This window comes from Helianthus annuus, chromosome 4, assembly GCF_002127325.2.
Source record: "Helianthus annuus cultivar XRQ/B chromosome 4, HanXRQr2.0-SUNRISE, whole genome shotgun sequence".
Lineage (NCBI taxonomy): Eukaryota > Viridiplantae > Streptophyta > Magnoliopsida > Asterales > Asteraceae > Helianthus > Helianthus annuus.
Window position 1 is genome coordinate 177278742 of NC_035436.2, and position 144179 is coordinate 177422920.

Genomic DNA, 144179 nt, shown 5'->3' on the forward strand with positions numbered 1-144179 from the left:
GTTGTGTTAATCGGTGAACCCTTGTGTGTTTGTGTTTATACTTGCTTCATCCCGGTTTGCTTGCTAGCTTGGATTCCGCACTCGCTAGTGAGTTTGTATAACAAGGTTTAGGTTCGTCATCCTCCGACAAGGGACCTACAAGTGGTATCAGAGCTAAGGCTCTTAACCTTGTTTAAAACCGGGTTGTTCAAGTTCTTGGTGTGTTTGGACACTTGGTTTAGCACCCGTTTTGGTGGTTTTTCTTGCATATTTAAACTGAAAAACGGATTCTAAACCTTCGGGAGTGTTCGAGGTTGGGTTGGGTAACTTGAAAACTTGTTTTTAAGTGACTTGGTGTTTTCCGGTCATATCTCCGGTCAAGGATTCCGGTGACTGGTTTGGGGATAAGGTTATCCATTTTGGGCAATTTTTCAAAGTTGGTGGGAAAGGTACAGCCTGCACATCCCTTTCTGCCGAAAGTTGACTTACCTACCCATCACCTTTTCACCAACCTATCAAATCAGCGTCAGTTGTGTCAGAATCTCTCGAAAGATATCTTTCGACATCGAAAGACCGTCTTTCGATCAAGGAAGGCTCGAAAGATCATCATCCTTCGACCCATCCTTCGAAGTCTGAAACATATCTTTCGACCAAAGGGAATCTATTCGAAAGACTGTTATTCGAAAGATAAGGATATATACTCGAAAGATAGGGATCCTTCAATTTGTGAATCCTTCGAGTTCTTGAATCTTTCGAAATCATTGTTCGAGATTCAACAGTGATCTTTCGAGCACTGTTGATCCTTCGAACAAGATTTGATCTTTCGATTGTGGTCTGTTTATTGTTAACAAGTTTCTGTGATTTTAGATCTTTCGAACAGGGTCCTTCGGCTGTGTGATCTTTCGGAATATTCACTTAGCATTTATTTTGCTTATCAAGCATGAATCCGAATTGGTGGAATCCGTCCCCCGACAGTGGTAAATATACAAGTTCAGGTGTCACTCCCTCATGGTGGGGTACACCGGCGCCTGACAGTGGAAAATACACGTCTACAAGTCTATCGCCTTCATGGGCCGAGTCTCCGGTATCGACATCTTCTCAGGGAAATCAATGGGCGTTAGTCTCGAATCAAACTCCTAGTATCCAAAGTATCTTACTGAGCGAAAGTGAAACAGGAAGTTTGAATCGACCTCCGAAGCTGATGCATTTAAATGAGTATCCGGGTTGGGCTGACAGATTCCCTACATATGTTCTGGGCCAGAATACAGAGCTGTGGATACGTTTCACCATAGATTTTGATCAAGCTATCGAGGTCGCTGCTTCAACAACTGCTAGTTTTGCCGATCTTCCAGAGGATCAGAAGAAAATATATGATCTGGAGAAGAAAGCCTACGCCATTCTCACTCAGGCGTTAAGCAAAGACATCTATCATCAATTTGTCAGCTTCAAGACTACGAAGAAGCTGTGGGATGGTTTGAAAACCAGGGGAGTAGGGAATGAAGCAACACGTCAATTGCGTCATGATCTGCTCAAGAAAGAATTCGACTGTTTCACGTGTTTAGATAAGGAGTCTTTGGGAGACATGACAAGTCGGTTTTATCATTTGCTTACTGAGCTGAATAATTTTGGTGTGACGACAACTCAAGCAGAGGTGGTGAAAAAGTTTGCTGATGCTTTGCCTCCCCAATGGAGTAGTTTCTTGGAAATCCTGAAGTATAACGGAGTGTTGAAAACTACAAATATCAACGACTTCGTGCAGCTTCTGGAAAACAAGGATCAGGAGGAAACATTAAAGGCAAAGAGAGTTCCATTGCCACAAAATCCAGAAATGTATTGTGGAACTTCCAATACTTCGTCTGCAAGAACAGGTCCACATACTCCTTTGCAAACGGCGTTTGTCACTAGCACGGATATGTATGGCAATCCAGTGCAAGTTCCTGTAAAGCCACCTCCTACCATAGATATGTATGGAAATCCAATACAACCACCTCCTCCTCCTCCTCCTGCTCAAACACAACGTGCATGTTATGGAGGAACATCATCTGCAGGTCAACAATCAAAGTCAAGTACTGCACAGCTCGACACTTCAAGCTTTTCTAAAGTCAGTGTAGAAATAGCTAAGGAACACATGGAGCTACTTAACACTGTAGTGAGCGCGTACTGTGGGTTGATAGAAGGTCAGATTGGCAATATTAATCTGACACAAGAAGACTACCGGCAGATTGATAAAGAAGAGATGGACTTGATGGACATCAAGTGGGCCTTTGCGAGTGCTGTGAGAAGAGCAAAGGATTGGATGGAAAGTACTGGAAGAACCAGCTTGGAAAGTAAGAGAGACACCAAGTATGGGTTCGATAAACAAGCTGTTAAGTGCTTCAACTGTGGTGAACGGGGTTACTTTAAGAGGGAATGTACAAAGCCAGCTCAGCACGGGAATCAAAACCCCTTCAGAAATCAAGGCAACCAGCAGAACAGAAACAATGAGCGTACATTGGTGCCTGTCAACAACCAAACCAACCGGGCACTTGCAGTTCAGGTGGATGAAGGTTGTGACTGGTCAATCCAGTTGGGTGGTGATGCTCCCGATGGAACAGCATGTTTTGCTCAGGTTGTGAAGGAGCTAGTTCACACCAGTGGTGGAGAATCTTCTGCCAGTGGTGGTGAATCGTCTGAAGATGAAGATTCTTCTGGATACAGCAGGAGTGTTGATGAAGAATCATCCAATTCTGGTGATGATCATGTGGGTGAGACATCAAATACAGCAATCGATGCAGATATTGATGAACTTTTGGAGGAAGCTGCAGCAGAAACTCAAAGAAGATCTATTTTGGTGGATCAAGCTGTTTATACTTCGTCTTCTCTCCATTCAGCCTTTATGGCTAATGTCGACGGTTCATCAAGTCAGGTATGTGTCGATGAACCCACTGCTGTTAATTGTGATGAATGTACTAGATTGCATGCTAGGTGTGCTGACTTAGAAGGAAACATGTCTGAGTTGCAAGCCAAACATGATGCTTTACAAGCTAGTTTGTTTGACTTGCAAGACAAACATAGTTCCTTGAGTGCTGAGTGGTGTGACTTGCAAAGCAAGCATGAGGCTTTGCAAGAGAAATATGATGTGACATTCATCCACAATCAGAAATTGACTGTGGACCTTTCCAAATGCACAGAAGCCAACATGTTTTACGAAAACCATGAAAAAGAATTTAAGTCAATGATTGAGACATTAAAGAAAGATAAAACTGAATTGACAAAAATGGTTTCAAGAAAACAGACGGACATCAATTTGTATATATCTCGCCTGGAGATTATGCAAAAAGAGATGGCTTGTGTGAAAACAGAAAGCGATGCAATCCAGCTTAAGCTAGACAGTTATTTGAGCTCTAGCTATGTGTTGGATCACATCATTGATGTTCAGAAGGAAAAGAGGGATGTCACATGCATTGGCTACAAGAAATGTCCACCACCAGTTAGACACAATTATGATGCCATGCCAGATGAGGAGGACAGAGTGGTATTTGAACCTTCTGTGCCTCTAGATGTTAAGGAGTTTGCTGCAGGACTCGGATACCAAAAGGAAGTGTCTTCAGATTCAGATGTGTCAGCAGATACATTTGTAAGTGGTGAACAGAATCAAGATCCTCCAGTTGTGATTGAGGATGCTGATTCTTCTGATGATGAATCTGATGATACTGTCCCAGCAAAGTCTGATGCGGTAGCCAAGAATGAGGACATACCTCTCGAGAATCACATTCTATGTGATCCCCCTGTGAAGCCCGCTAAGACTGTTGCAATCGAGTCCTCGTCTGCAAAAGAGCCGGAGAGTGTGAATTTGCTGTACACTCTTGTTGGTGATGACAAAATTTACTCTGACAAAGATTTTCCTGTTAAGAATGTTAATCAATCCTTAATCAGTAAAGTCTTTGAGAATTCGACGAGTAAGTTTTTGGGAAAGACAGGACCACGTGTTACAGTTACACAGTGTCCTCCTATTCCAAAGGCTGAAATTCGAAAACAATTTGGCAACAAGAAATTACCAACGGTGCCAAAACAGCAAAATCACACCAAGCCCAAAGAAAAATCACCGGCTCAAGTCCAAAAGAAGCCGAATCAAAAGAAGAAGAAGAATGTTAACTTTGTGAAATCAACGGGAACGGACAAATTTGAAACGTTTGAAAATAAATCTAACTTAGATTTTGTCAAAAAGGCTATTATTGAGAAAAGAAATGAACCAAGCAGTTCACAGCCTAGTACCTCGGGTTCACAAAGTTCAACATCATCGGCTAAGCGATCACATGATACTTCGGGGTTTGTAGAACGAAGATCATGTTTTGAGTGTGGAACCATTGGACATATAATTAGAAATTGTCCATATCTTCATAAGCAAAAAGAAAAGGTTGATGATCCCCGTGGCAAGAATGACCGTAAGCGATCTGTTTCTGTAAAACAAGATCCCCGCCTTGCAAAAGAAAGGGAAAAGAAACAGAAACGCCAACAAGTCAAGAAGATTGAGAAAGCAATTAAAATCGATGTGGTTCAAAAACAATCTGTTGCTGTAAAACCAGACAATTCTAAAACTTCAAACAATCAAGAAGTTAAAATTTTAAAGAAAGACACTGGTAAAACAAAACAGACCTGGAAACCTAAATCGGTTACTGAATCAGGGGGACCATCACAATTCACCAACCATCAAAGACAAGAAGTTATTGTCATTGATGAAAATGGAAGACCCAAGACCACAATGGCTTGGGTCCCCATCTCCAACTAATTCATTTGAGTTCATGTGCAGGGTGCTTCAGGAGGAACTATCAGTAGTCATTGGATTGTTGATAGTGGGGCATCCAGGCACATGACAGGCGACATGAAGCTTCTCTACGACGTCAAATCTATTAGAGGAGGTTATGTTGCTTTTGCTGGAGATAAAGGTGGATATATTACGGGTGAAGGAATGATATCCAACGGGATTGTCAGCTTTGACAAGATCAACTTCGTGCAACAACTTGATCACAATCTTCTTAGTGTTTCTCAAATTTGTGACAAGCAATTCTCAGTACACTTTGACGCTAATGGATGTTATGTGCTGAAGCCGGGCTTCAAAATTCCAAAAGAGTGGATTCTCTTGTCGGCTCCAAGGATAAATGATTTGTACGTCCTTGATATGAGCCAAGCTATTACTGCGTCTGCACAAGCAACTTGTTTCGTTTCCAAAGCCACAGAAAAAGACACTATCTCTTGGCACAGACGAATGGGTCACATTCACTTACGCAAAATGAATCATTTGGTTTCAAATGAATTGGTGAATGGTGTTCCCCTCAAAAATTTCCATCTTCAAGACGTCTGTGTTTCGTGCCAGAAAGGAAAGCAAACGAAGAAGAAGCACCCTACAAAGAAGATCAACACGGTGGCAGTTCCTCTTGAACGTTTGCACATGGATTTGTTCGGTCCTGTCAAGCACAAGAGTATTCGGGGTGATCAATACTGCCTCGTGATAACTGATGACTATTCAAGATTTTCCTGGGTGGCGTTCATGGCACACAAGAGTGAGACCTTTGGCATTATCAAAAGCTTGATCATTCAGATTGAGAATTTGTATAAGTTGAAGGTTAGACGGATACGTAGCGACAATGGTACTGAATTTAAAAATCATTCCATGGCGGAGTTCTGCACTTCAAAGGGTATTCTTCATGAGTTTAGTGCAGCTTATACTCCTCAACAGAATGGTGTCGCTGAACGTAAGAACCGTACATTGATCGAGACTGCTAGGACAATGTTGGTAGAGTCACAGTTGCCCATTCCATTCTGGACTGAAGCTGTGGCCTCTGCATGTTACACATTGAACAGAGTCCTTACAGTCAAAAGGCACAACAAGACCTGCTTTGAGCTTCTTCAAAAACGGAAACCAGATTTGTCTTATCTAGAACCGTTTGGAGCTCCATGCACAATCATCGATCCTAATGGAAAGTTTGGGGCAAAAGCAATTGATGGATACTTTCTTGGGTATGCCACCCCTAACTTACGAGTCTGGAATCTAGAGACTAAAAGGGTCGAGGAATGGTCTGAGGTCAGAGTACAAAGGCACACTTTGCCAGTCAAAAATCCGGGTCAACCTTGGATGTTTGAGTACGATGACTTCTTCAATTCGATCAATGTTGAAGCCGTTGAAGAAAATGCTGCGGCTAGGATGTTTTTCGAGAGTGACAATGCAACAGTTTCACCGGTGGTTCGTCCAATTCTTGTTAATCAAGAACCATCTTCTTCGGTGAACAATAATACTCTCAACAATGAGGATTTTCATGATGCAAACGAATTGAACGAATCTTCAGAGGATGATGAATTTCTAGATGCAGATCAAGAAGCCCCAACAACAGCAGTTCATGGTACTTCAGAGGGTACTCCTCCAGTGGATGCCCATAGAACAGCTGAGGCTACTGCATCATCCTCTTCGTCAATTCCGGGTCTTGATTTGGTTGTTGATCTTAATCTAAACAACCTGGGTATAAATGTTCCAGTTCCAGATAATCCAGAAACAAGGATTCATAATACCCATCCTCAACAAAACATCATTGGAAATGTGCAAAGTGGCGTTCAAACAAGAAACATGTTGCGAAACAACAACAATGCAGGCTTGTATGCGGCTATTCGAGAATCCGGGCAACAAAACGATTGGTCTTTCGCGTGTTATGTCTCACAGGAAGAACCAAGAATGTGGAAAGAAGCCTTGAAAGATAACGCTTGGGTTGAAGCAATGCAGGAAGAACTGCAACAATTCCAGAAGCTGGGTGTCTGGAAACTCGTAGAGAAACCTGCTGGATACAAGAAGATTGGTACCCGTTGGGTTTTCAAATGCAAAAAGGATGACCGCGGAGTTGTTATCCGAAACAAAGCACGTTTAGTCGTTCAAGGTTTTCGTCAGATTGAAGGGATCGACTACAACGAAGTCTATGCACCTGTTGCACGTCTCGAAGCAATTCGAATCTTTCTAGCCTATGCGTCCTTCAAAGGATTCAAGGTTTATCAGATGGACGTGAAAAGTGCATTCTTACATGGTGTGGTTGAAGAAGAGGTGTACGTCGAACAGCCTCCAGGTTTTGAAGATCCTATCCATCCCGATCGGGTTTGGTTGCTCAACAAAGCTCTTTATGGTCTTCATCAAGCACCGCGAGCTTGGTATGCAACCTTATCACACTATCTGCTGGAGAATGGTTTTCGTAGAGGTCTTATCGACTGTACTCTTTTCATCAAAGAACAAGATGGAGATCTTCTTCTGGTACAGGTATACGTTGATGATATTATTTTTGGTTCTACTAATGATGTCTTGTGTAGGGAATTCGAGCGCATTATGCAGGATAAATTCGAGATGAGTGCTATGGGGGAAATGACCTTCTTCTTGGGCCTACAAGTACAACAAACAGAGTCTGGGATATTCATCCATCAGACTAAATATGTTGGTGACATCTTGAGCCGGTTCCAGATGTCTGATGCAACGCCCATTGGTACCCCATTGCCAACAAATCACGGAATTACTCCTGACTTGAAAGGAGAAGCTGTTAGCCCCTCAAACTATCGCGCAATGATCGGATCTCTTATGTACCTCACAGCATCAAGGCCAGACATAATGTACCCAACGTGCATGCTTGCCAGATATCAAGTTAACCCGAAGGCCTCACATCTTGCTGCTGTTAAAAGGATTTTTCGTTATTTGAAGGCGTACCCTGACACCGGTCTGTGGTACCCTAGGGATAATAACTTTGAATTGGTAGCTTTCAGTGATTCTGATTTTGGCGGATGCAAAATCGACGGTAAATCCACAACGGCTGGATGTCAGTTTTTAGGGAATCGCCTAGTCACATGGCAGTGCAAGAAGCAGACGTGTGTCGCTACATCAACATGCGAAGCTGAATACATTGCTGCCTCAAGTTGTTGCTCCCAAGTTCTTTGGATCCAACAACAAATGCGGGACTACGGTTTTGAATTCCTAACTACTCCTATTTACGTTGATAATTCTGCTGCTTTAGATATCACTAGAAATCCTGTGCAGCATTCGAAGACCAAACACATCGAAATCAAATATCACTTCATACGTGATTGCTTTGAGAAAAGGCTAATCGATGTTGTTAAGGTCCACACCGATGACCAACGTGCCGACTTATTTACCAAAGCATTTGACAAATCAAGATTTGACTTTTTATTATTGGTAAACGGCATTAAGGTCAAGCAAGAGTAAAACCAACATCGGAAAATCATTTTTGTAAATACCTTTGTGTTTTTAAATTTGTCTTAGTTTATTGATTTTAGGGGGAGTAAATTCAAAAAATCAGAAAATCCAAAAACATCGAAAAATTCAAAAAACACAAAAACAATAGAAAAACAAAAATGAGTTTTCTGGCGAGCAAAAGAGAAAATGATAGTACATCAGGGGTCTATCCAAACCTCTTTAAACCTTAAATGAAAAACGATAAGCAGCTCTATATAAGATGTATCGGTAGGCTCACAATCAGTTTAAAGTGTGCAGGGTGATATAAATCTTAAATCGACTGAAGACCAGGTGGGAACCATTCATTGGCATATGGTCTTAGTACCGAAATTTCGTTTGATAGATTGCCGAGGTTCTGAGATATTCGGTCTTTATGCTGCTTATCATCTGGGTATCATGGTTGTATCTTTTTCCGAAAAATAACGGGGACGCAAGTCTAGATCTTCCATGATACTATACATACGTGTACATATTATATACTGCATACTGCATTCGACCTCAATAAGTGATCAACAATCACATGTCCATATCAAATAAGTGATAATATATCACATTTATCCGGGTGTCAAGTTCGTCTCTCTGCTGTACGGAAGTACTGACCTGTTCACGGACTTGCACCTGTGCCCTCATGCATATGAAAATCAAGTTCCTCATCAATAAGTGATTATATCACATAGGACTTGTTTTCAAATCAAAATAAGTGAGAATCTCACAGCTTATACGGTCAAACAGATGATAATCGGTATACTCACCGGTAAGATGAATTCTCGTGCATACCTTGATACGGGAATGTGTCATGATGTGGATGAACACCGGTCGGTAAGTATAAATCATACCTTAACGTATCCCCTCGCCATGATTACGTCTGATAAGTTGAGCTTAAGTGGACAACAATACTGATAATTGTTATAGGATGCTTATCTTAATGTTAATTAACTGAACAACAAGAGTGTTTTGGCATGACCGTACACTGATATGATTCTCTTACCCTCGAAACTCGCAAAAAGAATGTTTGTGTATATTTATCTATTTACTGCTTAACTTTTATTGTTTTCTTTTAAACAGTTTCGTCGTTTGGTGCATATCAGCACGACATTAGCGGTGATGTCGTTTGATAACACTCAAAGGATTTTAAATTGTTGTCTTTCAATTTCAAAAATACCAAAAAGATTTTAGGCTTGTTTTAATATAAACTTGGTAAAAGCCAAAAAGATTTTGTTTCTACTTTATTTTCGATCGTACGGTGTTGGAGCTCGAGTCTTCGTTACCTGAAACCTAAACGAAAACCGAACTGACTAAATCTTCATAAACGGTCAAAATTTGCAGATTTTGAAAGTTAGAATTTAAAATTGATAAATTTATTAAACTTTCAAACTGTCGGACGGTGTTTGATAGTGACATGGTCATTCGTGTGTCATTGGTTTATGTTTACCATATTCCAAGCAGTTGTTCTCATTACGCGTTTAGATTTCTTGCATGTGCAGATTCTAAAGGCTAGGAGAACACGGTCGATGACAAGCTTCGGAATGAAGACACGACATGAAGGCACTCAAAAGATGAAGATGATCGAGTTGCCGCTGACCATCATCAACACCACAAGGATCTCACTTCATAAAGTTCAAGTATTTCACGAGCATAACTCAAGGGGGAGCTTATGCCAAGGGGGAGTTTGTCAACACACTTCCTACATGATACGGGTAGTTTGTTGATACACTCTCTGCTTTCAATACGTGAAGACTTTGAAGATCCTCCGACTTTGAAGACTTGAAAGGACATCAGAGTTTTTGAAAACTCGAAGACCAAAGACCATCGAAGTTCGAGACGAGTCTACAACTATAGAAGATAAAGACAAAGCTACAGCCAAGGGGGAGTTTGTTGGTGCACTTGTGTCTGTACTTTGTCTGTATTCGGTCACGATGTAAACGATGTCCTGTTTAGTGTTGTAAGTTGACCAAGTCAACCATCATCCGGTTTGACTTGGACAACAGTTTGTAAATGTTGAAGGATGTTCTGTGTCGAAAGATAGCTCATCGAAGGATATTGTAGATCCTTCGATGGCATCGAAAGATAGGCTTCGAATGATAGACCTCGAAAGACCTCGAAAGACAATCTTTCGAGGTCCCTGCTGATCCTTCGAATGCTTTGTCATCGATAGATGATCCTTCGGACCATCTATCGGATCCTTCGGACCAGACATCATGGGCTGGGTATAAATACCCATGCAGTGTGTTGAGTTCAATAGACAGACACTTAGACAGATTCACACACCCGAGAGATTGAGAGCTTTGAGAGCTTTCTGTCCGAAACTCACACACACACTTTGAGAGTTTACAAGTTAGATTTGTAAACATTGTGCTTGTAACCGAAACCTTCATTTGCATTAATACAAGTTGTGTTAATCGGTGAACCCTTGTGTGTTTGTGTTTATACTTGCTTCATCCCGGTTTGCTTGCTAGCTTGGATTCCGCACTCGCTAGTGAGTTTGTATAACAAGGTTTAGGTTCGTCATCCTCCGACAAGGGACCTACAAGTGGTATCAGAGCTAAGGCTCTTAACCTTGTTTAAAACCGGGTTGTTCAAGTTCTTGGTGTGTTTGGACACTTGGTTTAGCACCCGTTTTGGTGGTTTTTCTTGCATATTTAAACTGAAAAACGGATTCTAAACCTTCGGGAGTGTTCGAGGTTGGGTTGGGTAACTTGAAAACTTGTTTTTAAGTGACTTGGTGTTTTCCGGTCATATCTCCGGTCAAGGATTCCGGTGACTGGTTTGGGGATAAGGTTATCCATTTTGGGCAATTTTTCAAAGTTGGTGGGAAAGGTACAGCCTGCACATCCCTTTCTGCCGAAAGTTGACTTACCTACCCATCACCTTTTCACCAACCTATCAAATCAGCGTCAGTTGTGTCAGAATCTCTCGAAAGATATCTTTCGACATCGAAAGACCGTCTTTCGATCAAGGAAGGCTCGAAAGATCATCATCCTTCGACCCATCCTTCGAAGTCTGAAACATATCTTTCGACCAAAGGGAATCTATTCGAAAGACTGTTATTCGAAAGATAAGGATATATACTCGAAAGATAGGGATCCTTCAATTTGTGAATCCTTCGAGTTCTTGAATCTTTCGAAATCATTGTTCGAGATTCAACAGTGATCTTTCGAGCACTGTTGATCCTTCGAACAAGATTTGATCTTTCGATTGTGGTCTGTTTATTGTTAACAAGTTTCTGTGATTTTAGATCTTTCGAACAGGGTCCTTCGGCTGTGTGATCTTTCGGAATATTCACTTAGCATTTATTTTGCTTATCAAGCATGAATCCGAATTGGTGGAATCCGTCCCCCGACAGTGGTAAATATACAAGTTCAGGTGTCACTCCCTCATGGTGGGGTACACCGGCGCCTGACAGTGGAAAATACACGTCTACAAGTCTATCGCCTTCATGGGCCGAGTCTCCGGTATCGACATCTTCTCAGGGAAATCAATGGGCGTTAGTCTCGAATCAAACTCCTAGTATCCAAAGTATCTTACTGAGCGAAAGTGAAACAGGAAGTTTGAATCGACCTCCGAAGCTGATGCATTTAAATGAGTATCCGGGTTGGGCTGACAGATTCCCTACATATGTTCTGGGCCAGAATACAGAGCTGTGGATACGTTTCACCATAGATTTTGATCAAGCTATCGAGGTCGCTGCTTCAACAACTGCTAGTTTTGCCGATCTTCCAGAGGATCAGAAGAAAATATATGATCTGGAGAAGAAAGCCTACGCCATTCTCACTCAGGCGTTAAGCAAAGACATCTATCATCAATTTGTCAGCTTCAAGACTACGAAGAAGCTGTGGGATGGTTTGAAAACCAGGGGAGTAGGGAATGAAGCAACACGTCAATTGCGTCATGATCTGCTCAAGAAAGAATTCGACTGTTTCACGTGTTTAGATAAGGAGTCTTTGGGAGACATGACAAGTCGGTTTTATCATTTGCTTACTGAGCTGAATAATTTTGGTGTGACGACAACTCAAGCAGAGGTGGTGAAAAAGTTTGCTGATGCTTTGCCTCCCCAATGGAGTAGTTTCTTGGAAATCCTGAAGTATAACGGAGTGTTGAAAACTACAAATATCAACGACTTCGTGCAGCTTCTGGAAAACAAGGATCAGGAGGAAACATTAAAGGCAAAGAGAGTTCCATTGCCACAAAATCCAGAAATGTATTGTGGAACTTCCAATACTTCGTCTGCAAGAACAGGTCCACATACTCCTTTGCAAACGGCGTTTGTCACTAGCACGGATATGTATGGCAATCCAGTGCAAGTTCCTGTAAAGCCACCTCCTACCACAGATATGTATGGAAATCCAATACAACCACCTCCTCCTCCTCCTCCTGCTCAAACACAACGTGCATGTTATGGAGGAACATCATCTGCAGGTCAACAATCAAAGTCAAGTACTGCACAGCTCGACACTTCAAGCTTTTCTAAAGTCAGTGTAGAAATAGCTAAGGAACACATGGAGCTACTTAACACTGTAGTGAGCGCGTACTGTGGGTTGATAGAAGGTCAGATTGGCAATATTAATCTGACACAAGAAGACTACCGGCAGATTGATAAAGAAGAGATGGACTTGATGGACATCAAGTGGGCCTTTGCGAGTGCTGTGAGAAGAGCAAAGGATTGGATGGAAAGTACTGGAAGAACCAGCTTGGAAAGTAAGAGAGACACCAAGTATGGGTTCGATAAACAAGCTGTTAAGTGCTTCAACTGTGGTGAACGGGGTTACTTTAAGAGGGAATGTACAAAGCCAGCTCAGCACGGGAATCAAAACCCCTTCAGAAATCAAGGCAACCAGCAGAACAGAAACAATGAGCGTACATTGGTGCCTGTCAACAACCAAACCAACCGGGCACTTGCAGTTCAGGTGGATGAAGGTTGTGACTGGTCAATCCAGTTGGGTGGTGATGCTCCCGATGGAACAGCATGTTTTGCTCAGGTTGTGAAGGAGCTAGTTCACACCAGTGGTGGAGAATCTTCTGCCAGTGGTGGTGAATCGTCTGAAGATGAAGATTCTTCTGGATACAGCAGGAGTGTTGATGAAGAATCATCCAATTCTGGTGATGATCATGTGGGTGAGACATCAAATACAGCAATCGATGCAGATATTGATGAACTTTTGGAGGAAGCTGCAGCAGAAACTCAAAGAAGATCTATTTTGGTGGATCAAGCTGTTTATACTTCGTCTTCTCTCCATTCAGCCTTTATGGCTAATGTCGACGGTTCATCAAGTCAGGTATGTGTCGATGAACCCACTGCTGTTAATTGTGATGAATGTACTAGATTGCATGCTAGGTGTGCTGACTTAGAAGGAAACATGTCTGAGTTGCAAGCCAAACATGATGCTTTACAAGCTAGTTTGTTTGACTTGCAAGACAAACATAGTTCCTTGAGTGCTGAGTGGTGTGACTTGCAAAGCAAGCATGAGGCTTTGCAAGAGAAATATGATGTGACATTCATCCACAATCAGAAATTGACTGTGGACCTTTCCAAATGCACAGAAGCCAACATGTTTTACGAAAACCATGAAAAAGAATTTAAGTCAATGATTGAGACATTAAAGAAAGATAAAACTGAATTGACAAAAATGGTTTCAAGAAAACAGACGGACATCAATTTGTATATATCTCGCCTGGAGATTATGCAAAAAGAGATGGCTTGTGTGAAAACAGAAAGCGATGCAATCCAGCTTAAGCTAGACAGTTATTTGAGCTCTAGCTATGTGTTGGATCACATCATTGATGTTCAGAAGGAAAAGAGGGATGTCACATGCATTGGCTACAAGAAATGTCCACCACCAGTTAGACACAATTATGATGCCATGCCAGATGAGGAGGACAGAGTGGTATTTGAACCTTCTGTGCCTCTAGATGTTAAGGAGTTTGCTGCAGGACTCGGATACCAAAAGGAAGTGTCTTCAGATTCAGATGTGTCAGCAGATACATTTGTAAGTGGTGAACAGAATCAAGATCCTCCAGTTGTGATTGAGGATGCTGATTCTTCTGATGATGAATCTGATGATACTGTCCCAGCAAAGTCTGATGCGGTAGCCAAGAATGAGGACATACCTCTCGAGAATCACATTCTATGTGATCCCCCTGTGAAGCCCGCTAAGACTGTTGCAATCGAGTCCTCGTCTGCAAAAGAGCCGGAGAGTGTGAATTTGCTGTACACTCTTGTTGGTGATGACAAAATTTACTCTGACAAAGATTTTCCTGTTAAGAATGTTAATCAATCCTTAATCAGTAAAGTCTTTGAGAATTCGACGAGTAAGTTTTTGGGAAAGACAGGACCACGTGTTACAGTTACACAGTGTCCTCCTATTCCAAAGGCTGAAATTCGAAAACAATTTGGCAACAAGAAATTACCAACGGTGCCAAAACAGCAAAATCACACCAAGCCCAAAGAAAAATCACCGGCTCAAGTCCAAAAGAAGCCGAATCAAAAGAAGAAGAAGAATGTTAACTTTGTGAAATCAACGGGAACGGACAAATTTGAAACGTTTGAAAATAAATCTAACTTAGATTTTGTCAAAAAGGCTATTATTGAGAAAAGAAATGAACCAAGCAGTTCACAGCCTAGTACCTCGGGTTCACAAAGTTCAACATCATCGGCTAAGCGATCACATGATACTTCGGGGTTTGTAGAACGAAGATCATGTTTTGAGTGTGGAACCATTGGACATATAATTAGAAATTGTCCATATCTTCATAAGCAAAAAGAAAAGGTTGATGATCCCCGTGGCAAGAATGACCGTAAGCGATCTGTTTCTGTAAAACAAGATCCCCGCCTTGCAAAAGAAAGGGAAAAGAAACAGAAACGCCAACAAGTCAAGAAGATTGAGAAAGCAATTAAAATCGATGTGGTTCAAAAACAATCTGTTGCTGTAAAACCAGACAATTCTAAAACTTCAAACAATCAAGAAGTTAAAATTTTAAAGAAAGACACTGGTAAAACAAAACAGACCTGGAAACCTAAATCGGTTACTGAATCAGGGGGACCATCACAATTCACCAACCATCAAAGACAAGAAGTTATTGTCATTGATGAAAATGGAAGACCCAAGACCACAATGGCTTGGGTCCCCATCTCCAACTAATTCATTTGAGTTCATGTGCAGGGTGCTTCAGGAGGAACTATCAGTAGTCATTGGATTGTTGATAGTGGGGCATCCAGGCACATGACAGGCGACATGAAGCTTCTCTACGACGTCAAATCTATTAGAGGAGGTTATGTTGCTTTTGCTGGAGATAAAGGTGGATATATTACGGGTGAAGGAATGATATCCAACGGGATTGTCAGCTTTGACAAGATCAACTTCGTGCAACAACTTGATCACAATCTTCTTAGTGTTTCTCAAATTTGTGACAAGCAATTCTCAGTACACTTTGACGCTAATGGATGTTATGTGCTGAAGCCGGGCTTCAAAATTCCAAAAGAGTGGATTCTCTTGTCGGCTCCAAGGATAAATGATTTGTACGTCCTTGATATGAGCCAAGCTATTACTGCGTCTGCACAAGCAACTTGTTTCGTTTCCAAAGCCACAGAAAAAGACACTATCTCTTGGCACAGACGAATGGGTCACATTCACTTACGCAAAATGAATCATTTGGTTTCAAATGAATTGGTGAATGGTGTTCCCCTCAAAAATTTCCATCTTCAAGACGTCTGTGTTTCGTGCCAGAAAGGAAAGCAAACGAAGAAGAAGCACCCTACAAAGAAGATCAACACGGTGGCAGTTCCTCTTGAACGTTTGCACATGGATTTGTTCGGTCCTGTCAAGCACAAGAGTATTCGGGGTGATCAATACTGCCTCGTGATAACTGATGACTATTCAAGATTTTCCTGGGTGGCGTTCATGGCACACAAGAGTGAGACCTTTGGCATTATCAAAAGCTTGATCATTCAGATTGAGAATTTGTATAAGTTGAAGGTTAGACGGATACGTAGCGACAATGGTACTGAATTTAAAAATCATTCCATGGCGGAGTTCTGCACTTCAAAGGGTATTCTTCATGAGTTTAGTGCAGCTTATACTCCTCAACAGAATGGTGTCGCTGAACGTAAGAACCGTACATTGATCGAGACTGCTAGGACAATGTTGGTAGAGTCACAGTTGCCCATTCCATTCTGGACTGAAGCTGTGGCCTCTGCATGTTACACATTGAACAGAGTCCTTACAGTCAAAAGGCACAACAAGACCTGCTTTGAGCTTCTTCAAAAACGGAAACCAGATTTGTCTTATCTAGAACCGTTTGGAGCTCCATGCACAATCATCGATCCTAATGGAAAGTTTGGGGCAAAAGCAATTGATGGATACTTTCTTGGGTATGCCACCCCTAACTTACGAGTCTGGAATCTAGAGACTAAAAGGGTCGAGGAATGGTCTGAGGTCAGAGTACAAAGGCACACTTTGCCAGTCAAAAATCCGGGTCAACCTTGGATGTTTGAGTACGATGACTTCTTCAATTCGATCAATGTTGAAGCCGTTGAAGAAAATGCTGCGGCTAGGATGTTTTTCGAGAGTGACAATGCAACAGTTTCACCGGTGGTTCGTCCAATTCTTGTTAATCAAGAACCATCTTCTTCGGTGAACAATAATACTCTCAACAATGAGGATTTTCATGATGCAAACGAATTGAACGAATCTTCAGAGGATGATGAATTTCTAGATGCAGATCAAGAAGCCCCAACAACAGCAGTTCATGGTACTTCAGAGGGTACTCCTCCAGTGGATGCCCATAGAACAGCTGAGGCTACTGCATCATCCTCTTCGTCAATTCCGGGTCTTGATTTGGTTGTTGATCTTAATCTAAACAACCTGGGTATAAATGTTCCAGTTCCAGATAATCCAGAAACAAGGATTCATAATACCCATCCTCAACAAAACATCATTGGAAATGTGCAAAGTGGCGTTTAAACAAGAAACATGTTGCGAAACAACAACAATGCAGGCTTGTATGCGGCTATTCGAGAATCCGGGCAACAAAACGATTGGTCTTTCGCGTGTTATGTCTCACAGGAAGAACCAAGAATGTGGAAAGAAGCCTTGAAAGATAACGCTTGGGTTGAAGCAATGCAGGAAGAACTGCAACAATTCCAGAAGCTGGGTGTCTGGAAACTCGTAGAGAAACCTGCTGGATACAAGAAGATTGGTACCCGTTGGGTTTTCAAATGCAAAAAGGATGACCGCGGAGTTGTTATCCGAAACAAAGCACGTTTAGTCGTTCAAGGTTTTCGTCAGATTGAAGGGATCGACTACAACGAAGTCTATGCACCTGTTGCACGTCTCGAAGCAATTCGAATCTTTCTAGCCTATGCGTCCTTCAAAGGATTCAAGGTTTATCAGATGGACGTGAAAAGTGCATTCTTACATGGTGTGGTTGAAGAAGAGGTGTACGTCGAACAGCCTCCAGGTTTTGAAGATCCTATCCATCCCGATCGGGTTTGGTTGCTCAACAAAGCTCTTTATGGTCTTCATCAAGCACCGCGAGCTTGGTATGCAACCTTATCACACTATCTGCTGGAGAATGGTTTTCGTAGAGGTCTTATCGACTGTACTCTTTTCATCAAAGAACAAGATGGAGATCTTCTTCTGGTACAGGTATACGTTGATGATATTATTTTTGGTTCTACTAATGATGTCTTGTGTAGGGAATTCGAGCGCATTATGCAAGATAAATTCGAGATGAGTGCTATGGGGGAAATGACCTTCTTCTTGGGCCTACAAGTACAACAAACAGAGTCTGGGATATTCATCCATCAGACTAAATATGTTGGTGACATCTTGAGCCGGTTCCAGATGTCTGATGCAACGCCCATTGGTACCCCATTGCCAACAAATCACGGAATTACTCCTGACTTGAAAGGAGAAGCTGTTAGCCCCTCAAACTATCGCGCAATGATCGGATCTCTTATGTACCTCACAGCATCAAGGCCAGACATAATGTACCCAACGTGCCTGCTTGCCAGATATCAAGTTAACCCGAAGGCCTCACATCTTGCTGCTGTTAAAAGGATTTTTCGTTATTTGAAGGCGTACCCTGACACCGGTCTGTGGTACCCTAGGGATAATAACTTTGAATTGGTAGCTTTCAGTGATTCTGATTTTGGCGGATGCAAAATCGACGGTAAATCCACAACGGCTGGATGTCAGTTTTTAGGGAATCGCCTAGTCACATGGCAGTGCAAGAAGCAGACGTGTGTCGCTACATCAACATGCGAAGCTGAATACATTGCTGCCTCAAGTTGTTGCTCCCAAGTTCTTTGGATCCAACAACAAATGCGGGACTACGGTTTTGAATTCCTAACTACTCCTATTTACGTTGATAATTCTGCTGCTTTAGATATCACTAGAAATCCTGTGCAGCATTCGAAGACCAAACACATCGAAATCAAATATCACTTCATACGTGATTGCTTTGAGAAAAGGCTAATCGATGTTGTTAAGGTCCACACCGATGACCAACGTGCCGACTTATTTACCAAAGCATTTGACAAATCAAGATTTGACTTTTTATTATTGGTAAACGGCATTAAGGTCAAGCAAGAGTAAAACCAACATCGGAAAATCATTTTTGTAAATACCTTTGTGTTTTTAAATTTGTCTTAGTTTATTGATTTTAGGGGGAGTAAATTCAAAAAATCAGAAAATCCAAAAACATCGAAAAATTCAAAAAACACAAAAACAATAGAAAAACAAAAATGAGTTTTCTGGCGAGCAAAAGAGAAAATGATAGTACATCAGGGGTCTATCCAAACCTCTTTAAACCTTAAATGAAAAACGATAAGCAGCTCTATATAAGATGTATCGGTAGGCTCACAATCAGTTTAAAGTGTGCAGGGTGATATAAATCTTAAATCGACTGAAGACCAGGTGGGAACCATTCATTGGCATATGGTCTTAGTACCGAAATTTCGTTTAATAGATTGCCGAGGTTCTGAGATATTCGGTCTTTATGCTGCTTATCATCTGGGTATCATGGTTGTATCTTTTTCCGAAAAATAACGGGGACGCAAGTCTAGATCTTCCATGATACTATACATACGTGTACATATTATATACTGCATACTGCATTCGACCTCAATAAGTGATCAACAATCACATGTCCATATCAAATAAGTGATAATATATCACATTTATCCGGGTGTCAAGTTCGTCTCTCTGCTGTACGGAAGTACTGACCTGTTCACGGACTTGCACCTGTGCCCTCATGCATATGAAAATCAAGTTCCTCATCAATAAGTGATTATATCACATAGGACTTGTTTTCAAATCAAAATAAGTGAGAATCTCACAGCTTATACGGTCAAACAGATGATAATCGGTATACTCACCGGTAAGATGAATTCTCGTGCATACCTTGATACGGGAATGTGTCATGATGTGGATGAACACCGGTCGGTAAGTATAAATCATACCTTAACGTATCCCCTCGCCATGATTACGTCTGATAAGTTGAGCTTAAGTGGACAACAATACTGATAATTGTTATAGGATGCTTATCTTAATGTTAATTAACTGAACAACAAGAGTGTTTTGGCATGACCGTACACTGATATGATTCTCTTACCCTCGAAACTCGCAAAAAGAATGTTTGTGTATATTTATCTATTTACTGCTTAACTTTTATTGTTTTCTTTTAAACAGTTTCGTCGTTTGGTGCATATCAGCACGACATTAGCGGTGATGTCGTTTGATAACACTCAAAGGATTTTAAATTGTTGTCTTTCAATTTCAAAAATACCAAAAAGATTTTAGGCTTGTTTTAATATAAACTTGGTAAAAGCCAAAAAGATTTTGTTTCTACTTTATTTTCGATCGTACGGTGTTGGAGCTCGAGTCTTCGTTACCTGAAACCTAAACGAAAACCGAACTGACTAAATCTTCATAAACGGTCAAAATTTGCAGATTTTGAAAGTTAGAATTTAAAATTGATAAATTTATTAAACTTTCAAACTGTCGGACGGTGTTTGATAGTGACATGGTCATTCGTGTGTCATTGGTTTATGTTTACCATATTCCAAGCAGTTGTTCTCATTACGCGTTTAGATTTCTTGCATGTGCAGATTCTAAAGGCTAGGAGAACACGGTCGATGACAAGCTTCGGAATGAAGACACGACATGAAGGCACTCAAAAGATGAAGATGATCGAGTTGCCGCTGACCATCATCAACACCACAAGGATCTCACTTCATAAAGTTCAAGTATTTCACGAGCATAACTCAAGGGGGAGCTTATGCCAAGGGGGAGTTTGTCAACACACTTCCTACATGATACGGGTAGTTTGTTGATACACTCTCTGCTTTCAATACGTGAAGACTTTGAAGATCCTCCGACTTTGAAGACTTGAAAGGACATCAGAGTTTTTGAAAACTCGAAGACCAAAGACCATCGAAGTTCGAGACGAGTCTACAACTATAGAAGATAAAGACAAAGCTACAGCCAAGGGGGAGTTTGTTGGTGCACTTGTGTCTGTACTTTGTCTGTATTCGGTCACGATGTAAACGATGTCCTGTTTAGTGTTGTAAGTTGACCAAGTCAACCATCCTCCGGTTTGACTTGGACAACAGTTTGTAAATGTTGAAGGATGTTCTGTGTCGAAGGATAGCTCATCGAAGGATATTGTAGATCCTTCGATGGCATCGAAAGATAGGCTTCGAATGATAGACCTCGAAAGACCTCGAAAGACAATCTTTCGAGGTCCCTGCTGATCCTTCGAATGCTTTGTCATCGATAGATGATCCTTCGGACCATCTATCGGATCCTTCGGACCAGACATCATGGGCTGGGTATAAATACCCATGCAGTGTGTTGAGTTCAATAGACAGACACTTAGACAGATTCACACACCCGAGAGATTGAGAGCTTTGAGAGCTTTCTGTCCGAAACTCACACACACACTTTGAGAGTTTACAAGTTAGATTTGTAAACATTGTGCTTGTAACCGAAACCTTCATTTGCATTAATACAAGTTGTGTTAATCGGTGAACCCTTGTGTGTTTGTGTTTATACTTGCTTCATCCCGGTTTGCTTGCTAGCTTGGATTCCGCACTCGCTAGTGAGTTTGTATAACAAGGTTTAGGTTCGTCATCCTCCGACAAGGGACCTACAAAGTTGCCGTTGGTTCGAACTTCGATCAGCCATACAACCACCGGAAGCTCGCCGTCGCATTCCGCTGTGACAATTGCGGCCACTACTTCTGTTCAGTCACCGCCACTGTTCGATCAACCCGCACCAATCCATTTGTTTTTGCTCTGCTTCTATCGACTATAAATATATTCAAGGTAATGATTCCGGACCCAGTTTATCACATTTGTTCTATAAGACTACGTTCGTTTCCGGCGACTAGTTATAACTCTTAAACATCTTCGATACTGAGTCATAAACTAGGTTGTATTCGTTATTTTGGTTATTTATAGGAATCTTGGATATGAAATTGTATGAAGAAATAAATGGGAGATACATTATATATGTGTTTTGAACTGGGTATATGAAAGCTTGTGTGTGCATGTGGAGTTTGTTCTAGTTTTGAATCTGATGTATATATGTATTGTGTGTGAGAGAGTTTTGTCTTTGTGTGCATGGTGTGTGTTGTGTGTGGAGGTGATGCATCAGCATCATGCGTCTGTCATATTTCTATGTTGTGTGTTGGAATTTATGCTTGAGAAATTAAATTGAACATTATTAATATTATGTTATATTTTGTTTACAAAACCTACTTTTATTATTAAGTTTATATAAAACCTATTGTTATCATTATTATTAACCTTAAATTAAGTTTATATTGTATTTAGTTGGGTTAAAAAAATGAATGCGTATGTGTTGTTTTGAAACAAATTGTTTTACATATATAATGTCAAAGAGTCTAATTAACTTGTATGTGTTTCGGCTAAACTTGAGTAGGTATAATTGGTTTTCCTTAATTATTCTAGATAAAAGACATATACTTAAAATTTAGATCCGTGTCGCCGGGAACTTCGTAGCGAACATATCTTTTAACATGAATGAATTTTCATAAACTGATTTGGATGTAATGGGATTATAGACGGTAGGTTATTTGCGGACGATTAGTTTATTTGCTTTGCTTCGCTGTGGGGAATAAAGGTACGGATTCTGTTTTCTTTTCATCATAGTATTATTATTCAAGTCCGTTACTTTGTAGTACGGATGTTTTCGCTAGTTGTTTCCGTTTCGTAATTAGTATATATTGTAGCATGCAATAGACCTTAGATTTTGTGCTCATTATTGCATGTTCCCTTTAGACTTATGTCAAGATACTTTTATTTCTGATACGCTTTGTACTCTGTCACCCGAGCAATTATAAGACTTGTCGTTGGGGCGTCAACGACATGGCACTCATCGTGACAGTGCGTAACTAAAGTTCACGGCGTCTCTAGTTTGTGCTTGTGTAGCACCTGGCCCCTAGAGGCGAATAGATCGATCTTAGCTCTGACTCCTGACTCCTGACTCCTGTTGAGATGGAACAATGTGTGTACGCCTACACGCACCATCTCGGTGCATGGACTAGCTAGCTATGTACCCCTCTGTTTAGGCTCGTGGGTGCTTCTATATTACGTGACTTATTTTATTGTCAAATGTTGTCGCGTATGTCTTGTCTCTGTTTTGATATGTTGATATGTTTATATGCATCTGATTATGTTCAGTATCTGTTATATGTTCAGTATAAGTTTTGGGATTCAAGTTATGTAAGTATCTGTTTCAGTGCCAGAATTTCAATCTCTGTTTTCAGCATTTGTCCGGTGTTCGCCTCAGTATTTGTTTTAGAACTGTTTCGTTTCCAGTATCGGGTTGCATAATCTTTACAAGTATTAGATTACTATGTTTTCAAAAGTCAGGTTATCTAAACTATTTTATTGATTAAATACATGTATTTTCAATTAGAAATATAGTTGTTTTGGTTAGATAATGTTTTGCTAAGAAATTCGAGTTATCATTAGATTTTGATCTAAACCTAAATGTTTATTCATAATATAGTAATTTCGATAATTTTCTTGTTTTAAAGGAATTGGGATTTTTAAACAATATTATATTATAAGTAAAACTATTTGAAAGAAGGAAAATTGTTTTAGTTTCAAATGTGGTTCAATGTCAGTCTCGGTTCAGTTTCCGTTATGTGGTGTTTCGTTCCCATTTGTTCGTCTTTACATGTACTGTTGATTTCTCCGTTACTGAGCAACTTTTTGGTTCAGCCGTAGTTTCTTTCTTGTGTTTGTCTTATTTGTTTGACAGGTAAATTGGGAAACGCGGGAAATAGGTGAAGAGTGTTGTGAAGATAAAGGTTTATTGTATATCAGTAATGTAAAGAAAATGTAATTAGGTTCTTTCCGTTTTTAAACTTTAGAATTAGTTTTCGGATTTGATATCTGTAATAGTGACACGTCAGCCTATTACAGGTTGGGGAAAAAGAACATATTTTATGCTCCTTAGGTAATCGTATGTATTTATTTTTATTTTCAATTGATGTGGTTAATCCTCATTAACAAACTTCCGAGAGAATTGGCATGATCATTCCTTAAATTTTTATCACAGTCTGATGGGTTTGTTTATATCCTCAACACCATCACCTTTTTTTTTTAAACTCACAATCAAATCATTTAGATGATCTGTTCACTCCGTTCCGTCGCGCCGCACACCATCGGAAGTTGCCGTTGGTTCGAACTTCGATCAGCCATACAACCACCGGAAGCTCGCCGTCGCATTCCGCTGTGACAATCGCGGCCACTACTTCTGTTCAGTCACCGCCACTGTTCGATCAACCCGCACCAATCCATTTGTTTTTGCTCTGCTTCTATCGACTATAAATATATTCAAGCTAATGATTCCGGACCCAGTTTATCACATTTGTTCTATAAGACTACGTTCGTTTCCGGCGACTAGTTATAACTCTTAAACATCTTCGATACTGAGTCATAAACTAGGTTGTATTCGTTATTTTGGTTATTTATAGGAATCTTGGATATGAAATTGTATGAAGAAATAAATGGGAGATACATTATATATGTGTTTTGAACTGGGTATATGAAAGCTTGTGTGTGCATGTGGAGTTTGTTCTAGTTTTGAATCTGATATATATATGTATTGTGTGTGAGAGAGTTTTGTCTTTGTGTGCATTAGGGGTGTGCATGGGTCGGTTTGGGTCGGTTTTAAACAAAAACCATAACCATAACCGCGATGTCGGTTATTGGATAACTATAACCATAACCGATCGGTTATGGCGGTTATGGTTATTCGGTTTTGATGGTTATAGCGGGTCGGTTATGGGTGGTTAACCGTGTATTTAGCTTAGCTAAAAATAGCTAAATTTTTTTTAACATGGAATAAATTGTTATTTCATATTTGTATATATTAGTATATTACATAGTATTAAAAAATGTATATAATCTATAATATTAATACCAATTTTTATTATCGAATATTCAAATAAAGTGATATGATACATTCCATAAATTCAAATAACCATTCAACCAAAACCACAAAATGATATGAAAAACCCACAAGTACTAAGAATCTTCAGTAAAAAACATCAACTATTAAAAATATGGTGAAAGTCCTAAATCCTACAAAGATTTATTACATGTCGGTTCGGTTCGGTTATGGTGGGTATGGAAAAAATGATAACCATAACCGACCCGCTACTTTCGGTTTTCAAAAAAACCATTAACCGACCCACCGGTTTTTTATTTGGTTCGGTTTTTTCGGTTCGGTTTTGTCGATTAATTCGGTTATGGTTCGGTTAATTCGGTTTTTTGCACACCCCTAGTGTGCATGGTGTGTGTTGTGTGTGGAGGTGATGCATCAGCATCATGCGTCTGTCATATTTCTATGTTGTGTGTTGGAATTTATGCTTGAGAAATTAAATTGAACATTATTAATATTATGTTATATTTTGTTTACAAAACCTACTTTTATTATTAAGTTTATATAAAACCTATTGTTATCATTATTATTAACCTTAAATTAAGTTTATATATTGTATTTAGTTGGGTTAAAAAAAATGAATGCGTATGTTTTGTTTTGAAACAAATTGTTTTACATATATAAAGTCGAAGTCTAATTAACTTGTATGTGTTTCGGCTAAACTTGAGTAGGTATAATTGGTTTTCCTTAATTATTCTAGATAAAAGACATATACTTAAAATTTAGATCCGTGTCGCCGGGAACTTCGTAGCAAACATATCATTTAACATGAATGAATTTTCATAAACTGATTTGGATGTAATGGGATTATAGATGGTAGGTTATTTGCGGACGATTAGTTTATTTGCTTTGCTTCGCTGTGGGGAATAAAGGTACGAATTCTGTTTTCTTTTCATCATAGTATTATTATTCAAGTCCGTTACTTTGTAGTACGGATGTTTTCGCTAGTTGTTTCCGTTTCGTAATTAGTATATATTGTAGCATGCAATAGACCTTAGATTTTGTGCTCATTATTGCATGTTCCCTTTAGACTTATGTCAAGATACTTTTATTTCTGATACGCTTTGTACTCTGTCACCCGAGCAATTATAAGACTTGTCGTTGGGGCGTCAACGACATGGCACTCATCGTGACGGTGCGTAACTAAAGTTCACGGCGTCTCTAGTTTGTGCTTGTGTAGCACCTGGCCCCTAGAGGCGAATAGATCGATCTTAGCTCTGACTCCTGACTCCTGACTCCTGTTGAGATGGAACAATATGTGTACGCCTACACGCACCATCTCGGTGCATGGACTAGCTAGCTATGTACCCCTCTGTTTAGGCTCGTGGGTGCTTCTATATTACGTGACTTATTTTATTGTCATATGTTGTCGCGTATGTCTTGTCTCTGTTTTGATATGTTGATATGTTTATATGCATCTGATTATGTTCCGTATCTGTTATATGTTCAGTATAAGTTTTGGGATTCAAGTTATGTAAGTATCTGTTTCAGTGCCAGAATTTCAATCTCTGTTTTCAGCATTTGTCCGGTGTTCGCCTCAGTATTTGTTTTAGAACTGTTTCGTTTCCAGTATCGGGTTGCATAATCTTTACAAGTATTAGATTACTATGTTTTCAAAAGTCAGGTTATCTAAACTATTTTATTGATTAAATACATGTATTTTCAATTAGAAATATAGTTGTTTTGGTTAGATAATGTTTTGCTAAGAAATTCGAGTTATCATTAGATTTTGATCTAAACCTAAATGTTTATTCATAATATAGTAATTTCGATAATTTTCTTGTTTTAAAGGAATTGGGATTTTTAAACAATATTATATTATAAGTAAAACTATTTGAAAGAAGGAAAATTGTTTTAGTTTCAAATGTGGTTCAATGTCAGTCTCGGTTCAGTTTCCGTTATGTGGTGTTTCGTTCCCATTTGTTCGTCTTTACATGTATTGTTGATTTCTCCGTTACTGAGCAACTTTTTGGTTCAGCCGTAGTTTCTTTCTTGTGTTTGTCTTATTTGTTTGACAGGTAAATTGGGAAACGCGGGAAATAGGTGAAGAGTGTTGTGAAGATAAAGGTTTATTGTATTTCAGTAATGTAAAGAAAATGTAATTAGGTTCTTTCCGTTTTTAAACTTTAGAATTAGTTTTCGGATTTGATATCTGTAATAGTGACACGTCAGCCTATTACAGGTTGGGGTGTTACAGCGGGCCCCAGGAGAAGTGCAAGGATCGTATATAGCTGAAGCGATTATAGAACACGTGCAACTCATCTTTCGTTAGATGTAGGGTTGGTTAGGGAGATGAACTTTCATAATTATGATAGCTTGAAGTTATTCTATGGTAAAGAGATTGAAGAAGATCATGAAAGAAAAAAGGCTGAGCTGGAAGCTATGCAAAAAGACATTGACAGCCAACGACAAAATTTGGAAGCTATGATGCAGAAAGTTATGAAACGACTGTCTGTTGGAGATCGAGATGAGTAGAATGTTTCTATTTCTTTTTATTATTGTATTGAAACTTTGTGTTGAACACATTGTTATTTATGTTTGGACAAGTATGTTAAAGTACACTATTTCTCTATCAATGATATTTGTCTTTATTTGTTTTAGGTAATTGCGATTCAATGTATATTGAATAATAGCAATAAAATTTATAGTACAAAGTTGCATTTGGGTATAAAAAGTTGCATTAGCTGTAACTGAAATTCGTAAAAAAATGTTGCATTTAGTGTAAAAAAGGTTGCATTTTTTCTAATAAAAAGAAAATAATAGTTGCATTAACTATAAAAAAGAGTTACATTTTTGTAACTAAACCATATTGAAGGTTGCATTTACGTGTATAAAAAGTTGCATTTGAGTGAAAAAAAAAGTTACATTTTTGTAACTAAAATATAAAAAAAGTTGCATTTGAGTGTGATAAAAGTTGCATAGAAAAAAGTTGCATTTGTATACTAAAAGCAACACTTAAGAAAAAAGTTGCATTAGGCCCTAAAAAAGTTGCATTAGATCTAATGCAACTGCTTCTAATGTAGCCCCCAATAAAAAGTTGCATTAGGCCTAATGCAACTTTTTCAAGGCTTAATGCAACATTTTTTAGGGGTTACCCTAGCTTCATTTTCTTGTAGTAAACACAACTTAGGGTGGATTAGAAACTCACCCAAATCTTTATTTATGTACTTTAATGTTGTTATGTTTAGACTTGCAATATGTTGAATTTCTTTTTTAGACAATGTAATGTTTAGTGGTGAAAGGAAATTTGAGATTTTAACTTTTAAATTTATTGTCACAAATAGTGTTATGTTGTCTTTGAGCAATGTCGTTCGTCCTACCTCAATATTTCCGCCATTGGTTGGGGTGTGACATCACAAGTCTCTCTTATATAGGATTGGAGTGGAAACGGTAGAGGTTAATGATATGGCGATGGTTTTATGGTGCAACGTTTACTTGGAGATTAGGGTTGAAGCCAATATGAATAGATTTTATTACCGGATACCTATCTTCAAATTTTCGAAGCCCGACTCTCCTCTTGGAAGATGTGTACCCTCTCCGTTAGTGGTAGAGTTGCCATCATCAAATCGGTCCTCTCTCTTCTGATATACTACTTTTCTTTATTCAAAGCAACGATTAAAGTGAATGATGGGTTAGAATCTTTGATGAAAAGGTTTCTTTGGTTTGGATCTAACAATAATAAAAAAAAAGGTTCATTGGGTGGCATGGGATCAGGTCAACACACCAAAAAAATGGGAGGTTTGAGGATTATCAAACTAAAAGATGTGAATGAAGCACTTTCCTTGTAAAATGGATGTGGAGATATAGAGTGGAAGATCAAACCCTTTGGAGAAAAGTGGTGGATGCGTGTTATAGCAAACAAAACAAAAAAAGTACTTGGTCGTTTTTACCTTCTAACTCGGCTATTTCGGGTTGTTAGAATGACATAGTCCGATTGAAGGTGACGAGACTTGTAAATGAAACAAAAGAACACGAACAAAGGTATGTTCATGTTCCTTCATTTAACTTTAAGCGAACACGAACATATAATCGAACAAACTTTTGTGTTCATGTTCGTTTATTAAGAATATGGGCATGTTCATGTTTGTTTATGTTCGTTGATTTAAAACCTAAACGAATATAAACAAACAAACAAACTTAAACGAATATAATTTAACAAATATAAGACAATACAAATGAACATAAATGACCAAACATAAATGGACATAAAATAGCCTTTTTATTTAATTACTGTTAACTTAACTGATAATTAAATGATTAAAAAGTTTCATGCATTATATATATACTTTGGGTGACTTTTAACCCGTTCAACTTATTTCGCCAATTAGAGATAAAAACTCCATACAAATTGATTTGTTCAAACTAAATGGGTCAAAATAGCCACCTCAAAGAGTGATGAAAATAAAACAAGGTATGTACATCATATCTTTCTATTTCTACATTTGTGATTTATGTAAATAAAATAGGCAAAATTGAACATCTTTTATTTAGCTGTTAAAATCCTAAGAATATTAATAGCTTTTGTGATTAATCTATGTCTTTTAATAATATCCGGTTTCAAAGAACTTTGATGCTTTGGTTGATTATTATATGAAATTGCTATTTATCCATAAGGTATAATAATCCTACTGTTAGTAATTATGTCATAATCTCCATCTATTATAAGTTGTCGGGTAGGATGTGGTAGGAAAAAGTAACTGAACTTTTATCCTTCCGGATACAATTATAAATACGGTACTATATTTATATCTATATAAGTTGAGTGTTATAAAGTATGCCCTTAGAACCAAAGATGCCACACCAGTAAACAAAATGTCACTAAGCACTCAATTGTTCATCATACACTAAACTTTAGTTAGCGATAGGATCATGTTGAGTCCAACCTTGAAACAGAGAATCATGGACTGAATTGTGCATAAATATATCATAGGTGATTTTTTATTTCATTGTTAAGTTATTATGTTTTCGCAATCCATTAAAGTTTTGAGCTGGAAGTCATTTAAATTTGTTTGCTAATCCGAAGTGTAAATACTGAATGTGGTATTATTGTTAATTTACTTGATTATAGTTAAAATTGTTCATGATTCTTGATTCATGTTGTGAATGTGCATAAGTATGTTATGGGGTTTGATCTTTTAATTTCTTAATTGTGTTTGTTGACCAAATTGGTTATAAGTTGACTTTTTGGTCAAAAGTCAAAAACAAATTGTTTTTTATAGGATTAAACTCAGTTGAGACTTATTCTTAATCTAATTATATTTGTTATATATTCTTCAGGTGTACTACTGTAGTGAACCAAGGTAAGTTGTTTTTTTTTTAATTTTTTTTCTTATTATTATTTACTTTTGACATGTTACATTAGGTGGTTGTTAACAACGAGCAAGGGGGTGAGTCTAACCACTTTACGATAGAGGTCAACGATGTTGATACAAGTACACCTAGCCTATGATGCGCAAGAGATGCAACATGTGAACAACATGGATCAAGCTATAAGTCAAGACTTAGAAGGAATGTGAAAAAAAGCCCAAGCGAGATATTACATTTGTCTTTGTTAATGTGAATCAACAATCTGTGTTGACATTTGTTAATTTTCATGTTATTTGTATTTCTCATGTGAATCAACAAAAACTTCATTTTATCATTTATTTATTTTTTTCGTTTTACTTATATCCATAGCATGTGCTTTATTTATATCAATAGTAAGTTGGTTGTTTTATTTACCTTATGAACCCGAGAGTTCCATAATAATATCTTTCGGAGAATTTCGTTATGATTATAAACGCATAATGTTCTTTGTCAACACCTCGAACGCATATTATTTGATAAAACCGCGAAGTTCGCGGGTATTAGCACTAGTTTAACAAATATAAGACAATACAAATGAACATAAATGACCAAACATAAATGGACATAAAATAGCCTTTTTATTTAATTATTGTTAATTACGATAAGTTCTATTTAAAGTACATTTTTATTATTGGAAAGCCCAATTATCAATTAGTTATATGTATATAAGTAGTTAGAAAATCTCTTTTATGTTTATATTTGTATAAATACAACTTCATATGTATTTGTAAAAATATAAACGAACATATATGAACAAACATAAACGGATGTGTGAACGAACAACACATGTGTTCACGTTCGTTCATTTAAATCGAACAAAAAATTGTTCGTGTTTGTTTGTTTATTAAATATAAGCAAATATACACGAACTTCCAGTTGAATAAGTTCACAAATAGTTCATAAACGTTCAGTCCATTTACCCATTTACAGGCCTAAAGGTGACATTGGATTTTAATGGGACAAAAATACATCGTCTTATTAAAGGGTTTTTGAGTAACAGTGAGAGTATTAGATTTTGGATTAACCCGTGGGTATATAATGAGCCTCTTAAAGACTTATGGCCTCACTTGTTTTCTTTAGAAGTTGATAAGAAATTTTCAGTTGAGTAGCGTTTTGAGCAATAGGTTCATATGAGGAGGTGGAAAGGGCAGTGGAAAAAGCCTCCTATTTCAACCATCGAATTGTAGGAATTACAAGCTTGTGTGAACATGATGGCGAGCATTTGGAAAACGAAGAACAATAAAGTTTTTTTTTTCAACAAAGGTTACAACATTGAATGTGTTAGTTTGTGACTCAACATAGATTTTTTTAATGGAGAGATTGGTGTATTTTCTCTTTGTATGTGTTAGCTTGATGGTTGCCTCGTCTCTTTTTGGTGGCGTGGTTGCGGTATTTTTTTTAATGAAGATAAAAAAAAATTAAAATAACATCAATGGCACAAAACACTTTCTATGCCTCGTAGTCAAATTACTATCAAAAAGGTCAAGATAATTGGATCCAAAGACTATAACAAATGAAACTAGGGCCCGAGAGTACTCTATCGATCATATCCTCGCAAAGAGAACGAGCAACAAGATAATTGGAGCAGCGGCCAAACATGGAAACCTCAATCAATCCCAACGGCTAGAGCGAGCAACAACAAGAAAAATGCGTGCGAAGCAAGGGGAACAAGCAGCTGTAGAAGAATGAATCTGTTGCTCCCTTTGAACTAAGAAGTTGTCCACCAAATACAAACCAAAACCAGGACTAGAACCAGGCCTAGACATAAGCCATATAACTTGAAAACCCAATAGAAGAACCAAGCACAACCTAAGAGAAAAAAAAGTAAAAAACCAAGTTAAACAAAAGGAATACAGTGTTTGGATATTTAAAATGTACAGTTAAGAGTTTTAACAAATTTCTTAGTGAAACATAGTTAGTCTATGATCTCACAATGTGGCTCGCAAGGCGTTTGGCTGGATGACAATATATCATTTTGTACAATCGCGTATTCGAACTTTACTTTTAGCTGGTTCACAGCCCGGCATTTACAGGTTATCTGTTCGCTGTCAAAATAACGTTGTGTAAAACAAGTAGTACACAAATCTACAATGGTTTTGCTCAAGTACACAACTTACCGTAAAATCTTAACTTCACGTCCATGCTGAGTGAGAAACTCTTGCATCTAAAACAGAATGTAAAAACAGTACTAATGTAGATTATATAAAATTTACTTTTAAACTTAACAGTTTTTCAGATTATTACCTTTGAATTCTTCGCTGCTTCTCTTTTTAGCTTCTCCGACTCTTGTACCTCCTTTTCCATCTGTCTTTCTTCGTATGCAAGTGCGTTTCGAGCACACACTTCCATGTTTAAATTGACTTTTTCAGCTTCTTCCTTTTTTGTTAAAGCTGACATCAATCTAATCTCCAATGATCTACGAAGCTAACAAAAAATATAAGGATTGATCACAGTGCCTTGGCCTGTAACTTTTAATCCGTAGTTCTTATTTGTTAAATAAAGCATTCACAATACATACCCCAACCCCAATGTCATCCCTATAATTTAGCTACAATTCTTCTTTATCTTTAAATTTTGTTCAACTTTTAAAAATCCCACACATCTCATTCTCGGTTTAGGCGTTTCTATATCTATTAACTAAATAATAACTTATATGCCTTTTCTTCTCTATTTTCTCCTTCTTCCACTCACAAAAAGTTAGCCTCAAATTTTCACCATTTTAGAGCATGGGATGAAGTACCATATTAGATTAATATTTCAAAAATTTCTCTATATTATACGGGTTGAGATGTGATACAGAATGGGATGTGAGTGCTCTATGAATCTGTATATGTTGTACCTCATCAAGAATACCAACTGAACTTTCACCCATAGTCAACAAACCTGCCACACTCATTTGAAGCACATCCATTTCATCAGCCAAAACATCTCTTTCTGCATAAACTTCTTTAGCACGCTGCAATGACCAAAATTGATTAACCTCACAACTACGATAAGTGATTACCTACGGAAAACATTATTTTTGACAACAACAAAATAAATGTAAACCTTGTTAATTCTTGAGTTTATGTTTTCAACTTGTTTTTAACCCTTAAATATTTCATAAATCACAAACAAAAAAAAATATTTTAAAGCAAAGTGAACTACCGTTTGATTTATTTCCTTTGCGACTAGTTGTGCTTGTTTAAGCTGATCCAGCTTTGCAAGAACATCCAAGCTACTTTTGCCAATGTTCTCAACTGCTTGTTTTGCTACTTTTTCTCTATGTTCCACTTCTCTCATAAGGCTGATAACTGAGTCCATCGTTGCACTCAAGGTTTTCTACAAAAATATAGGGAATGCAAAGACAGTGTAGTGTGAGTTTCAACTGCTAAAATGCACCCCATATATACGTAATATGTGGTTGAAGTTAAACTTACATTCCTGTTTTTCGCATCTTCGATGGTAGTTTCAAGAAGTTGAGTGTCAAAACGTGGACCAGTGATCATGTTCATCTTCGACAAAGAATAGTCTTCCAGATTAACAGTTTCAGTCTTGTAATCATTTTCTCCAGGCATGGCAGTTTACAAAATCCGTCTGGATGGTAACCTTACTAACAGATCCAGAAACACAGTCGCTGAATAAACCGTCTAATGAAAGAAAATCAAATCAAATCAAATCAAATCAACAGATCAGCAGATGGTTACGGAAGATTATACGATTTGTGGAAGTTGCATGGAGCTTGTGAAAAGTTTTTGGAGAGAATTATCCAAGCAGTTTGAAAAAAATGAAGAGATGAAATGAAGAAGCGGGGTACGACTAGATTTTCCTTGGTAACTTAACCTCGTCGATTAGGATTCTAGCTAACGTCAATTTATTTGCCAATGATCCCCAGCCCAAGTGGTTGGGAGGAGGTCAGGAGTTTTCCCTCTTGGGGGTTTCTTCTGGAGGGGTGCAGGTTCGAGTCCACTCTGGTACCAATATTGGGTAATTCCAGTGCGGCTGGACCTTAGGGGGGGCCTGGGATTCGAACCCGCAGTGCGGGCGAATTTCTTAAGGGGAGTGAACCGTTAACCGTTCAAAAAAAAAATCTAGTTGGTTTTTTTTTTTTTTTTTTTTTTTTTTTTTTTTTTTTAATTAACAGCATATTCTTTTACACCTTAATTCACCTTTACATTACGCTTGCAAGTATTTGAACACACAGTAATCTCATATTTATAAGGAGAAACACCATACCGTTACACCATTTAGTATATATACTTTCATGCAATGATTATAAAAAGGGTTAATAACTAGTGAGGTTTTTTTTTCCATACATAAGGCTAGTTTTCAAAACCAAATAACAACTAGGACCGTTTAGATAAGCGGGAATAGGTTTTGAGGGTGAGTGGGGGAGTAAACGAGCTGTCCTGAGCCCCGATTAGGCTCGAGCTCGACTTATCATGCATGTTTTTATAAAGTTCGAGCTCAGCTCATCATGTTTCCATGTTTTTATGAAGTTCGAGCTCGAGCTCTGCTCAGTTCGAGTCTACTTATTTGAGCTCGAAATCGGATCGCGAGTAAAACCCAAAAAGCTCGAGCTCGGCTCGAACTATTTTGAGAACAATCTCAAACGAGCTAAAATTTTGGCTCGAGATCGCTTAAACAAGGCAAAGCTCGACTCATCAACGTTATTAGTTTAAATCATATGGGCCCAAGTTGAAACCGACTTGGGCTTTTTAGGATTGAGTTATAATCATCATTATTATAATACACACATGTATAACTGTCATTTGATTCGACTCATTTAGGCTCGTGACGAGCTTTGTATTTCAGGCTCGAGCTCGTCAAGGCTCGGCTCGTTTGAGCTTTTAGTTGAGCTGATCCCGAGTAGCTCTTGAGCCTCTAGGCTTGTAAAAACCCCTGAGGGTGAGGGTGTCTCGAGCTAGTCAATGGTGGTTGTCGGTGGTGTATGCGGTTTAGATGGGGTTGGGCTAGCGGGTCGGTTTTGGCCAATGGGTTGTTTGGTGTGGACCGAGGCCCAAACAGAGGGTGTGTAAGAACCGTTCGCGTAATTTAAATAAAATAAACAAATTTTATTCGATGATTACAATACAGAAATAAGAAAGCTAACAACTATTACAATTACAACTGAAATAAAAGACAATACAAGAACATAGTGGCTAAGGCACGTGTTCACACGCTTCCCTTAAAACAAATTCCGAGTCTCCCAGGAGTACTCGTTTTGTTTCCCAAGGTACAACAACCGAAGCAGTGGTGCTGCCGGAGATGGCCTACAACCCGAAGGCTACCTTGAAGAATGCTGGAGAAGATCAGAAATTCTGTAGAGAGAAAGGATGAATTGTTGTTATGTTGCTAGTGTTCATGGTGTTCTCTGCAGCAAGGTATGGAGTTGTATTTATACAGCTCCTGATTTGAAACAGCCAAAAACGAATTAAATGAGAGGTTTAAATTGCATTAAACGTCTTCAATGCAATTTAATACGTCTTTTAATTCTCAGTCAAAGACTATCAGTTTCGAAGCTGAACTTAAACTGCACTGTCCTTCAATGCTGGAAGCTTCTGCGCGCGCGCGCAAGACACACTGGTGCGCGCGCGTCCAAGCCTGCACGCTCATGCGCGCTGCGTCCATCTGGCTCACTGCCATGCGCGAGTGCGCCACACTGACACAGGTCCATGCATGCGTGCGCCACGTCACCTGTGAGCCTATACGAGCACGCCACACAGTCGCGCCGTATTGGCTCACTCTGGTGCGCCGCGCACGTCACATCAGGGCCATGATCCATGCGCGCAACCGCGCGCCTTCGTGTGACTCGTACTCGCGCGCGGATTGCCACGTCACGCGCCTCGAACCAGCACGTCACTTCACCACTTGGTCCTTGCAGCCTCTGTGATCCACTGCGCGCACGTGGTCAAAAATACAAAGGCGGCTCTCAAGCGGCTCGCGGCGATGCGAAGTGCAAAGTGCGCCATCAAAGCGCCACATTGCGCCTCATCGCCCAAGTCGCGTGCGCGAGAGAGTGTGTGCGAGTTAGGGTGCTCCACACCCTTCGCAAGGACACTTAGTGTGTGCTTCCATGAGACAATAAGGATGGAGAGTTCGCACTTAAATACCCATTTAAGTTCCATCGCTCCTCCGATGTGGGACAAGGTGCTACTTTCCCTTTTGTTTCAGCATTCAATGTTTCAAACACCCAACTTTGAGCATCGATATCTCATTCATCTTAGCTCTGTTTTGGACGTGGTTTAGTTCGTTGCGAAGCTCTTCCAACATAGAACACAAACCCACAAATAAATATATAAAACCCGCTCATTTTCTTATATTTGTGAAAAATGCTATTTTCACCTATTTTTCAACAATCCCCTACATGAAAAATGCTATTTTCATCAAATTTCCAACAATCCCCCACATGTATGGAAATGGATCTTTTCCTTACACTTTTCAACGATAAACTTCGACAGTTAAGCATTGCAAGATAGGTAGGTTGTCACCTTTGTTGGTGCATTTATGTCTATCGCCTCCGTCAATCCAGTCCGTAGCTGAAACTGAAGTAAACAAGCTTTATATTGTTATATTTTAGTAAAAGGCAAGGTGGCATTTGTGTAAATAAGGAGAAATCTCATTATGTCCCTTGGCCTATAAATAGAACCCTTTCTGTTGGTGCAGTAATGTCTATCGCCTACGTCAAGCTAAAACCGTAGCTGAAACTGAAGAAATCTATGCTTATATTGTAATATTTTAATAGAAAAGGCAAGGTGGCATTTCTGTAAATAAGGAAACCTTCCTTATCACCTTGGCCTATAAATAGAACCATTAGGGTTCTTATTTAGAACTTTTGGATACTTTTGCACATTTGCTACTTTGGAGAGCTTGGATCCTAGAGAGAGAAAGTGCAAAAGGTGATTCACGTGATTGTACGATTTCATATCTTTGAATAGAATCACAGATTTAGTACGTTCTCGTGTGTTCGGTCACGCACGTTCACGGATTCCGCACGTCGAACGTGTCATACGCAATCGTTTCGGAGTCGAAAACCGGTCCTAGCAAGTGGTATCAGAGCAGGAGCTCGATTGCACGGATCAAACGCACGATTTCACATGGAAAATCATCAGAATCAGATCCAAATTCATACAGATTTGTCAAAATTTCTTCACTTTTTCATCTATTCACGTTTTTAACTGATTTTCGTCAAATTGAACAGGTTTCTACGGTCGAAAATTGCTGATTTTCGGATATGTTGTGCGAAAGTACCTGATCTACAAGCCTACAAATTTTCAGATCTTAATTCCTAGCCGTTTGGGAGAAATTAAAGATTTTTGGTTCGAAATATATATGAACATGTTGACTGTTGATGTTGGAGTTCATATGAATGCCAACCGTTCGGCTAGTTGACCGATCGGCTAGCTAACCGTTCCAAAACACATCATTGCAATTCATTTAAATTCGTTGACTTTGACTTGCCAGCCGATCGGCTAGCATCTCTGGCCGAACGGTCAGCAAGCCATGTCACTACGTCACATTATATTTCATTATAGACATTGACCTGTTGACCTAACCGATCGGACGTCTGTCCGTTCCACTGCAACACTTTGCTGCATTCATTTAAAGAGGTTGACTTGTTGACCTGACCGATCGGACAGCAGTCCGATCGAACAACATTGATTATTTTCACTGTTGATTTTTGTTGACTCACTTGATTGGATACCCGTCCGATTCAAGTTGTTTGATAAGTTTTTGAACTGATCGTTTGTTTGCGTGATTCAGGTTTCAGGTGATAATTGAAGTGATAAACAAGAAACATCATGACTGAAATAAAAATTAGAACGATAGATGAAATCAAAGAGGAAACCAGAGAAGAGATTCTGAAAGAAAAAACATACAGAGAAAGAAACATTGCTGGAAACAGAATTAATGAAATGCAGGAAGAGTATGAAAATGTTGTAAGCTATAAAAGATGGGATAAGAAGCAAGAGTGCTATGTCAATAGAGATGGTGAACCCGTTGTTCCCAATAGGGACATAAATTTTAATGATGTTCTTCTAGTAGTTCCTCGATCTGTTGAATATTATACAAATGCTGGAAAAGATAAAACATATGCGAAAAGGCTGGAAAAAGTCATAAGACATGCCATGACATCAAGTTTGAGGAAGAGGGATGAAGAGAGAATGAAGAAAAATTTTGAGAAGTTGGTTGATGACTTAAAGAAGGTCGCTGAAGAAGTTAAATTCGAAGTTGTGAAAGTTGAGGAAGTGAAAGAAAAAGAAGAGAAAGTTGTGGTGAATGAAGAAACTGTGATAGAAGCTGTTACTGTAGAACAGCAGATTGAGAAATAAGATGTTGAGAGTGATTAAAAGCTGGTTGGTGATAAGGTGAACACAGCAGAAAAGGAGAAAATGACAGAAGAAGGTGGGATAAAAGATAAAATTCAAACTGAATCTGATAACAAAAATGTTGAACAGTGCAAGAAATGCATGGAAACGTGCAGTGCTTGTACTGAAAAAGATGAACAATTCAGAACAAGAGATCTAGAGTTTACTAAAATCGAAGAAGTTTTCAAAGAAAAATGCAAAGAAATGTTAGAAAATGAAAAAGTTTTAAAAGATAATGATGAAAAACTTTCAGAAAAATGTAAAAAATTAGAAAAAGAAAATGAAGTTTTGAAAGAAAATATTTTGAAAAAGACAGAAGAATGTGATCAAAAAGAGAATGCTTTTCAAGAAATGAAGAAAGAATATGATTCAATAAAATTGGCTTATCACATTACAAAAGAGTCATATGAAAATGTGAAGAGTTCAATGAAACTTGTTCAATCCAGATTGAAATACTGTTTTGAAACAACTGATACGCTTAAGCGACAGTATTCAATAAAGCAACAAGTTGTCAATTCTTACCTTGAGAATGTTGCTAAGCTAAAGCGTCAAATAGCTGATTTAGAACAGGATAACAACAAGTTACATAGTTATCATGCGTCATCATATGTGCTTGAAAGAATTTTCAACATAAAACCTGGTGATGATGATTCTGAAAAAAAACAAAAAGGCATTGGTTCTGAGTATCATCAAGTTCCTCCACCGGAAAATTTTGCATTTTATGATGATGAAAAGGTCGAAAAAGCTTTCAGCATGGTAGATCAATTGCCAGATAACATTGACGTAACCTATTCCAAATCTGATGATTCTAGTGATTCAGAGGTGGTAGGTAAGGTCGTTGAAATGTGTTGAAAGAAGAGTCGGTTGATACAGGTAAAGCTGAATCACATGATGAAAATGAAGGTAGTTTTCATGAAGAATATCTGAAAAACTCAAAATCCAAGAAAAATTTGATTGATGATCCAAAATGATTGGTTTATACTATGATTGGATCAGACAAATTATTCTTAGATATTGTATTCCCGATTCAGAATGTGATTTCAGAAATGATTGACAAAGTTTTTAAAATGGTTGAGATTGAAAAATCTGAAATTCCAAAATTTGCTGGAATGTGTCAGAAAACTTTTTATAACAAATCTGGTTACAAAAAGAAAAACATGAAAGCTGGGTTGGGTTATAAGAAGAAACAAAGTTGGAATAAAAATAAAACGCCAAATTATCAGGCAAAGATGAACTTTGTTCATGGGACAAGTTCAGAGGAAGAGAAAGAACTCCAATTTAGGCGTCAATCTAATGAAGAGTTCTATGCTCAAAAAAAGCAACAATAGTAGGTCAAAGATGTCTAAAAAAGAACATGTTTTAAATGTGATCAAACAGGACATCTTGCACGCAAGTGTCCAAATCTAAAACCTATTGGTGTTGAGACGAAAAAGAAGTCTGTTTATGTTGAGAAACAAAAGTCTGATGTTGTGAATCAGAAGTCAACCAAGTTTGATTCAAAGCAAACTTGGAAGCCTAAAATGTCAAAGGCTGACTCACAACAAACATGGAAACCAGTGAAGTCTAGATTTAGAACAACACAAAGTTGGAAAACAACAGTTGATGCAACAAAACCAAACCAGTTTTGGAAACCAAAAGTTGTTGTTCAAAATCAAAATGTTCAAAAAGATTCACATTTTTACAAACGAGGTACTCCTAAAGGTCAAACATGGACAGTTAAGAAACAAATGATTTCAGTAAATGATGAAAAAGTTGAAGTCAAAGTTGAAAAAGTCTTTGTTCAGAATGACAAAGATTTTCCGAAATTACATGATGCATATTGTGTTGAAATGCCTAAGGTCAAACAGACCTGGGCTAAATTGTTCAAGTAATTGAATACTTTGAATGTGCAGGTGCTTCTGAGGAAAACTGTATGTCAACCAAAGGAGAATCGAAGTAGCCTGGCACGAAAGGAAGAGGCTGCTGGTCCCTACGACGGTTAAACAGGGAGTTTGTTCGTTTTTGTATATAAATAAACTATATTTCAAAAAAAAAACCCTAAAAATTGAAAATTCAAAAACCAAAAATATGTTTTTATTTTGTCAAAAATTTGAAAAATCAAAAATATGTTTGTTTTTAAATTTGTAAAAAATTCAATAATTAAAAAAAATGTTGATTGAATATGCCGAAACCCTCACGGCGGAACAAACATGATTAATTTCACAAGATTGAAAAACGGTTTTCAAACTGTAAAAAATCAATGTGTTGTAAATCATGGGGGTACGTTATATTTTCTGCAAATCAGTGCATGAGAAGTAGAAAATGGATAGGTAGACAAAGATATCAGTATCGGTTTGTCAAATTTTCTTTAAATGGTTTTGAATTTTAGGGGGAGTAGGAAATTTTCAGAAAATCCAAAAACATTAGAAATTTGAAAAATCCAAAAACATGATAAAAACCTCCTGACAAAAACATTAATAAAATTCGAAAAAGAGTTTTTGTGTAAAAAGAGGAAATGATAGTACATCAGTAGACAATCACAGTACGCTAATGAATTGGAAAGTTAAAATGTGATAAACGGTCTCATTGATGATATGCCACTAGATTTTTACACGCTTAGTAGATTGTTTTCGAGATATAAACCTAAATATCAAATACTTACTTATCTTGTGGGGAACATCTCTCGGATATATGGGTAACCCCCGAAATCTTATTTGAAGGACTTTCTATTTCTGACATACTAGGTCTTTGTACGTGATGATATCTGGGGTATTATACTGGGACTTCTGATTTTGTGGGAGCAATAGCCTAGTCCTCGTATAATACTCTGCACTGCTTTAATCATAAAGCACACCCTCAGCATAAAAAATGATGAAACATTGAAAAATGTTAATCATGTGTTGTTGAAGTAAAGATCCCCAAACGGGATACACCTAAAGTCGAGCCATCATCTCTTTGTCTGAACAGAAGTTCTAACCTGAGCTCTCATGGTCTCGCATTTACCCGTTTACAGATATCATTAGTGTACATTCACCTGTAAGACTGGATATAGGAGTCTGGATACGGGAGTATATTCTGAGGTGGGACACGCGAATAAGTTTAAGTTCTTAAAACACTAATCTCGTATCTCGAATCGATTGAACTTTGTGTGAAAATTTAAGTGGATCAATATACTGACAATCTAAGTGAATTGTTTAGAACTTAAAGTGTTTAAAGCTCAACGGTACTAGTGATTTGTCATAAACTGATATGATCCTCTGACACGAACTCAAACAAAAATATTGTCTGTAAATATGTTTGTAAATATTTCTTTACTGCTTTATATTTTAGAAAAATACAAAAAGATTTTGATTTCTACTTTATTTTCGACAACCGATGTCTGAATGCTGAGTTTCAAAATCTAAGTATGCTGATCGTGTTTCTGAAAATAAAACAAGTTCATTAATTTGAAACTTGATTTTTAATCAAAAATCAAAAACAGTTTGTGATATCTCCAAGGTCATTAAATTGGACTTGGATGATTAATCGTGAAGGATTTGGATTCTTTTATTGTTAAAATATGTAAAAGAGCCAGTTTTCAATCTTGTTTGCTGAAACTGCCAAATCTTTGAAGATTGATGATAGAGGGAGAGAATCAAGTTAATCCTGGGTATATTCATATTATTATATCTTAGAGCCAGGATCTTGATTTAGAAAGTTTAATAGAGCCAGGTTACAATTCCTGGACAATTGGATGTTTAAAACATTTCACTTATATATATGTTTGAGAAATTGCAGATGTTATTCCAGACTACGATCCCGATAGCCGAGTCTAAGGGGGAGTCTGAAGACGAGCTCAACGCAAACGGAAGCGTGCATTCAAGGAGCCAGGAAACTATCCTGAAGGAGTTTGTATCCGGAAAGCCAGGTGACGATCCCAAAAGCACGGAAGCATGACGAAAGGGGGAGCCTGAAGAAAGAGTCTAATGAAAGGATTAGCAGCTGAAGCTGAAGACAAATTCACGAGGATTCTGTTCAAGAAAGAGGGAGTCTATGTTGCTGAAGACGTGTTAAAGTTTCAAGAAGACTCAAAGAGAGAGAGAGAGAGAAAGACAAGTCGCTACGTGTTTGACTACGGATTGACTGCGACAATATCCAAGGGGAAGTCTGTTGGTGCAGTAATGTCTATCGCCTACGTCAGTCTAAAACCGTAGCTGAAACTGAAGAAATCTAGGCTTATATTGTAATATTTTAATAGAAAAGGCAAGGTGGCATTTCTGTAAATAAGGAAACCTTCCTTATCACCTTGGCCTATAAATAGAACCATTAGGGTTCTTATTTAGAACTTTTGGATACTTTTGCACATTTGCTACTTTGGAGAGCTTGGATCCTAGAGAGAGAAACTAGAGAGAGAAAGTGCAAAAGGTGATTCACGTGATTGTACGATTTCATATATTTGAATAGAATCACAGATTTAGTACGTTCTCGTGTGTTCGGTCACGCACATTCACGGATTCCGCACGTCGAACGTGTCATACGCAATCGTTTCGGAGTCAAAAACCGGTCCTAACAACCTTTGAACCTTCTTTTGTGAAGCGTACTTAGCTTACTAGCGGTGTGTAGACGCGATGTCCTTGAACATACCCCCATTTGTGTAAACGACAATACACTTCACACAATACTCTCCCTGGTTTGGCCAACCCCTCATTGTCGTGTCCTATTATGGTCCTGGAACACTAGCCTGGTTCTGTGAGAGCTCTAGGATTTACGCACCCCACAAATCCATTTGAAGCGACCCCACTTCTTTCTAACATAGGTGATTCCTCTGAATCATTAAAAGCATCATGGTTATTTGATTTCCCAAAATCGTTAACCTTAACATGCTTAGCCTCACTTCAATGTCACTGATTGGAATGGACTAGGAAGTATATAACTCCCTATTATTTATTTTGGGGTACTCCCCCACAGTGACTCCGTTTTGGTAATATGATTAAGTTGTCCTATTGAACTTAGATCTTGGGATCTCCAGTCAACTAAGTTAGGTTTCCCTCATATTCCCATTTATCACAGGCTTTAGTCCCATTCCTCTTGACGACGTTTCTACTAACTCTCTGCTTAAGCCTTTTGTAAACGGGTCTGCAATGTTATCTTTTGATCTCACATAATCAATTGTGATAACACCCGTTGATAGTAGTTGTCGTACCGTGTTATGTCTACGTCGCATATGCCTTGATATGCCATTGTACATCAAGCTTTGAGCTCTACCAATCGCTGATTGGCTATCACAATGTACACATAGGCTGGTAAAGGCTTTGGCCATCTTGGAATATATTCCACGAATTGACGTAGCCATTCCGCCTCCTCTCCTGACTTATCCAAGGCGATAAATTCGGATTCCATTGTGGATCTTGCTATGACCGTTTGCTTAGACGATTTCCAAGCAATAGAACGTCTCCTCCAAGTGTAAACACGTAACCACTTGTTGATTTGGAATCTTTATTATCCGATATCCAGTTTGCATCAGTGTAACCTTCGATCACTGCTGGTTGTCGGGTATAATGCAGTCCATAATCTCTTGTGTATCTTATGTATCTAAGCACCCTCGTGATAGCTTTCCAATGATCCGACGGATTGCTGGTGTATCTACTTAGCCTACTCACCGCGTAAGCCAAGTCGGGTCTAGTACATGTCATTAGATACATTAGACTGCCAATAATTCTTGAGTACTCTAACTTAGCAACTCCATCTCCTTTATTTTTCTTGAGATGTTGGGAGGTATCAACTGGAGTTCGAGCTACACTAGTATCTCCCGAGTTGAATTTTTCAAGAATTTTATCCACATAGTGAGATTGACTTAACACAAGACCATCTTGGGTTCTTATGATCTTTACACCAAGAATCACATCCGCTAAACCCATGTCTTTTATGTCGAATCTCGCTTTCAACATGCTTTTAGTAGCTTTGATAATTTTTTCATTACTCCCAATGATAAGCATATCGTCTACATAAAGGCATAAAATCACATAACCTTCATTTGTGTCTTTGAAATAAACACATTTGTCGCACTCATTTATTTTGAAACCATTGTCAATCATGACATGATCAAACTTTTGGTGCCATTCTTTTGGTGCTTGCTTCAAGCCATACAAAGACTTGACGAGTTTACATACTTTGCCCTCTTGACCTGGGGCAGAGAAACCTTCAGGTTGCTCCATGTAAATCTCTTCTTCTAAATCGCCATTTAGAAATGCGGTTTTAACGTCCATTTGGTGAACTTCCAAATTTCTTAAAGCCGCTATAGCAAGAACCAATCTAATCGAGGTTATGCGCGTCACAGGCGAGTAGGTATCAAAGTAATCTAGACCTTCCTTTTGTCTAAATCCTTTAATCACCAACCTAGCCTTGTATTTATCAATACTTCCATCAGTTTTCATCTTCCTTTTGAATATCCAACGATATCCAAGTGGTTTGCAACCAGGTGGAAGACATTTCAAAGTAAACACATTTGTTTGTCTTCTCAAAGGAAACACATTTTCAAAGTAAGACACAACGTTCGGATTTACCTCCATGATAGTGTTTACGTGTACATCAGGATTCTTGGACTCATGTACAAGAAAGCGATGTGCACTACTTTGATGCGCATACCCAATAAATATGCAATCAACAGTTTTGGGTCCTATCCTAAGAGCCTTAGGAGGTGGTACAATCATCTTTGCTAAGCACCCCCACGCTTTCAAGTATTTGTATGAAGGCTTCTTCCTTTTCCATAACTCATATGGAGTTTCGTCTCTCTTTTTCAGTGGTATCTTGTTCAAAAGATAGTTAGCCGAGAGAATGGCTTCCCCCCACATTTCCTGGCTCACCCCAGAACTTATCAACATGGCGTTCATCATTTCTTTCAATGTACGGTTCTTTCGTTCCGCCACACCATTTGATTGTGGAGAATAAGGAGGTGTACACTCATGTACAATGCCACTTTTTACGCATAAATCAGCAAAAGGTGCAACATATTCGCCTCCTCGGTCGCTTCGCAAAACTTTTATCTTCTTTTGAGGTTGATTCTCAACTTCATTTTTATACAAGATAAATTTACTTATTGGTTCATCTTTACTTTTTAGTAAGTATACATAGCAATATTTAGTACTATCATCAATAAACGTGATGAAGTACTTATTTCCACCTCTTGTGGGTACCGCTTTTAAATCACAAATATCGGTGTGAATTAAATCAAGGGGTTCGGTTATTCATTCAACCGATTTCGATGATGATCTTGTAAGTTTGGATTCTACGCAAGTTTCACATTTATAATGTGAATCAATATGGAATGTTGGTATACAATTTAAATTGATTAAACGGCGTATTGAATTAAAATTAACGTGACCTAATCTACCATGCCATTTATTCGATTCAGAAAACTCAAGCATATAAGTAGAAGTAGTAGCAATTTTATTCATGTTCTTTTTGATAGCCATTACATTCAATTTGAACATACCATTTTGGGCATAGCCCTTGCCAACATACATTCCTCGTTTAGTAAGTACAAACTGATCGCTCTAAAAAACTAAACGAAATCCAAACTTATTAAGCAACCATCCCGAGACTAGGCTCTTGCGCAAGTCTGGGACATATAACACGTTGCTTAAAGTGAGCTCATTCCCTGAAGTCCACTTCAAAATCACTGTTCCTTCACCCTTGATGTCCGCGGTGGCTGCATTTCCCATGTACAACTTCTCATCTCCCGCAAGCTCCTTGAAGGTGGTAAAGAGGCTCCTGTCTAGGCACACATGACGGGTCACTCCCGTATCAACCCACTATCCTTTTGGAGTGTTTGTCACAACATTGACCTCATCCAACATTGCGGTTTTGTCGGAAATCATTGCCACCAAAGGCATTTCGTCTTCATCCACCATGTGCGCACGCTCACACTTTGGTTTCTTGCATTGGTTAGCCCGATGCCCCGACTCGTCACAGTTATAACAAGTCCCTTGGAACGTCTGAGGTTTCTTTTTCACAACCCCTTTCTTCGGTCCAAGTTTGCTAGCCTTTGCTTTCTGTTTGTCCTTTTTCCCCTTGGCCTTCGCACCCTTAGAGGATTGCCCATGCTCAACCAGATTTGTGCTAGCACTAGTCTGCGCAAGGCTGCCTTTTTGGGCAATTCTATTGTCCTCTTCAATCCGAAGACGAACAATAAGGTCCTCTATATTCATCTCCTTTCGTTTGTGTTTAAGATAATTCTTAAAATCAACCCAACTAGGAGGTAACTTTTCAATCATCGCTGCCACTTGGAATGTCTCGCTAAGTGTCAAGCCTTCCGCAAAGATGTCATGTAGTATAATTTGGAATTCTTGGACTTGATTCATAACTGTTTTAGAATCAACCATTTTGAAATCCAAGAAACGGGCAACCACAAATTTCTTTGTGCCAGCATCCTCTGTTTTGTACTTCTTGTCCAAGGCATCCCATAAATGTTTGGAAGTCTTGACATTGTAGTACATATTATACAATGCATCCAAAACCCCGTTTAACACATAGCCTCGACAAATGAAATCCGAGTGCTTCCAAGCCTCTACCACGCTCAGAGCCTGAGCGTTGGTCTCCCCTTCCGCAGGTTGGGGAGCAGTTTCCGTTAAGAACCTCGCAAGGTTCATGGTGGTCAGGTAGAAGAACATCTTCTGCTGCCACCTCTTAAAGTGTAGACCCGAGAACTTCTCGGGTCGTTCTGCGTGATTAGCCACTGTGGACGCTCCCACAGTGGTGGCGTTCAGGGGAGGGGGTTCCCGTCACAACAATGGTATTGTTGTTAACGTTGACATTTTCGTTCGACATGCTGAAAAATTAAAATTTAAAGTTTAGTCCAAAAAATTCTGTTTTACTCCAAAAACAGAAGTAAACAATTAAATTTTAATTTTACCACAAAATTACTGTTTCGGCTTCTAAGTCCAACTTTGAAGGCCAAAAAATGAAATTTTATAATTTTTAGAACTTACTGATTGGCTTCTAAGTCCAACTTTGAAGACCAAATCAGAAAGTTTTAGCAATTTTTAGGACAAGTCTGAATGTAACCAAAGCAGTTTTCAACCAAAGTCGCTCATTAGAAGATGAAAACAAAAAAAAAATTTGTTTTTTAAAACTCAAACCGAGTGAAACAAAACTGGTTTGAATCACAAACAGGATGGTTTTGATTACACGAACGGTTTTAAAAAAAATTTGTTTTAAGATTGTAAGAACCGTTCGCGTAATTTAAATAAATAAACAAATTTTATTCGACGATTACAATACAGAAATAAGAAAGCTAACAACTATTACAATTACAACTGAAATAAAAGACAATACAAGAAAAGAGAGGAAACAGAGTGGCTGAGGCACGTGTTCACACGCTTTCCTTAAAACAAATTCTGAGTCTCCCAGGAGTACTCGTTTTGTTCCCAGGGTACAACAGCCGAAGCAGTGGTACTGCCGGAGATGGCCTACAACCCGAAGGCTACCTTGAAGAATGCTGGAGAGGATCAGAAATTCTGTAGAGAGAAAGGATGAATTGTTGTTATGTTGCTAGTGTTCGTGGTGTTCTCTGCAGCAAGGTATGAAGCTGTATTTATACAGCTCCCGATTTGAAACCGCCAAAAACGAATTAAATGAGAGGTTTAAATTGCATTAAACGTCTTAAATGCAATTTAATACGCCATTTAATTCTCAGTCAAAGACTGTCAGTTTCGAAGCTGAACTGTAACTGCACTGCCCTTCAATGCTGAAAGCTTCTGCGCGCGCGCACGCGCAAGACACAGTGGTGCGCGCGCGTCCGGCCTTCACGCTCATGCGCGATGCGTCCATCTGGCTCACTGCCATGCGCGCGTGCGCCACACTGACTCAGTCCATGCGCGCGTGCGCCACGTCACCTGTGAGCCTATACGAGCACGCCACACAGTCGCGCCGTATTGGCTCACTCTGGTGCGCCGCGCACGTCACATCAGGGCCATAATCCATGCGCGCAACCGCGCGCCTTCGTGTGACTCGTACTCGCGCGCGGACTGCCACGTCACGCGCCTCGAACCCGCACGTCACTACACCACTTGGTCCTTGCAGCCTCTGTGATCCACCGCGCGCACGTGGTCAAAAATACAAAGGCGGCTCTCAAGCGGCTCGCGGCGATGCGAAGTGCAAAGTGCAAAGTGCAAAGTGCGCCATCAAAGCACCACATTGCGCCTCATTGCCCACGCGGCGCGCGCGAGCGGGTGCGAGTGCGAGTTAGGGTGCTCCGCACCCTTTGCGAGGACACTTAGTGTGTGCTTCCATGAAACAATAAGGATGAAGAGTTCCCACTTCAATACCCATTTAAGTTCCATCTCTCCTCTGATGTGGGACAATGTGCTACTTTCCCTTTTGTTTCAGCATTCAATGTTTCAAACACCCAACTTTGAGCATCGATATCTCATTCATCTTAGCTCCGTTTTGGACGTGGTTTAGTTCGTTGCGAAGCTCTTCCAACATAGAACACAAACCCACAAATAAATATATAAAACCCGCTCATTTTCTTATATTTATTTCTAGTCCAAAATAGGAACAAATTATTTTCCTATATTTGTGAAAAATGCTATTTTCACATATTTTTCCAACAGGTGCAATTCGGCAGAGTGGAGAAAATCATAAGATGGTGTGGGATGTCTTTTTTTGGCAAACAGGAAAATGAATTCGTCAATCACAAGGTGGCGGGAGAAGATAATTTTGTGACTCAAGAGATCATACCACTTATACCCTATGACTTAAGGAGTATTCAAGAAAAACACAAGGAGATGGGCGGTTTTCAAACTTGTGAGTGGATGTGGAAGGAATGAGAGGAAAACAAAGACACCCAAAAGTATGAAGATGTGTGTATGTGTGGGACGTTTATTATAAAGGAAGGTGGTGAGTGTTTTGTTTTGTTTTAGCGGGAAGGATGTTTAAGTAGACATTTGTAAGGCATGATGCCAAAAAAAGAAAGGGAAGCATGGGCGAGAAGTAGGGTGGCCAAATGGGTGGGTTGGACAGGTTTGGGTAATGAGTTAGGATATGTATGGGTTAGGATGAGTATGGGTTAAGAAATGGGTTAGGATGGGTTTAGGTCAAGATAAGTTTTTGTTAAGATGGATTTGGGCATAATAGGCTAAAAATATAAATAAAAAAATTAAAAAAAAATTAAAATTAAAAAAAATTAAAAATTAAAAAAATTAAAAAAATCAAGAAATTAAAAAAATAATAAAAAATAAAAAAATTCAAAAAAATGTAAAAAATTAAAAAAAACATCTAAACCAAAACAAGTCCGCCAGTTTCAGATTCAAACGAACTAGTTACTTGAGTACCAGGGTTCAAAACACTCCATAAGTCCTTCTAGGTATCATTTCATTGCTGCAACCACTTGTTCACTTCATCCAAATGATCCATTCACTAACCATGAATGTCTGCCACCCCTAGAACACTCATTTTTCCAACATGAAAAGGGCTAAAACAGAAAGCAACAAAGTAATGAAAAGAGTAGGATCAGGATAGCATCTAGCCCCATATATAGTATAGCAGCAAAGGAAACACAAAAGCATAGTTCAAAACTCAAAACCAATTATAGTTGAATGGGGTAGACTAAAACAAGGTAAATTAAAAGCTACATACAAACAGAAAAATGACTCTTTATAATTCTAGATTCAGACCCAAAAAAGCTGCAATTAATAGATCAATCGGTACTCAGTAGATTCATTGCACATCTGGGTTCTGATTTTTGTTATAACTCAAAGAAAACACGCATAGAAACATTTTGTATGCTTGCTAAGCTTGACCTGGAAAGAAAACAACCAGTTCTAATTATGTACAAACAAACAAACCCAGTTTTTTTTGGTGGTGACAAAAAAACGACTAGACCAAAACAAGTCCGCCAGTTTCAGATTCAAACGAACTCCCAAAAACGTCTAACATAAACCTACAATCCTAGTTCGTTCAATTTCAATTTTCTAAACAAAAACTTGCCAAAAAGTCGCACCAAGGAAAAACAACATACGTCATAAAATTAAAACAAGCATCGCCATTGCTCACTTCTTCTTTGCAGCATCCTCCCTGCGTTGGTCTCCCCCCTGCCTTGGTCTGCAAAGCCAACAAACATCTATTATACTACATTAATTTCATTTGTATGCTACGCTAAGACTAAATTAATTTCATTTACCTTGGTGAGAATCGGGTCTTATTTTTGTTTTCACTTCTTCTAGCAAATGGAACGACATCAACAAGTGTCACTCCTTCCAAGAAGTATATCAACGTAATTACGATAATCGCCCGAGCGGAGAAGGTGACGTCGGGGTTTTAACGAGGGCTATGGAAGAGTACGAGAGAACGAGAAGCGTTTTCCCGTACTATAAGTGTTGGGAACTACTACGAAAAAGTCCAAAGTGGGCGGGCGTAGTGACCATGATGTCGAGTAGTAGACGTCGAGCTAAACGGTCAAAAACATCATCCTCCGTTGACCCTGAAACACCAACTTCCGATGCCCGTAATGTCGATTTAAATGTTGTTGTGGACGTTGACGAGCAAATTGAAGAAGAGTTGGCCCGACCGCCCGGTAGAAGAAAAGATAAGCGAACCGGGAAAAACCGGTGGAGTCGTCTACCGATCTCGACTTGAAGGAAGATTTCGAGGAGATGAACCGTCGTCTCCAAGACATTCGAGACCTCGGCCACCAACATTTGGAGACTATGAAAGAACGCGTCGCCGAAAACAAAAAGTTTAACGAGATGCAAGCGGCGAGGCAAATGGAAAATGGAAAAGGACATTGAGTTTTTGTCCAAACCGATCGACCACCTCCAAGGCGACACGTTGATCCTTGCGCAAATGCATCGCTAAAAAATTCGGGAAAAATACAGACTCTAGATCGTCATCTTTTTTATTAACTTTATTTTTTTTTATTTCCGTTTTTTTAATTCTATTTTTTTTATTTCTAGTAATGTAATTTTTTTTTTAAATTAATAGTTTTAAGTTTTAAATTTAAAAAATAAATAATTGTGTAATGATTGCATGGGCATTATTCCCACTACGGCACTTTTGCAATAACGCCCAATAATGCTCCTATACTGACTGGACTGCCACATGGCAAAAAAAGCCCCATAATGGGGGCGTTATTGGGCTAACGACTACACATGGTCTAATAGAATTCTATAAGCATCATGTTAACCCTCTTTTGTTGCTCAAAAATCGAAAAGTGAAAGACAATGAGCAAGCCGTCACCGGTCACCTTGGAGGACAAAAGAGTAGGAAATCATCAAAAACTTTATTACCTTGGCCAATAGTGTAAAACAAAGCTCACTTACACACTTGAAGATAAATCTAACAACTATTTTATTATCGTAATGATATACTTCTTTAATTATGCCACTTTATCTTCTAGCAATGTCTAATTCTTGAGAAATCTAGTAAGGGCTAAAAGCCACTAGGTTAGTACATCTTTATAAAAAGATAGATCAAAGAAAATGAAAATTTGTTTGATTAAAACCCAAATTGTTAACATCATAGTTCTTCATAAACAGAACCAACATAAAAATAGAGAACATTCCATAATCAAAGTCAGTCAACAATGTTGGTTGTTGACAAATCAATAATAGTAAATGCCAAAACCTAATGAAAGTTAAAACATGCATGAGTGTCACTAATCAAGTTATCCAGCCGTTTCTGGTAAGCTTGACCAAATTTCCACCTAATCGAAATCGAAGTACAAGGTCAAGCTATACTTCTAGCAGGCTCACATCTTCTTCGTAACGACTTGAAAATTTTCCACCGACCAGAAGTCTCTAGAGAGCTTGAGCATCTTCACACTTTCATATAAATCAGATATCTCCCCACTGCACAAATAAAAAGTAATTTATGTTTGGTAAAACAAATTATTTAATTAAGCTACAATGGAGCTGCTCATTTGAATACACATTACTTTAACACACTGGTTACATGATCATGGTGATTAAGAAGCTCCTGCATCTGTAACCAAAAGAAAAAAAATAAAGAAAGCCGATTATTGTCGATGAAGATTTTTATAATAAAATATGCAACAAAACTATGCTCCATCACAACCTTCGAATTCTCCAATGCTTCTTGTTTGATTCTATTAATTTCATCAACCGCCTTTTTTATATGGATTTCTTTGCAAACAAGTGCTGCTTCCTTTTCTTGCTTTTTTTTGTTTGCATACTCTTTATTGCTTATAGCGGTTGTCAAACAAGTTTGAAGGGCATTACGCATCTAATGAGAAAAAAAATTGAGAGTGATCAGCACCCAGTATTGAGTTCAATGCAAGTTTTAAACAACAATTGTAAACAAAATTAGTAGCACCTCATTAAGATCATCAAGAGATTTATCTCCAACATCCAACTTATGGCCAACACGTCTGTAAAGCGATTCCATTGTAATAGCTAAACCATCTTTTTCTCCGTGCACTTTTCTAAGAAGCTGCAAACACCAAAGAGTAAGTAAACTCACCTGTAGATCACTAAGACTATGGGGTATGGGGCTTGGGTTGGCTGAAAACGCCCAAGCCACCACCCAGGGGGCTTCGGTTGGGGCGTGGCCCAAGGGGCGGGCTCCTATTCGCTTTTTTTTAATAAACTGCCAAGCCACGCCCCAACCCAAGCTCCGCCATACCCCACGGACACGTCACTCACCGGTGGGGTGGAGGGGGGCTCGAACTCCATGTGTCAACTCATGCCCCCAACCCAAGCCCCTACCATACCCCACGGTCAATGTAAATCTAGCAGAAGTTAATAAACCACCAGAAAACTGTAAGTTAACTAACCATGTTTTTTGTTTCTTCTGCTTCTAGAAGCTCCTGGTTAAGTGCATCCATCTTTAGAAGAAAATCAGCTTCATCTTTTGCTTTTTCTGCAGCTTTTTCTTCACATTCCACTTGTTGCATAAGCCTCCATACTGATTGGATTGTTAAGGTCAGGGCTTTCTGAAAAAAAAAAACCTCCAATATTAATTAAAATCAAATAATGTTTTAATAATTCAAGCTATGACCTTATTTTAAGTGTATGATTTTCTAAATAATCAAAAGCAATCAACTAGCAAGGAGCTAGAAGAAAGCCAGAAACTATACAAAGTTAACCCCACTCTTAACATAAAAGTTAGTTCGTGTGCCCCTGAACAATTGACTGATTTTCATCACAATAATACATAATTAAAAATTAGAAGCACACACAAAGTTATTCTCTGGTTAGGCCACCCGGGGCGCCCCGTTATACCACCACCAGCACGAGTTGTAGCAAGTGATACACCACCGCCACTCCTTCTTATCACTCGTGGATTTGAGCACGCGTGGCCACCATCACGCGTGATTGTTTGAGGGAAATTGTTGGGTTGTGAGGGAAATTGTTGGGTGTGGTGAGTGATAAGCATTTCCACTAAAATCCATCACTAGTGATGGAATAAAGCTCAATGACGTGGCGGAAGATGTTATGAGTGATGAGTGGGTGGTGAGTGATGGGCGCCCCTACCCCTCTTAGGGTGGAATTTTCCTTGGCAACAAAGTTGAAAGTTAGGAATGTCACTTGTCGCATTGTTGGTATACATTATTATGTCATGGTTTAGAAAATCTATCCAAAAGCCAGGATATATCTATCTATTTTATGAAAAGCCCTCACAAAAATAAAAGAGCAACATGACAACAACATCTATAGTTTTCATCCGTTGTCAGTTAGGATTAACAACTTGTGACCATACATATTGCATTATAAAAATAAAAAACAATGCATGTGAAACTAGTTGATTGAAGAACTGAAAAGTTGAATTGATCTAAGAAACATGGTATAGTTGATGCAAAGATTGTTCCATAATTCCACAAGAATATAATATCAATTGCTATTATACAGTTAAAACCAGATATACCTTTTTATTTCTAACATCTTGAATGGAAGTGCCAAGAAGTTCAGTGCTGCACATTTGGTCTGAACCGGATATCACATTGCTCAAATTAGTGGAATCGGCCTTTGGATCAATTACTTCAGTATCCATTTGTACGACGGCTACTTTACGAATTAAAGGTCCGGAAACGAAAAAAAAAAAAAAAACTGTAACCCGGGGTTCGGTGTACCTTGATCCGACTAGTATATTTAAAACGCGCAAGTAATCAAAGTAAATAAAAAGGTTCGGTGTACTTTGATCCGACTAGTATAACCTTGGTAACCTCGTTTTCATTGGAATTGATCAAAATCCAATATAGTGATAGTCGATCAGGATTCCTAACATTATAAAAAAAAAAACTTCGATAATAAAAACTTGTGACCCCCGAAATGAAAGCAACCAAAAGATACGTATAGAAAACAATATTTATATAGAGACTAATTTTGGGTTAAAAAACTTAATTCCCAAGTTACAAGTTAGGTCCAAACACACAGAGATAACTAGGGTTTCTTTATATTATACACTATATAAATTATCAACTTTTGTGTGCATTAAGAGCTATAAACTATGTTTGGAGAGTTTTAAAAAAAAAAAAATTTTGATTTTATACTTTTAGTCCAAAACCTAAAACTATTTGGGTTACAACTTTTAGCTCTAAATTTTTTATCTTTTCAGTTTAAACTTATAACTTTTTTACTTTCAACTTTGGTCTCCTGTGCTTTTCATATTCCGCAAAATTTTCGTTTTACGCTTCGTTCTAAATTTTGCAAGTTAACACGAGGCAACGTGCGTGTGTAGTTCAACATTTTTACGTTCCGTTTTACGCTTCGTCATAAGTTTTGCGAGTTAATAAGATGCAATGTACGTGTGTACTTTTCATATTCCGCAAATTTTTCGTTTTACGCTTCGTTCTAAATTTTGCAAGTTAACACGACGCAACGTGCGTGTGTGGTTCAACATTTTTACGTTTTGTTTTACGCTTCGTCATAAGTTTTGCGAGTTAATAAGATGCAATGTACGTGTGTAGTTCAACGTTTTTACGTCGTCTATTTTTTTCCTGTTTGACAAGTTCGTCATAACGTGTGGGTCCTGAATCAACTTAGTTATTATTTTCTATGTTTTACGTTTCAGTCTCATTTTTTCGCCGCAAATTCAGTGTTGGTGGTCGCTTGCGATGGTATGACATTGATGCTATTTGACATGGTTTTATGCCCCCCGTCGCAACGCGGGGATGTTTTTTCAAAGAAAAAATGTTTATGCATATGGTTGTTGTAACCTTATCTTTGAGGGTTTTTTAAAAAAAAATGTTTTTTTTTACTTTTCACTCAAAAGTATTTCTTAAATTACTTTTAACCCAAAACTATTTGTTTTTTTACTTTTCCAAAACTTTTTATCTCTTTTGCAATTTATCCTCACAACTTTATCTACTTACAACTTTAGTCCTTTATAGTTTTCATTTTCCGCTTTATGCTTCGTTCTAAATTTTGTGACTTAACACATCGCAACGTGCGTCTTTGGTTTAACGTTTTTACTTTTCGTTCTAAATTTTGCGAGTTAACACGACGCAACATGCGTGTTTGGGTGAACGTTTTTACATCGTCTATTTTTTCCCGTTTGACAGGTTCAACATAACGTGCGAGTCCTAAATCAACTTAGTTATAACTAAAGAATCCCCGCCGCATTGCGGCGGGTCGTAATTCTAGTTTATTAAAAGAATAATCTCCATACTTATCCCCTAATTAACGGAGGTTCTAGAATACTCTAACACATCATCATCACCGTAAGTTGCCAAACGGTCTTGTAACCATTAAACCTTTACCATTTTTTCAAAATATATAAACTTACATTCTTTTAGATTTTCACATGTCTCTTCTCCTACCCTACTACAACTTAAAATTCTCTGCCATAGATTTTTCACACATTTCTTCTCCTACTCTATTACAACTTAAAATTTTCTACCAAAAAAAAAAAAAAACAAATGGGGGCTCAAGCAGAAAAAGGTCATAAACAAAACGAACCGCGTACATTTTGTTTACAAGACGAATCACTTCCAACCAATTGTTCCCAAACCAATATACCCAATATACGTTAATCACTTGGAAATAGAAAGAGTCCGGTATACATTAACCATTTGCATTAGTGAAGTAGCATGTAGTAGAAAAGGCTTCTGAACATTAAGAAGCCTTGAGTGTGGTATTTCACACATGTAGGGTCTTACTGGAAGCAGCCTCTCTATTTTTACGGGGTAGAAGTAAGGCTATCTACATCTTACATTCCTTATACCCTCCCTTATATTTGCTATTAGTGGGGATTTACTGAGTATGATGATAATATTTTCTACTGACATATGTATCACAAGTCCTAGATTTTGTTGGAAAAAATAGGTTAGACCATGTGTAGTGTGGCATTAGAGGGCAAAAAAACGCCCCCTTCCCCATTACATAGGGCATTATTTTTGAAAAAAAAAATTGGTGGGGCATTATATATAAAACGCCTAACATGGTTTGTGGAGTGGTTGACTGGGTTTGACCCACCAATGAGAAAATAGTTTGCTTTTTTTTTTGTTTGATGATTGGAAGGAGCATTATCAGGCATTATTCCCACTACACCACTTTTGCAATAACGCCCCATGCTAACTGGACTGCCACGTGTCGAATAATGCCCCATGATGGGGGCATTATTTTGTTTAACCACGGTCTTAGTGAGAAGGGTTTTTCACTAATTTTGAACTTAGATAAATATATTATATTTATATAGGTGTTGTGTAATATTGATTTATGGGTTTGTGTTCAATTACATGAAAGGATCACGATGAACCAATACGTCATACAAATTTGAAAAAAAAACGTTTTGAAAGGATTCAAATTTTGAATATATTGATATGATGAGGCTTGCTTGGAAATCTTATAACTATATTTGAAAAAAAGATCTGAAACTTGTATTGGAGTCATATGCAAATGTTTGAAGAACGTGGTTGTTAATTTTACTAAAACGAAAACATAAACATTGTAGAAAGTGGGATTGATATGCCAATTTTTAGTTTTTTTATTAATTGCATATTTATCCAAGTTAAAATTAAAATTGCATATATCTTCTTCCTTAACTAATAAAATAGTAAATTTACCCATTTTGATTTATTTTATTAAAAGTAAATTATATAATGACTATTTTACACTTAATTTTACTAAAAAAATATTTACCAATTTTTACTGTATGCACACACATATACATGGTCAGTATTTAGGGAAAACGCCTAAAAGTGTGAGAATAGTGAGAATGATTTTGGTGTTGACATATGACGTTGGTGCTAACTTACACTAAGGGTAATATTGTTAAAAAAACTCAGGCACATGCCACTCACATGTCAAAGACCATGCACATATCACTCACATGCATATTACACCATCTTTTTTAAACTCTCGTAACTTTTCTATACGTGATTATTTAAAAAAAATACACTATAAAATCGAGTGTTTTATTATCTTTCTAACGAGTAACTACTGCTATACTTTTGAAATAAAAAAAATAACATAAACTATGTGTTCAAATAAAAACCCCATAAAAACACCCAGTTTAGAAAACGCCATGAAAAATACCTATTTGAAAACGCCATAAAACACCAAGTTCGGAAAAATACCATAAAAACTCAGTTTAAAACGCCATAAAAACACCCAGTTTATAAAAACGCTATGAAAACGCCCAGTTGAAAACGCCATAAAACACCCAGTTCAGAAAAAACGCCATGAAAATCTCAGTTGAAAACGCCGTAAAAACACTTAGTTCAAAAAACGCCATAAAAACACCCACTTCGGAAAAACGCCATAAAAACCCAGTTGAAAACGCCGTAAAAAAACAAAGTTTAAAACGCCATAAAAATCCACTTCATTTTTTTTCGAAAAATATATCAATAGTATACTCGTTGGAAAGATAAAAAAACGCTGAATTTTATGGTGTGATTTGTTTTAATAAAATAATCACATATAAAAAAGTTATTGGCGTTTAAATATGATCGGGGGAAATGACATGTGATTAGCATGTGCACCCTTGTTTGGATCTTCCTATTTTACCCCTTCTGTTAGTTCCAAGGCCCCTAGTATTTACAAAAATATTACCGCATCAATCTCAGCCACAAACCAGTAAGATCTTGTGGCTGAGAATCGTTCTCACCGTTCTCACACTTTGAGTCGTTTTCTCCTGATCATGTTTCCACATATACATATATAAATACATATGTATTAATAAAATCCCGAGTTTTATTAATAAAAAGAGTAAATTACAAGTTTTGTCGTTTACCTTTATACTTAATTTCAGGCGGTGTCCCCTGTTTTTTTTTTTAAATTGATAACTTTTGTACTTAATGTTTTAAAATGCTACACGTTTTGTCATTTGGTCCTAAGCCGGTTAAAAAAAAGTTTCTGTTAAATCTGATCATGTGCCTTGTACATGAGGTCATTTTTGTCATTTCATCATTCTAGTGATTATGGTGCAAATAATTAATATTGTGTAAAAAATGAAAAACATATATATATAAATAAAAAATAAATAAGTATTCTCTCTCTCTTCTCAATATCTAGTCTGCAATTCTGGGTGCAGATCTGGTGGATGGTTGTGGCTTGTTTGCTACGGGCCGTTGGTGGTGGATGGGGGTTACGGTGGTGGATGGTGGCAGGGTTATGGTGATGGTGGTGGAGTAGAGGTCCGGCGGTAATGGTGGTTGTTGGGAACTACAGTGGTGGATGGTGGCGATATTGTGGTGATGGTGGCTACGGTGGTGGAGTGGTGGTTCGGTGGTAATGGTTGTTGTTGGGAGCTACGGTGGTGGAGGGTTAGGGATTGTTACAAATCAAAAAGAGGGATTGTGTTCTATTGGTTTGGTGTTTAAGATAGATCAAATATTGATTTTTTGTTGAAGAGTTAAGTGTCATTTACGTCCCTGTGGTTTGTTCACTTTTACTATTTCAGGCCAAAATTTTAAAAATGCACCATTTGCCTCCCTAACATTTAGGAAACGTGCCATTTCAGTCAAAAAAATAACCACAGTTAAAAAATTCAGTTAGCTTAGAGGTAACCGCAGTCAAAATTGCAGCTGGTCGGGATCGAACCCGTGACCAGCTGCTTCGAAAACGAATTTTACCCCTAAGCTAACTGAATTTTTTAACCATGGTTATTTTTTTAGACTGAAATGGCATGTTTTCAAAATGTCAGGAAGGAAAATGGTACAATTTTGAAACTTGACCTGAAATAGCAAAAATGAACAAACCACATGGACGTAAATGACACTTAACTCTTTGTTGAATAATGATGTCATTGTAAATGTTAATTTATATTGTAATCTTGTTTGGGTTGACTTTGATGTATTGGGGGATCGAAGGTTTACATGAGTGGCCTTCCATACTTAAAAACATGCTTTATACTTGTAATTATGATAAAAACATACTAGTTATAGCTTAAAACATTGAAACAACAAAGTTCAGAGGGTTGTTTGTAAAAAAAATCAAAAAGTTCCGGAGTGAACACGCCGCGACACAGTGCAGATCTTCCCTTATCCTTCGCGTGTCGCGAAGAACCTCAATCCGCAGCCAGCCTTTCCCTGGTCACGGGTTGGCCAATCTTTTCAACCACTTTTCTCACCTAATCATCTTTAAAACACATTTAACACTAAACCTAACTCACTCACTATATAAGCAAGCTTCCCAACCCTCATTTTCACTTTCCAAACCATGTAAACTATCAAAACACTCTCAAATCTGCTGGAAAATCAAGAAGTGCTAAAAGTGAGTTCAAACTCATTTTCTTCATCTTTTCTCCATCATTTCTTCCTCTACAAAGCTTGGAACACCTCTAGGGTTGTTTCCACAGGTTTACTATGGTAAACCAAGGTGGAACATTACCATTTTGAGGTCCAAACTTTCTGTTTTGGAAGAATATATGGAAACTTTTTATGAACTCAACTTTTCTTCATGAATCTCATGCCTAACATCTTTCTATACCCATCTATGGCTATGGGATTTGTTAGAGCTTGATTATTACAAGTTTAGAGGTGCAAACATCCTCTAAACTTTCTGTTTTCATAGGGTTTAAGACAACCCACAAGTGTTGAAGTCACACAAGTCTACCATAGTTCATAAGGCAAGACTTGTGTTTGATGCAAGTGTGAACCTTGGAAGCTTTGGCTATCCTAACTTGTTCCACACCACACTTGATGTTTTAATCTTGTTATTCCAAGTAGTTTACTAGTCATAAAAATAACATAGCCCCATCTAGCCTCCAACACTTAGTTCATTCTTTCCATGTTGAGACGGCACACCTAGGTTAATCTTACTTGGCTACTTGGAGGGTGTTTGGGATTACGTTTTGAAGTGATTATTTGATTATTGCGTTTGTAAAACATAAATAATCTAAAAAAGTGTTTGATGAAAAAGTGATTATCTGTCTCCAAAACGCAGTTTTGGAGAAGCATGTACCTACATGCTTTTTCAAAACGCAGTTTTGAAAACGCAAAATCTATTTTGAAAACGCATAATCTATTTTGAAAACGCAACACCAAACACCCCCTTGATGATATATTAGTTAGTTGTATACTTCCTCTTCATTCATGACCATCCGAATCATCCTTGTGATGATTTGTGCATTGGTGAATCATACAATGAGGTTAATCCTCCATGCTTGACTTATATGACAATCTATGATACTCTTGATGGACATAGCTTAGGATTATATTATATAACATATATATATATACATACATACATACATACATACCTAACCGAACTCATGATGATAATCGATTTATGGCTATGTATCATGAACTTAGGTTATTTTATCTAATGTTCTAAGTCTCTTGTTTTTCATTCTAATAGGCAAACTATGTGTCACAACCCCCGTCCCCTAACAACCCGGGAACGGGCGGCCGTGAGCCAGTTTCAGTGGTATCGGTGTTTATCAATTTGGCAGCGGAAATTTCATCAGGACCGTAGTTAGGAAATATTTTTATCAGAGTTAAACACCAAATATATTTAAATTAAAGAAAATGGGATAAACCCAGGTTTCTTTGATAATACATTTATAAGTGGGACAAAACCCGATTTTCATTTTGATACATCTATAGGGAATGATCCCAATTATTGAAAATAATTCTCATTTTTAATTAGGTAACTTTTATTGCCACTTTTCTAAGCCTTCAGTGCTCTCCAGCTGGCTTTTATTGACTTCACACTAAGTTACCTGAAACACGTGTTTAAAAACATTTTATCAGCAGGAAATACTGGTGAGTGAATCCCAGTTTAAATAAAAATCATAGTGAACAGTATTGAGGGCGCATCCGCAATTACATTTGTTTACAGGTAATACCAATTAACATCCATGGTACTGTCATCTGACTTATGGTCATGTTACTCCTATCCCCAGGTGGTAACAAATTTTGTATACAAAACCCCAAATATACCATCATAATTGTACCCTTACAAATACTCAATAATTGTCTTTCACATGAAGAAATATTTAAGGTTTTGTAAAAACAGTTTGCAAAAAGGAGATTACTCACAAAAATGAGTATATAAAAAGAGGATTAACTCACATTGCTGTTATAGGGCTTTCCTTTGTGACTTCCTGGTTATAATCTAGTTAAATAAACAATGCACATGTGTTAGTATAATAACCTATTTTAACATTAGTAATACCCTCCCCGAGACGGTATTCCAACGACTACGTCGGGCAGAACCACGACAGCCGTTACGGAACGCTAGATCAATCGGGCAGAGTATCTAATACGTATCCAGGGGTTATGATACTTAAAACGAGGCAGAGCTTCACTAATTAGGGGGTACTATACCCGAGTATAGTGCCTACTATAAGAAAATTGAGAGAGAAAGTTGAAATTTGAACGAACAGACTGAAGGCCCGATGCGTTCAATTTATAGGGCTGATCTTTGGGTTCGTCGCGCCCCGCGTAGACCATACCAAGGTCTTACGCGGCCCGCGAGAGATGGTAGGGCGGCGCGGTGTTGCTGAGTCATCGACACGTGGCGGCTTGTGATGTTTTCCGGATATTGAGATGTCGCGGCCCGCGTAAGTCGAAGACATAGTCTTCGCGGCCCGCGAGAGAGGCTAGAATCTTGTTTTTATTTTATTTTTAATTATATAAGGTCTCTCGGGACCAGTTTTCGTATACGGGATGTATTTTAGGACATATAGGGGTATTATGGGTGTCATGAATATTTTAGGAGGGTTGATATATCTTGGTATAACTTCTGGATTATTTAATAGAAAATATATAGTGCACTCATATTAAGTATAGTAACCCGATTCCACTTTATTCCTACGTCACAAGACAGAACCCCAACGAATTTAGGCAGAGCCTTAACATAAGTTACGGGGCCCTACGTCAGTCGGACAGGGCATCAGTGATCAGGGGTTAAAACACTTAAAATAAGGCAATGCTTTATTATTATTATTATTATTATTATTATTATTATTATTGGTAAAATAAAATTAACAATAATAATTTAGAGGGAGAAAGTAGGCGAGAGTTGTAGAAAGGAAAGGTGAAAAATAATCGTTTCTTTCTACTGCTATATACATAGTGGAAGTTATACTTGATGCACACGGAAGTATGATTTCTTTTTGCCAGAATTGTACATTCTTATGTACACGTATACTTTTAATATTAAGCCACGTGTAGACTTGCATGTATTCAGGCATTCCTTCATTTGTCATATTTTGCTTTTAGGCATAATTGTCATATTTTCGTAAGTTTGATTTATTTATTATTATTATTTGATTAATTTATATATTTATAATTAATTTAATTGTTTCAGTTATTTAGCGCTTATATCTTCTAAAATATAACGTTTTATAAAACAATGATTATGTCATTGGAACGAGAATAATCTTATCTACATTTTGAACCAAGTTTCATTAAAAACGGAGTAGGTTCAAATATAATGTATTTTTATTAAATGGTTTCTACGTTTTGCCAAAATACATTATCGGTCAATTTACCCATGACCTATTCGTGGAATAACTTTATTTTAAATTTAGAAATTTTGGGAATGTTACATCCTCCCCACCTTGTTTTAAATCTCGTCCTCGAGATTTGGGCTACGATATCTTCTTGAGGTTACGTCACGTCTTTAAGTTAGTAAAAATAATATACTAAGGTTTTTGAGATAAAATCAAAAGATAAATATAAAGATATCATAGGATAGTTGGAATTCAATGGTCTCAAAACTTAGTTTCAGGATTTGATGTTAATCAAATAATACCATTAACAAAGTGACTAAGCTTCATGAATCAAAAGAGATATTTAATAGGCATAGAATTTGAAATGCAATGACTTGTAGAAACAATAGGATTCAATGCCAGAAAACAACTTACTTTGATCATCAATTGAGGGAGAGTCTGAATCAATAATCTCAATTTGAGAATGAAAGTATGAAAAATGATTTGTCAATGACTAAACTATAAATCAATAATGTTTATTTAAATGGCAAAGATATACTGGACAATACAATAGAATTTAGTGTATCATGGTCTTAATACATAATTGTATCAAGACTACTTGAATGATGAATCGAACGAATGACGTATAAATAGGGTTTATTATTAGCACAGGCTATAAATTTATACAGACACCGCAAGGTGTTGTAATGACTGAAAGAATTTCAAAGATTACGGTGACAGAACGAATTCACCGTTTTCAAAGGAAGTGAATCTAGATATTTCAAAAGATAGAATATTTCAATTTGAAGAAAGAATTGAATATTGTGGAATTAATTCAAAGACGAAAGAATTACTAGAGGTACATTGGAATGAAATTTAGGTACCTTTATCTTAACACAAAATTGTATTAAGACTGGTTTAGGATAATAAATCAATATATTTGTACCCCAGGGGTGAACATGAAATGAGTCCAAATTTCAAAGAAATTGCCACCGCAAGGTGTCGTAGTTTTAACAATTGATATATCGAAATTGAAGATTTTAAACAAGCTCAAATAACGAAATTACCTTGAATATGATGATCTCAATTCATCATATGGGATTTTGAAATTGAATATATATGAGCAAGTTCAAACAATTGAGTTCGGTTTGGACATATTCCAACAATGGATATATGTATTGACAAGAAATGGTTTCAATGAAAATCTGGTAGGTAACTTTGAAAAGGAGTTTTCCAAGAAAGTTGATGACTTGATTATCAAAAGTCAACATTTTCATGATCGGGGGATTATTGCAATGAGTATAACGAAAATATTTATTCAATCTTATTTCGAAATGAATTCACACGAATGACAAGCAATACTCGTATGTTATAGGAATTTGTCAAGAAATGAGACAAATGAGAATTGACTCTTATAAAAGTAAAATAAAGACTTTTTATTGATGAAGTTTTGTTCGGAATCAAAAGTCAACTACTACTTAAGTGCAGACAAAACATAAAGGTGTTTATTTTAAAAGTTACTATGGTTTCTGGTGTTTATGCGTTCTCCTTAACTTCATATGGGTTTCTGTTCTTGTTGTCTGGAGCCTTAGATAGTTTTGGGCAGTAGTGACGGAAGTGGCCTGGATCTCCACATTTGTAACATACGTTATTTTCCCTTTTCCTTCTACATTCCTCTGGTACATGTCCAGCTTTCTTGCAGTAGTTACAACGAAGTGCCTTCTTAAAATAACGTTCTCTTGCGTGCTTTTTGTTGTTGCTGGCAGGTTGTGCGATTTCTGGTTTCATTCCTTTGTCCTTGGAGGATTTGTTAGAGTAGAATTCCTTATAGGAGTAGCCATAGGTTGTGGTTTTCTTTCGTTTGGAAGATGGAGTTTTGATACGAATATCATGACTTCCGTTGATACTAGGGCTAGGTATGAAGTGATGGGTATGCTTACAATGTATAATAGGATTCTCGTTTATAGGCATCGAAATTTTAATAGCTTCAATGATCGAAGGTATGGCATTCGATATTCCTTGAGCTATTATATTTTCTATAGTGTTTCTATCAAAAGAGTTTCCGTTACTATTCTCAATTTCTTGATCACATGCTATTTCATTCGACATCTGTATTACAACATGTTCAGATATAATTATCACAGAACTAGGCAATCATACATGCATATTTTGTTTAGCACTATTATAATCATGGCTATCAGTATTATGCGATGATAATTAAGATAACATATACAGGTTATATTTTAATATTTTCTTTTTACTATATATCTTATCAAATTATAAGGAAAATGGAATTTTGTATGTATTGTTTCTTTCTTTGATGTAATAGCTTTTTATTTTGCCTCAATTTACTTATATTTCCAGGGCTTATGGTTGGATAAATATATAAAGATAAAAGCTTTGTATGAAATTCTAAGATTTTCCGTTATTGACCCGTTTATTGTTTTTCAAGAGGTGGTGCTAATACAGATAGTCTTAAGGTATCTTTTGAGTTAAAGTTGGGTATCAAAATAGATCTTAAGTAAACATGTAGATTTGTTTCTTTTTGTTATATAAAAGCTTGCCCTTTTTGCAGAAGACATTTAATTCTTGTATTGTGTATATGTATATATATATATATATATATATATATTATCAAGAAAATTTGTGTCTTGTATATACATACATATAAGTATATAGTTTTAAAATTTCCTTTATAATATCAACTTATAAAAATCCAGTTACATAATTAATTGTATTAGCTATCCTGTTTATTTTCATAACTTTGTTTATTCCTTGATATTAACCGATTAAATTTCTATCAAATTTATTAAAGATAATATTTTAGAATAAAAAAAAGGAATTCATCAGAAAGAATAAATTTAATAGAGATATAATTTTCTGGATTCTTTTTAGAGAAGTTCTAATCTTGACAAGTTAACTTAAATAACATTTTTATAATTTAATTCAAATTCTACTTATTTTAATATTCGTAATAACCAATACAAAGTCTGGTGTTTCTAAATTCGATCTTTAATATTTTAAGAAATATTAAGAATGAGGTATTATCATAATATATACACATATGAATTAAATATAATTTAAGAAATGAATCGAACTTATCAAATGGTAAAAAGTGTTTCCTTTAGAAATATATGTATATATATTTTAAACCATATTGTTGTACCATACTAAATATTTTTGTACATATTTTACTTCACGGATAAAATATTATTTATAATATTGATACAAATCGTAAATATATAAAATATACATACATTTGACTTACAAATGAATTTTAAGTTATTTCCTGTGGACACATAGGTATTATGTATTTAAAATTATTTAATTACACAGTATCAAGTTGTCGTACGTATTCTGGTTTCATAAATATTGTTTTATAAAACATTTTACATTTTCTGTAGTATACGTATATAAATTTTTTTTTTTAAATTGTCGAACTGTGTTCATTATTAAATTTAAGGATTACGTTTTATAAAATCCTTTCTAATATAACTTTATTCAAGAGTCAATTTATTTTATTCTTCCAAAAATATTATTATCATTATTAGTTTAATCCAAAATAGAATTTAATAATATAAATAATGGTGATAATAGCAACATATCTTAAAGATTTTTCTTTAGAGATCAAATTTTTAATATATTAACTATCATAAATATTGACTTTACACATAATTTCTGAATATTACGTAATTTATCAAAATTTAATATTTAATAATACGATAAAGAATTATAAGTGACTTACAAAGTATTTCAAATTATTGTATTTAAATAATACTGAAGTATTATATTTTAACAAAATGTATGTGTTATCAAAACTTTGCTAACTACACATCTTTAAATTAAGTAAAATATCTTTCTTTTAGTAAATAACATTTTATATTATGATATTTTAGTGATATCGTACCTAAATGTGTTATTTTACATCTCTGGTTAAGATATTAATATCAATATCATAATAATATATTGGTATGGGATATATCACAAAAATTGAATATTATTTTATGAGTAACTTTTTTTTTTAAACTTGACACATTGTAAAATATAATAGGAATTACATATCCTGAGGATTTTAAATGATATATAGGATCATTTAGATACATTACATATTATCTAAATATTTATATCATGATATTTACAAGGTATCATATCTGAATTGCATTTATTTTATATTAATATTAAAATATTAATATTAACGACGTATTACTACTATGAAATTTATTATGTTTCCACATATACATATGGATATAATAGATACATCAAATTTTACAAAATTTACTTAAAACATGATATTATTAATATATATCATTTATATATATACTATAACGTAAGTGTAAAATACAGATATGGGTAACACATATTAGGATTTAAGATTCGTTAAATGGCATAAAAATCATAATAAACACATTAAGATTTTAGGTTCACAGGGTATCATATAAGATATTAATTTCCTAACACGAATGGTTAAGGGTTTAGGTATTGGAAGAACACCTAAAGGGCTTAAACCAGTGGCATAGCTCTGATACCACCTTCTGTCACAACCCCCGTCCCCTAACAACCCGGGAACGGGCGGCCGTGAGCCAGTTTCAGTGGTATCGGTGTTTATCAATTTGGCAGCGGAAATTTCATCAGGACCGTAGTTAGGAAATATTTTTATCAGAGTTAAACACCAAATATATTTAAATTAAAGAAAATGGGATAAACCCAGGTTTCTTTGATAATACATTTATAAGTGGGACAAAACCCGATTTTCATTTTGATACATCTATAGGGAATGATCCCAATTATTGAAAATAATTCTCATTTTTAATTAGGTAACTTTTATTGCCACTTTTCTAAGCCTTCAGTGCTCTCCAGCTGGCTTTTATTGACTTCACACTAAGTTACCTGAAACACGTGTTTAAAAACATTTTATCAGCAGGAAATACTGGTGAGTGAATCCCAGTTTAAATAAAAATCACAGTGAACAGTATTGAGGGCGCATCCGCAATTACATTTGTTTACAGGTAATACCAATTAACATCCATGGTACTGTCATCTGACTTATGGTCATGTTACTCCTCTCCCCAGGTGGTAACAAATTTTGTATACAAAACCCCAAATATACCATCATAATTGTACACTTACAAATACTCAATAACTGTCTTTCACATGAAGAAATATTTAAGGTTTTGTAAAAACAGTTTGCAAAAAGGAGATTACTCACAAAAATGAGTATATAAAAAGAGGATTAACTCACATTGCTGTTATAGGGCTTTCCTTTGTGACTTCCTGGTTATAATCTAGTTAAATAAACAATGCACATGTGTTAGTATAATAACCCATTTTAACATTAGTAATACCCTCCCCGTTACGGAACCCTAGATCAATCGGGCAGAGTATCTAATACGTATCCAGGGGTTATGATACTTACAACGAGGCAGAGCTTCGCTAATTAGGGGGTACTATACCCGAGTATAGTGCCTACTATAAGAAAATTGAGAGAGAAAGTTGAAATTTGAAAGAACAGACTGAAGGCCCGTTGCGTTCAATTTATAGGGCTGATCTTTGGGTTCGTCGCGCCCCGCGTAGACCATACCAAGGTCTTACGCGGCCCGCGAGAGATGGTAGGGCGGCGCGGTGTTGCTGAGTCATCGACACGTGGCGGCTTGTGATGTTTTCCGGATATTGAGATGTCGCGGCCCGCGTAAGTCGAAGACATAGTCTTCGCGGCCCGCGAGAGAGGCTAAAATCTTGTTTTTATTTTATTTTTAATTATATAAGGTATCTCGGGACCAGTTTTCGTATACGGGATGTATTTTAGGACATATAGGGGTATTATGGGTGTCAGGAATATTTTAGGAGGGTTGATATATCTTGGTATAACTTCTGGATTATTTAACAGAAAATATATAGTGCACTGATATTAAGTATAGTAACCCGATTCCACTTTATTCCTACGTCACGAGACAGAACCCCAACGAATTTAGGCAGAGCCTTAACATAAGTTACGGGGCCCTACGTTAGTCGGACAGGGCATCAGTGATCAGGGGTTAAAACACTTAAAATAAGGCAATGCTTTATTATTATTATTATTATTATTATTATTATTATTATTATTATTATTATTATTATTATTATTATTATTATTATTATTATTATTGGTAAAATAAAATTAACAATAATAATTTAGAGGGAGAAAGTAGGCGAGAGTTGTAGAAAGGAAAGGTGAAAAATAATCGTTTCTTTCTACTGCTATATATATAGTGGAAGTTATACTTGATGCACACGGAAGTATGATTTCTTTTTGCCAGAATTGTACATTCTTATGTACACGTATACTTTTAATATTAAGCCACGTGTAGACTTGCATGTATTCATGCATTCCTTCATTTGTCATATTTTGCTTTTAGGCATAATTATCATATTTTCGTAAGTTTGATTTATTTATTATTATTATTTGATTAATTTATATATTTATAATTAATTTAATTGTTTCAGTTATTTAGCGCTTATATCTTCTAAAATATAACGTTTTATAAAACAATGATTATGTCATTGGAACGAGAATAATCTTATCTACATTTTGAACCAAGTTTCATTAAAAACGGAGTAGGTTCAAATATAATGTATTTTTATTAAATGGTTTCTACGTTTTGCCAAAATACATTATCGGTCAATTTACCCATGACCTATTCGTGGAATAACTTTATTTTAAATTTAGAAATTTTGGGAATGTTACACTATGACCCATGAAATCACATACAACTTAGTGTCAAAAAGAGTACTTAGACAAGATATACTTTATGAATACATACTTTTTGTACTTTAAATTCTAATCTGAATCCTCCGTCATAATTCTGAATACTCACACACCTTCGTTTACCCCATGTAGGGTGACCTCGGTTTTCCATCCTCCAACTCTCCAACTCTTCACGGGATTACCATAGGGAAGCTTTGCAAAATCGTGAGTACACTCGAACGCCCTTTTTACGCTTTACACTTTTGGGTGCAATATGTTTAACCTATCAAATTACACGAAATCACACTTATACTTTATGCAAACACAAACAATCCATTCATGCATGCTTAAATACGTGATACTTGATTTGTATTCTTATGTGATTCACTTGTCATTAACTTCGTACGAGCCTCCCTTTAACATTTATAGCGCTATAGGAGTAACGCACCACCCGTAGTGTTGTGGTCATGTTAAGTCTTTAATTAATGCGGTAATCAGAGGATTGACTTTTTAATTGTATGCCATGATTACATTAATCTAGTTAACTATTTTTGCCATGTGGATTTGTTTAAACCGTTTTCTATACTTATGTTATATCAAACTTGTGTACTCGCCAATACCTTGTGTGTTGAACTATACTTTTAAACATGTTGCAGGTTGATGATGTTGATATCGATGAAATCTAGTAGGAACGACTTAGAAACGCATTTAGAAATACTAGATTTTGTTATTGTATTGTTGTTGAATTTTGTTGTACTTTAAATTTCCAAATGTTGTACTTTGATCTCTTGTGATGTACTTGACAATTTTTATCTATGAAGGAAATCGGTTTTGAATTAAATATTGTCACAATAGTGTTATGAAGTCTCGAGCAATCTCGTTCGTCTCATTTCGATGTTTCCGCCATCGGTTGGGGTGTGACACTTTCCATCCTTGCCCTAACACACTTTGGATGACTTTGAACCCATTAAAAACATTGTACATGCCACGTCTGTCATAATGCTGCACAAGCATAACTATATGAAAACGAGTAAAAGAAGCTTAAGAATCATAAATATTCATAAAGTGAGGACAAACTTGAGCTAAATAAAACAAGTCCCCTTAAGTGTTAAGGGGGGGCTCTTTATCCAAGCCACCTCATTTTTATTAAACCCATTTGCATCCACATAAGGTAAAGCTACACATTTCTTTGTTTTATATAAAGGATTGCTGAGGTTGTCATCTGTGGCGGGAGGTTTTGAATCATCATTGTGGTCAACTGTAAGAAGACAGGTGTGCTGAAACTCATAGGGCTCGTAGTAAGATGGTAGACCATTTGAGGTTGCTAAAAAATTGCGGCGGTACCGATGCACATTATTAAGAACACTGTCATCTACAGATATAAAAAATTACTCCAAATACATATAAAACCCATTTATAAATAGATGTGGCAATTTCAACCTGTTTACTTATTAATGGCTTGTTAATTATTAAATTGTTTGAATAATTTTAGCTCAAAAACAAACAGGTCAAGGGGACCGAACAGGCGGTCATTGGGTCATTTTCAACATGTTGCACAAAGTTGTCATTGGGTTATTACAATCTCAGATGTACATATTTTATATGTTCTATTAACGTGTTTTCTGTTCAACCCAAACCAACCCAACCTGGCCCTTACTATAACAGTTTAACCAACCAACCCAGTTGATCCTCCCATATAGAAACCTCTACATAAAGAGATTAAAATTAGCATCTTAAAATCACACATAGCAGTCATGAAAGAGAAGATTTAGCATTGCAACCTTTTTTTGTATCTTTAATGTTTTTCGCTCGAACCAGACTATTGTTTCCGTGATGTGTCATGTACCGCACAGATTGTCACGGGCTTCAAGCTAGACTTCAGGCTATACATCATATACAGGTAATCGTTCCTTGATGCTAACACGACATATAGGGCATTTCTTACACTTTTCAAAGCAGTTACTTCACAACCACAGATTATAAAAGTTCAAAATGAGAATTTAGAGGATATAGAGTATAGACCATACTGGTGAATGGTTTCTGTCACGACCCCCGACCACATCCTGGATGGGAGCCGTGAGCAGTCAAGTGGTACCGGTGGTTATTTTGAAAATTATTGCAGCGGAAAAGTTCATCAGGAACGTGAGTTAGGAAAAATATCAGAGTTTTGAAACACCGGATTTTTATTTATTAAACAGATGGGAATAAACTCATGTTTTACAAAGGTAGCTTTAATATGGGATAAACCCGAATACATAAGAATAACATTTAATTTAATTTATTTGATAGCATAAGCCACTTCTTTAAGCCTTTCGGTGCCGTATCACAACTTTTATTCCAATCTACTGTAATCACCTGAAACGCGTTTTAAAAACATTTGGTCAGCAGGAAATACTGGTGAGTTCATTCAGTTTTACAAGAACACATTTGTTATAATTTACAGTATTAAGAGGGATTACAATTACTTCTATCTTATAATTAGCTGACCCAGTTGTCACTCGACCGGATCTGTGACTGTGGTGTAGGTCCCCCGGAGGTTGAGGTTAAACCTTATCCTTGTTATGTTTAACACACTAGCAAGTGCGGAATCCAAGCTAGAATGCAAACCGGTAGTTTATATGAGAACACAAGCTACAAAGAGAAAGGTAGACACACGAGATATCAAAGTTTTCTCTTGTATTTCAGTGGACACGGTTACAGCCCTTGACCAAACTGAAAATACGCTCTCTACAAGACTAAGTTCACTCACACACTCTCTCACACTTATGCTTGCACTGTCTGTGAAGTGAACACATTACATGAGTATATATATACCCATCACAGTTCGTCTGGTCGAAGGATCAGGTAGACTGATCGAAGGATCATCTATCGATCTGAAACCTATCGAAGGATCCACATATACCTCGAATGATGATATCCTTCGAGGTCCATCATCATCCATCGAAGGCTTATCCTTCGAGCTCATCGAAGGATCTAAACAATCCTTCGATGACTCATCCTTCGATGACTCATCCTTCGACAACTCATCCTTCGACACAAACATATTACAATCAGGTTCTAACTGTTTGGCCAAGTCAAACCAGGAGGATGGTTGACTTGGTCAAACTTACAAGACTAACAAAAGACATCGTTTTATATCATGACAAAATACAGACAAAGTACAGACACAAGTGCACCAACAAACTCCCCCTTGGCTGTAGCATTGTCTCGATCTTCGTGTCTTCAAGTCTCTGACGTCCTTTCAAGTCTTCAATGTCGGAGGATCTTCAAAGTCTTCACGTCTCTGACGTCCTTTCAAGTCTTCAATGTCGGAGGATCTTCAAAGTCTTCACGTCTTGAAAGCAGAAAGTGTATCAACAAACTCCCTGTTTCATGTAGGAAGTGTGTTGACAAACTCCCCCTTAACATAAGCTCCCCCTTGAGTTATGCTCGTGAAAGACTTGATCCTTATAGCTTGAGATCCTTGTGGTGTTGATGATGGTCAGCGGCAACTCGATCATTTTCATCTTTTGAGAGCCTTCACGTCGTGTCTTCATTCCGAAGCTTGTCATCGACCATGTTCTCCTTGCCTTTACAATCTGCACATGCAAGAACTCTAAACGCGTAATGAGAACAACTGCTTGAAATATAGTTTATATAAACAAATGACACACGAATGACCATGTCACAATCAAACACCGTCCGACAGTTTGAAAGTTTAGAATTTTGTCAGTTTTAGTTTCTAACTTTCAAAACTTGCAAATTTCGACCGTTTATGAAGATTTAGTCAATTCGGTTTCCGGTCAGGTTTCAGGTAACGAAGACTCGAGTTCCAACATCGTACGATCGAAAATAAAATAAAAATAAAAATAAAATCTTTTTGGCTTTTATAAAGCTTATATTAAAACACACCTAAAATCTTTTTGGTATTTTTAATATTTCGAAATGCAAAGACTGAAAGCAGTAAATAAATATTTACAGACATACTTTTTGCGAGTTTCGAGGGTAAGAGAATCATATCAGTGTACGGTCATGCCAAAACGCTCTTGTTGTTCAGTTAGTTAACATTAAGATAAGCATCTTATAACAATTATCGGTATTGTTGTCCACTTAAGCTCAACTTATCAGATGTAATCATGGCGAGGGGATACGTTAAGGTATGATTTATACTTACCGACCGGTGTTCATCCACATCACGACACATTCCCGTATCAAGGTATGCACGAGAGTTCATCTTACCGGTGAGTATACCGATTATCATCTGTTTGACCGTATATGATGTGAGATTCTCACTTATTTTGATTTGAAAACAAGCCCTATGTGATATAATCACTTATTGATGAGGAACTTGATTTTCATATGCATGAGGGCACAGGAGCAAGTCCGTGAACAGGTCAGTACTTTCGTACAACAGAGAGACGAACTTGACTCCCAGATAAATGTGATATATTATCACTTATTTTGATATGGACATGTGATTGTTGATCACTTATTGAGGTCGAATGCAGTATGTACACGTATGTATAGTATCATGGAAGATCTAGACTTGCGTCCCCGTTATTTTTCGGTAAAAGATACAACCATGATACCCAGATGATAAGCAGCATAAAGACCGAATATCTCAGAACCTCGACAATCTATCAAACGAAATTTCAGTACTAAGACCATATGCCAATGAATGGTTCCCACCTGGTCTTCAGTCGGTTTAAGTTTATATCACCCTGCACATTTTAAAATGATTGTGAGCCTACCGATACATCTTATATAGAGCTGCTTATCGTTTTTTCATTTAAGGTTTAAAGAGGTTTGGATAGACCACTGATGTACTATCATTTTCTCTTTTGCTCGCCAGGAAACTCATTTTTGCTTTTCTATTGTTTTTGTGTTTTTAAATTTTTCGATGTTTTTGGATTTTCAAATTTTGATTTACTCCCCCTAAAATCAATAAACTAAGATAAATTTAAAAGACACAAAGATATTTACAAAAATGATTTTCCGATGTTGGTTTACTCTTGTTTGACCTTAATGCCGTTTACCAATAATAAAAAGTCAAATCTTGATTTGTCAAATGCTTTGGTAAAAAAGTCGGCACGTTGGTCGTCGGTGTGGACCTTAACAACATCGATCAGCCTTTTATCAAAGCAGTCACGTATGAAGTGATATTTGATTTCGATGTGTTTGGTCTTTGAGTGCTGCACAGGATTTCTAGTGATCTGTAATGCAGCAGAATTATCAACGTAAATAGGAGTAGTTAGGAATTCAAAACCGTAGTCGCGTAATTGTTGTTGGATCCAAAGAACTTGGGAGCAACAACTTAAGGCAGCAATGTATTCAGCTTCGCATGTTGATGTAGCGACGCACGTCTGCTTCTTGCACTGCCATGTGACTAGGCGATTTCCTAAAAACTGACATCCAGCCGTTGTGGATTTGCCGTCGATTTTGCATCCGCCAAAATCAGAACCACTGAAAGCGACCAATTCAAAGTTATTATCCCTAGGGTACCATAGACCGGTGTCAGGGTAACCCTTCAAATAACGAAAAATCCTTTTTACAGCTGCAAGATGTGAGGCCTTCGGGTTGACTTGATATCTGGCAAGCAGGCACGTTGGGTACATTATGTCTGGCCTTGATGCTGTGAGGTACATAAGAGATCCGATCATTGCGCGGTAGTATGAGGGGTTAACAGCTTCACCCTTCAAGTCTAGAGTAATTCCGTGATTTTGTGGCAGTGGGGTACCAATGGGCGTTGCATCAGACATCTGGAACCGGCTCAAGATGTCACCAACATATTTAGTCTGATGGATGAATATCCCAGACTCAGTTTGTTGCACTTGTAGGCCCAAGAAGAAGGTCATTTCTCCCATAGCACTCATCTCGAATTTATCCTGCATAATGCGCTCGAAATTCCTACACAAGACATCATTAGTAGAACCAAAACTAATATCATCAACGTATACCTGTACCAGAAGAAGATCTCCATCTTGTTATTTGATGAAAAGAGTACAGTCAATAAGACCTCTTCGAAAACCGTTCTCCAGCAGATAGTTAGATAAGGTTGCATACCAAGCTCGCGGTGCTTGATGTAGACCATAGAGAGCTTTGTTGAGCAACCAAACCCGATCGGGATGGATAGGATCTTCAAAACCTGGAGGCTGTTCGACGTACACCTCTTCTTAAACCACACCATGTAAGAATGCACTTTTGACGTCCATCTGGTAAACCTTGAATCCTTTGAATGAGGCATAAGCCAGAAAGATCCGAATTGCTTCCAGACGTGCAACAGGTGCATAGACTTCGTTGTAGTCGATTCCTTCTATCTGACGAAAACCTTGAACGACTAAACGTGCTTTGTTCCGGATAACAACTCTGCGGTCATCCTTTTTGCATTTAAACACCCAACGGGTACCAATCTTCTTGTAGCCAGCAGGTTTCTCTACGAGTTTCCAGACACCAAGCTTCTGGAATTGTTGCAGTTCTTCCTGCATTGCTTCAACCCAAGAGTTATCTTTCATGGCTTCTTTCCAAGTTCTTGGCTCTTCCTGTGAAACATAACACGCGAAAGACCAATCGTTTTGTTGCCCGGATACTCGAATAGCTGCATACAGGCCTGCATTGTTGTTGTTTCGCAACATGTTTCTTGTTTGAATGCCACTTTGCACATTTCCGATGATGTTTTGTTGAGGATGGGTATTATGAATCCTTGTTTCTGGATTATCTGGAACTGGAATATTTATACCCAGATTGTTGAAATTGAGATCAACAACTAAATCAATGCCCGGAATTGACGAAGAGAATGATGCAGTAGCTTCAGCTGTTCTATGGGCATCCACTGGAGGAGTACCCTCTGAAGTACCATGAACTGCTGTTGTTGGAGCTTCTTGATCTGCATCTAGAAATTCATCATCCTCTGAAGATTCGTTCAATTCGGTTGCATCATGAAAATCCTCATTGTCGAGAGTATTATTGTTCACCGAAGATGGTTCTTGATTGACAAGAATTGGACGCACCACCGGTGAAACTGTTGCATTGTCACTCTCGAAAAACATCCTTGCCACAGCACTTTCTTCAACGGCTTCAACATTGATCGAATTGAAAAAGTCATCGTACTCAAACATCCAAGGCTGACCAGGACATTTGACTGGCAAAGTGTGCCTTTGTACTCTGACCTCAGACCATTCCTCGACCCTTTTAGTCTCTAGATTCCAGACTCGTAAGTTAGGGGTGGCATACCCAAGAAAGTATCCCTCAATTGCTTTTGCCCCAAACTTTCCATTAGGATCGATGATTGTACATGGAGCTCCAAACGGTTCAAGATAAGACAAATCTGGTTTCCGTTTGTGAATAAGCTCAAAGCAGGTCTTGTTGTGCCTTTTTACTGTAAGGACTCGGTTCAATGTGTAACATGCAGAGGCCACAGCTTCAGTCCAGAATGGAATGGGCAACTGCGACTCTACCAACATTGTCCTAGCAGTCTCGATCAGTGTGCGGTTCTTACGTTCAGCGACGCCATTTTGTTGAGGAGTATAAGCTGCACTAAACTCATGAAGAATACCCTTTGAAGTGCAAAACTCCGCCATGGCATGATTTTTAAATTCAGTACCATTGTCGCTACGTATCCGCCTAACCTTCAGCTTATACAAGTTCTCAATCTGAATGATCAAGTTTTTGATAATACCAAAGGTTTCACTCTTGTGGGCCATGAACGCCACCCAAGAAAATCTTGAATAATCATCAGTTATCACGAGGCAGTATTGATCATTCCGAATGCTTTTGTGCTTGACAGGACCGAACAAATCCATGTGCAAACGTTCTAACGGGACGGCCACCGAGTTGATTTTCTTTGTAGGATGTCGCTTCTTTGTTTGTTTTCCTTTCTGGCACGAAACACAGACGTTTTGAAGATGGAAATTTTTAACAGGAACACCATTCACCAATTCATTTGACACCAAATGATTCATTTTGCGTAAGTGAATGTGACCCATTCGTCTGTGCCAAGAGATTGAGTCTTTTTCCGTGGCTTTAGAAACGAAACATGTTGCTTGCGCAGACGTAGTAATAGCTTGGCTCATATCAAGGACGTACAAATCATTTATCCTTGTAGCTGACAAGAGAATCCATTCTTTTGGAATTTTGAAGCCGGGTTTCAGCACATAACATCCATTAGCATCAAAGTGTACTGAGAACTGCTTGTCACTGATTTGAGAAACACTAAGAAGATTGTGATCAAGTTGTTGCACAAAGTTGATCTTGTCAAAGCTGACAATCCCGTTGGATATCATTCCTTCACCCGTAATATAACCACCCTTATCTCCAGCAAAAGCAACATAACCTCCTCTAATAGATTTGACGTCGTAGAGAAGCTTCATGTCGCCCGTCATGTGGCTGGATGCCCCACTATCAACAATCCAATGACTACTGATAGTTCCTCCTGGATCACCCTGCACATGAACTCAATTGATTAGTTGGAGATAGGGACCCAAGCCATTGTGGTCTTGGGTCTTCCATTTTCATCTACAACGATAACTTCCACCTTTTGATGATTTGGAAATTGTGATGTCCCCCTGATTCAGTAACCGTTTTTGGTTTCCAGGTCTGTTTTGTTTTACCAGTGTAATTCTTAAAAATTTTAACTTCATGGTTGTCTGAAGTTATTGAATTGTCTGGTTTTGCAGAAACAGATGTTTTGTTAACCACATCGGTTTTAATGGCTTTTTCAATTTTCTTGACCTGTTGACGTTTCTGTTTCTTTTCCCTTTCTTTTACTAGGCGGGAATCTTGTTTTACAGAAAAAGATCGCCTACGGTCAGTTTGGTCACGGGGATCATCAACTTTTCCTTTTTGTTTATGAAGATATGGACAATTTCGAATTATGTGTCCAATTGTACCGCATTCAAAACATGATCTTCGTTCAACAAACCTCGAAGTATCATGTGATCGTCATGCCGATGATGATGAACTTTGTGATCCCGAGGTACTAGGTTTTGAACTGCTTGGTTCATTTTTTTTTAACACAGTTGCTTTCTTAACAAAATCTAAGTTAGATTTGTTGTCAAACGTTTCAATTTTGTCCGTTCCCTTAGATTTCACAAAGTTCATATTTTTGTTCTTCTTTTGATTCGGCTTCTTTTGACCTTGAGCCGGTAATTTTCCTTTTGGCTTGTTGTGAATTTGCTGTTTTTGCACTGTTGGTAATTTCTTATTGCCAAATTGTTTTCGAACTTCGGCCTTTGGAATAGGAGGGCACTGTGTTACAGTAACATGTGATCCTGTCTTTCCCAAAAACTTACTTGTCGAATTTTCAAAGACTTTACTTATTAATGATTGATTAACATTCTTAATAGGAAAATCTTTGTCTGAATAAATTCTATCATCACCAACAAGAGTGTACAGCAAATTCACACTCTCCGATTCTTCTGCAGATGTGGACTTGATTGCAACAGTCTTAGCGGGTTTTGCAGGAGGATCACATAGAATATGATTCTCAAGAGGTATGTCCTCTTCTTTAATTTCCGCATCAGACTTTGCTGGTATAGTATCATCAGATTCATCATCAGAAGAATCAACATCCTCAATAATGACTGGAGGATCTTGATTCAGTTCAGCAGAAGACACACACGTATCTGTTGATACATCTGAATCTGATGATATTTCTTTCTTATATCCGAGCCCTGTTGCAAATTCTTTAACATCTAGAGGGACAGATGGTTCAAAGAACGTTCTATCTTCCTCGTCAGGCATCGCATCATAATTGTGTCTCACAGGTGGTGGACATTTCTTATAGCCTATGCATGTGACGTCCCGTTTTTCTTTCTGAACGTCAATGATGTGATCCAGCACATAGCTAGAGCTCAAATAACTGTCTAGCTTAAGTTGGATCGCCTCACTTTCTGTTTTGACACAAGCCATCTCCTTTTGCATTATCTCAAGGCGAGATATATACAAATTAATGTCAGTTTGTTTTCTGGAAACCATTTTTGTTAACTCGGTTTTATCTTTCTTTAATTTCTCAATTACCGATTTAAACTCTTTTTCATGGTTTTCGTAAAACATGTTGGCTTCAGTGCATTTGGAAAGATCCACGGTCAACTTTTGATTGTGGATGAATGTCACATCATATTTCTCTTGCAAAGCCTCGTGTTTGCTTTGCAAGTCACACCACTTGGCATTCAAAGAAACATGTTTGTCTTGCAAGTCAAACAAACTAGCTTTTAAAGCATCATGTTTGCCTTGCAACTCAGACATGTTTTCCTCTAAATCAGCACATTTAACATGCAAACTGTCACAATTATCACAATTAATATCTGTGGGTTCATCGACACATACCTGACTTGATGAACTGTCGACATTAGCCATAAAGGCTGAATGGAGAGAGGACGAAGAATAAGCAGCTTGATCCACCAAGATAGATCTTCTTTGAGTTCATGCTGCAGCTTCTTCCAAAAGCTCATCAATGTCTACATCAACTGACACACTTGAGGCCTCACCCACATGATCATCGCCTGAACTTTAGGATTCTTCATCTGAACTCCTGCTATATCCCGAAGAGTCTTCATCCTCAGAAGATTCACCACCATTGGCGGAAGATTCTCCACCACTGGTGTGAACTAAATCCTTTACAACCTTAGCAAAACATGCTGTTCCATCTGGAGCATCACCACTCAGTTGTATTGACCAATCGCAACCTTCATCAACTTGAACCACAAGTGCCTGGTTGGCATTTGATGGTCCCGCTTGGCTCTGGTTGTTAATAGGTACCAATGTACGCTCGTTGTTCCTCACTTGGTTCTGATTTGCCCTGTTGCCTTGACCTCTGAAGGGATTCTGGTTCCCATGCTGTGCTGGCCTTGTGCATTCACTTTTAAAGTGACCCCGTTCACCACAATTGAAACACTTTACTGCCTGTTTATCGAACCCATACTTGGTGTCTTTCTTACTCTCCAAGCTGGTTCTGCCAGTTCTTTCCATGAAATCCTTTGCCCTTCTTACAGCACTAGCAAAGGCCCACTTGATGTCCATCAACTCCATCTCTTCCTTGTTAAACTGCTGATAGTCTTCTTGTGTCAGATTAATGTTGCCAATCTGACCTTCCACTAACCCACAGTACGCGCTCACTAAAGTGTTAAGCAGCTCCATGTGTTCCCTTGCTACTTCTACACTGAACTTAGAGAAGCTTGAAGTGTCGAGCCGTACTGTATTTGGTTTTGATTGCTGACCAGCAGATGATGTCCCTCCATAACATGCTTGTTGTTGAGCAGGAGGAGGTGGTTGTAGTGGATTTCCATACATGTCTGTGGTGGGAGCCGGCTTAACAGGAACTTGTACTGGATTGCCATACATATCCGTGCTTGTGACAAACGCCGTTTGAAGTGGAGCATGTGGACCGGTTCTTGCAGACGAAGAACTGGAAGTTCCATAATACATCTCTGGGTTGCATGGCACAATGGATTTTGCAACAGAGGTACTAGGATTTCCATAATACATTTCTGGATTTTGTGGCACTGGAACTCTTTTTGCCTTTAAGGTTTCCTCCTGATCCTTGTTTTCTAAAAGCTGCACGAAGTCGTTGATGTTTGTAGTACCCAAAGTTCCATTATACTTCAAGATCTCCAAGAAACTATTCCATTGGGGAGGCAATGCATCAGCAAACTTCTTCACCACCTCTGCTGTAGTTGTCACTACTCCAAAATTGTTCAACTCTGTAAGCAAGTGATAAAACCGGCTTGTCATATCTCCCAAAGACTCCTTATCCATACACGTGAAACCGTTAAATTCTTTCTTGAGAAGATCATGACGCAATTGACGTGTTGCTTCATTCCCTACCCCTCTGGTCTTCAACGCGTCCCACAGTTTCTTCGTTGTCTTGAAACTGACAAACTGGTGGTAAATATCCTTGCTTAACGCCTGAGTGAGAATGGCGTATGCTTTCTTTTCCAAATCATACGTTTTCTTTTGATCTTCTGGAAGATCGGCAAACGTAGCAGTAGATGAAGCAGCAACCTCTATAGCTTGATCGAAATCTGTGGTGAAACGTATCCACAGTTCAGTGTTTTGACCAAGAACGTATGTACGGAATCTGTCAACCCAACCCGGATACTCGTTTAAGTGCATCAACTTTGGAGGTCGATTCAAACTTCCGGTTTCGCTTTCGCTTAAGAGAATACTTTGAATACTTGGAGTTTGATTCGATACGAATGCCCATTAACCGGTTGATATGGCATTAGTTTGTGAAGATGTCGACACCGGAGATTCGGCCCATGATGGAGATAGACTTGTATTTGTGTACTTTCCACTATCTGGAGCCGGAGTTCCCCACCAACTTGGGTTCATCTTTGATGTGATAAAATGAATTCTATGTCAATATCTCGAATGATAACGACCAGCCGAAGGATCCCTGATCGAAAGACCTGAAAAACACAAACTTGTTAAACCTAAACAGACTAGGATCGAAGGATCAATACTTGTTCGAAGGATCAACAGTGTTCGAAAGATCACTGTTGAATTTCGAACAATGATTTCGAAAGATTCTCCAATCGAAAGATCCTTAGCTTTCGAATAAGAACTGTAGATCGAAAGATATATCCTTCGAAAAGATTCCTTGGATCGAAGGATAAGTCACAGACTTCGAAGGATGTTCGAAGAATGATTATCTATCGAACTTCCTTTGATCGAAAGATGATCTTTCGACTTCGAAGGATATCCTTCGATCTGTACTGACACAGTTGACAAAAAGTGACAGGTTGGTGAAAAGGTGATGGGTTTGTAGAAAGCTTTCGGCAGAAAGGTATGTTCAGACCATACCTTTTTTACCAAACCAGATTTGACCAATAAAATATACTTAAAAAAGAAGGTTCTTATCCAGAAAACCGGTCACCGGAGTAAGCCGGAATTTGGCCGGAAATTACCAAACTTCTTAAAAACAAGTTTTTAAGTTACCCAACCCGTCCTTTAACACACCCGGTTAGTTTAGAACACGTTTTTACGTCTAGAAATGCGAGAAAAACACTAAAAACGGGTGCTAAACCATGTGAGTTTTTGTCCAAACACTCCAAAGTCTTGTATAAACTCGGTTTTTAACAAGGAAAAGAGCCACGGCTCTGATACCACTTGTAGGTCCCCCGGAGGTTGAGGTTAAACCTTATCCTTGTTATGTTTAACAAACTAGCAAGTGCGGAATCCAAGCTAGAATGCAAACCGGTAGTTTATATGAGAACACAAGCTACAAAGAGAAAGGTAGACACACGAGATATCAAAGTTTTCTCTTGTATTTCAGTGGACACGGTTACAGCCCTTGACCAAACTGAAAATACGCTCTCTACAAGACTAAGTTCACTCACACACTCTCTCACACTTATGCTTGCACTGTCTGTGAAGTGAACACATTACATGAGTATATATATACCCATCACAGTTCGTCTGGTCGAAGGATCAGGTAGACTGATCGAAGGATCATCTATCGATCTGAAACCTATCGAAGGATCCACATATACCTCGAATGATGATATCCTTCGAGGTCCATCATCATCCATCGAAGGCTTATCCTTCGAGCTCATCGAAGGATCTAATCCTTCGATGACTCATCCTTAGACAACTCATCCTTCGACACAAACATATTACAATCAGGTTCTAACTGTTTGGCCAAGTCAAACCAGGAGGATGGTTGACTTGGTCAAACTTACAAGACTAACAAAAGACATCGTTTTATATCATGACAAAATACAGACAAAGTACAGACACAAGTGCACCAACATGTGGTCATATCACTATTGGGTCCGTTCACCCAAAGTGACGTTATCACTATTTAGGTTTGTTCACCTAAAAGTGACGCTAGATAAATAATGTATACAAAACCCCACTTACAGTCAGTAATTTAAGATAACAAAGACTTAATCATTGTAAGCATAACTGGAAAACATTTAGGGTTTTGTAAAGCAACTTTGATAAAAATAGAATGACTCGCCTTGTAGGTCTTATAGTCTTGATTTAACAGGCCTCCTGATTCTAAATCTTCTGATAATTAAGCATCTACTTTAGAGGTCTGCATCTTCTGATGATTAAACATCTTATTTGATTGTAAATGTATCGTTTGGAGTTTTCTGATGGTTAAACATATAGTTTAACAGAGTGGAATACGTATTAGTGTAAAACCATATCAAACCTAATGATGGTCACAAGATCAGAACCTTAACGAAATTCAACAAAGTATAGTCTTATTTAGACAACACTTTGGCATTCGTTAGTTGGTTCTTTGATTGATCAGATAGAATATCGTATCGGTGATTATTGGTTAGAACACCAACGTATAGAAAGAAGAAGAGAAATGAGCAAAGAAAAATAAATCCTAAGCTTCGTATTTATAGGTAAGGGATATGCCTTTCTTTTCTAGGAAGTTTCATATATACCTTCCCTATATAAAACATTTCTCAGATAAAACCTTCCCTAGATAAAACCTTCCTCAGTTAAAACCTTCCCTAGATAAAACCATCTTCAGATAATACCTTCCATATATGTTATCTACCCCATATATACTTATTTTCATGTATATCTATTTAGATGTTAAGTTATTACACTTACTTAACTGTTTTGTTTTAAACTTAGTTGTTAAGTTTACTTTACTATTAAGTTTTCTTACCTATTAAGTTTTCTTAACCGCTAAGTTATCTTAGTCACTAAGTTTACTTAACCATTAAGTTTACTTAACCATTAAGTTTACTTAACCACTAAGAGTACTTAACCATTAAGTTTTCTTAGCCACTAAGTTAACTTAACTGTTAAGTTATCTTAACTACTAAGTTTACTTAATCGCTAAGTATTCTGGTTTAGCAGCTCCCTGGTTATGAGTTCTAATTTCTAGATACAATGGAACTCGTATTAGTGTATTAACCATGGTTGCAAAAATCGCGACTAGTCGACGATTAATCGCTGACTAATCGCTAGTCGCCCATCAACTGAGTAATTTTCAGCTAATCAGTAAAAAAATCGCTAGTCGGCCTAGTCGGCCCTAATCGGCCCTAGTCGGGCCTAATCGCGACTAGTCGGTCGGGAAAATCGGAAAAAATCGGGAAAAAACAAAAAAAATCGGAAAAAAATCAGAAAAAATCGAAAAAAATCAGAAAAAACCGGAAAAGAACACATATTCCAGCCAAAACCTCCTAGATTCCGGTCAAAACTTGTCCACTTAAAAAAATTGCGTATAAAAATATATGTATATATGTATAAAAACTTAAAATTATATATAAAAAGTCCGATCCGATTAATCCCGATTAATCCCGAGTAATCCCGAGTAGTCGATAGTCCCTACCTCACCGACCCGCTAGCGACTAGCGAGTTCTCCAACCTTGGTATTAACCCAATTCAACATTAACGATAATCACGAGATCAAACCCACAACGAATGACAAAGTATAGTCGGGTACCGGCAGCACTTAAACATCCATTGGATCGGTTTCAATCGATCGGATATAGTACCGTGTCAGTGATCGAGTTATTACCCGGATACTGGAGCAGAGTTTCAGGAATTTAGGGCGTTGATCGAAAGAAATGAAGATACAAGGAGTAGGACGACGTTTTAGACTGTCGAACTGAGCAATCTGATCAAGTGCCAAACCAGTGGCTTTATAGCCAAAATTGGTCTGGCCCGCATGTCGCGCACGGGTCCTCCTCCCCTGGCGCGTGTCGCGGGGATGGTCGATCTAGCCTAGACATGCCACGTGTCCTAGGTAGGCTTGACACGTGGCGCCTTGACGTGACACGTGTCTTTGGCCGCCTTTTTCGCCCAATCACGTCTTTTTCTCGATTTTTGTGCTGGTGCTTATTGCGTATGTTTGGTCTTGATCCTAAATGGTTCGGTTTATAATTGCGATTCTAATAAAGGTACTTTTGTGCGGGTTAGTTTATCAACCATCAGGTTTTCAAGTTTTATCGTGTACACTTCGGATTTTGTTTATGGATCTTTCCGAGGGTTGTTACAGTTTCACCAAAACCAATTACAAATCAATGAATACCATTCAATTTATGCAAAGATCAGAAGTTGAGAACAAAGCTTTAAATTGAAAATTTGGTGAGAGAGAAACCTATTTAGCTGATGTGTGAGTTGCTAACACATCTGTCACCACTGATTCACCATCGTTGTTGTTTAGGGTTCGACCCTGTCAAATGAACGAGTGGTTTAAAAAACGAAGATTAAAAAATGATGTTTATTAAAAAACAATCTTGTGAATTCAGATAACTGGTTTTAAGAATATCCACCAATGAAAACTCACTGTAGCTGAATCAAGAGGAATGTCAACAGGGGCACACCTATCATAGAAATCTGCGGGCACATGTAGAAGGGGCGAAAGTCTAGAGTTTGCAGCCGAAGGAACACTCTGCAAAACATATTTTAAAACATTAGTTTATACAAAAATGAATAAAAAAAGATCATAAAAGTGTTGACAAATCAAAATGACCTGACTTGTTTTGCTAGGTACATAAAAAAATGTAAAAAATCACAGTAAACTTACTGTTGTGTAAAACGGCCTCGACTAAAGTTCGACTTTCAAGCTCCTTTCCCTTGATCCCGATTATGACATAACAACAGAATGACTTGACTATTAATTCAATGACAAAACAACAGTGCCTTGCTTAAAACCACTTGCGCCTAAGCCCAAGGCTCACTCTTTGCACCTAGCGTATGAATATCGTGTAACTAGACTTCATAAATCCAAACCAATTTCTGTAAATTGTTATAAACAACCAGTAAACCATCCAAGGAAGTCATTGCAGGTCAGCAAATGAAACTAAACCAGATCCGAAAATCGAAACCAACCGAACAAATCAACAAGATATCAAACTCATTCAGTCACAAACCAACTTCAACTTCTACCCAAAATGAACAACAAAATGTCAATTTAAACAACCCTAGAAGCATAAACAGTATGAACTTAAAATAAGCCAACACACGGACGAAGAATCAAGCATTAAACGAAACCCGACAAGTTAATTCGAATAAGAAATAACTTACAGCAAAGGGGTTAACTTCGTCCCCTTCATAAAACGGATTGGGATCATAACGGCCAGCCATAACCACAAATTTACAGAGAAATACGACTCAAATCCAACTGGGTGTGCGATTGTGATTTAGGTTGCTGGAATCTTCATCGATCTGGAGAAAGATCTAGGGAAATCTTCATAGATCGCCTTGAATCGCAGAGAGAAAAGGAAGATGGGGCGGGATAAAAATTTTGAAATGTGACCTAGAAACCCTAATGTGCTATACTCGTGTTTTTTTTGTGAGCGAGGGTATAATGGGAAAGTGAATTCAATTTTGATTTTATTGTGCTTTAAACACTTGTATATTATGCTTTAAATGTGTTTTAAGCAAGGTTGGAGAATTCGCTAGTCGCTAGCGGGTCGGTGAGGTAGGGACTATCGACTACTCGGGATTAATCGGGATTAATCGGATCGGACTTTTTATATATAATTTTAAGTTTTTATACATATATACATATATTTTTATACGCAATTTTTTTAAGTGGACAAGTTTTGACCGGAATCTAGGAGGTTTTGGCTGGAATATGTGTTTTTTCCGGTTTTTTCTGATTTTTTTCGATTTTTTCTGATTTTTTTCCGATTTTTTTTGTTTTTTCCCGATTTTTTCCGATTTTCCCGACCGACTAGTCGCGATTAGGCCCGACTAGGGCCGATTAGGGCCGACTAGGCCGACTAGCGATTTTTTTACTGATTAGCTGAAAATTACTCAGTTGATGGGCGACTAGCGACTAGTCAACGATTAATCGCCGACTAGTCGCGATTTTTGCAACCATGGTTTTAAGGGAAGTGGCAAATTACATTTGGTAGTCCTTCGAATATGCTTTATAATATAGTATAGATATAGATAGTATAGATATATATGGTGAAGATCATTTAGGAACTACCACTTATTGCAAGAACTAGTGTGAACACGACAAAACTACTTAAAAAACGCACAAATTTTTTCGTAAAAAGTCGCCCGGATTTTAATCCAAATACTCATAAAACCCTATCTGATCCGACAAATTCAGATTAAACTCAACCCATGCACAACTCTCTTACTCCTATGTGTCAAACATAGTACAACATGACATAAGGAATATTTATTTCTTCCAATAGAATTAAAGATGTCATTATCAAAAGGGTTACACTCCAGTAGAGTTAAAATTTAATGCATACGGGATGGGGGTGGAAGATGGCGATATTAAAGAGATGGCCAAGGTGGTGGGGTGTAACACGGGGATTACGGTGGGGGCTAATTCTAATAGAATAAGTATCTGGACCCCGATAATTGAGGTTTTTGATAAAAGGTTGTCGGTTTGGAAAGCTAAATCTATTTCGATATGGGGAGACTTACCCTAATTAATTTTGTGCTGAAAAGTCTCTCTATCTGTTATTTGTCACTTTATAAAGCCCCAGCTGGGGTTATTAAACTGTTGGAAGCTAAAATGAGAAAATTTCTGTGGGCGGGTTCTAATGAATATAACAAAATGAACTGGGTGCCTTGGGAGTGGGTTACATGGCCTAAATCAAGTGGGGGGTTAGGTATAAGTCGTCTCAAAGAAGTTAATGAGGCCCTTCTGATTAAATGGGGATGGAGGTACATGGTTGAAAACCAAAGTTTTTGGAGGAAAGTGATCGATGCTTGTCATGGAAAAATAAATCAGAGGTGTTTTCTTCCTCTTAAAGGTAATCTAGGAGGGTGTTGGAAAAATATAGTGAATTCGATTTATAAGACTAAAATTAAAGGGAAGGGTTTAAACCATTTGGTCTTGGGTAAGGTAGGGAACGGGGAAGATATTAGGTTTTGGATCGACACATGGGAAGGAGATACTCCTTTTTTTTTTTTTTGGAAAGATGGCCATATCTGTTTGGTTTGGAATTACCTAAAACTTGCAGGGTAGCAGATAGAATGGAGATGAACAAGGAAAATGGCGGTTTTGATTGGAATTGGTCTAGACAGCCGGAGTCGGACGTAGAGCTAAAGGAGTGGCAGGAATGCAGCGAGACCCTTAATATGGTGACACTCAACAATTCTAAGGATAGGTGGGTCTGGATTGAAGATAGCAAAGATGGTTTTTCGGTGAAGGCTGTTAAGAAGGCCTTGATCGCCGAAAGGGGAAATAGCCAGCTTCCTAATTTCGATTGGTGTAAATGGGTGCCTATTAAATGCAACATTGTGGCTTGGAGAGGTAATTTGGATAGAGTTGCTACGAGAGTGAACTTAAGAAAAATGAATGTGGACGTTATATCCGTCATGTGCCCTTTTAGCAACAAGTTTGAGGAAACGGTGGAGCATCTTTTTACGGCGTGTCCAGTGGCGATTCGGGTTTGGGCGGATATAAGTGTTTGGTGTAAAATCCCCCCGATTTATATTTTCGAATTCAAAGACTTCTGGATATTCACAATTATTCTCAAGTTAGAAAGAAGGCAAAGAATATTATCCAAGGGTTGGTGATTATTTCATGTTGGAGCATTTGGAAAGGAAGGAACGAGGTGGTTTTCAACCAAATCAGTTGTAGCCCGCAGGAGATTGTGAGGGAGATTAAATCGAGAGGTTATGCTTGGTTTAAAAATAGAACGCCTTGTAACTATATTAGCTGGGGTGATTGGTGTAAATACCCTATGTATATGTTGTAATTGTTTTTTCTTACCCTTTGCCCGTTTGGGTCGGGGGGGTGTGTTGTTTGGCTATTTGCCCGTTTGGGTTGAAGGTGTTTTTTTAATGAAGTTCTATTTAAAAAAAAGTAAATTGCCTATAACCTAGTGCCTAAAGGTTATGGTGTTGATTGGTAACTAAAGGCACCTAAGCTAATTCAATTAAAATGTTGATATTTAGTCATTATCAAGTTGAATGTGCATTGTATGAGTAATCATGTACTAGGAAAAGTATGTGTAAAAACAATTGTATATCATTTTTGGCTAAAAAGCACATAAAGTGTTTGTAACATAATGCTTTGAAGGCTAAGACATGTGTAATGGAGCGCTACATAGCGCCATCTCTCCGCATAAAGCCCCATGGCGCCCCTGAACACCATTACAGGGGGCGCTATGGGGTGAAAATTCTTGGCGCCGCGATAGACATGGCGGAGTGAACATTTGCAACCTCTTTCTCCCCACTCAACACACATATATATACATACATATGTATGTATGATTGAAGGGGTTATATAACCCCTTACCACTACACCCTCTTGTGATATAAAGCCCCAAAGCCCATCTATTACGCATTTCGTCATTTGTCGCATAACGCCCCCAAAGGGGCTTTATGACTACACATGGCCTAAGAGTGAAAATAATTAACCTAACACCCTGAAAACTAAGGGTTAAGGTTTTGGTCGGTATGGTTATAGAATTGTGGTTAATACAAAGCTAAAAGCTAAAATTGATGAAACACTTGCAAATTGTGCAAATTAAGCGGCTAAGGTCATATAATGTCATCAATGAAATTCTGTGTAGTATTTGACATCGTGTAAAGAAATAGGGAAAAACATTGAAAATTTGAAATATGTCACGTGTGAAAGGATCAAAATGATGAAGACTAATTAGATGAAATAACCAACTGTTCGTTGCTTGCATGCATTACGCATATCATGTTCATGCATGATCGATGAAGATTCATTTAATGAAAAGGTTGAGCATTTACCCAATGACCATCTTAGTTAGCGCTTAATGTTATACATAGAGAGATGTAATTCTTGTAAAACCAATTCAAAGCCCACTGCCCATTTCTAAATCATTTCTCCAAAACACAACAAAATTTTTAAACAATTTAAGGATGATAACCATATACTGAGATGAATACTAAATGTTACCACTATATCTCAATCAAATTATCCCCAATAAATCTCCCCTCCTGCAGGTGCAATCTTTCTTTGTGTAGATAAATTTTTTTCTTTTATTTTCCATTTTTTAACAACATGCTTCCCAGTTAATGGTGCAGCTACCCACTCTGCATTAGTTTGTGCAGAAGCAACAGAACCCTTATTTGACACCGAATGTCCCCCTTTAGTGATATCTGCAACCACAGGTGTACTTTTTACCTCAGATGACCCATTCATATTTCCCTTTTGCTCCTTCAAATCCATATCTGCTGATGTTTGGCTAGATGATGATAATCCACGTCGCTGCAAGACGGGTCGGTCAAGATGCTCTATAAACCAGTTAATATCTTGATACTTATCGGATACTTCTCCACTGCGTAAATCAAGTAATATTGTGTAAAACGTAAAGTCCAAAGTCTGTGATAGTGTAGTTTATGCGGATACAACAACTTACTGTAAGATATTAACAACAGATTCACGTTCTTTGAGCAAATCCTGCAACTGTAACAAAATGGAGAAAACAGTTAATTAATAATGTTGGTTAAAACTAATAGCATTACCCATTTATTTTGTTACATTAATACCTTAGAATTCTCCACTGCTTCTTGTTTTAGTCTCTCTGACTCTTTTACCAGTTTTAACACTTGGCTTTTTTCAAAAGCAAGGGCTTTCAGAGCCAATTTCTCCTTTTCTACCTTTACTTTTTCTGCTAACTCCTTTTCTCTATAAGCTTTACTCAATCTCCTCTTCAATATCCTATGCATCTAATGGAAGATAATCTTGATAAAAATAAGCATCATAGCAAGTCTTGATCATAAGCCAAAAGTAGCTAACAAAGTTATACCTCATCAGAAATTATAAAAGATCTACGACCTTCGTTCAACAAACCAGACATACGAAGTTGAAGTTCTTTCAATTCTTTAACTAAAACCGCCTTCTGTGCATACACTTCTCTAGCATGCTACAATGTTGACAAAAATTAAGTAAATTCACTAGTATGTCTGACAGTCTGATGCCAACATAAATAAGACGAATGTTGTGTTATATATCCTTCTAAAAACTCAAAAGCAATAATCTAACGAACATTAACAAAAACATTTGAACACATGCATCAACAGAAGTCATAACATCTACTCTTTTGCCACTACCTTAAATTAAAACACTTCTTAACAGACAATTATAAGAATCCATACACCTATGAGAATGATCATTAATTAACCAATAAAAAAAATCTAACAGTTTTGTTCTAAAGGTCTATGGCTGTACTAGCTGTCTATGTGAAATGAACATACCGGATATATCATGTGAATTAACTTAGCAAAAGCCAAAAGGTAACACATATCATGATCATCATACTCAGTAAATCCCACCAATAACAAAGCTAAGGTAGGGTCTGAGGAGGGTAAGATGTAGACAGCCTTACCTCTACCCTGTAGGAATAGAGAGGCTGCTTCCAGTGAGACCCTCGGCTCGATAGTAGTTTTGCATCAAGCCTTGGACATAAGGCACATAACACTCAGCAATTGGGACAAAAGCCGATTTGTGCATGTACCTCTTTGTCTTTCGACTATCAACGCTCGCCACCACATGATGCATGATTAACCACCCCTCGCTTTTTAACGTTATTTTCACGAAATCTTGTTTTAAAAAGTGAGAGGCGCATAAAAGCGACAGGGTCTAAAACCGAGGCGCGAAGCGCATAGTGCAAAAGCGGTGGGCTTTTCGTACCCAAGGCACAAAGTGATTATATAATTTTTTATATATATCCCATAGGTTTTTAGCATCACTTATCCAAAATATAGCTATAAATAAGGTTTATGTACGATTTTAACTACAAGTACAAGCCAAAAACCATAGTTATTAAAGCGAGCGCCCAGGCGCGCCTAGGCGCAACGCGCAAATAAATCCCCGGGCCCAACAAATCGCCCTGAGTGCGCCTCGCGCCTTTAATAACTATGGTTCATGTCATAGTTATTAAAGCGAGCGCCTAGGCGCAACTAAAGCCCCAGGCCCAACAAATCACCCCGAGTGCGCCTCGCGCCTTTAATAACTATGCCAAAAACCCTATCGTACAACAGTTTGATGCTTAAAAACAGCATAAAAACACCTTATGTACATGAGGTGTGCGCCTCAGGCCAGAAAACTGTTGGTTCAGTTCTGTTTGTTCATGAAGGAAAACAATATAAATCATACCTGTCACCGCAGACAGTGCAGAGGAGAATCCTGTGAGAGAGTTCGACATGCCTGTCATCTTGATCTGGTTCCTCCTTAGGGTGCTGACTGATGATGGGAACTTAGAAACCGAAAAGGGTATCGGTTATGGAGAGGAGGTTTCGTGATGATGTTATGGCTTATGGGGTGTGTGAATTGTGTAACTGAGTAACCCTTAAACCTCCACATAACTCTCCTTATATAAGCACCCAGGAGGAAACCTAATTAGTTACTAAGGGTAATATGGTCCATCAACAATTACCAACTAATTAAATAATAGGTTCTAATATATTTTGATCTCTATAATGTAAATGATTAAGATGGCTATAGATTAAATATTAAACATAATATATTTAATCTTACATTCTCCCACTTAGCCGAGTAATCATTTACTATGAGTATTAGATAAGCCTGATCAGGAGTTAACACTCATTTTAGCCTTAAACAAGTACTATAGCAGAAAAATACAGCCGTTGAATCATTATGCGACTCAGGACCCCCATTAATCATACTATAGCCTTAATTTAAAACCTAATCGTCATGATCAAAATACGCATAAGCCCTTTGTTTGATTTGTAACTTTTTATTTGTCTATATGCCATTATACCGGTTGAACATATTCTAATAGACATACAAAATCAAACTTGAGGAAATTTCATTAAACATAAAACATAAGCTAGTACAATATGCTTCAAATAAGGTCTTTACATAATCCCATATTCCGAACATGTTCTTCGTAAACCTTAGGAGGGAGACCTTTAGTCATCGGATCCGCAAGCATATCCTTAGTACTAATATACTCGATACAAAGATTATTTTCCTCAACACGTTCACGTACAAATAGATATTTCGTATCGAGATATAAACCAGCTCCAGTCGAACTGTTACTGTTCGAGAAACTAACGGCAGCTGAATTATCACAGTAAAGCTTCAATGGTCTAGAAATGGAATTAACGATTTTGAGTCCAGTGACCAGGTTTCTAATCAACATTCCATGACAGGTTGCGTTATAAACAACAATGTACTCTGCCATCATTGTGGAAGTTGTGGTCAACTGTTGTTTATGACTCTTCCAAGAGATAGGGCCGCCTGCTAACATAAAGATATAGCCCGAAGTGGATTTCTTGTCATCTTTGCATTTGGCAAAGTCAGAATCAGAATAGCCCACCACTTCTAAATGATCACTTCTTCTATAAGTCAGCTTATAGTCTTTCGTCCCTTGCAGATATCGAAGTACCTTCTTAGCTGCTTTCCAATGATCTAGGCCAGGATTAGTCTGATAACGGCCTAGCATTCCAGCAATATAAGCGATATCTGGACGAGTACAGACTTGAGCATACATCAAGCTCCCGACTACTGGTGCATAAGGTATCTGGCTCATTTGCTCCTTCTCAACCTCTGTTGTCGGACACTGAAACGAACCGAAAACATCTCCCTTAACCACTGGAGCGACGGAGGGTTTGCACTGTTGCATGTTATACCGTGTAAGGACACGATCTATGTAGGCCCTTTGGGACAATCCTAAGATCCCTTTGTTTCTATCTCGGTGAATTTCGATGCCAATGACGTAAGATGCATCTCCGAGATCCTTCATGTCGAAGTTATGCGAGAGTAACCGCTTCGACTCATGCAACATGTCTAAACTATTACTTGCCAATAGAATGTCGTCAACGTAAAGGACAAGTATAGTAAAGTTGCTCCCACTCATCTTGAGGTAGGTGCATTGATCCACTTGATTCTTCATAAAACCTTGCTTCTTCATGACTTCATCAAACTTGAGGTACCACTGACGTGATGCTTGTTTTAACCCGTAAATGGATTTCTTCAGCTTACAGACTAGATGCTCCTGATCTTCAGGCTCAAAGCCTTCAGGTTGCTTCATGTAAACATCTTCGTCCAAATCTCCGTTAAGGAAAGCGGTTTTAACGTCCATCTGATGCAGCTCTAAGTCGAAATGAGCTACTAGGGCCATGACGATCCTTAATGAATCTTTACGAGAGACAGGTGAAAACGTCTCTTGATAATCAATTCCCTCTTTCTGAGTGTAGCCCTTTGCAACCAATCTCGCTTTGTAGCGTTCAACGTTCCCATTCGGATCCAGTTTTGTTTTGAACACCCATTTGCATCCTACGGGTTTGACTCCGTTGGGTAATTCTACCAAATCCCAAACGTCATTTTTCTTCATGGAATCAAGCTCATCAATCATTGCTTTATTCCATTCGGAAGACTGATCACTGCTAATGGCTTCATTGTAAGAGATAGGATCATTGAGCTTTCCGGGATCCATTTCAGTCAGGTAGGTAACATAATCATCCCAATTAGGAGGCCTTCTTTGCCTGGATGACCTCCTGAGTGGATTATCGGGTTCAGCGTTGTCTTGGTTTTGAGTGTTTGATGTGCCTTCGTCATGAGGTATAATGGGTTCTGATTGTAGAGGTAAATTTGCAGTTGGTGCAGTAGCTTCAGGAACAATAGTTGCATTGGGTACAAGAGGAGTAATCGGAGTAATGGTAAGCGACGAGTCTCTCCCCCCCGCGTCTTGTACTTCTTGCAATTCTTCGTAAGGGTTGGTACTGCTCCCACTGACCTTGAAATCCTCCAGGAACGCGGCACGCTTGGTTTCAACAATACGGGTGACATGGGAAGGACAATAGAAACGATAACCCTTAGAGTTCTCAGGATACCCGATAAAGAAACAGGTAACTGTCTTAGGGTCAAGTTTCCTTAGGAAAGAATTGTAAAGTTTTGCTTCAGCAATGCAGCCCCATACTTTCATATATTTAAGACTCGGTTTCCTTCCTGTCCAAAGTTCATAAGGAGTTTTAGGGACAGACTTAGAAGGAACTCTATTGAGTATATGAACAGCTGCTTTTAACGCTTCAGTCCAGAGGAATAATGGTAAGTTAGTGTTGGCTAACATACTGCGCACCATGTTCATAAGGGTACGGTTTCTTCTTTCAGCGACACCGTTCTGCTGAGGTGTACCAGGCATGGTGTATTGGTTCACAATCCCCTGGCCCTTACAAAACTCATAAAATGGACCAGGAGCTTGACCCACATCAGTATGTCTTCCATAATACTCACCGCCTCTATCTGATCTCACAACTTTAATCTGACGATCTAATTGCTTTTCAACTTCAGCCTTATAATCTTTAAAAGTTGTTAGAGATTCAGATTTCTCCTTAATAAGATACAAGTACATGTAACGAGAATAATCATCAATAAAAGTGATAAATGAAGTATGTCCTGTTATGCCAGCGATTTGGTAGGGACCACTAATGTCAGTGTGAATGAGTTCTAATAAATTAGAACTCCTAGTGGCACCTTTCTTATTCGCTAATGTCATTTTACCTTTAAGACATTTGACACATGTTCCAAAGTCAGAGAAATCGAGAGGAGGTAAGACTTCATCCTTTACGAGACGATTTAATCGCTCTTTTGAAATGTGGCCTAAACGCTGATGCCACAACATGGATGAAGTCTCTAAGTCTCGTTTCTCTTCCATCTTTGTGAGTGATTCATTAATGTTATATGACAACAAAGATTTGGAAAAGCCATCATCTAGTTCTAATCTATAGAGACCTCCATCCAGAACACCAGTACCATAAAGAACAGAATCATAATGGATAGAGAGTTGGCGATGACCATGGGAAACAATAAAACCGTCCATGTCTAACTTTGGTCCTGATACAAGGTTCCGAGTTACCTCAGGAACATATAAGGTATCATAAAGTTTAATACATAAACCAGTTTTCATAACTAATTGTAATGTTCCAATGGCCTTCACTTCTAATTCTCGATCATCCCCAACCTTAAGCGTTCTTTGGTTTCTTTCCAGCTTCCGGATTGAAAGGAATCCCTGAGTAGAATTGGTAACATGAACCATAGAACCAGAATCAAACCACCAAGAATTAGCAGGAACACTTAAATTATAGGACTCAAGTATCATAAAATAATCGTTACCTTTCTTAGCCAGCCACTCCTTAAAGTCAGGGCATTCCTTCTGCATGTGTCCTGTCTTTTTACAGAACTTGCAGCGGATACTGCCTAAGGAGTTCTTAGAGCTGGAAGGTGCACTTGCATTAGGGTTAGGATTAGACTTATGGACTTTAGAAGCATCCTTCCTCTGATAATTGTGCTTCCTTTTCTTAGGATTGGAGGTAGTGAAATTGGCAACATCAGTATGGCGATCCATCCTCATACGCTCCTCCTCCTGTACGCACATAGCGACCAGCTCACTCATCGTCCATTTTTCCTTCTGAGTGTTGTAATTGATCTTGAATGCTTCAAAAGACGAAGGAAGCGAAGTAATGATGAAATGAACAAGGAAACCATCACTGATTTCCATTTCCAGCCCCTTCAGCTTATTGGCCATGTCATTCATCATCATGATGTGCTCGCGAATGCCGCTCCTCCCATCATACTTAGTTGTCACCAGCTTAAGAATAAGAGTACTAGCGTGCGCCTTAGACGTCCCTTTGAACTGCGCCTCCACATGTTCCAAGTAGGTTTTAGCATCTTCAGAATCAGGAATAGCTCCCCTGATTGCATTGCTTATGGATTGCTTCATAAACATGAGAGACATGCGGTTACACCTAGTCCACTTTTCATGAGTTAACTGCTCAGCAGCAGTACTTTGAGTGGTAAGGTCCGCTGGCTTTTTCTCTCTTAGAGCATAATCAAAATCAAGCAATCCGAGAGTAAGCATGAGAGCATCCTTCCATGCAGCAAAGTTATCACCAGTCAAAGGTGGAATCCCGCAGTTGGGTGCTGATAGTGGAAATAAGATGAGCAAGTTATGATACTAAGGAAGAAATTCTAATGTGATCTATGGGCACGTTAAACTAAGGCAGGCAAAATAATGACCATTTTACATAATGAAGCTGTGATAATGTCTATTACTAACATCAAAATAATAGACTTAACTAAAAAAAATTCTACTTAAACGAAAACAAAACAGCTTTGGCCAGAAGTGTAGTCATTTAAGCATATGTGCAAAGTGGTTGTAACAAATCAGCTTTGGCCAGAAATTGAAACAATCACTTTAGTTATGCACTTGCTAAGTATGCCATCTATGAAAGAATTAAATCAGCTTTGGCCAGATATTAAAACATTCATGCTTATGATGCACACTTAACATAGCTTTCGTAATACTTGAATGATAAGTAGATGTATCAAGTCAGCTTTGGCCAGAAATGATATATCAAAAGCTCATTCAAGTTAAGCTATTTCTGGTTTTGTAAAACATTACATTATCTGATTCTGATTAATTAACTAAGTAAATTACAAAACCATTTATTTAATAGCAAACTACCCGTTAGCGCGGATCGAACTATGGTTGCGAGTCGCAACCACGATCTCGACTAATGACGTTATGGTTGCGAGTCGCAACGACGGTCTCGACTAATCACGTTATGGTTGCGAGTCGCAACTACGGTCTCGACTAATCACGTTATGGTTGCGAGTCGCAACTACGGTCTCGACTAATCACGTTATGGTTGCGAGTCGCAACTACGGTCTCGACTAATCACGTTATGGTTGCGAGTAGCAACCTCATGGTTGCGAGTGATGACGTTATGGTTGCGAGTAGCAACCTCATGGTTGCGAGTGATGACGTTATGGTTGCGAGTAGCAACCTCATGGTTGCGAGTGATGACGTTATGGTTGCGAGTAGCAACCTCATGGTTGCGAGTAGCAACCTCATGGTTGCGAGTCGCAACCTCGTGGTCTCGAGTAGCAACCTCGCTAACAGCTGTTAATTGTGATATCATAACCGAAAATTCGAAATCTAAGGGATTAAGAGATATTCTTTCCTGTTTTAAAGTGATCTAATTTTATCAACATATTTCGAAAATAATAATTGTTTATCTAATAACAGTTACGAATAAAAATTAAAAAAATAAAATTAGATCAAACATGGAAAAAACACCCATTAATCCTAAATCATTCCAAATCATAACAGAATTTTCGAATTTTCACATGAACATGATGAACCCTAATCATAAAAAATAAAATTCTGGAACCCGAAACCTGAATTTTAATAATTTTACTAAACAGATTTCGGCTAAAATTATAATCCAATTAATTCGGTGAACAAACAATTAATCTTTTTCATCGAAAATCATGATTTCGAGTCGATGCTTATGACTCGAAACCGGCTGTTAAGGTTTTAAAGGTTTCAAAATTCCGTTTTCCAAGTTTCAATCCCAGAATTATGGATACGAAAACAGAACTGACTAATCAACATATGCTCTGATACCACATGTTGGTTCAGTTCTGTTTGTTCATGAAGGAAAACAATATAAATCATACCTGTCACCGCAGACAGTGCAGAGGAGAATCCTGTGAGAGAGTTCGACATGCCTGTCATCTTGATCTGGTTCCTCCTTAGGGTGCTGACTGATGATGGGAACTTAGAAACCGAAAAGGGTATCGGTTATGGAGAGGAGGTTTCGTGATGATGTTATGGCTTATGGGGTGTGTGAATTGTGTAACTGAGTAACCCTTAAACCTCCACATAACTCTCCTTATATAAGCACCCAGGAGGAAACCTAATTAGTTACTAAGGGTAATATGGTCCATCAACAATTACCAACTAATTAAATAATAGGTTCTAATATATTTTGATCTCTATAATGTAAATGATTAAGATGGCTATAGATTAAATATTAAACATAATATATTTAATCTTTCCCCAAAATTTGCGCTTTTTTGGGGCTTTTTGTAAAAAGCGCGCCTCGGGCTACCTAAGACGCCAAGGCTTGCGCCTTGATGCGCCTCGCGCCTAGGCGCGCCTCAGGCGTGCTTTTTAAAACCCAACACAAAATTAGTAAAATAACGTTAAAATTAGTGCACTTTCACTTTTGCCCCCCGAGAGCCCACACATATATACATTATATGCACATACCGCAAGCGGGGCGTGAAAAAGGTAAAACATATCGGAAACAAAATATAATTTTTCTTAAGGAAGATAATTTACAACCATGTCATTTGTTTCCTTTACGGGCTGCTGCGCCTGTTTAAGTGCCTCCACCTTTGCAAGAATATCTAAACTGCTAGTAGCTGCTTCCACTTTCGCTTCTTCTGCAGCTTTCTCTTTCAATTCAACTTCTCTCTTTAAACTGACGGCCCGATCCAACCTTGAAGCCAGAATTCTCTGCATATACTCAAATATCATAGAACAATCACATAAACTGATTACTCACTAATTTTACGAATCAAACATAAACATATCATGCAAATTTAGGTGACCAACAAAGTTGCATAACAATGTAGCTGAAACTAGATTCACCTTATTCTTTGTAGCCTCTTCGATTGAAATATTAAGACGTTCAAATGCACTATTAATTTTGTCGAATGTACAATCGTCATCATAATTTTCCATTTCAACCTCGCAATCCTTTCTATCAGTAATGGCCCTAAAATGCAAGCCACATACCTGCAAAACTGTATATGAAGAAATCAATGTATATGAAGAAACGAATTAAGCTATTGTATTGTTTACCAGATTAAAAAATTTCTTGAAACAAGCAACCGGATCGTTCTAGGATTTTGAGTCTTTTGACGCTTCTGAGAGAGTATTTGACTTGTGTGTGTGTTTTGTGGCCTTATTTTATTAAAAACACTAGAATCCAGCTTCAACCCTCCAAATTCCACACTTGGCTTCATCGGTCCCTAGAGTTTAATAGCTTTTAGTTCCAGCCACCAAGTTATCACTTACTTTATATATTTGTAATTTAAAAATCTAAACTCAAAAGTGTTTTCTAGTTGTGAAAATAACCTAATAGCGAATAATAAAAGAAGAAGAAAAGAATAATAGGGAGAAGAAGAGCTGATATTCTATTGATTAGATGTATTCTACAATATAATATATATAGGAGACGGAAACTTGGTGAACAAGATAAGTTATATATGGAGTTGATAACCATAATATTATTTATTTATAACACTCCCCATTGGTTATCAACCTAATACGCTTGTAGATGTTGTCTCGTTAAAAACCTTGTTAGAAAAACCCAATTGGACAAAACCATAGCTAATGGAAAAATAGTGCAGCGTGTAATGCGTATTTTCTCCCATGATACTTCTAGATCATGTTTGTTTCCTCGTTAAAAACCTTACTAAGAAAACCCGAGCGGGATAAAACTTAGTGAAAGGAAAAAAATGCAACTTGTATAAGACTTCCCCTAATTTAAACATGTATCCTTTAAGTGACCAAGGAAGATCTTCTGTGAAAGTTGCTCAAAACTTCGTGTAATGATTTGTCACTTGATGTCTTGAAAAGAAATCCTTTATGCTGAGTGTTTTGATCAAAAATCTGATCAAGGATAATGTAACCAAATCTGTAAAGTGAGGTAGAGTGCTTAGGTGATTTAACAATGTTGAAATGAATGTAAGACGAGTAATATAATCGAACATAGATATTTATAAGAGAAAAATCCCTTGATTACTAGTAGATCGCCGGCACAAAAACCTCAAGTATTGAAAACTATCACTGCCAACTATATTGCACAATCAAAAGAGATTACAACTTCGGATGTTGATCAAGTGTGTTACAACTGATTGCTAAGAGTGTTTGTGAGTTTTCTGGTTCGTAATGTGTGTATGCGAGAGTGTGCATTATTCCAATTAACACTTGATCAACCCATTTTGAATAACAATAACAACTAAGTCCGATAATCATGCAAGACCACATTCACTCCCCATAACCGTTGTGGAAATAGCAAGTGCAGCATCTATAACGAATTATCTCCAAGATTCCAGCTATGACTCGGTCCACTTCGTTGATATCCTGCACATGAACATAAGAAAATATCAAGAACAATTGTCAGAAACCATAAATAATAATAATAAGAGTCATTGATCCTCTGAGTCCCTGTACTACTCACTAAGGATAACTGATTCAGGCAACACCTCAGAATATTGGATCCATAATCATGAAAATCTATGCCCTAACAATTGCCCACAATATGGCAGTTGTGATAAGAATTCACAGTTGTCATATTCCCGTTCAATTCGAACTAGCCGTTAGTTTGCCCAACTAGTCGTTACAACTTCTGATGGATAGAACTTGAGTAGCTACAACCATCATTGTGATTTATTGGGTAGAGATAACTCCTTAATCTCTTTAACGATCAGAAGATCCATTTGTATATCTTCACTCCAGAGTTTTTAATCAGGTATTATTCTCTCTTCCTCTCTATTTTCTTCACCAAATTCTTCACCCCTTCTTAGTTGAAATGGCAAATATGATCACCCGATCCTCTCCTGGTACCAGCCCAGAGAATGATAACACACCCTAGAGCTAGAATCTCTTGATGAATCCTTCATCAGAGATTTGTAATTTCACTGACCTGGAGATAGAGAACCTTGCCCCCTGCTTTCCACCGGAAATTGTTTTCCGGCTATTTGACCCATCAGCCCACAGTGATGCGGTTTTGGCAGTGTGGTTTTGTTTTCCATCCTTACCTTTATCCTTGTAAGTCCCGAAAATCGGATCTAACAATGATATTACAACTAGTTTGATTGGTGGCGGAATCACACAATCAAACTGATTCAGTAATAATCACAAGAAATAAGATGAAGTAGACAAATTGTCCAAAAAGCTTAACTTGCATACAATGATTGTCAGATACAAGTTACACCATAAATCAATAAGAGTCAACAACCCTAATCAGAAAAACTAAACAAGTATTTATAGGAGAGTCAATCCCACCCATGCGCCACCCAAGCCCACTCCATACAAGCCCAAAACCTCAAACTAACAACTAGCCCAAACTACTAAATAATAACTAATATATAAACCTTTAATGGCCCAACAATCTCCCCTAGGTTTATATCATTAGTGCTTCTTCAGCTCCAAGTTCCACCAGCTTCACTTCCGCCAAACAGAGGAGTAGCATGGACATACAATCTTGAACCAATCACGTTCACCACAACACTTGTCCATGACTTCGCACATACTTTATACTGTTCATTTGTGCGAATCTGGTTCTCGTTCAAAACCTTAATATCTTCTTCATGAAAACTTATCAAGTCCAACGTGACAGCCAGACGGTAAGCAGATTCTTCAGTAACGATCACCGCCTCACCTATCTTAGGATCGTACGCCAAGAATTTAAAGTTCTTCAGCACACCTTTTGGAAACTTTGGAGCAGCTAGAATAACCTTTTCTTTATGAGTTAGTGGCCAAATCACAGTATTTATAGTTTTGCGAGTGTACGGATCACGAAAGCCACGATTTTTCTTAACAAAGGATTTTGCATACTTCATGTTAGGAAAATCGTTCTTAACTTCTTTCTTAAGCTTTGAGTGGAACACCCAACCTCTTCCACGCCGGTTCGGATCAGAATTGTGATAAGGAGCTCGCAGAAGATTCTTTAGATCTATCTTTGTCCACGATTCAAAATGAGATTCCTTGGAGTGATACTCTCTGTGTCCACTCTCTCTGATCACCAACCACATCTTCTTGTCGTGATCATACATCCAACTTGTAATTCTAGACTTATTACCAACTTTATCATAATGACTAGAACCCAGTTCCATAACGTATCGATCAAAAGTCTTTGTCGGATCTTTTGGCTGAAAGTTTTCATCCAGAGGATTCACATCTTGATTTTTCATTATAAGCATCTGTTTGTTGTTGGGCTTCTTTGATGGCAATTTCCTCTTCTTCTTCTTCTTCTGTGCAGCTACCAAATACTCATTTAAACCAGCTTCACGTTCGGCATCAGTTGTAGCCTTTTTTCAGCTATTCGTTCTCGCTGAGCAACGTTCATCATATCATCGTCTTTGTCAGCAAATTCACTTCGAAACTTCTTTTCCAACTTTGCTTTCAAATTGAATACCATTGACATCAGCATGTTCACGTCACTTTGTAGTTCATCGATAACTTGACCTTTATCGGACACTTGAGCTTACAACAATGAGAACTAGGCGTCTTTAAGAATTGAGTCTTTTTCTAACACAACTACTCTCTTTTGTAGCTTCACCACATCCACGTCATCATCATCATCACTATCAGACTCTTCAAATACCTTCATCTTCTCAGCAGCTCGAAGTAAATGTTCTTGTTGTTCAGACATACCACCACTCGAACTACCACCAACCTCAAAACGAACACCACTAGAACTTTCTGGTTCAGATCTGGTATTTGTTTCAGGAAATGACATTTCAAAGAAATCAGGTATCACATTCTCTTGGGCTGTAGCAGTAACTTCAGGTTCGGCTTGAATAACATGCTCGGTTTCAGCATTAGGGCTCACTTGTTCAGTAATACTCGGTTCAGGATCAACTCTTTGTTTCTTGTGCGACTCTGACTCAGCATCTTCAGCGTCATCTTCAGCTTGTTCTTCTTGAATAGGAGTAATCACAGGAGGAGGGTTCCCAAGACTATCCTTTAACGATTCGATCACAGCTGCAAGATTTTCAAAAATCATTAGAGGTAATTCTCTAACAGGTACCTCAGTTTGCTCAGACTCTATCAGTTCCACATCATTATCCGTACCTTCGTCATCAGTCACTAAAATCTTCGTCTCAGTCTCAGGTTTGACTGTAACTCCCACAAACTGCACATCATGCTCTTCAGCAACTGTGGCATTTAATGATTTCAGAGCTGGCACCTGACGTACAACCGATCCAAACTTTATCTCGCTTTCATAGCTCATTCTTCGCAAAGGTTTCATCACTTTATCTCTTCCAAATGATAATGTTTTTCCTTGTATCTTGGCGTCTACAGAACCAGCACCTCCAGCTCTGCTTCGATTTACTTCGGCAGATAACCAAAAATCCTTGACCATATCATTGCATATAATAGGATTTGCCTTTAATGTGTGCGTAATGTATTTAATCCTGCGATCATAGAATAAAATTCATCATAACGTTCTGCCGGAGGATCTGACAAACAGCCCGCTTGATTGTGTGACGTTTCAATATCTAATTTCGGTTGATCTGCCATTTTCTACATAAAGACTAACCAAGTTAAATTAATGTCAAAATCCGGTTGACTAGTCAACATAAATAACAGGTCAACATGGTTAACAAGTCAACACGGTCAATAAGCAAACACGGTTAACAGGTCAACATATGCAATAGGTCAATTCAGAACAAGTCAATTCGAAAAGTTCAAAAGTCAAAGAGATCAATTCAGTAAAGTTCAAAAGGTCAAAATTTCTGTTTCGAAAAATCCAAAGGTTCAAATTAATGACCTTGTCAGATTTTCCGAAAACTATCTGACATTCAGATAAAACATGCCAGATTTCGGATAAATCATAGTATGAATACTGATTATCTGAAATGCATGAATTATCCGAATTCCATTCGAAATATGAAGATCTTTTATCTAAAATGATCCGAAATGGTTGAAGGATTGTCCAAAATGCATGAAGTTCCATCTGAAACCTGCAGATACCTTGAAGATTCGAATTAGTCCTTGATGAGATGAGAGAGAATTCGGAAAGATCAGAAAAGTTAACTTGTTCGAATGATTTTTCGAAGATAGTAAATGCACTTTATATATTGTTTCAAAATGTGGACTAATGAGCCTAGTCTAAATCCAGGCCTAATTCGGAACAGTGTTTTCCGAAAACCTTTTGGGCTTTATTCAAAAATAATTGGCCCAATTCGAAAGATTCGAAAACAGTTGGGCCAAGCATGTAGAGACCCAATCCGAAACACTGATTTCGAAAAACATGTTTGGGCTTTATTCAAAAACTAGTTTAACTGACAGAAAACCATCTTTCTCAAATTCCATGATCCGACCAACCGAGCAACCTTTGGAAAACGCACACAAACACATGCAAATCCACACAAATAAAAATAAAAAATAAAAGAAATTGTTACGAGATCAAATCGTTTTCAGATTGACTAAGGAACACTTTTCAGCACATGCTTACTGGTCTATGTGATTGTCAATATGTTTGTCATCTTAAACCTAACGCTCAACTTTCAATTTTCAATCTCGTTATATGATTAATGTAATATTATAATATAGCACCCGTGTGTCCCATTCCATGACATACCCACACGATCAAGGTAAGCACAACGATTCGTCGTAGTAGGTGAGTATACTAAGTTCATCCTTTCGTTTTACAACACCAGATTATTGGTGAACAGGTCAGTACTTTCGTACAGCAAGGTGTCCAATATTTATGTTCGACGAGGGTTAAGCAAATACCTATCTGGTACGATTAGTGGTTTTATAGCACATGGAATTCCCTCATTTGAGGTTTTCTTCTTTTAAGGTTTTTGGCCTCTTTTTGGCTCTTTTAAGATATCCTGACTGTGCCTAGGTCTGCATATAGCCTGGATGCAACAGAAGGACAACCATGATATCTTTGAATGACTCAACAGCATAAAGACCCGAAGCCTCAGGTGTTGGCTATCTACTAACGCAAGATTAAAGACCATGAAATCATATGCCGATGGTATGTTACCCACATGGTGCATAGTTCGTTATGTTTATATCACTTAGTATATTTTATCCATTTGAGCGTTAAGCCTACTGATATATCACAATAGATCCTAGTCTTTTCAACTATAACACCTTACATGTGTTAATCAAGCCCTTTAGCACGAAAATTTTGTCATTTCCCTGCAAATATTTCTCCCCCTAAATTTGTGCAAAAGTAGAATACTTTATGCTCAAAATTACTTGTTTTGTTATTAAAAACCTTTTTTTTTTAAATTGCTCAGTATGTGAAACGCATCATTTTCAAAAGATAAACAAGCACTTTGAATCTCGAGTTGCTTACAGGTTTTGTAAAAAGATCCACTGCATTTGCATCATTATAGATTTGTTCAAGTTTAACAAGTCCCCTGTCCTAGCAATCTCGATGAAATGAACCTTGATATCAATGTGCTTGGTTTTAGAGTGAAAAATACGGTTTTTAACAATTTGGATAGCGGCATCATTATCACAATAAATAGTAGTGTTTAGATAAGTCAAATTGTAATCCTGAAGCTGGTGTTGCATCCAAATAACTTGGGAACAGCAAGCGGATGCTGCAACATATTCTGCTTCTGCAGTTGAAAGTGACACGGTCTGTTGCTTCTTGCATTGCCACGATGTAAGACTGTCTCCCTAGAACTGGCATCCTGTCGATGTAGACTTCATGTCCCTGTCTGTACCTCCAAGGTTATATTCCAGTTTGCTCCCCCTTATTTGATGCAATCACAGTATTATTCACTGGTGGATCAACAGTGTAGTAAGACGAAATCGACTCCGGAAATAATGAAGTTCCTTGGACATTGGAATTTGAGATACACTGAGATATAATAGGAATTTGTGTATCATTATCTTAGCACACGATTGTGTTAAGATGGCTTTTATAGGATAAACCAACAAAGCGGATTCAATATAAATAAATAATTAAATCCGTATATGATGTATGCAAACGAGATTAGCGCAAGCTTCAAATTTTGTGAAAACGTCACCACAAGGCGATCGTGATCAAAGAAATAAATTTGTAATGAAGTCGAAGACCAAACAAGCCTGTTATGGTTCAAAACAAATGAAGTGCTTGTTGGGACTATTTTGAATATGATAGCTGCAATCCATCATATGGGACCTTGTATTGAATACGAAATGCGAGCAAGTTCAAACAGTTGAACTTGGTTTAAACAAAACGAGTCCAAGAAAGTTCTGACATGGTCGCAACAAAAACCATGTATACCATTAAAAAGGAAATCGAGTTTTTCAAGAATTTTATCGATTAGATATCAAAGAGTCATCGTTTTGCAAAACGTGGTTTACAAATGCAAAGATCGAGTATAGTGAAATGATATTTGAGTTTTGATAAAACAACAATTAGAATGAAGCCCTCCAGTGGTCTTCATAAATCAAATGAACCTCATGCTCAACAAACAGTGCATGTGTAACGTGTGGATTTACCAAGAAATGAATTAGATCAATAATTGCTACTATGAAAGAAATCCTCATGGTATGATGGCCATTAGGAGGAGTAGCAATGCAAAAGTCTATTCACAGAGGTCAGAATTTTAACAAGAGAAATTTAAGAATTTTATCCGGAAATTTTGGGTGACAACCGTTGTTAAGTGACATTACCAGGGAATGTCGAATAAAATGAAATAGGGAATTGCAAAGGTATTTTGCAGCGTCAAAAATTGGATTAGACTATGCACCAGTTGTTGTGAAATCTTGTTCTATCGTATCTCAGCAAGATTCATGTCGTTTGTAGGATCACGTGACCATGTGCTGCTTTTTGATTTAGTAGTTCTTCCACTGGCGGGATTCGCATTGGTGTCGTCATGCCCAATTATATTTTCCAAAGGTCTTGCCTTGAAAGTCATGTGTGATATACTTCAATGTCTGTGGACGTATAATTTATGTTTCACGTGTTTTCTTGTGCACTAGCGCAACTTTACATGCTTCTTTCTTGCATTAATAGTTTATGGTAATGCATTGGAAATTTTATACTTTTGATGGTGTCCGGGTTTCCATCGTTTATATTGTCATACGAGTTACAAGACAGATGATCAAACGAAATAATGTTTGATATCAGAATGCAAGAGATTTCTAATAAAGAAATCTAGAATTATTATTGACACATATGCTTGTGTTTTATTCTTAATTATCAATCATTATGGTTTTTGGAATTTCTTATAGATATACATATCTATATAATCATATATTTCACATGCTGTAATATACATACCTTTCATAAGTTTAATGTATTTAACAGATTCATATTTCCAAAAACAAGTCAGATATCAGGTTATGGTACTATTTAGGGAAATTTGTCACTTGTTTGACATATTATACTCCTTCTTACCCGGTTCTCGCCGGAGAGGTAATTATTATGTTTCCCATAAATAGTATCTTTTCAAGATTTTTAAAAGTGCCTCTTTTATTAAGGCTTTCATCCGGAATCAAGGAAATTTGTATTCCCCTAACATATCTTATTCTAGACCAAGTAGTATCAATAAACAAGAATTAACAACAATTAAGTGTTATTGCTTATTTATCGTACCTTGCAATGTTCTAATTATCGTTCTTACGGCATACTCATACCCATCACACTTTATTTGCACAAGTATTTAGCTTATCTCAAAGCTTATACTAAGGCATCTTTTCTTAAGTTCAAGTCTAAATGCTATTATGTGTGTTACCGGTTAATAGCAATTTCCTAACTCTTTTATTTAGGCTTAGGTATTATTATCACAACACCTATTAGCTTAAATCAGTGGCTCTGATACCACCTTCTGTCACGACCCCCAACCCCATCCTGGCCGGAATCGGGAGCCGCGAGCAGCCAAGTGGTACCGGTGGTTATTTTTGAAAACATTGCAGCGGAAATTTCATTAGGACCGTGAGTTAGGAAAAATATCAGAGTTTAGAAACACTGGATTTTTATTTATTAAATAGATGGGATAAAACCCAAGTTTTACAAAGGTAGCTTTAATATGGGATAAACCCGAATACATAAAATGATAATTCTTAATTTAATATAATTGATAAAATGAGCCACTTCTGTAAGTCTTGTCGGTGCCGTATCCATCTCTTATTCCGATCTACTGTAATTACCTGAAACTCGTTTTAAAAAGGTTTTGTCAGCAGGAAATACTGAGTGAGTTCATTCAGGTTTTATAAAAATATATTTGTTATAATTCACAGTATTAAGAGCGATTACAATGTTTCTGTTTATCAACCATATACCCACAGTATTTGTCACTCGACCACCTATTGGCTATCTCGTTGTCCAATTGGTGTCTGTGACTGTGGTCATATCACCCCTTGGCTAACTCGTTGTCCAATGGTGACGGTTATCAAGTAATGTATACAAAACCCCACATACCGGCTGTAACTTGGTGATTACAAAGACTTAATCCCTGTAATTATAACTTTGAAATAAATAGAGTTTTGAAAATAATTTGATAAAAAAGAGAAGGACTCACAGTATAAGCATGATTTAGCAAGCTTCTTGATTCTATTCCTTCTGATAATTAAGCGTATACTTTATTGTTCTGGATCTTCTGATGATTTAACAGCTTGTTTGATTGTAAGTGTGTAGTTGGGAGTATTCTGATAGTTAAACATATAGTTTAACAGAATGGAATACGTATTTATGTAAAACCCAAATCAAACCTTAACGGTAGTCACGAGATTCGAACCTTAACAAAACTCACAAAGTATAGCACTTTGGATTCCGTTTACCGAAATTCACAAAGTACAGCACTTAGGCATTTATTAGATGGTTCCTGAATCGATCGGACAGAACATCGCATCGGTGATTATTGGTTAGAACACTAACGTATAGAGAGAAGAATAGAAGAAATGAATAAAGGAAATGAATTCCTAAGCTTCCTATTTATAGGTAAGAAGTATGAAACTTCTAAGAAGTTTCCTATAGCTTTTCTAGGAAGTTACTTATACATCTTCTAGGAAGCTTCCTACCTGTATATATATCTTCTTATACCTTCCTCGCACCTTCCTTTGATATTATCTATCTCATATATATATATATATAGGGAGAAGATCATGCGAGAACCACCTCTTATTGTGAGAACCGCGAGAACCAATGTGAACACACCAAAAATGCCTAAAAATAGCTAAAAATCACACAAAAATTTTTTTTTTGAATTTTTTAATATTTTTTATAAAAAAAATCGTTACTTTTCGAAGCCAAAAAAAATATTTTTAAAAAAAAAATTTTTTTTTAAAAAAAAAAAATTTTTTTTTGGCTTCTAAAAGTAGCGATTTTAACATAAAAAATATTAAAAAATTCAAAAAATTTTTTTAGATTTTTTTAAAGATTTTTTTAGGTTTTTTGGGGGTTTAGTTTTTAGCATTTTAGCTTTTGGGGGGGTGGGGGTGGGGGGGTTTAGGTTTTTGGGGGGTGGGGGAGGGGGGTTTAGGTTTTTTTTTTTTGGGGGGGGGGGGTGGGGGTTAGGTTTTTTTTAGGTTTTTTTAGCTATTTTAGGTTGTGTTCACATTGGTTCTCAAGGTTCTCACAATAAGGTGGTTCTCGCATGAGCCCCTCCATATATATATATATATATATATATATATATATATTATTCATGTATATCTATTTAAGTACTTAATTAATCATACTTAATCTTAATTAACAGATTAATTAATCTACTCAGCTAACTTAACTGCTAAGTTTATTTAACTATTAAGTTTACTTAGCTATTAAGTATTCTAGCAGTTCCCTGATTACGAGTTCGAATTTCTAGACACAATGGAACTCGTATCAGTGTATTAACTCAATTCAACTTTTACGACAACTCACGAGATAGAAACCCTCACAATGAATGACAAAGTGCGATACTTAAACATCCATCGAATTCACGACGAATGACAAAGTATAACCCGAGTTTGAGCAGCACTTAAACATCCATCAGATAGTTTCAATCAATCGGACATTGAATCGTAGCAGCGATTAGAGTTATTATCCTAATAACGGGCAGAGTTTCGGGATTTAGAAGGTATAATCCCGAGCTATTACTTTGCTATAACAGAAGTTAAAAGAAGAAAAGCATTGAGCAGTGATCGAGTTAATACCCTGTATCCGTAGCAGCGTTTTACTATTTGGAAATTCGTTTTCTGCAGAATAGAGGCGATTTGAGAGAGATTTTTTGACACAGCTGAATTGCTCATGATCGGATCAATTTATAGCTGAAATATGAGTTTTACGCGGCCCGCGTAAACCCATACATAACATTTACGCGGCCCGCGAGGGCCATAAAGGCGGCTAAGGGTTGCTGAGTCATCGACACGTGGCGGCACCTGACTTTCTCTTATCATTGAGCTGTCGCGGCCCGCGTGAATGTCACACCCCGATTTCCACGTGTCTCACCGGTGGGGGATTACCGTGACGTGGTAGGCAACATAATAGTCAAACAACACAATTATATGAATGCACAGCGGAAGCAAAAGGTAAAATATATTACAATCCGAATATAAGTAATATCCAGTATTACAACGGAGAGTAAAAAGATCCACAGGCGGATCGACAATAAAACAGAAACAATAGTTCAACAGACTTTGACATCTAGAGCTTGCGAGACTTGAGTAATGATGTCTGGAGTAGCCAGCCTATTACGTCTAGCACCTGCACTTAACCTTTTTGGAAAATACGTCAGTTTACACTGGTAAATAAAACTCAACTGACTCGTTTTGAAAAGAGTTTGTAAATTGATTTGAATGCACTTCGGCATAAATATCTTTATAACTTGGGACAATTATTTGTATATACTCTTGTATACAGATTTACTTATTTGTCGTCCATTAGTACCAGTTAGAAGAGCCGGTTTAAGTTATCTGACACGCCACCGGTATAATGCCCACAAGGTAGATTCCGTTAGTGGATTACCAGTTTTTACATAATGCATCTGTCAGGTGTACGCCTACACCCCGTGCTTAGGTCGTGGCCATTTCGTAGAATGATGCCAAGGATATCCGGGACATGGTCATTTAACCCCAAGGGCCATACATCAAATAATACAAAACAAAGCGGGTTATGTAAATACATTAATCACAATCCGATTTAAATGACTACATACCCGACCAAGCGGTACTTTTATAGTACCGTATCCCAAGCCCGTATAGGGTAATTAAGTTAAGAGTATTTACCTGAGCAAAGTATAATTCCAATACAGTAAATGTAAGTACTTTTACTGGGCTCCTAATCTGGAACGAAGGTTTATAATAACCTATTAGATTTCTAACGGGTCTTTAATTAAGCCTTAGCTTAGACCGGTCAGTTTCAAAGGATAATTACGGTTTAATCGCGTGAAAGGCGAAAACCGGGAATGGAATGTGATTTTGACCCAACAAGTTTGAAGACTTGTTTTATATGGGTATATTAACCACACTCTGGATTCTGGGGCCAAAACAATATGGTTTGACCCGTTTCGGCTAGTTTATATAAACTAGTTACATAAGTCGAACCGTGCGCGCAAAAGGCGCAACGGGTAACCGTAAGAGTCCTACACTGGTTCCCTAAGTCAATATGCTTTAAAGGGGTTGTGGTATCAGTAGGATACCTTCCATAATGCCCGTAACGGGTTTAAATCCATTTTATGCCCCGCAGGGGTATTTTGGTCATTTTAAAGATTATAAAAGAGGTTTCTGAGTTCTACAGGAAATCTGAGTTTCCCGAACAGTTTATAAAGTTCAAAATACTTTATTTATTATTTAAAATCAGTAGCAACTGAAATCGGGTCAAAAGACCTTGTAGAACTCAAGTTATGGCCGAAAAGGGTATATTCGATAATTACCGAACCGATGCCATAACCGCAGGTTATGAGCAGGTTAAAAATAATTAAAAATCTTTAAAAATCCCAAAATATTATTTTACATCAATGTGTAAAAGGTTTGGTGTCGAAATCTAGGTTTAGATAGGCGTTATGCTAATTGCGCTATTTAATTACTAAAGTTTCCGTAATTTGCGCTATTTAGCATAACTCCTATTCTGGACCTCGGATTGACGTGTAATTTTAGGGACATGCTTAGAAATCAGTAACCAAGGTTATGGTCCTTTCACATGTCCAAAATTCTCGTTTTAATTTAAAAAGGGCGTTACGGTCAACTTTTAAGCATTTAGCGGAAATGTGTAAAAGACTCGGACAAACAACGAACCGGTCACAGAGGGTTATGCCATCATGTAACCTGGTCCTAAGAGAGTCCTAAGGCATATCTAAAACATACTTTAACGGGTCAGAACTGAAGTCAAAGCAAAAGTCAAAGTTTTGTGACTTTCGGCTCCGAACCGGGTCAAAACGGTAAATGGTCGGATCAAACAAGCTTAGATTAGTTAATATACTTGTTATCATGTTTTATGAATGTTAAAACAGGTTACACGCCATCTACATTACTGATTATGCGTAATATCGCAAAATAGCATTTCTGTTGACTTTTCTATGCACGTTTGACTCGACGTTCGGACTAGTTAGAGTGGGAATCCGAGTGTGCCCTTTTTGGGGTTTAATGCCCACATGATTACCAACACATAACTACCTTTGATTCGATAAACTACTGGACCATTTGTGATTTATCGCAAAGTCAACCGTTAGTTACGACGGTGTGACTTCTAAGCTAAAACTAAGCAATAACTCAAATAAGAAAGGAGTAGAACACTTACTGAAGTCCTATGCACGAAATGTGACCACTTGAGAGAAGGTTTGAGCTCCAGAAGTGATCCAAGAATGCAGATGAAGGTGTGAACAATGGATTGCAACTTATGGCCTTTTATAGTGAATTTCTCACCATAAGAAGTTGACACACAACTCTACCACTGACCACAACTCATCAACATGTGTCCCTAATGCTTAGGGATTGTTTAGGGGTCACTTGGAAGGTTTTAAATGCATTTCATGACGTTTAGAAGGCTGAACAGGCAAGTTAAACATCTTTTCTGCATCTGTGACTGTCACGCGGCCCGCATTAGGATTCAGGCAACTTGGACACGGGCCGCCTGAATCTTTAAGTCAGAAAACAAATCTGCAGGTGGCGCGCGGCCCGCATTAATTCATGCATATCTTCCACGCGGCCCGCATTAGGCTTGTTTTTCAAGATTTTCATATCTTTTGTAATCATTAACCTGACCTTTCGGTTTCGAAGGGGTAACTTTGCGATTTGGCCCTCGAATATTTACGAATAAGGGCCTCGTGACTTTTACCCGTGCCGTTAAGCCCTCGGTTAGTTTAATTACTATCCGAAAGACCTTAACTTTTATTGTTGACGCTTTTAACCCCTCGCATACGAATTTGATCATAACTTTCTCGTTTTAAAACGGAACTTCGCGGAATTTACTTCGTATATTCTAGTGAGCATATTTTACTATTACAAAGTCTCGGGTTCGTCAAAGGGTCACTCAGAGGTATAAATTAAACATGTTGACACAATTAACCCCTGTAGTTTGTAATCTCTCACTTTCTTCCGCGTTTCGCTCCGTATGATCCATGATTTATTCGTTTGAAGGTACGAGCATCACCTAGGGCTACTATACAGTATATTTACCCCTCATTGACATTTTTAACCCTCGAATTTACATACTTTCAAGGTTTGTCAACTTTAGTCCTTTATTTAGTATTTCATTCCACGTGTAAACTCATGACACGTGTCAACACATTATTGGACACAAAATTTCGAGGTGTTACATCTTCACCCCCTTAAAATAAATCTCGACCCGAGATTTACTGAAACAAATAGGGGTATTTTTCTTTCATCGTGGATTCAACCTCCCACGTGAATTCGAGACCTCTACGGGCATCCCATTTGACCTTAACAATAGGTACATGCTTCCTTCGAAGCTTCTTTACCTGTCGATCTTCAATCGACAAAGGTTCTTCCACAAATTTTAAGCTCTCATCTATATGCACATCTGTATGTGGTATCACCAGTGATTCATCAGCGAAGCACTTCTTTAGATTGCAGATGTGGAACACATTGTGAATTCCATTGAGCTCTTCTGGTAAGTTCAACTTATAGGCAACGGACCCGACACGTTCGATAACCTCGAAAGGTCCTATGTATCTCGGGCTTAGTTTGCCTTTCTTACCGAAACGCATCACCCCCTTCCAGGTGATACCTTTAGCAATACTTTTTCACCTACTTCGAAGTGAAAATCTTTACGCTTTGGATCTGCGTAACTTTTCTGCCTATCTCGGGCAGCTTTGAGACGGTCTCGAATCTGGACAATCTTGTCCGTTGTTTTGAAGACTATCTCTGGTCCTGATAATTGGACATCTCCAACTTCCGCCCAACAAACAGGCGATCTACACTTTCTACCGTATAATGCCTCGAAGGGCGCAGCCTTAATGCTGGTATGGTAGCCATTGTTGTAGGAGAATTCGATTAGTGGTAGGTTCTTATCCCAACTACTACCCAAATCGATCGCACATGCACGTAGCATGTCTTCCAACGTCTGAATAGTACGCTCACTCTGACCGTCTGTCTGAGGATGGTAGGCCGTACTAAAATTCAAACGTGTGCCCAAAGATTGCTGGAAGCTTTTCCAAAAATGAGACGTGTATCTAGTATCTCGGTCAGAGATAATAGACACAGGTATGCCATGCAAGGCTACAATCTTATCAACTTATAATTGGGCTAACATGTCGGAGCTACAAGTCTCCTTGATGGGTAAGAAATGTGCTGACTTAGTCAGTCGATCAACTATAACCCATATTGTATCATTTCCTTTCCTCGTCTTGGGTAACTTGGTAATAAAATCCATAGTTACACATTCCCACTTCCATTCGGGAAGTTCAGGCTGTTGTAGCAAGCCTGACGGCTTTTGATGCTCAGCTTTGACTTGCGCACAAGTCAAGCATTTGGCTACATAAGCGGCTACAGACTTTTTCAAGCCTATCCACCAATAATTTGCCTTTAGGTCCTGATACATCTTATCAGCTCCAGGGTGAACAGAATATTTGGAACTATGGGCTTCCTGGAGGATAACATCTCGTAGTCCTCCGTAAATTGGAACCCATATTCGTCCATTTAATCGTAAAATTCCGTCCTTACTAAGAGTTAACTGCTCCTCAGTTACTCCTTGCTTTTCTTTAGGATAGTTAGCTTCCAACACAGCTTCCCTCTGTGCAGCTAACACCCTTTCAATCAAATTATTCTTCACTTCAATGCTCTTGGCATTGATTCGGATGGGTTTCACCCTTTCCTTTCGACTTAAGGCATCAGCGACTACATTCGCTTTGCCGAGATGATATCTGATTTCACAATCATAATCATTTAAAGTCTCCATCCAACGGCGTTGCCTCATGTTTAATTCCTTCTGATTAAACAGATGTTGAAGGCTCTTATGATCAGAATAGATCACAAACTTGATACCATACAGATAATGCCTCCACAGTTTTAGTGCGAACACAACGGCACCCAGCTCCAAGTCATGGGTGGTGTAATTCTTTTCATGCACCTTTAACTGTCTTGAAGCATAGGCAATAACCTTGCCTTTCTGCATAAGTACACATCCCATGCCAGTGTGTGATGCGTCGCAGTAAACTACGAACTCTTCGGTACCTTCAGGCAATGTTAGTACAGGAGCGTTGCTCAACTTTTGCTTCAGAATATCAAAGGACTCTTGCTGCTTAGGGCCCCAAACAAACTTTACCTTCTTCTTGGTCAGGGAAGTTAAGGGCGCAGCAATCCTTGAAAAATTTTCAATGAAACGCCTGTAATATCCTGCTAACCCTAGGAAACTACGAATCTCTGTAGGCGTCTTTGGCTCTTGCCAATTCATGACAGCTTCAACTTTAGCGGGATCCACTTGGATACCACACTCACTCACCACATGTCCAAGAAATTGGACTTCTCGAAGCCAGAATTCGCACTTAGAGAATTTGGCATAGAGTTTCTCATGATGCAGGAGTTTGAGAATACAACGAAGGTGTTTCTCATGGTCAGCTTGGTTCTTAGAGTAGATAAGAATATCGTCGATAAAAACGATGACGAATTTGTCTTAGTATGGCTTGCAAACGCGATTCATGAGATCCATGAACGTAGCCGGTGCATTAGTGAGCCCAAAAGGCATCACTAGGAACTCATAGTGACCATAACGAGTCCTAAATGCGGTTTTATGTACGTCTTCATCTTTGACTTTCAGTTGATGGTAGCCTGACCTCAAGTCAATCTTCGAAAAATAACTTGCCCCTTGTAACTGATCGAACAAATCGTCGATCCTCGGCAAAGGATACCTATTCTTTATCGTGACTTTGTTAAGCTCACGATAATAGATGCACAGACGCGTCGATCCGTCCTTCTTCTTGACAAACAGGACAGGTGCTCCCCAGGGAGACGAACTAGGTTTGATGAAACCTTTAGCTAGCAGTTCATCCAGTTGGGTCCTCAACTCCTTCATTTCGGTTGGTGCTAACCTGTAAGGTGCTCTAGCAACAGGTGCTGCTCCAGGGATGATATCAATCCTGAATTCCACTTGCCTATCTGGTGGCAAACCAGGTAGATCTTGAGGGAAGACTTCTGGGTATTCAGAAATGACGGGAATGTCTTCTATCTTCGGTTTTGGCTCTTCAATAATCACTTGTGCCATGTAGATGACACAACCCTTCTTTAAACATTTTGAAGCCTTGAGCATAGTCACTTGCTCAGGCAATCCATACTGGGTATCTCCCCGAATGGTAAGCGATTCACCAGACGGAGTCTTTATCACCACTTGTTTTCTGTTGCAGACAATTTGGGCCTGGTTGTGAGATAACCAGTCCATACCCAATACTATGTCAAAACCGGCCAATTTAAAGGGAAGTAGAGATAGAGGAAAAGAGTGGTTCTTAACGGATATCACACATCCATCTAACACAGTGGAGACGGTTTCTATGGTGCCATCTGCTAGCTCTACCTCATAATTTACACTCAAGGTTTTGACAGGCATATTCAGCAATTTGCAAAATTTATGATCTACGAAAGACTTATCAGCGCCTGAATCAAAAAGTACTCTTGCAAAGACATCATTTACAAGGAAGGTACCAGTGATCACGTTATCGTCTAGGATCGCTTCTTTGGCATCCAATCGAAAGACTCTAGCATTTGTCTTCTTGACCTCTTCAGGTTTCTTGGCGTACTTAGGGCAGTTGGTTTTGATATGCCCTTTCTCATTGCAATTGTAGCATGTGGCATCTTTTATCTTCTTGCACTCTATCGACTTGTGCTCTTTAGACTTGCATATCCCACATGCAGGTGCTCCTGAATTAGAATTGGATTCAAGTCTGCATTTCCAAAGTGGCGTCTTTGGCAATTCGTGCACTTTGGTTTTTCCTCTGTTTGCTAACTGTTCCTTCCAGACCCAAACTTCTTAGAATCAGTGTTTCCCTTGCGCTTCTTCTCTGACCCTCGTGAGTTATCATCCTCACGCTTCCTCTTACTTTCTTCAGATTTCTTTAGCGATCTCAACCTGACCGCATCTAAAGTAAGGGATAAGGAGAGATCAGTTGTTGACCTAAACGTAGCAGGTCTTGAAGCCTTAACACTGGCCTTGATTTCTGGGGCTAAACCCCCAATGAAGCGAGCAATTCGCTTAGGCTCTGGTGTTACTAGGTAAGGAACCAGTCTGGACAGGGTATTGAAACTGGTGAGGTAAGCTTGACAATCTAAGTTTGTCATCACCAATGACAAGAATTCAGATTCAGTTCTTTCGACCTCATGTTGAGGGCAGGAGTTCTCCATAATGAGAGTAACAAACTGCTCCCATGTCATGTTGTAGAGCGGGATCTTCCCAAAAGCTTGAATGAGAGACCTCCACCATGCCAGTGCCTCTCCTTTGAACGATTGGGATACATACTTTACTACATCCCTTTCAGCACAACCGCTGATGTCCACCACCGTGTCCATTTCATCCAACCAGGTCATACAATCTACTGCTCCCTTTTCCCCAGTGAAATCTCGGGGTTTACAGGAAACAAAGTACTTATAGTTACAAGACTTGGTACGTGGTTTATTATCGAACACTGGCTTCCTGGATGGGACACTGTGTTCATTTGATGAATGACGATCGTCATCCTTCTTTGGTCCTTCATTTTTATAGGGCGGCTTGTTATGAGGCTCTGAATGAGTTTTAGGGACAGATTTAGAGCGGGGTACAGATGAGGCTCGACTATGCGTCTCACTATACTCCTTAAGTTGCTCTTCTACAGCTTTAGATACAGCTGTGTTAATCAGTGAACGAAGCTCTCCTTTGGTTATATTAACCCTATCATTATCATCGTGGTTTTCCAAAGGATGACTGTTTATCTCGTCAGAGTCAGCCATGTAGTCTTCGCTGCTACAAAAAGAAGATAGGGGTAAAGTTTATTTAGAAGCCCATTCAGTACTATCGTTCTTAAACGATTCATTAACCATGCTTTTAATACACATTTTAGTTAATTTGTTAAAGATAAAGTTGTTCAGGATCTTTATTATAATCCTAAATTATAAGTTAATAATGGCACAAAAGGCCTAGTCACGTAGATAAGTTTAATTTATAAGCCATGATTTCGGAGAATCGAGGCATTAAGGTTCGAATTAAAGTTCAATACCTTTTCTTGACAAGGAGTCATAAGCTATAACTGCCTTTTGTCTTATATGACAATAAGTTTGGCCCGTAGGCGCTACATCACTAATGGATGTTTAATAAGTTTGGCCCGTAGGCACTGCATCGCTAATGGATGTTTAATAAATTTGGCCAGTAGGCACTACATCGCTAATGGATGTTTAATAAATTTGGCCCGTAGGCACTACATCGCTAATGGATGTTTAATAAATGATCATCTTTATTGATGATTTAACCCATGATTTACAAATCATTAATTTGGGCTTTGCAATCCTTAGAAGGATTCTTATATAAGAATGACGCGTGCGATTTTAACGAATCACATCTGCCATGAACGTTAACATGTTTACAGAGGTTAACTGGGAATCTGAATCTTTTAATCAGGTCTTACCATCTTGGCCGGGTCTTATAATGACACCTGGCTAGGTTTCACTCTTAAGATTCTTTTTAATAATTAATGTAGAACAATCCTTAATTGGAATGTTAACGAGGATCTGAATCTAATTATGGAACTACCATTTTGGCCCTGTTTTAAAATAACACATGAGCTAGGTCTTCTCCTTTTTAGATTTTGCCATCTTATTATAATGGTAGCTCTTATATCATATAGGAATGATATCTTAACATAATCATCCCTTTTTAAAAATTTTAAAACAGTATATGGTTGCCCTAAACGGGACTTCTTAAGAACATGACTTGCCCATGCAAGGGCTAATCAGAAAAATAACAAGGAAGTAATGAGACGAAATGGAATTCGTCCTATGTTCTTGTCTAGACTCAAGAATGTGCAATTGCGTAACTGAGATTAAACACTAAGGTTAGTGTTTAATTCACTCAGTTGTTGGCTATGATACCAACCTGTCACACCCCGATTTCCACGTGTCTCACCGGTGGGCCCGGTGGGGGATTACCGTGACGTGGTTGGCAACATAATAGTCAAACAACACAATTATATGAATGCACAGTGGAAGCAAAAGGTAAAATATATTACAATCCGAATATAAGTAATATCCAGTATTACAACGGAGAGTAAAAAGATCCACAGGCGGATCGACAATAAAACAGAAACAATAGTTCAACAGACTTTGACATCTAGAGCTTGCGAGACTTGAGTATGATGTCAGGAGTAGCCAGCCTATTACGTCTAGCACCTGCACTTAACCTTTTTGGAAAATACGTCAGTTTACACTGGTAAATACAACTCAACTGACTCGTTTTGAAAAGAGTTTGTAAATTGATTTGAATGCACTTCGGCAAAAATATCTTTATAACCTGGGACAATTATTTGTATATAATCTTGTATACAGATTTACTTATTTTCCGTCTATTAGTACCGGTTAGAAGAGCCGGTTTAAGTTATCTGACACGCCACCGGTATAATGCCCACAAGGTAGATTCCTTTAGTGGATTACCAGTTTTTACATAATGCATCTGTCAGGTGTACGCCTACACCCCGTGCTTAGGTCGTGGCCATTTCGTAAAATGATGCCAAGGATATCCGGGACATGGTCATTTAACCCCAAGGGCCATACATCAAATAATACAAAACAAAGCGGGTTATGTAAATACATTAATCACAATCCGATTTAAGTGACTACATACCCGAGCAAGCGGTACTTTTATAGTACCGTATCCCAAGCCCGTATAGGGTAATTAAGTTAAGAGTATTTACCTGAGCAAAGTATAATTCCAATACAGTAAATGTAAGTACTTTTACTGGGCTCCTAATCTGGAACGAAGGTTTATAATAACCTATTAGATTTCTAACGGGTCTTTAATTAAGCCTTAGCTTAGACCGGTCAGTTTCAAAGGATAATTACGGTTTAATCGCGTGAAAGGCGAAAACCGGGAATGGAATGTGATTTTGACCCAACAAGTTTGAAGACTTGTTTTATATGGGTATAATAACCACACTCTGGATTCTGGGGTCAAAACAATATGGTTTGACCCGTTTCGGCTAGTTTATATAAACTAGTTACATAAGCCGAACCGTGCGCGCAAAAGGCGCAACGGGTAACCGTAAGAGTCCTACACTGGTTCCCTAAGTCAATATGCTTTAAAGGGGTTGTGGTATCAGTAGGATACCTTCCATAATGCCCGTAACGAGTTTAAATCCATTTTATGCCCCGAAGGGGTATTTTGGTCATTTTAAAGATTATAAAAGAGGTTTCTGAGTTCTACAGGAAATCTGAGTTTCCCGAACAGTTTATAAAGTTCAAAATACTTTATTTATTATTTAAAATTAGTAGCAACTGGAATCGGGTCAAAAGACCTTGTAGAACTCAAGTTATGGCCGAAAAGGGTATATTCGGTAATTACCGAACCGATGCCATAACCGCAGGTTATGAGCAGGTTAAAAATAATTAAAGATCTTTAAAAATCCCAAAATATTATTTTACATCAATGTGTAAAAGGTTTGGTGTCGAAATCTGGGTTTAAATAGGCGTTATGCTAATTGCGCTATTTAATTACTAAAGTTTCCGTAATTTGCGCTATTTAGCATAACTCCTATTCTGGACCTCAGATTGACGTGTAATTTTAGGGACATGCTTAGAAATCAGTAACCAAGGTTATGGTCATTTCACATGTCCGAAATTCTCGTTTTAATTTAAAAAGAGCGTTACGGTCAACTTTTAAGCATTTAGTGGAAATGTGTAAAAGACTCGGACAAACAACGAACCGGTCACAGAGGGTTATGCCATCATGTAACCTGGTCCTAAGAGAGTCCTAAGGCATATCTAAAACATACTTTAACTGGTCAGAACTGAAGTCAAAGCAAAAGTCAAAGTTTTGCGACTTTCGGCTCCGAACTAGGTCAAAACGGTAAATGGTCGGATCAAACAAGCTTAGATTAGTTAAGATACTTGTTATCATGTTTTATGAATGTTAAAACAGGTTACACGCCATCTACATTACTGATTATGCGTAATATCGCAAAATAGCATTTCTGTTGACTTTTCTATGCTCGTTTGACTCGACGTTCGGACTAGTTAGAGTGGGAATCAGAGTGTGCCCTTTTTGGGGTTTAATGCCCACATGATTACCAACACATAACTACCTTTGATTCGATAAACCACTGGACCATTTGTGATTTATCGCAAAGTCAACCGTTAGTTACGACGGTGTGACTTCTAAGCTAAAACTAAGCGATAACTCAAATAAGAAAGGAGTAGAACACTTACTGAAGTCCTATGCACGAAATGTGACCACTTGAGAGAAGGTTTGAGCTCCAGAAGTGATCCAAGAATGCAGATGAAGGTGTGAACAATGGATTGCAACTTATGGCCTTTTATAGTGAATTTCTCACCATAAGAAGTTGACACACAACTCTACCACTGACCACAACTCATCAACATGTGTCCCTAATGCTTAGGGATTGTTTAGGGGTCACATGGAAGGTTTTAAATGCATTTCATGACGTTTAGAAGGCTGAACAGGCAAGTTAAACATCTTTTCTGCATCTGTGACTGTCACGCGGCCCGCATTAGGATTCTGGCAACTTGGACACGGGCCGCCTGAATCTTTAAGTCAGAAAACAAATCTGCAGGTGGCGCGCGGCCCGCATTAGGCTTGTTTTTCAAGATTTTCATATCTTTTGTAATCATTAACCTGACCTTTCGGTTTCGAAAGGGGTAACTTTGCGATTTGTCCCTCGATTATTTACGAATAAGGGCCTTGTGACTTTTACCCATGCCGTTAAGCCCTCGGTTAGTTTAATTACTATCCGAAAGACCTTAACTTTTATTGTTGATGCTTTTAACCCCTCGCATACGAATTTGATCATAACTTTCTTCCGCGTTTCGCTCCGTACGATCCATGATTTATTCGTTTGAAGGTACGAGCATCACCTAGGGCTACTATACAGTATATTTACCCCTCGTTGACATTTTTAACCCTCGAATTTACATACTTTCAAGGTTTGTCAACTTTAGTCCTTTATTTAGTATTTCATTCCACGTGTAAACTCATGACACGTGTCAACACATTATTGGACACAAAATTTCGAGGTGTTACAGTGAACTTGGAGGAACACCTACGCGGCCCGTGTGAAGCCTTCACGCTTATCCGGTGACCTTCAATCCTGTAACACCTCGAAAATTCCTGTCCATGGAAATAAAGACACGTGTCATGAGAGACAGACGTGTCAAGAAAACCGGATCAGATAAAAGATGTACGGTAGGATTTAGTAAAAAGGGCGTTATGTTATTAAAATACCACTGAACGGCCCAAGGGCGACATGTTATTAAATCACCTCTGAGCGACCCAAATTTTATAAATCCCAAGATCCTTAAACCGTTAGATAAACGTCTTATAGAATAACCGGTTGTTTCCAAATAAATAAGGTTTCATCTTTTATATGGACTTAGGATTATCAGGATGGTTACTACTAAAATGCTGAATAAAATCCTTGTAAAAGGTAATCAAAGATAGTTAATTAAATTGTCCAACTAATGTGAGAATCCAAGACTTGTTCTTGGTAATTCCGTCAAATTAAGCATGCCATAAGAGTCCAAGGTATCAAAGTTCATGCAAGCATGCAAAATCTGAGTTAGTGGACCCTACACTGCAGTAAAGGCATGATGTTTCGGCACTTCAAGGTTGCATGGTCAAGACTTAGAAGTTTTAAAATTTTTGTCCTCTGACCATCGGTTACGGACCGCAAGGCCCCAGGCTTACGGTCCGTAAGGAGGGTACCTGGGCGTTTTCAGCAAAGGTCGGTTACGGACCGTAGCCATTTCAGCATACGGTCCGCAAGAGGTGCTTACGGACCGCAAGGCCTTACGCTTACGGTCCGTAAGGCTGTCGCTGGCAGCAGATTTTGGACAGCTGCCTGTTTAGCCCGTTACACCGACTTAAAAGGATGGTTTTCGAAATCAGGGGCTTGCTAGGCAGTATTTAGCCTATTAGGGACACTTGGGTTGATCTTGTAACCATTCTAGGCTAGCTTGGCATGATCTTGGACCTTGTAGTTCACTATATAAGAGCATGAAGTTGTGACCATTTCAATTGCTCATTTGAAACATTGGTTCAAGACTTCTCTGGAGCTTCCCTGGACAGCAACCAACTTTCATTAGGTCCCTAATCGTTCTTAGGACTCTTGTAAGTGTACTTAACTTCCTTTAATCCATTCTAGCTTAGTTAATTAGCTAAAAGTCAAACCATCGTAATTAAGGTTTGACTTCGTGATTAATTAAAATGTGCTCTGTCAAATCACGAATTAAAAGTACCTTTAAGTAGGTAATTATGTGGGTAACAAACCCTTAAAAGGGTATTTCCAGATTCCCACTCTAACTATGTTAATTGTCGAGTCAAAGCTTGTTATAAAAAGTCAACAGAAAGGTTATTTGCGAATTAATACATAATTAGAAATGTAGGATGCATGCAACCTGTTTGATCATTAAAATAACTTGGTAATTAATGTAAGAACATGTTCCAACATGTTCAACTCGACAATTTTCAGTTTAGGCTCCGTTTGGAACCGAAAGTCGCAAAGTTTGACTTCTGCTTTGACTTTCAGTTCTGACCCGTTTAAGCCAAGATTAGGATTGCCTTAGAGCTTCTTTTGAACCTATTTACATGTTACTATAACTCTCTGAGATTATACAACTTGGTTCAGTGGATATCCTATTCACATGCATGTTTCCGTTAATCGCTTATATGTTGACCATTATGCCCATTTGACCTTAAAACATGTTTTTTGAGAATGTAAAAGGGTAGGCACCTTAGCTACTGATTTATAAACTTGCACCCAAAATTTGAAGTCAGTTTGAGGTCTAGATTAAGAGTTATGCTCAATAGCGTAATTAAGAGCTTCTTTACTAATTAAATAGCGTAAATTACGTATAGCCTATCAAAACCCAAATTTTTATACAAAACATTTTACCCACTGTTATAAAATAATATTTTGGGATTTTTGGTGATTTTTATTTATTTTTAGGCTGAGCATAACTTAGTATTCTAGGATTAATTCGGTTTATGCCGGTTTTGCCCTTTTTAGCCATAAAATGAGTTTTACAAATCCTTTTGACCTCAAACCAATTTCTACTGATTTGTTATGATAAATAAATTATTTTGAGCCTTCTGGAATATTAAAAATGTCAGCTTTTTACAGAAAACCCGCAAATGGCTCCAAATCGCCTTTTAGGCATTTTTAACGCATAAGTGTGCACTAGAACCTTATTAAGCTTAAGGGTTTGAACCTACTTATGAAATCAGTGAATTTTTATATTTTAAACAGTAAGCAAATGTTTTGAACTCTGAATTCCAGAATTGACCTTTTAGGCACATGTGAAATTACCAAAATGCCCCTACGGTGCATAGTAAGGTTAAAGATAATAAATTTCACATAAATTTGATACCCTACTGTTATAACTTAGTAAATTAAGTATATTTACTAATTTAATCAGACCTGTAACTCAGGTTATCATTTTAACCCTTTTACACCTTATAAAATGACCAAAACTCCCTTATGAGGCATAGTTTTGGTTTAAAATCATTTGGGGCATAATGGAAGGTATCATTCTGATATCACAACATATTTTGAGCATATTGACTTCAGAAACTTGTATTTGACTCTTATGGTTACTCGTTACGCATTATACGCGTTCGGGTCGGCTTGTGCGGCTAGTTTAGCCATTTTAGCCGAAACGGGTCAAACCATATCTTTTTGGTCTCAAAATCCAGAATGTGATTATGTTACCCATATAAAACAAGTGTGCAAGCTTGTTGGGACAAAACCACATTCTAAAACGGTCTTCGCCTTATTGTGCGTTTAAAACCGTAATCTTCATATAAAACTAACCGGTCTAAGCTTAAGACCCGTTAGGATTCTAATAGGTTATTAAAACCTTAATTTCCAGATCTAGGAGCCCAGTAAAAGCTACGTGCACTCGTTATATTTGGTTTATACTTTGCTCAGGTAAATACGTTTAACTTATTTTCCCTATACGGACTTGGGGTACGGTATATAAAATACCGCTTGGTGGGGGAATTGACCTTAACCGGTCTTGGTTATGTGCAGTCAAATTAACCCGTTTGAAAATGCTGTTTTGTTTGTTTAACGCCTTTGGAGGCTTAATGACCATGTCCCGGATATCCTTGACATCATTCAAAGAATGGCCACGACCTTAGCACTCGGGTGTAGGCGTACACCCGTAGCGTTGTACAATATGTATAATCGTCGGTACGAGAGAAGTCTCGCGACGGAATTATATTAAGTGGTGTGTCTATTAATCTTTAACCCGGCACGACCCGGGCTACCGAACGCAGAACGAACATGTAATTCTTTTACAAGATTATTAAGCAAATAATTATCCTAAGTTATAAAAAGTTTTATGCCACGAGCATTTAAATCAATTTTAAACATTTTCAAAATGAGTTAGTTAAATTGTATTTACCAGTGTAAACTGACGTATTTTCCAAAAAGACTAAGTGCAGGTACTACGCGTAATAGGCTGGTCACTCCTTAAGCATCCATAGAAGTCTCGCAAGCTTAGGATGCATGAAGTCTGTTGAAATGAAGTTTCCTTTTTATTTGATTCTGCCTGTGGATTCTATTTCGACATTTTGTGATACTCGAATATTACAATAATTTAAGTTGAAATGAATCTATCTTTGCTTCCGCTGTGCATTATAATTTGTGTTGTTTGACTATGATGATATCAACTACGTCACGTTAATCCCCCACCGGGCCCACCGGTGACACGTGGAAATTAGGGGTGTGACAAATCCATCGCAGCCCGCGTAAGCTTAAGCTTACTCTTACGCGGCCCGCCTGAAACTCTAAATTCTTGATTTCTTATGTACGTTAGGGTTTCAGGGGTTCGGGTTCCACTTACAGAGCATTTTTAGGACATTTTTGGGTGAGTCGTTACATGATCCACCACTTTCTTCATCAATTGAGATTGTTGATCAGTGTCAGACGATGTAAACGTGACATCAATACTTTCTGGCAAATTGACTGAGGACTCTGACTCCCACTGTAAGTTTGTAGCCTTTTGAACTCTTTCAGAATTTGGATTTCTGGGTAAATATCCATTTTCTAGCGGGGGTGGACACTTGTTGTAACTGACACCTTGTTTCTTACCAGAATTCTTTTTGTCAGTCTTTTTCTTTGTGTCATTTTTCTTTTTGTTCTTCTTCTCTGGAGTCTTTTCTTCATTTTGTTTTTCTGTCACTTCATCCTCTTCGAATGCCTTCATGCCTTCAACAGTTGGATAAATCCTGTCAATGACATAAGAAGTACATGAGTAACTTTTCAACAAACGATTAACGCTTTCAGTTTCAAATCTTTGAGCCTCCAGTTTCTGTTCTAAAACAGCACACTTCTCAATGTAGTTGTTCACAACTTTCTGTTTGACCATAAATGCTCCTTGAAGTGTCTTCATTGCTGTTGCTTGTTCTTCGCTCGTATCATTATACATGTTCATTGCTTTGTTTAACACATCGTAAGATTCCTTCAACCTGTTCATGTTGTTGATCAACTCACTGTTTTTCTTTTTCATGATCTCACAGGTTTCACAATTCACTGGAATCTCCTTTGCAATAACATCTTCACTAATTTTGAACTTTGGAACTTCTTTAACTTTTCTTCTCACCACCGGAGCTTCCTCATCATCACTGCTGACCGGTGTTTTGATCTTTTTCTTTTTCTGCTTAGCTTTCTCATCTTCACTATCGCTTTCAGCCATCATTTTCAAATGATCTCTCATTCTTTTAGCATAATACTCAGTATCATCATCACTATCTTCTTCAATTCGAGCAACAAAAGCTGTGTGAACTGGAGCTTTGTTAGGATCATAATCATCCCAATTGAAATTCTCCCAGCTAAACCCTTCAGGTATTTTTTCATCGTCTTGATCAATCACACATGCTTTAGCATCAGATGGAATATATTTGTCCCAGTTGAATCCTGTTGATGGCTTCTTTTCATCTTGATTCACCACACAAGCTCTCTTTGAAGAATCTTCAATCACATTTCTTCCATGTGCTGTTTATGCCTGATGTTGAGTTGGTTGTTGAGCAACTTGATGGTAGATGGCCTTTCGGTAGTAATCATTGTTGTTGAATGGATTTTGAGCTCCACTTGCCTCGCGATTGGTGCACTCCCTCTTGAAGTGTCCTTTTTCCCTGCAACGAAAACAAGTGACTTTAGATTTGTCAAAACCTAAAGTAGAAACATTAGCCTCACGGAGATCATCTCTTCCTGTGTTCTGCTTGAATTTCTCAGCTCTCCTCAACACACTTGCCAAACACCATTTTATATCCATTAGCTCCATCTCTTCAGCATCGATCTGGTCGTAATCCTCCTTAGTAAGCATTGGATTCCCGATCCGACCTGCAACAAAACTACCGTACGATTCTAAAACAGTTCCCAACAAAGACATGTGGCTTTTTGCAACTTCTTCAGTATAATCTTGATCATCTTCAAGATTCAAAACAATATTGCACGGTAATTTCCTACCATTCTTTGTTGTTGCCAAATTCGGATCAAATGATGGATATGAAGAAAAACTCGTTTTGCTGCTTGATCCTTTAGATGAACCACTTGATGAACCATTTGCATTAAATGCAGTTTCAACTTTTGGTGACATGTTGGTTGTTTTATCATTCAGCCCTGCTTTGTTGTACAAACCTATGTCTTGTTCACCATCAAACACTTTCATTCTTGAGATTTTTATCTGTTCCATTTCCTGAGCCTCAATCTTTTCAATGAATTTGCTAAGTGTCAGATTGCTAAAACCTTTCTTGTTCCTTAGCATCATCAAGTATGTGCCCCAAGTTTCGTGAGGCAACGCATCTGCTAATTTTCAATTAACTCTTCATTTTCTTTGATAATGCTAGCCCTCTTCATGTTCACCAATAAATTGCAGTATCTTTCAATTATCTGCTTTGTGCTTTCATTTTTCAAACCACAAAATAAATCAAACTCTTTTTTCAGAAGTGATTTCTTGTTTTTGATCATCTCTTGGCTTCCAACAAACTTAGATCGTAATGCTTTCCAAATCGAATATGCACTCCCAGTGTGTTGTAATAAGACCAAGATATCTTCTTTAACTGCCTGTTGCAGTAAGCTGATCATCATCTTTTCGTTTTTGTATTTCTTTTTCTCATCGGCACCAAGATCTTTGATAGAAATTAACTCATCATCATCATTTGTTGGTCTAACGTATTTCGTTTCAATACATTCCCAAGCATCAAGATAGTTTGCTTGCACCCAGTTCTCAAAACGTTCTTCCCAACTCTTATACTCCTCGATGTTCATGAGTTTGGGCGGTTTTTGCATAGTTCCCGTTTCGTTTTCCAACATCGTCTGCTGAGCAACTGTGATCGGGGTAGCAAAAGCATTATAAAAATCCTCGTCCATGTTTCGGATTTCAATAAATTCTCAAAACTGACTTTTCAAGCGAAATAACAGTTCAAGCGGGATAACAAGTTCAAGCGAAACCCTTTGAAGCGGAACCTCTGATTCAAGCGAAATAGCACCTTGAAGCGGAATAGTGATTCGAGCGGAATCACTTCAATACTTTTCAAGCGAAATAAGGATTTGAAGCGGAATCAAACCACACTTTCAAGCGGAATACCGATCTTGGAGCGGAATAGCATGTTTCAAGCGAAATAACTGAAATTTTTCAAGCGGAATCACGCTGATGTCATCATTCTCACGCTGATGTTCAAGCGGAATTACCAAATTAATCAGTTTTAGATCGACTTTAATGCTGAAACATTCAAGGCTTTGTTAAAACATGATTACGCACATTCTGTGAGAAATTTAGCCAATTTTAACCGTGAAAAGTTTTTCAATTTGAAAAAGAAGGTGTAGAAAACAGAATTTGCAGCTGAGTTGGTAAGAACTCTTCTTCCTGAGCTCTGATACCACTTGTAGGATCGTTTTCGGACCCGAACGAGTCGATCAGAAGAGTTTTTCTCAGTTTGAACGGCGGAAACAGACAAACTGAGGTCAATTCAGCACACAAATTACTTTAAACTGTCGTTCTATTGATATTGATGACAAATACAGCGTGACGACACTTCGGCAGCACTTCGTTGCACAAACCGGAAAGAATCTATGTGATTTCGCTTGAACTGCCCTATATATAGGCATGGAGATTCCGCTTGAACACGTCTCAAGTGGAATTACCATGTTAACTTCAAGCGAAATCATCACGAATAAACTCAAGCGGAATAAGAATGTATCTGATTTTGCTTGAACATGACCTGATGTCATTTCAAGCGGAATCACCCCTAATATCCACTTTCTAGTTTTTCGTGCCCTGATCTAACTAGTTCTATACAAGACTCGATACAAGACGAAGTCGACAGACGCATGCACCAACACTTTGTGATTCTCTTCTAGCCAATCCACATTGTAGGTCTCTACAATCTGCTTCTTGATCTTATTGTACACACGGTATGTAGTGTTTTTAGAATAACCAATGAAATAGCACGGATCCCCTCTTGCTTCAAATTTTCCCTTGGCATCCATAAGTAGAAGAACACAGGGACAACCAAAGGTGCAAAAATGCAATACAGAGGGTTTTTGTCCTTGAACTATCTCATAAGGCGTCTTCATATAACGTTTGTTGATCAAGGCATAATTTTGAACATAGCAGGCAGTGTTCACTGCTTTTGCCCAAAATATCAATGGAAGGCCAGAATCTATCAACATCCTTTGAGCAGCTTCAATGAGAGTTCTATTGTCCTTTCAACAACCCCATTTTGTTGAGGAGTTCGAGCTGCACTTTATCGACAGTTAATTCCTTTTGAGGAACATAAATCATTCAGTTCAGCATTCTTGAACTCCGTCCCATTGTCGCATCGAATAATTTTCACTCTCTCATTCGCCTGATTTTCCATGAGAGTGACAAATTTCTTGATCAACCATGCTATTTCACTCTTGTGTTCCAAGAAAAACACCCAAGTGAAGCATGAAAAGTCATCAGTGATAACCAAGCAGTAAGCCTTTCCTCAAATACTCTGCACATTGACAGGACCAAACAGACATGTGACTTGATCAGTAGGGGCTTTATTCATATCAAGGACATAAGCGTTACCCTTTTTTCTACTTCAATGAGTAACAAATCATCCGGTATCACAATCCTCGACTTCAATACCACACATCCCTTCTTGGTGAACAGGACCTCCAACCCTTTATCACACATCTGAGATATGCTCAAAAGGCTGTGTTTCAGTTCTGGAACATAATTCACATCTGAAAAGCTGAGAACCCCGTTTCAAACTGTACCCTTCATTGTAATTCGCCCAGTTTCACCTCCCGCTAAGTTGACAAATCCACCATCGAATATTTTTATGTCATTCAACTGGGAAATGTCTCCTGTCATGTGCCTGGAACAGCCACTATCGACGAACCAAAGTCTGACGAGAGCCCTCCATAGTTGTTCTTGCACATACACCGGGATTAATTAGACATGGAAACCTAGGCCATTGTTGATCTGGGTTGACCATCACTGTCAATGTAAGAAACCTCATAAAAGATCATATGATTTTTAGTAGAATTTGAGGTTTGTGATGAAGATGATGATTTTGATGACTCTGAATGCTGAGACTGAGATCTAGCAAGAATTTTGGGTTTCCAAAGTTTAGAATCAGTGTTTCTAGAAACATTTTTTGTTGCAGTTGTTACGCTTGATTTCATTGACTGATTTTGGAAATCTTGCGTGTTTGAGAACTTTTGATTATATTTCTTTGCTAGATTCCAGTCTCCATCAGAGGGCTTAACATGAGTAAATCGATTTCCTAGGGTCGATGAGGCTTAGCCGTCTGATGATGTGCGTTCTTTGAGTAGTAAGGCATGGACGGACGATGAACACAGTTTCTAGCTGTATACCCTGGAACTTCACAATTAAAACAAGTTTGTGAGCTGATGTGCTTGTTTAAGTTCATCACTTCATCCACCTTTGCAAGAATATCTGAACCACTCGTAGCTGCTTCTTCTTTTGCTTCTTTTATTCTCACTGCTTCCATTGAACAAGTGACCTGATCCAATGTTAAAGCCAAGGCTTTCTGCATAATCTCAATTACAATATAGAACAATCAACTAAACCAATTCCTCATATTTTACCGAAAACTAAAATATTACAATCAACAAACAGGAACATATCATGATAAACTAGATGAGTAAGCTGGATATTCATGTAGTTAGTTGGAATTCTTTTTACCTTGGTCTTCGTAGCATCTTTGATAGAAGTATCAAGAAGTTCACATGAACTGGTGATGGTATTAATGTTGAATTAAAATCGTCCTCATAATTTGCCGGTTCATCCTCGAAAGCAATTTTATAAGCCATTGCTCTAATGTGCTTATCCAAAATACCGAATGGGAATTTAAATCAATATGAAGAGGAACGAAGTTATGGAAAATTACTCGATTAGTAGAAACCGCATACCTGCAAAACTGTTTTCAACAACTGATCAAGCTACAATGAGCCTGCAATCAATTAAGTGATACGAACCGAGTCATTAACCAAATAGTTCAAAGACATGGAGATAGGAGCTTGAGAGAATCTGGGAGGTTTTTGGAAGAGAGACTCAATTCATGATTTCATACCTGGCTTAAATATAGCCTTACAGTATCATTATAAACCGACCCACTATTCTACCAACTAAAATAACTAAACCACTACTATTAGACAATTAGGAATTGCATAAACAAAGAATATGAAGAAAACATGCAGGGAACGTGGCATTGTGGCGATGAAAAGAATTAGCACGTAACATTAAGAACTTGGAGATAATAACTGAATTGACGTAAATCAAGAGGCTGAACTGAGTGGGTTTTATCTCACCACACTATTGTGAGCTAGTGGTAAGGGAGATACCTGGTGTTCCAAGTGACCCAGGTTTGTTTCCTGCCCCCAGTATTTAGTTTCCGCGGCACCTGGTGATGATGGGAGACTAGGCGAATAGGCGGTGATCGTTAGTTCGATTTTTGAACTGAGTGGGTTTTATCTCACCACACTATTGTGCCTTCAGGCGAGTGTGCACAGGATTTAGCCGTAGATGAGGGTTTTCCCCGGTTCGAAGGCGAGTGTATCCCGATGTTGTGATTCTTTGGCCGTTAACAAAAAGATTAAAGGAAATATAAAGGCTATTACTAGTAAATGTTAATGAGGATAGGAGTGACCCCTCAACTACTAGAATAACTGCTATTTGGGCTATTATGGTAATCATTCACGTTCCAAATGCAACATTTAGGTTTTAAGATCCGTGCATGCACGCATACAACTATTGTTAATTTTTTAGGATCAAATTTTTAAGTATTGTTAAAAGATGAAAAAAAATTGAGCTTACTAGGTTATTTTGTTTCTTTAAAATTCAAGAACCACTGAACGTTTCTAAATCCTCTCTCCAAAAACAACAAAAATTAAAATAACATAGGAATGATAACCATACTCTGAAGAATATATACTAAAATGTTCCAGTACATCTCATTCAATTTATCCGCCCAAAAAAGAAAACATTAACCACCACAAAATAAAATTAATCAACATCAGGAATGAGATGAGAGTTGAGATCGGTGTCCGTCTTCAATCTTTCTTTTTGCAGCACACGGTTTCGGTTTCGGTTTTGCTTTTGCTTTCATTTTTTTAACAGCAGGCTTGACAGCTCGAGGAACTACCTGCTTTGCATGAGTTTGTGCAGAAGCAACAGAGCTCTTATTTGACACTGAATGTCCCACTTCAGTGACATCTGCAACCACGGGTGCACTTTTTACCTCAGATGACCCATTTTTCTTTCCCTCTTGCTCCTCCAAATCCAAATCTGCTGATGTTTGGCTAGACGATAATAATCCATGTAGCTTCAGGAGGGGTTGGTCAAGACGCTCTATAAACAAGTTAATATCTTGATGTTTATCAGATGCTTCTGCACTGCATAAATCAAGTAATATTGTATACAAGGTCAATTCCAGAGTCTGTGATAGTGTAGTTTATGTGGATACTACAACTTACTGTAACATATTAACGACAGATTCACGATATTTGAACAAATCCTGCAACTGTAACAAAATAGAGAAAACAACTAATGATGTTGGTTAAATCAATAGCATTATACAATTATTTTGTTACATTATTACCTTGGACGTCTTCACTGCTTCTTGTTTGAGTCTGTTTGACTCATTTTCCAGTTTTAACATTTGGCTTTCTTCAAACGCGAGTGCTTCCAGAGCCAAATTCTCCTTTTCTAGCTTTTCTTTATCTGCTAACTCCTTTTCTCTTACAGCTATAGTCAATCTCATCTTTAATACGTTACGCATCTAATGGAATTTTTTTTAATAGAAATTAGCACCAAACAGTTCAAAGCAATTCTTAATCAAAACACAAAAGTATTTAACAAAGCTATACCACATCAGAAGCTCCAAGAGATCTTCTTCCTTCGTTCAAAGCACTAGACATACGGAGCTGAAGTTCTTTTAGATCTTTACTTAAAACCGTCTTCTGTGCATGCAGTTCCCTAGCATGCTACATCGTTAACCAAAATTAAGTAAATTCATCAGTATGTCTGATAGTCAGATAACAACAAAAATAAGACAAATGTTGTGTTATATATCCTTCTAAGAACTAAAAAAATATACACCTACAGAACTAACAGAAGTCATAAGCAACTACTCGTTTGCCACTATCAGAAATATTACTTAACATACAATTGTAAGAATCCATATGCCTACGCATATGATCATCAATTAACCGATCGAAAGATCTAAAAAGTTTAGTTCTAATGGTTTAAAGCTTGTACTGTCTACATGAAATGAGCATAATGGATATTTATCATATAAATTAACTGAGCAAAAGCCAAAAGGTAAGACATATCAGGAACAAAATATAATTTTTCTTGAAGAAGTTAATTTACAACCATGTCATTTGTTTCCTTTACGAGCTGCTGCGCCTGTTTAAGTGCCTCCACCTTTGCAAGAATATCTAAACTACTCTTAGCCGCTTCCGCTTTTGCTTCTTCTGCAGCTTTTTCGTTCAGTTCCACTTTTCTCTTTAAACTGATAGCACGATCCAACCTTGAAGCCAAGATTTTCTGCACAAACTCAAGTATTATAGAACAATAACATATATGCTAATTTAGATGACTAATAGAGTTGTAAAATAATGTAGTTGGATTTAGTTTCACCTTGTTGTTTGTAGCATCTTCGATTAAATTATTAAGAAGTTCCAATTCACTGGCAATATTGTCAACGTCGAATGTGCAGTCGTCCTCATGATTTGCCATTTCAACCTCACAATCTTTTTTATCAGTAATTGCCCTAAAGTGCTTACAAAATTCACAATCACTGAATAATCCGTCTATTCAATGAAATTTATTCTATATAAAACATAGTTATGGAAATTTATTCGGACTAACGTAAGCCGCATACCTGCAATGCAAAACTGTTTTTTTTTTTTTTTTTACAAATGATCAAGCCTTCATGAAGACATGAACCTGCAATCGATTAAGAGCCAACAAAAACAATAAACTTTAGGTAGATCAAAAGTTTGAAGTGATTATGTACTTGTGTAAATCAACAACTCGATAACGTAATTCGATTGGATATATGCAGAATCTAATCAACAGTTACCCGATCATAATTTTAAAATTTGGCTCCAACTTTAGTGTAATCTTGTAATCGTTTTTATTATTGTTCTGTAGATTATGTGTTAGAAATCATAATTGAAAACGTTCTATTCAAATATAATAACGATTTACATATCTTACAAGAACTTAAACACAAAACTTATAGAAAAACGAACAATCGTTTTAACAACTGGAAGGAAGCAACTGAATCTATATATAAAGAAAAGAATTTAGCTATTATAAATTGTTTACTAGATTAAAACGTTTACCAGATGACAAAATGAAGACCGGTCGTTCTAGGGTTCTGAGTTTTTGACGCTTCAGAGAGAGTATTGACTTGTGTGTCATGTGACCCTTTTTTATATAAACACAAGACCCTCCAAATTCCATACTTAAGTTTAACGAGTTTTTTTTGGACCCGTGCGCTGTGGCGGATACGTTAAACCAAAAAGCCGGTGTTAAAATGTTTAACCTTGCACCATAACACGGACCGTTATGCAAACAAAATGGTAACATTGGCTTGTTAACCAACCTTTGGTGCGACGTTATACACTTAAGCCTATTTTTAGTTCCTGCTCTATTTTTGTTGAAACTTTGGTGTTGCGTTGTGTTGTGTTGTGTTGTGGGTTGTTTAAATATATCGTTACCGATGATCATACAATTTTTTTTCTTGGGTGTCACTAATATTTTTTGGTGTCAGCATGGGTATGACTGGATTATGAATTTTTCTATTTGGTTAAATAAAGAAATTGGAAACAAAATATGTTGTAAATATTAAATTCATAGTTGCCATTACAATTTTGCCAAATATTTTCCATTTACAATGTTTACTCAATATAAATCATTAATTACAACAATGAGACACACTCGATGTAACATCTTACTTCTCTTTATCTATCCATAACTAACAACACAAGAGAACCACCATCAAACTGCCACCTAGCCACCACCGCAGCACCACCAACTCGGCATTACCACCATGGCAACACCACAATCACACTACCACCACCACCAACACCGTTATCACCATCACCATCTTCATCATGTCTCTCATAGATGAAATTGAGCTTCAACACCTCCAACCACCATAACCCATCTAGCCGCCACCATTACAACACCGCCATTGCCCCATTTCTCTCTCTACAAACATTCTCCCTAACACAGAACCTGTCGGAATGTTACCATCCGGGCATTTTCGATCTGTTTGGCGGAATACGCCGACGGGTGGTGAACCTTTCGTCACCTCCGATCCAAACGAAGTGCATCACCACTGCTAGGCCGCCACCAAGCAACTCAGGTAGCAGGTGTTTTGGTTTCCGGTGAGGTTGTGTAGGGCACTTTGTGTGATACTTTTGTGTTTGAAAGTTGAATACGGATAGAATGAGGGAAATCTAAGATAAAGTGAAAAAGTGAAGATGGGTGATGATCCTAATGCATCAACAACTTGTACACTCAACCTAATCCGCATTATGTACTTGTAAAAAAATGAACAATAGTTTTGCCTCACAAAGTAAAAGTGATAAATTATATAGGGGGAAATAGCTTTTAGTTCCAGCCACCAACTTATCACTTACTTTATATTTGTCCTCTTAACACACTAACACAGATATTACAATTTAAATTTAGGTTATAGATCATTTTGTTACTCCACAATTCCACATGTACACTTTGCACTCTTTACTTTCTAAGTATGGTTACGTTATAAATTTCTGTTAAATTCATGTAAAATGATTATTTACCCTTTAACAATTAATATAAACAAAAGGGTACAACGAAGAAGGGGGGCATGAGGCCCTTGACGCCCCTCTCAAATGGGTTAGTAATGGTTTAATGGTGCAATGCCGGTGACGTGAAAGGTGGCTAACGCTCGCTACGGGCAGTCTAAGGTTTACTACAAGAAATATGAGCATTAACGACGGCCTTTTTAGCGGCGACACCAAGCATGTCATCGCTAATGGTCACAATCTAAAGCACTCACATAATACCAAAAGGAATACACACATGGAAATCGAAGGAGAGAGGCAAGAAGGATGTGAATTGTAGTGAGTGGCAGGTGACAGGCGGTGGGCAAAGATGCTGAAGCAGCTGGTTGTATCTAGTTATAGTTTGTTGCTCCTTTTCTTTATCACACTTAATTTTTATGTTAAGTTATTAAAATATAAATCAATTTTCGTTTTGCAATTTCTATTACAAGTATTATCCCAATATTTTATTATGACTATTGATAGACTATTAAATTTATTTTATAATTTTTATTTCAAATCAAACAATTATAAATAAGCGATCTCAAACAATAATTTAATCATGATTATTTAGAGCGACCCGTTTTGACCCGAACCCATTCTAACACGAGTTTTAACCCGAACTCATACTGACCCACACCCATATCCTGACCCGAACCTGTTCTGACCTGGACCAAAATGACCCTTGCAACATAGGTGATAAACTAAATGCGATAACGTTAGTGGTAAATACGAAGTTGATGATAGGTGGTGGAGCAATACAAGCTGGGATAAGAAGTTACCCTTTGCTCGTGCAGATTGGTGGAGTGTTTTTTTGTGGACATAGCTGGGTTCGTGGCGTGGACATACTCAAGGTATTGAGCCTAAACCACGACTCAAATTTTGAGTTTGGGTAAGGTATATAAAAGCGGTCTGTTGATATTTTTGTTTGTGGTTAGGTCTGGCTCTTGCTTCTAAGGCGTTTCGTCTTCAATTTCGGTCAATTACTCCTTGTGTTATAAATGGAATGCAGGTATTTTTTTATTCCTATGTGCAAAAAAGTGTTTTAACTCTTCTTTAAATTGTGTTAATCTAAATGTTATCGGTGGCACAATGGGCAGACCGGGTAACGGGTTAAAACGGGTTCCGAGTGTCTAGAGGTGTACAATAAAAGCCGGTTTTAGGGCCGAAACAGGAACCGGTGATGCCGGTTTGGGTTCCCATCGACTGATCCATTAGAAGGGAGATCTACGCTACGGCCCGCGGACATTCTTGTTTTTGGATGGGAAGGAGGGAAACACGCGTGTGTCGATTTGACAGATGTGTCCCCCCTCGTTGGGTTAAGGGACCACGGGTTTGTGGCGGGACATGCGATTACCAAGGCAGAGGCGGGCAAAGTAGCTAAACACGAAAAAGCTTGCATCGAGAATCAGCACGTGTTCGTCCCGTTCGCTTTCGATACATTTGGCGCTCTCGCCCCTGACGCGGTGCGGTTCCTTAAGTGGGTTCAACAGGTGGTAAGCAGTAACACCGCACATGTTAAGGGGCAGAATTTTGTGTTTAGCAGGGTAGGGTTTGCTATTCAGAAAGGGGTAGCGGCGCAGCTTGTTGCTCGTCTACCTACCATTAGTTTGTAATCGTATTGAGTTTATGCGATTAATAAAATAATGTTTTTTTAAAAAAAAAAAAAGAGTAATAACTAACTAATGTGTTTTTAAAAATAGAAAACAATTTGATAGTAATATGTGTTGATACATAATTATGGATGCGGCTCGACTCGATTCGCCCGCGTTACGGAATGAAGACCGAAGCCTGATATCCTCCATCAAGGCTTGCCACGAAGACCATGCAAGGCAGAACAATCCCCATCACGAACAACCCCCTTCACGGAGAACCTTCTTCTCTTTATTGATTGTTTGCTGATGTTGGATCCTCACTAAGAATGGTAACCAGACCCATGCATGACGAAGAATCTATCAACGAGGACTCACTGTTCGCCCAAAAATCATGTCGGCGAAGAGTGCTCCCTCACCAAGAATCAAGCCATGAAGACTCCATTCTTCGTGGGCTGCTCTAATGTTCGTAGGGCTTTCTTATGGGCCCAGTCCATTCTTCGTAAACTTTCAAATGTGCTTGTCTATTTAAACAGCTTGTAACACAACAGATTGTAGGTCCGGCTAGGAGGATCTAGTCGCCTAATCCTTGTATACTAACCAACCCGGTTGTGCGGAATCCAACCGGAAAGGCAAACCGAGATAGAACACGCAAATACACGACACGCAATATTCACCGATTAACACCACTGTATTAATACGTATGAAAGGTTCGGTTACAAGCTCAATGTTTACAAATGTATTTTGCAAACTCTCTCTAACTCTCGTGTGTGTGTGCTCTCTACAATGTGTTCTCTATGCTTGCTTGCTTACAATTTCTATCTAACTACAAACTATATATAGCACAACACACTACGAATCAGAACTGGCTTGGCGAATCACATCAAGGCTTGACGAAACATCGACGAAATAGGGACTTGGTTGACGAAACTGAAACAATCTTGACGAAACACACTTGTTTCGCCAAGACACATCTGATTCGCCAACATTGGGCTTGGGCCCAAAGTTTGTTTCGCCAAAGAATGAGAAGCCCAGTTCATTTCCATTGATCTGTTTAACTGTGTAAGCCCAAGGCCTTGTTTTTGTCTTGATTCAGCATATTGGATCGATATTCTGGTTCTTTCACACGACGGAGGAAAGCCATGTCATAGCCAAGTCTCTTGGCGCGAGTCGCGTCCACAACTAATGTATCAACAAACTCCCCCTTGGACGCTACTCGCGTGATTCGCCTTTCATGTCTTCAATGTCGAAGGATCTTGAAAGTCTTCACGTCTTGAAAGCAGAAAGTGTATCAACAAACTACCCGTATCATGTTGGAAGTGTGTTGACAAACTCCCCCTTAACATAAGCTCCCCCTTGAGTTATGCTAGTGAATGACTTGATCTTTATAATTTGAGATCCTTGTGGTGTTGATGATGGTCAGCGGCAACTCGATCATCTTCATCTTTTGAGTGCCTTCACGTAGTGTCTTCATTCCGAAGCTTGTCATCGACCATGTTCTCCTTGCCTTTAGAATCTGCACATGCAAGAAATCTAAACGCGTAATGAGAACAACTGCTTGGAATATAGTTAGCATAAACAAATGACACACGTATGACCATGTTTCAATCAAACACCGTCCGACAGTTTGAAAGTTTAACAAATTTATCAAATTTTAGTTTTTAACTTTCAAAACATGCAAATTTTGACCGTTTATGAAGATTTAGTCAATTCGGTTTTCAGTCAGGTTTCAGGTAACGAAGACTCGAGATCCAACATCGTACGATCGAAAATAAAATAGAAATAAAATCTTTTTGGCTTTTATAAAGTTTAAATTAAAACACACCTAAAATCTTTTTGGTATTTTTGAATATTTGGAATATAAAGACTGAAAGCAGTAAATAAATATATACAGACATTCTTTTTGCGAGTTTCGAGGGTAAGAGAATCATATCAGTGTACGGTCATGCCAAAACGCTCTTGTTGTTCAGTTAGGTAACATTAAGATAAGCATCCTATAACAATTATCGGTATTGTTGTCCACATAAGCTCAACTTATCAGATGTAATCATGGCGAGGGGATACGTTAAGGTATGATTTATACTTACCGACCGGTGTTCATCCACATCACGACACATTCCCGTATCAAGGTATGCACGAAGGTTCATCTTACCGGTGAGTATACCGATTATCATCTGTTTGACCGTATATGATGTGAGAAACTCACTTATTTTGATTTGAAAACAAGCCCTATGTGATAGAATCACTTATTGATGAGGAACTTGATTTTCATATGCATGAGGGCACAGGAGCAAGTCCGTGAACAGGTCAGTACTTTCGTACAGCAGAGAGACGAACTTGACTCCCGGATAGATGTGATATTTTATCACTTATTTGTGGGACATGTGATTGTTTATCACTTATTGAGGTCGAATGCAGTATGTACACGTATGTATGGTATCATGGAAGATCTAGACTTGCGTCCCCGTTATTTTTCGGTAAAAGATACAACCATGATACCCAGATGATAAGCAGCATAAAGACCGAATATCTCAGAACCTCGGCAATCTATCAAACGAAATTTCGGTACTAAGACCATATGCTAATGAATGGTTCCCACCTGGTCTTCAGTCGGTTTAAGTTTATATCACCCTGCACACTTTAAAATGATTGTGAGCCTACCGATACATCTTATATAGAGCTGCTTATCGTTTTTCATTTAAGGTTTAAAGAGGTTTGGATAGATCACTGATGTACTATCATTTTCTCTTTTTCTCGCCAGGAAACTCATTTTTGTTTTTCTATTGTTTTTGTGTTTTTCAAATTTTTCGATGTTTTTGGACTTTCAAATTTTTGGATTTACTCCCCCTAAAATTAATAAACTAAGACAAATTTAAAACACAAAGGTATTTACAAAAATGATTTTCCGATGTTGGTTTACTCTTGCTTGACCTTAATGCCGTTTACCAATAATAAAAAGTCAAATCTTGATTTGTCAAATGCTTTGGTAAAAAGGTCGGCACGTTGGTCATCGGTGTGGACCATGACAACATTGATGAGTTTCATATTGAAACGATCACGTGTGAGGTGATATTAAAGTTCAACGTGTCAGGCCAAAGAGTGTTGTACGAGATGATAATAATTCATAAAGCAGCTTAAATATCGACAAGCATAGGAGAGATTAGAAATTCAAAACCGTATCCTGCAACTGCTTCGTGCATTGCAAGGAATCTGAGCACTCTCCCAAACTGGATATCCACCCGTTGTGGACTTCAAAGTCGATTTTTGTAGCTACTGAGAAATCTCTTCACAGCAACAAGATCAAAAACCTTTGGTTCCGGCTGGTCTTCCAAATTGCACCAGCAAAAGGTCTTTGTCTTTCTCTTTCAGAAGTGGTGTGCGGATGTTCAATCCACGCCACGGCATCTGCACACATTTCATTGTATTCTTTCCTGAGGACCCAATCAAAGACCATAACAACCAAATTTTGGCACGTTCTTCATTTGGTCGAATTTTGCAACTTCATTCAACCACATTCTTTCACCAACATATTCTTCCTCTTTTCTTTTTCTTTCCTCTCTCTCCATCAATGGCAACAACGTTCTCCTAGATATAACAATATTTCGGAGCCTTATGTCGCCAATCTTGTGCATGGACGCTCCACTATCAACAATCCTAAGACTATCAATAGTTCCTCCTGGAACATCCTGCACACTCATTCAGAGATTAGTTGGAGAGGGGGACCCAAGCCTTCACAGACTTGGGTCGTCCGTCATCATCGAGAATTGTAACATCCATTTCCCGATGATTCGGAATTGATATGGCTCCCCATGAAACATGTGACAACTCGAAATTTAGAACCTTTCTTGTGTCTCGATGTAACATACTTGTACGCTATGGGACTAGTTAACTCGTTAATAAATGTGAAGTTTTATGTGAAATGTGCCTTGTTTGTGTGTTTGTATGTATATACGTATGTATTATAAGCAAGCCGAGAACCCAACCCGAAAACAAAGAACCCGACTCGAGACCATGAGGTCTCGAGTGAATAGTGGCCGGTGGGCCTTTGGGCTGCAAACCATCAACCGAAACCCATTAAGGGTGCACCACTTGAAGCTAATATATATATATGTGCATTACCCTCCTAACCACACTTGCTACTCTTGAACAACACACACTCATACTCTCACTCTTTCCCTCTCTAAAAACCCTAAGAAACACAAACACACCTTGGTAGCCGGCCAACACTAGGATTCGGATCAAGCTTGGAAATCGACCTTGGAGTTCACCTTTCCTATCTCTTAGCCGGTTAGTAATCCTTGTTATGT

General features: G+C 38.0%; 4 protein-coding genes and 1 long non-coding RNA gene across 7 annotated transcripts; all 5 read right to left on the bottom strand.

Moving 5' to 3' along the window:
- Positions 1-52110: 52110 nt before the first annotated feature.
- Positions 52111-54371, bottom strand: LOC110931284. Its single transcript, XM_022174685.1, has 6 exons — positions 54246-54371; positions 53155-53313; positions 52695-52811; positions 52437-52604; positions 52297-52343; positions 52111-52210 (listed from the first exon to the last, which is right to left on the bottom strand). The coding sequence occupies exons 1-6, from the start codon at positions 54369-54371 to the stop codon at positions 52111-52113; spliced, it is 717 nt and encodes a 238-aa protein (XP_022030377.1).
- Positions 54372-64736: 10365 nt separating this feature from the next.
- Positions 64737-65309, bottom strand: LOC110931285. The gene has a single exon (XM_022174686.1). It carries the CDS (start codon positions 65307-65309, stop codon positions 64737-64739), a length of 573 nt encoding a protein of 190 aa, XP_022030378.1.
- Positions 65310-73462: 8153 nt separating this feature from the next.
- Positions 73463-87122, bottom strand: LOC110927570. Of its 3 annotated transcripts, none has more exons than XR_004890590.1 (4): positions 86399-87122; positions 86159-86263; positions 85970-86044; positions 73463-73516 (listed from the first exon to the last, which is right to left on the bottom strand). It is a non-coding gene; the product is annotated as an uncharacterized LOC110927570 (long non-coding RNA). The 3 variants fall into 3 exon arrangements; XR_002585731.2 differs by lacking the exon at positions 73463-73516 and having other exon boundaries at positions 85883-86044; positions 86399-86610; positions 86899-87122; XR_002585730.2 differs by lacking the exon at positions 73463-73516 and having other exon boundaries at positions 85883-86044.
- A 3425-nt stretch (positions 87123-90547) lies between these two features.
- Positions 90548-100389, bottom strand: LOC110927571 (uncharacterized protein C6orf163 homolog). The gene is made up of 6 exons (XM_022171122.2): positions 100233-100389; positions 99924-100097; positions 91575-91691; positions 91315-91494; positions 91185-91231; positions 90548-91103 (listed from the first exon to the last, which is right to left on the bottom strand). The coding sequence occupies exons 1-6, from the start codon at positions 100323-100325 to the stop codon at positions 90740-90742; spliced, it is 975 nt and encodes a 324-aa protein (XP_022026814.1). The 5' UTR covers positions 100326-100389; the 3' UTR covers positions 90548-90739.
- Positions 100390-134381: 33992 nt separating this feature from the next.
- On the bottom strand, positions 134382-136263 carry LOC110927572. Its single transcript, XM_022171123.2, has 6 exons — positions 136098-136263; positions 135831-136004; positions 135323-135439; positions 135055-135234; positions 134930-134976; positions 134382-134848 (listed from the first exon to the last, which is right to left on the bottom strand). Exons 1-6 carry the CDS (start codon positions 136194-136196, stop codon positions 134470-134472), a joined length of 996 nt encoding a protein of 331 aa, XP_022026815.1. The 5' UTR covers positions 136197-136263; the 3' UTR covers positions 134382-134469.
- Between the last annotated feature and the right edge of the window lie 7916 nt (positions 136264-144179).

Excerpts from the sequence above, each read along its gene's own strand:
- LOC110931285 (XM_022174686.1), bottom strand. The coding sequence starts at position 65,309 with ATGTCGAATGAAATAGCATGTGATCAAGAAATTGAGAATAGTAACGGA.
- LOC110927571 (XM_022171122.2), bottom strand. The coding sequence starts at position 100,325 with ATGGAAAATTATGATGACGATTGTACATTCGACAAAATTAATAGTGCA. Across the intron at positions 91,232-91,314 it reads AAGCAGTGGAGAATTCTAAG|TTGCAGGATTTGCTCAAAGA; the intron begins GTATTAATGTAA and ends ATTTTGTTACAG. Across the intron at positions 91,104-91,184 it reads TCTGTTGTTAATATCTTACA|TGGAGAAGTATCCGATAAGT; the intron begins GTAAGTTGTTGT and ends TGATTTACGCAG.
- LOC110931284 (XM_022174685.1), bottom strand. The coding sequence starts at position 54,371 with ATGGATACTGAAGTAATTGATCCAAAGGCCGATTCCACTAATTTGAGC. Across the intron at positions 53,314-54,245 it reads AAGATGTTAGAAATAAAAAG|AAAGCCCTGACCTTAACAAT; the intron begins GTATATCTGGTT and ends TTTTTTTTTCAG. Across the intron at positions 52,344-52,436 it reads AAGCATTGGAGAATTCGAAG|ATGCAGGAGCTTCTTAATCA; the intron begins GTTGTGATGGAG and ends TTTTGGTTACAG.
- LOC110927572 (XM_022171123.2), bottom strand. The coding sequence starts at position 136,196 with ATGGCAAATCATGAGGACGACTGCACATTCGACGTTGACAATATTGCC. Across the intron at positions 134,977-135,054 it reads AAGCAGTGAAGACGTCCAAG|TTGCAGGATTTGTTCAAATA; the intron begins GTAATAATGTAA and ends ATTTTGTTACAG. Across the intron at positions 134,849-134,929 it reads TCTGTCGTTAATATGTTACA|TGCAGAAGCATCTGATAAAC; the intron begins GTAAGTTGTAGT and ends TGATTTATGCAG.